Source organism: Monodon monoceros, unplaced genomic scaffold (assembly GCF_005190385.1).
Source record: "Monodon monoceros isolate NGI ecotype Baffin Bay Population unplaced genomic scaffold, NGI_Narwhal_1 Super_Scaffold_17, whole genome shotgun sequence".
NCBI classification, from domain to species: domain Eukaryota; kingdom Metazoa; phylum Chordata; class Mammalia; order Artiodactyla; family Monodontidae; genus Monodon; species Monodon monoceros.
In genome coordinates, this window is record NW_021703773.1 from 22,879,436 (window position 1) to 23,023,614 (window position 144,179).

At 42.6% G+C, this 144,179-nt stretch overlaps 2 protein-coding genes across 4 annotated transcripts; both read right to left on the minus strand.

Moving 5' to 3' along the window:
• Positions 1–13,097: 13,097 nt before the first annotated feature.
• ING2 (inhibitor of growth family member 2) lies at positions 13,098–66,090 on the minus strand. 2 transcript variants are annotated; one of them, XM_029226577.1, is made up of 3 exons: positions 65,469–66,090; positions 60,186–60,879; positions 13,098–13,190 (listed from the first exon to the last, which is right to left on the minus strand). In XM_029226577.1, exons 1-2 carry the CDS (start codon positions 65,638–65,640, stop codon positions 60,209–60,211), a joined length of 843 nt encoding a protein of 280 aa, XP_029082410.1. In that variant the 5' UTR covers positions 65,641–66,090; the 3' UTR covers positions 13,098–13,190; positions 60,186–60,208. The 2 variants fall into 2 exon arrangements, with proteins under 2 accessions (XP_029082410.1, XP_029082408.1); XM_029226575.1 differs by lacking the exon at positions 13,098–13,190 and having other exon boundaries at positions 60,059–60,879.
• Positions 66,091–98,041: 31,951 nt separating this feature from the next.
• Positions 98,042–101,795, minus strand: CDKN2AIP (CDKN2A interacting protein). Of its 2 annotated transcripts, none has more exons than XM_029226728.1 (3): positions 101,324–101,795; positions 100,787–100,886; positions 98,042–100,164 (listed from the first exon to the last, which is right to left on the minus strand). In XM_029226728.1, exons 1-3 carry the CDS (start codon positions 101,593–101,595, stop codon positions 100,156–100,158), a joined length of 381 nt encoding a protein of 126 aa, XP_029082561.1. In that variant the 5' UTR covers positions 101,596–101,795; the 3' UTR covers positions 98,042–100,155. The 2 variants fall into 2 exon arrangements, with proteins under 2 accessions (XP_029082561.1, XP_029082560.1); XM_029226727.1 differs by having other exon boundaries at positions 100,756–100,886.
• Between the last annotated feature and the right edge of the window lie 42,384 nt (positions 101,796–144,179).

Sequence of the window (144,179 nt, forward strand, 5' to 3'; positions counted from 1 at the left end):
TCTATACCCCTCCCCAGGGAAAGCCCTCTGCCTGGTCACACGCTTCCACTTCCTTTCTGCAGGAAGCATGTTTGTGTACCCCCATATTTGTTCCCTTCTCTTCCTTTCCAAAAGAACCTTGGTTGGGTTTAGAGTGGAGATCTGCGTGCAGCCTGGGTTCCTTTGCGGCAGGGACTGGGCGTGGGCCTCAATTCTGGGCAATGAGATGTAACCTGAGGCTTTGTGGAAAAGCTTTTGTTTTCTTGATACAGGTGACACCTCGAACTGTTACCCTTACCTTTCTTCCTTCATAAAAGGTGGAAATGAGGTTGGCAGTGTAGCCCTTATCTCTGCATTTCCCCCTAGTCTCTTGGGTCATGGTCAAGAGCACACTTTGAAGTCGTGTAGTAAAGTAATGGAGTGTTACCCCCAGAAGGAAAGTAGTTCAAATACCAAGAAGAGCTAATTTGTGGATTTTTCAGAAAAGAGGGAAGATAAAAGTCATTTCATCCTAAAGGCTACTATATGCTCAAGTGGTTAATAATAGACTAATACATTATTAAATAAATGTCTTCTCCGGTTGTTTTTAATTAAATGTGAACATCCCTGGGATACTAATAGTGGGTCCGATGTTAAAATTTCCAAATGATGGTCAACTTGACATCAAGATTAGAATATCAAAAATTAAAACTAAGGCACATGACTGAAAGTCTGTACAAGAGTTCAGGAAATAACTTGAGGAGAACGAAAATTCATACTATGAAGTCTTTATATCTGTGCCTTAGAAAGAGAATTTATTTGAACATAAAAATGTACTGATTTTTTCCAAAAGGTGGTCTTTATGATAACTCTGAAGGTGATTAGAAACAACGGCTTCCCTTAGAAATGTGTTCCAAAGCCTGGGGAGAGGACATAAGACCGATGCTAACGGCCCTGAAAGACGAAGCGCGGGTCAGCACTGCTGGATGGCGTTTAGGACAAGGGGCATTGTCCAGGTAGCAGAAGATATGGGAGCAGGGGACAGAGAGACGTGAGAGAGTGACAGCACACGTGAGAATGACCTGTTTATGCACAGGACCAGCCCTCACTGAGGTGGAGAAGATACAGCAGACCCCATACTCCGGTGGTGGCCGGGGAAACAAAGGTACCCATCAAAGGAGGGTGGGGGACATGTAGGTGTCACATGGCAGCCAGAGGACTGCGTGCACGTATGTGCTGTAGGAAACGGGGCCACCCAACCCCTCCCATATTAGTCGGTTTCTCCAGAGAAATAGAACCAACCAGATATATAGAGGGACAAATTTATTTCAGGGAATTGGTTCACACCATTGTGAAGCCTGGCAAGTCCAAAATCTGCAGGGCAGGCCAGCAGACTGAAGGCCCAGGGAAGAGTTAATGTTGCAGCTCAAGTCCAAAGGCAGTCTGCTGGCAGAATTCCTTCTTCTTCAGGGGACCTCATTCTGTTGACTCTTAAAGCCTTCAACTGATTGGACGAGGCCCACCCACGTTATGGAGGTTAATGTTCTCTACTCAAAATCTACTGAGTTAAATGTTAATCTCATATAAAAAATACCTTCACAGCAACATTTAGACTCGCGTTTGAACAAATATCTGGATACCGTGGTCAGGCCAAGTTGACACATAAAATTAACCATCACCAGATTTAGGGAGGCCCTAAATCCAGGGACTGGTGTCCGAATAAGAAGAGGTTAGGCACAGAGAAGAAGGTAATGTAACGATGGAAGCAAAGATCGGGAAGCTGCATTTGCATGCCAAGGAACGCCAAGGATTGCTGGCGAAGCTGGGAGAGACACAAGGAAGGGTTTCTTGCTCGGAAGCTCCGGAAAGAACCAATCCTGCCAACACCCTGATTTCAGGCTTCTGGCCTCCAGAGCTGTGTGACAATAAATTTCTATTGTTTTAAGCTGCTCAGTTGGTAGGAAACTAATGCAGAGTGTTTTGCAGAATTCAAAGAAAAGTTGAACAGAATGGGCGTCAGGGAAGGTGGGAACCAGGGTCATCTCAGCCGGGCCCCTGCAGCAGGCACATGGACCTTCGGGATCGCGCTCCTCTGTGCCTTCTGCTCCAGCTCTTTCAGTCTCCGTGTCTCAATTTAAATAAAATGAGAGAAGAAAATCTGGCCCAAGTTATGCCACAGTCCTTCCCTTGGTCAAATCACCATGGCCTAGAAAAAAGTCCAGTACTGAAACTATACTAGTCAAGACCCACCCCTTCTGGATAAGGGAAGAGTCCTCAGTAAAGGGGGGTCTCAGGAAGGCTGGATATTCCTAGACCTCACCTACTACACTTCTGTCAGGTAACAGATCAGGGAGAAAGACCAGTGACTTCTAATTCTGCCTGATCATAATCCCCTAAGAAACTCTAAAAATTATGAATGACTGGGCTCCACCCCGATATCTCCTTATGGGAGTCTCAACAAGTGTGGCCTGGGATTTTTTTTCCTCCCAAACTCATTTGGTGATTATTATGGTGAGCCTGTAGGAACAGTGGGCTAGGGCTAAATTAGGTTGTTGAAGAAGACTTTTTAAAAAAATAAATTTATTTATTTTTGGCTGTGTTGGGTCTAGTTGCGGCGAGCGGGGGCTACTCTTCGTTGCGGTGCATGGGCTTCTCGTTGCGGTGGCTTCTCTTGCTGCGGAGCACGGGCTCTAGGTGCGCGGGCTTCAGTAGTTGTGGCATGCGGGCTCAGTAGTTGTGGCTCTCGGGCTCTAGAGCGCAGGCTTAGTAGTTGTGGCGCACGGGCTTAGTTGCTCCGTGGCACATGGGATCTTCCCGGACCAGGGCTCGAACCCCTGTCCCCTGCATTGGCAGGCGGATTCTTAACCACTGCGCCCAGGGAAGGCCCAGAAGATTCTTGATAAGTGTGACTTGAACTTCCTTAGAGGAAGCGTAGGATGCCTGAAGGATGGAATTCCACGAACATCCTTAAAAAGATGCTCTGAGTCCTCATAAATTAAACTGCTGTATGGACCCAAAAATAGCTTCACAGGAAAGACACATGGGCGTGCAAGACATATTCGTGTTTACAACCTGACTTTCCTGCATGGGTTCGTCTTTGAATTGATTGCGTGCTGTCATACTGAAATGGAGCAGGACCCTGTGGTCCTTGCCTCTCCGTGTCCTCAGCCAGCCTTTTGTCTGTGGAATAACTTTAGCCAAAGTTTAATCAGAGAAGTGAGAAAATGCAGAAACAGAGGAACACAGTCAAAGGAAACCAAATAATAATAGTTTAGTCATTAAGCATAGTCAAGGACCTCTGGTTTCTCCTCAAGGGCTATAGATAATATTCTGGACCGTATCCGGTGAGCTGTCTTGTAGATACTGAAACCCACACCAGGTGGAAGAAGTTAACTACATGATGACCAGGCTGTAGCCATGACCTAAGCTGCCACAATTCCAAGAATCGGCCTCAAAGAAATGGAAACAAACCAACCCTGGAACTAAAGACTAACTGTACCTAAAACAATGGAGATGATGCTGGTCGGACCCCCAATGACCAATTTCAAGATGACTGTCAGAGCTGACTGGGCTGTTTCTGCACTTAGCCCCTCCCTCCGTCTATAAAAGCTCCTGTCCCCTGATTGTCAGGGGGATGGGGGAGGCAGTTGGCCTTTGGACAGGCTTCTGCCCTCCGTCACCCCCCCCAAATATAATTTTTTTTTTTTGCATCCAAAATAAAGCAAACTTTCCTTTCCACCAAACTGGCCTCTTTATTGGCTTTTGAGCAGCGAGCAGCCAGACCCCACTTTCGGTTACAATATCATCATGAGTTTAATGAATCAACCGATTTTATCCCTGCTTCAATGAGAATTGTGTCACACCCTGGGAGAAATCAAGGTACATGTACCCTTGAATTCAAAGGCATTAATGGAACACAGTGATCTCTACCCTATATCATCTGGATTTGATAACATCTTCTAATGGAAATACTGACATTCTGCCAGCAACCAGGAACATCATTCACTTAAATATCTTGGCCAAAAATCATTCATCAATTTCTGATTTGGAAAGATATTTTTTCTTCATGCTTATCGAAAGCAAGGGTTTAGAACTTATCTGTACATATTACTGTACTGATAGTAATAACTGAAAGCCTAGATATACTCTATCTAAATATTTGCATAATGGAGGGTGGAGTTTTCTAAATGTCACTCACGCACTTGCACACATACACACACACACACACACACGCACACACGCACACACCCTAGGCTATGCAATTTCCCCATTTAGAAGAAAGGACACGCTAACCAAACTCACCTCTATCTAACACTTATTAAACTACTTGCTGTGAATAATATGAAATTGAGGCTTTTACAAAAGCCCTTTGGAATTTAATCTGTAGGCAACAGAGGGGTTAGAATTTTATCTTACCATGGGGTGAACCAGGGAGTGTGAATAGCAATTCAGCACTTTCAGATTGCTTCCTGTACGGCACGCACTGTTCTAAGTGCTTTTGTTAACCCATTTAAACCTCACAACAAACCTGTTAGGTTGGTTCTATTATTATTACGACCATTTAACAGATGAGGAAACCGGGGTACATGGAAATGACTTAATGCTCCGGAGTCACTCAGTTCATAAATCGTGGTGCCTGGATTCAAACTCAAGCAGTCTGGCTTGGAGACTGTGGTATAATAAGAAATACGTTTGGTCTCTGTCCCTGATCCTTGGAATTTCCTGAATGATAGGGATGTCTTTTGTTATTTGTAATGAACCCTCTGCCACCTTATCTAAGTTTACGTTGCTGAGGTGATATGGGGTGGAGCCCCTACATAGCCTCAGGATGGGGCTGGTCACCAGAAAGACCAAGTTATTAGAAGGTTGGAACTTTCATCCCACCCACCAACCTCTGGGAAGGGGAATGGTGGCTGGAGGTCAAGCTCAATACAAACTCTGGAATAACAAGATTTGGTGAGTTTTCCAGTTGGTAAACATACTGAGGCATCGGAAGGGTGACACACCAGGGAGGGCAAGGGCGCTCTGGATCCCCCATCTCGACACCTTGCCCTGTGTATTTTTTCCATCAGGCGGTTTCTGAGTTGTAGCCTTTATAATAAACCAGTAAACCTAAGGAAAGTGTTCCCCTGGGTTCTACTGTTCTACCAAATGCTTAAACCTGAAGAGAGGGTCATAGGAAGCCCTGACTTATAGCTGGTCAGTCAGAAGTACAGGTGGGTAGGACTTCCAACTAGCGTCTGAAGTGAGAGTAGTCTTGTGGGACTGAGTCCTTAAATCTGCGGAATCTGATGCTAACTCCAGGTAACTCCGGACGCTCAGGCCCAGCGGCCATGGCTCACGGGCCCAGCCGCTCCGCGGCATGTGGGATCCTCCCGGACCGGGGCACGAACCCACGTCCCCTGCATCGGCAGGCAGACTCTCAACCACTGCCCCACCAGGGAAGCCCAGAGTAGCCATTTTTCAAAAGTACCTTCCATAACTTCTTGTTTCGTTTTTCATACGAAGATTACTTCTTTAAAACATCTAAATCTAAGGGATATGCCCCACTGTCCCAGTCTTAGTCCGTCCGGGCTGCTGCAACAGACACCATAGACTGACTGGCTTGTAAACAACAGGAATTTATTCCTCGCAGCTCTGGAGGCTGCAAGTGCAAGCTCGTGGTGCCGGCAGATTTGGTGTCTGGTGAGAACCTGCTTCCTCATCCGTGGCACCTTCTCACTGTGTATTAACGTGGAAGAGGTGAGGGGTCTTGCTTAAGTCTCTTTTCTAACCACTGATCCCATTCATGAGGGCTCTGCCCTCTGAATTAATCACGCCCAGAGGCCCCATCTCCAATACCATCACCTTTGTTAGGATTTAAACACATGAATTTGGGGGGACATGTTCAGACCATGGCAATCTCCAATTAGTTTCTGTTTTTTTCCTCCCCTTAAGTGTTACTTGCTGTGTGTGTCTGTGTGTGCACGGTGTGTTTTTTTTGGTTTTGGGGTTTTGTTTTTGTTTTTTCCCTAAATGATCTATGTTGCTGAAACAGCAGAGGGAGCTAAAATTAATGAATTGAGGTTGCTGCTATCATCCAATGCTTCCAAGCACAAAATATTTCAAAACCAGTCCATTCCACTAGAAATGAGGTTTGAACAGGGAGTAGGGGAAGTGTGGTAGCCAAAATAAGGTGCTAGAGTTGAAGTATTGCTTTCCTGGGTTGAGAAAGCCTAACTCATCCAACAATACCTTCCAGAGGGGACCTGAGGGAGCAGTACTCTGACTTCTAGACCTGCGAATCCACACACTAAACTTCACGCATGTGGGAGAGAAGTTAGGCCCGGAGGCCTCTGTTAGTAGGCTAGCTCACCTCCAAAGGATATAGTGGTCAAGTTGGGCAAAGAGTTCTGGGCCACAGAAGTCCTTTAACTATAACATATAGTCCACTTAAGTGTAATGTAATGACGACATATTTGGGTTTAAATCTACCTTTCCATTTGTCCCACCAATTCGTATATTTTTGTGATGGTTAATTTTATGTGCCAGTTTGACTGGGCTGCAGGGTGCCCAGATATCTGGTCAAATATTATTCTGGGAAGGTTTCTGGGAGGGTGCTTTTGGGTGAGATTAACATCTTAATCCACAGAGTAAAGCAGGTCATCCTCCGTAATGTAGGATGGGCTCACCCAACCAGTTGAAGGGCTGGATAGATCAAAAGACCAACCCTCTCCCAGTGAGAGAGAATTAGCAGGTAGACTGTCTTTGGATTTCATCTACACTGTCGCTCACCTGGGTCTCCAGGCCGCTGATCCACACTGCAGATGTGGACCCGCCCGTCTTCATAATCTTGTAAGCCAGTTCCTCATAATAAATCTCTTATCTCTTTCTCTATATATCCACATCTTCTTGGTTCTGTTTCTCTGGAAAACCTGAATAAGAATATATATACATACATCTGAATCACTTTGCTGCTGTGCACCTGAAACTAACAAGCATTATAAATCAAATACACCTCAGAATAAATAAATGAAAGCAGTTACCTATGTGATGTTTTAGAGAAATTTCCTTCAAACGGATAAAATTGACATTTCAGAGCTTACAGAGATAAGCTTCAGATAGCCGGGAGATCATAGCCTGTTTGTGATGCTGACCGCATGAGCTGTTAGTACCTGCTTATTAGCCTATTTATTGGTCCATAGCCCTGTCTCACTCCAGGAGGAACATAGCTGAGAATTACGAGGTCACATCATAAGTCTCTGGTGGAGTAGGGGTATTGCTTCAATTTTTTGATTTTCCATTTACTGATCCAGACACTAAACTAACTGAAGACCGTGAATGAGCCTATTTTTTCTTGCTCTATCTGAGAGAGTTCTCAGCATTTTTTATCAGTGCCATCCCTGCTATTACAGAAAGGGCCAGTGCATTGCTCTTATTAATATGCTGAAAATATTTGCTTCTGACATCTGTCATTTTGCAAAACTATGAATACAAACCGTAGACACCATCTGGGATGTCAGAACAAGGGGGAATGTGACTGCTTGAAATTCCCTTCCAATTTAATTTCACAGTTTTTGAAACTCTTGTTTTTCTTCTGTGATAATCATAGGGGAAGATAATTAACAGTTATTCTCTGAGTGATAAAATTACTACAAATTAAGAAACTGTTATGAATATAATTTACAAATAATTATGTGACAGGAGCATGAAAAATGCAGAACTAATGAAACAAAATTAATTAAAGCTACTAAGAGATCATTTTGTTTTTTATTTATTTGTTTTGGTCCCTTGAGGACAGACTGTCCCAAGATGCTTTACAACAGTGAGAACTACAGTGCAAAAAGAAATCTGAGGAACTTCCCTGGCAGTCCGGTGGTTAGGACTCCGAGCTTCCACTGCAGGGGGCACAGGTTCGATCCCTGGTAGGGGAACTAAGATCCCGCATGCTGCGCGGCATGGCTAAATAAATAAATAAGAAATCCGAACAGCTTGCTCAGAAATGTATGTGGCAAATGTGTTGGGTTGTATTGCCCGTGGTGCATGGTATAGGTCTCATCAGAACCTTCAGGAAAACAGAGGTATCATAATGCAAAATGTTAAATTTATTGACATGAACATGAGATGGGGGTGAATGTGTTGATATCTAAACCAGTGCTTTCTTATTGGGGGCTGACATCAGGAAAATAAAGTAAGACCTCTGAAAATTATTTCCTCTATAAAAGCAATGAGAAAACTGTTAAAAATTTGTCAGAATATATTCTTTTCAACAAACGGTGCTGGAACAATTGGATATCCACATGCAAAACAATGAATCTAGACACAGACTTCATACCCTTCACAAAAACTGAAAATCGTTCATAGACCGAAATGTAAAACTATAAACTTCTAGATGATAACATAAGAGAAAACCTAGATGACCTTGGGTTGGCTGTGACTTTTTAGATACAACATCAAAGGCACCATCCATGAAAGAAATGATAAGCTGGTTTTCATTAAAATAAAATAAAATAAAATTTAAAACTTCTGCTATGTGTAAGATAGTATCAAGAGAATGAGAAGACAAGCCACATTCTGGGAGAAAATATTTGCAAAAGACACATTTTATAAATGACTGTTTCTGAAATATACAAAATATTCTTAAATATTCTTAAAACTCAACAATAAGAATACAATAACAGACACCTCACCAAAGAAGATATACAGATGGCAAACAAGCATAAAAAAAAATTGCTTCACATCATGTGTCATCAGGGAAATGCAAATTAAAACAATAACAAAATAGTTTGGGTTTTTTTTCCTCCAGCCACCTTCGAGATTTTATCTTTCTCCTGGTTTTTTAGCAATTTGACAATGAAGTGCCTGGGTGATCTTTTTTTCTTTCTCCAGCTTGGAGTTCTCTGAGTTTCTTGAATCTGAGATTTGTTGTCTTGCATTAATTTTGAAAAATTCTCAACAATTATTTCTTCAAGTATGTTTTTTGTTGTTATTCTCTTTCTTTTCCTTCTGGGACTCCAACTTCACATGTATTAAGTTGCTTGATATTGTCCAACAGCTCTTGTTACTCTAGGCTTAAAAAAAAGTTTTCTCTTTATGTTTCAGTTTGGATAATTTTTGTGAAACTCTCTTCATATTTCTTGATCCTTTCCTCAGCTCTTCGCAATCTGCTGATAAGCCCATTATAGGAATTCTTCATCTCTAATATCGTGGTTTTTCATTTCTCGAATTTCCATTTTACTTTTTTATTGATTTATTTACTTTATTTAATTATTTTTGGCTGCGTTGGGTCTTCGTTGCTGCACACAGGCTTTCTCTAGTTGAGGCGAGAGGGAGCTATTCTTCATTGTGGTGCACAGGCTTCTCATTGCGGTGGCTTCTCTTGTTGTGGAGCACAGGCTCTAGCCACGCAGGCTTCAGTAGTTGTGGGCACGAGGGCTCAGTAGTTGTGGCTCGCAGGCTCTAGAGTGCAGGCTCAGTAGTTGTGGTGCACAGGCTTAGTTGCTCTGTGGCATGTGGGATCTTCCTGGACCAGGGCTCGAACCTGAGTCTGCTACATTGGCAGGCGGATTCTTAACCACTGCACCACAAGGTAAGTCCCCCATTTCACTCTTTTTTTATAGTTTCTATCTCTCTGCAAAAATTTCCCACTTGTTTATGCATTCTGTCCACATTTTCCTCTAGTTCCTTTCCTTTAACATATTAATCATAATTATTTTAAAGGCCTGTTTGATAGTTCCAACCTCAGGGCTATATCTGCATCTGGTTTTTCTCATAACTTTACCTCTTAACAGATTGCTTTTTCTTGCTTTTTTGTGTATCTCATAGTCTGTCATTGTTAACCAGCTTTTTAAAAATAGACTATTTAAAAAAATTTTTTTAATTTTACTTATTTGGTTGCACCGCATCTTAGTTGCAGCTCACCAGCTCCTTTAAAGTTGAGGCACACGGGCTCCTTAGTTGTGGCATGAGAACTCTTAGTTGCGGCATGCACATGGGCTCTAGTTCCCTGACCAGGATTGAACCCGGGCCCCCTGCACTGGGAGTGTGGAGTCTTATCCACTGCACCACCAGGGAAGTCCCCAAAATAGGCTATTTTTTTTTAAGAGAAGTTTTAGATTTACAGAAGTAAAGACAGTTCCCACATACCCCCAGCCGCCCCAACACATACACAGCTTTCCCCACTATCAGCATGCCCCACCAGAGTGGTGCATTTGTTATAACTGAGGAACCTACACTGACACACCAGTATCACCCAAAAACCATGGTTTGCATTAGGGTTCACTCTTGGTGTTGTACATTCTGTGGGTTTTGCCAGATGTATAATGATATGTATCCACCATTATAGCGTCCTACTCTGAAGATCCTCTAATAATCTCTCCCTCCCTACAACCCCTGGCAACAGCTGATCCCTTTATTGTTTTATGTTAAAATTCTATGGTTTTGCTTTTTCCAGAATGTCGTATAGTTAGAATCATACTGTATGTAGCCTTTCGGATTAGCTTCTTTCACTTAGTAATATACGTTTAAGATTCCTTTATGTCTTTTCATGGCTTGACAGCTCATTTCTTTTTTGCACTAAATAATATCCCATTGTCTGGATGTACCACAATTTATGTATCCACTCACTTACTGAAGGACATCTTGGTTGCTTCCAAGTTTGGGCAATTATGAATAAAACTGCATAAACATCCATGTGCAGATCTGTGCGTGAACATAAATTTTCAAATCCTTTGAGTTAATACCAAGGAGCATGATCGTGTGTCGAGTATCATATGTTAAGCGTATGTTTAGCTTTGTAAGAAACTGCTGAACTGTCTTCCAAAGTTTCTGGGCCGTTTTGCATTCCCACCAGCAATGAATGAGAGATCCTGTTACTCCACACCTTCATTAATAGCTGGTGTCATCAGTGTTTCGGATTTTTACCATTCTAATAGATGTGCGGTGGTCTCTAATGCCATTTTAATTTGCAATTCCCTAATGCCGTCTGATGCTGAGTATCTTTTCATATGCTTATTTGCCATCTGTACGTCGTCTTCTTTGATGAGGAGTTCAGATCTTTTCCCCACTTTTCCCCCTTTTAAATAGACTTTATTTTTTAGAGCAGTTTTAGATTCACAGTATGTATGTAGCCCTTTCAGATTGGCTTCGTTCACTTGGTAAAAATACATTTAAGTTTCCTCCATGTCTTCTCATGGCTTAATAGCTCATTTCTTTTTAGCCCTGAGTAATATTCTGTCGTCATAATTTTATATAGTATGGTAAATGATGATACTTTAAAAATGTGATACGTTGACTTAAGATTTTTCTGGCTTGCTTTTCTGTAAATTCATTGATTAGATCATCAAAAACTATCCTTTTAGCAATTTCACTTTCAATCGATATAATTGAAAGCAACATCAGTCACTACTACCAGATGCAAGATCACTAATAATTTTTGATGGTTTTTTATTTTGAGAAAGAAGAAATTATTTCTGGAGCTGTTAAGAGAATTTGCAGTCTGTAACAACATGATAAATTTCTGATACATTATTTTGAAATTTAAAGTTTAGCACATCTAGAGATTATTTTCACAGGATAAATTTTCTAAAAAAGATTTTACTCAATACAAAATCAATTTTGTGTAAGTCTGAATTCTATTAAGTTTTAAATTTCCCACTGGCATTTTAAGGTTTTCCCTGGTATTTCCTCTAACTTGTGGAAGTTTTTGAAATTGCCTTCATGATTCTTATATAACTTAAAGCACTTATTTATGCATTCTATACTTATATCTTCAATTACAATGAAAATTTAATTTTAAGAATTTCTCCCTTATTGATAATTGGTTTACTTGAAGCTTCTCATGAAAGCAGTGTTCTTTTCCGTTGAACGCAATGACCTTTAAATTTAATTTTCAAGCCTGTGGATGTTTACTTTGCTTTGAAATGTTCCGGCAGTTTTAAAAACTGGAGATCCTAAACTCTGAGAATTCTAATGACTTCCTGATATGCTTTGCTGCAGTTCCCATGTCTATGATTTCCTTCTGTAATAATTGCTGACAGACTTTACTGCTTCCCGCCCCAGGTACTGGCGCTGCCTGCACGCCGAGCCACTATATTCCCCCCGCGGCTGCAGCCGGCACCACTGCCACCACTGCTTCTGCCACAACTGTTCATCACCACCGATCAGGGCCAAATTAGGACCCCATGGAGCCCAACTATCCACAAGGCATACGTATGTGTGCTTGGCCGTGAGGCTCAGAGCCTGGCCCCCGACATATCTCTGCTGCTGACATGCGTATTCCATTGTCCCACAGGACTTCCTCGCAAAACACAAGCTCAAAGATGCAATTATCAAAAATTTCAAGGTGGCAACAGCAGAGCATAAACCCCACACCCTAAGTGAAAGACCACGTATCATATGAAACCAAGTCGCGAACTCAGGAAGGCAGCAGTGGCTTTTGCTTGACCGTTTCCCAATGTGGTGCCACCTCCCATCAATAGCACCGGAGGGCCACGGGGTTGGTGGCAGGCATCCTTTACCCTGTGTAAACTTCTTCTGTCCCCCAGGGCAGTCACACTGTCTCCTCCATAGGCTCCACGTGTCAGGCAGTCCTCCACAGTTCTCGTGCCCAATCTTCCCCACGGGCTTTCAAGACTATGACTCCATGGTGCCAAAGGGCCCCTCCAGTACGACGACCCTTCCGATCAATGTTCTCTCGTGCATGCAATCCACACCCTGCCGGTTTTGCCAGATAAAGAACTGACATTCCTGGCATGAACTGGTCCGCTCTTCTCTTCCTGCCCACGGCCCCTCCCTGCTGGTGGCAGTGTCTGGAAGGTAGGTGTGCAGACGACATTCAAAGAGATCACATTCTAACAATGCAGGGATTACAGTGTAAGGAGTGCAAGAGAAGACCTGTTCAGATGATGCGTTGTTCCATGTTTAAGCTGTAACATTCCAAATAGAAAAGCCAACCTGGTCAGAGAACACATCACTGTTCATATTTTCCTGCAAATTCTGGATGAGACTTGCATTTGTGGTCATCATCACTGAAGCACAGTGACAACCTTTAAGGTGGTCATTGGAAGCCCAGTGGATTAGGCAGCCTCATGAGTAATGACGTAGCCAGCGTTCACTGTGGGGACGAGCAGAGACTGAAGATCTATGCTGTTTCAGTGCATCCCGGTTCTGAAGAGCCGTGCATCGTGAATAAGAACAGTGTTGTTACCTTTTTCTCACGATGAGAGATGTGAACGTAGTCAGGAAGGGGGCATCTGGCAATAAAGAACACAAAAGATGATTCCTGGACATGAACAGAGAGAGATGGTGCTTGGACACTAAGAATTTTTACGTGCACTGATTGGGCAATAAGCAAATACTTTAATATCTCTCCTCCAACTATTATTCTGAATCTTCATTAATAAATCACTGTAGCTCATATGGGTCCATAAATTTTCTAATACTTTTTTTTTTTTTTTTTTTTTTGCAGTACGCGGACCCCTCACCGCTGCGGCCGCTCCCGCCGCGGAGCACAGGCTCCGGACGCGCAGGCTCAGCGGCCATGGCTCACGGGCCCAGCCGCTCCGCGGCACGTGGGATTTTCCTGGACCGGGGCACGAACCCGTATCCCCTGCATCAGCAGGCGGACTCCCAACCACTGCGCCACCAGGGAAGCCCATCTAATACATTTTTAAAATCAAATTGTTTATATAGACAAGGAGCTTGGAAAAATGTATTTGCCCAGAATGTGCACATAGTAGGAATAACCTTGACTTTCTATGAGACTATAAGCTTCTTGAGAATAGAATTTTTGTCTGCTTTGTTTACTATGTATCCTTGGTTCCATACTGGATTGAACTGATTGTTTATACTAATCAACTTCTAGTGAAATTCATGGGTGTCTCTAAATGATGTGATATGTTGTGTAGAAATTGTTTTGCTGGAAACTGTTGCAATAATCAGGATTTAGAAATTATTTTGTAAAACAGAGATTGCTATATTGGTCTTTGCATAAGCCAAATTGGAATCATGTAGCTCTTCTCCGATTCAGTTAATGGTTTACAGAACGCTTGCCAGATTTCAGGCACTTTTATATATATAATTTCAGTTCACCACCCTGACAATCAGTACACCATCCGAGTGTACAGCGGAGTAAACAGACATGACAGCTTGGTGTCACCATGTCATTAACAGAACAGGCATGAAAGCAGAGCACTCGAGTTTCTAGGGCATTCATTGCCTGAGAGCTGCTGGGCAGCCCCCTGTGCTTGCCTCTATAGCCTAGGCTACAATATTTTATTCATAAGTCTTTCAAATTAATCCAAGAAGCCTCTAACTGCTTTGAGGGTGTCATTTCGTTCGTACAGCAGGTGATGCCATTCACTTGGGGATTGTAATGATGGCTATTCAGCTGCTCCTGCTGCCGCTACAGCCAGTGCCATAAGTACGAATCTTCAGTCAATGAAGTAGCATCATTTGTGAAAATGATTATTGGCAGGTAGGCTACACCTCTCTGCAAAAAATTCTTTGAGGTTATGTTTGCAAATGAGCCCCAAAGTGCCCTTTATAGACAGTGCGTCATCACTTCTGGAAGGGCCCTATTCAGACCCTGCATCTCTCTGCAGCCTAAGACTCCATGCAAATCTTCCCCCACCAGGGTCAGAGCAGGGTAGGCATTTGAAAGGCTTGAATCTAGAGAATGGGTTTAGTTTTGGAGAGTCTGGAAGTTCCTGGCTACTTAGAACAACCTTGATGAAGCATCACCAGGTAAAACTTGCATGGACTTGGCTGAAGCATTACTGACAGGCTTGTCAAACCCACATCAGTACTCTTTAGAACACGATCACCCCGTTTTGTAAACTAGAACCAGAGACTTGTTGAAAGTGAGGTGTGCAAATGTCAGAGGAAGGACTCTACTAACTCAGAAATGCCTGAATAAAACGCCACGCATTCTACAACTCATTTTCTGTACCCTAATTCATAACCAGCCTTCCAGGTAAGTTACACTTCAACTAGGATTTAGAAGTTCTTGCAGAACATGTGCAACAGACAACCAAGATAAATTTCATGATTACATATGCGCCACTATTTTTCTTATATGAATTTTTTTATTGACTGTCCACTAGCTGATGAATGTAGAAATAAAATGTGTGTACCCACAAAACAGAACAGTTATTATTTTGGCAATAAAAATAAATGAAATACTGACACATGCTACAACATGGATGAACCTTGAAAACATTACGCTCAGTGAAAGAAGCCAGTCACAAAAGACCACATATTGTATGATTCCATTTCTGTGAAATGTCCAGAATGGGCAAATCTGTACAGACAGAAAGTAGATTCGTGGTTGCTAGGGGCTTGAGTATGCGGGCGGCGGGTGGGGGAGTGGAGGGAGTGGAGAATGACATCGAATCGGTACAGGGTTCCTTTTAGAAGGGGCGAAAATACCCGAAAATCTGATAGTGGTGATGGTTGCCCAATCTGGTGAAGGTACCAAAAAAAATTGCATTGTAGACTTTAAATGGATGGATTGTATGATATGTGAATCATATCGCAATAAAGCTATACAACTTTTTGTATGTGGGTTTTAAAGTATTCATGGTTTATTACAAATTACAGACAGCCCTCATTTGATTGCACTTTGGAGACGTTGCAATGTTTACAGATTGGAGTTTCATGGCACAAGCCTATGGGCACCACTCCTCCAACAGCATTTGCTCACTCTGTGTCTCTGTCTCACATTTTGGTAATTCTCGCAATATTTCAAACTTTTTCATCATTGTTATAGGTTTGATGGTGATCTGTGATCAGTCCTCTGATGGTACTATATAATTGTTTTGGGGTCCCATGAACCGAACCCGTATAAGACAGCAAACTTAATTGATAAATATTGTGTGTGTTCTCACTGCTCCTCTAACTGGCTCTTCCCCCATTTTTCTCCCTCTCTTTGGGCCTCCCTATTCCCTGAGACACAGCCCTATTTAAATTCGGCCAATTAATAACCCTACTGTGGCCTCTAAGTGTTCAAGTGAAAGGAAGAGTCAATCAATGGGACAAACTTCACTGTTGTCTTATTTTAAGAAATTGTCACAGTTACCCCAGCGTTCAGCAACCACCACCCTGACCAGCCAGCAGCCACCAACGTCAAGGCAAGGCCCTCCACCAGCAAAAAATTATGACTCACTGAAGGCTCAGATGATGGTGAGCGTTTATAAGCAATAAAGTATTTTTAAATGAAAGTATGCACATTTTTTAAAAATTAATTAATTTATTTTGGCTGTGTTGGGTCTTAGTTGTGGCATGCATGTAGGATCTAGTTCCCCCACCAGGGATAGAACCCAGGCCCCCTGCACTGGGAGCATGGAGTCTTACCCACTGGACCACCAGGGAAGTCCCCTGTACATTGTTTTTTTAGACATAATGCTATTGCACACCTGATAGACTACAGTATAGTGTAAACATAACTTTTATATGCACTGGAAAGCCAAAAAAATTGTGGGCCTCACTTTATTGCCGTATTGGCTTTATTGCGATGGTCTGGAACTAAACCTGCCATATCTCCGAGGTCTGCTTGTATAACTCTAAATATTAGAAGACGCTCACTTCAAAACTGGGTTCTTTAGACCAATAACTTAGGTTAAGGCCATGTTCATAGTACAGAACATGACCAAAAAAAAAGGGCAAAGTTATAAATAGGCTGGTTCTCAGGCTCCTCCCTCTCTGGAACTTTACTACTGTTCTTCCCTGACGTCTTGTCAAATTCCAGCGTGAGGATCTCGTGAAAGCTGTGGGGACACTGGGGAAGGTGGACTGGTGTAGTGTGGCGTGTGCCTGGCAACTGAAGCTTGTAAATCAAGCTGAGAGCTGGTGAATCCACGAGATTTATAGCTCATGTGAAAATATGCTAACTCAACTGCAAATTGATACCACACCAAACTGGGCTCCATCTTCTTACATAACACCGCTTAAACTGTCAGGCGGGTTTTGGGAGAATTTATTGCAGCATGTTCAATGGAAATGGAGTCTCTGGAGACTTGACTGAGCCTTTCAGATGCAGCTCAAAATGATCTCCAACTAGCTTGCAGAAGAGATGGACAGAGCCTCCAACACATGCCTTTAGCCAAAACAGCAGAAGGGATTTGAAAAAATTAATGCATGGAGTCCATAAAAAAGCGATGGGAAATTTTGGCCTTAAATTTAACTTCATTTAACCCTTTAGGACAAGTGTAAAGGCACCCTATGCCTTTACTTATGAAAGCACAACTTGGCTTTAAAATCTTTTGAACACGATGAGAAAGGATCACAAATTAGGACGGTTGAACAAATTAGGAATCATGAATGTCTTTCTCTATCACTCTTTTTTTCCCCTTCTGTTTCTCTAATGGAAATTACAGCGTTTGAAATTCCTTCTTGAAATAGCTGGAGTTCCAACCATCTTTCAGGAATCCCCATTTTCTGAGCAAATTTTTTCTCCTAATCCTAGGTCAAGAGGGCGTGAACTCTCTCTGTGATGAGCCATTCAGAACTGGCTAAGAGCCCACATCCTCTGGTCTTTGTTTGTTTCTGGCTCACTTTTGGGGGGACTTCTGTTCCATCCATAGAGTGCCTTTGTGTCTCTTGGTGACGCCCGGCCTCCCCTCATGAGTCAAGAGTCATATGAGCAGCAGCTCCGCTTAAATCAGAAAGGGCCTCCATGGAACCTTCTGCCCTCTGCCTCTGAATCTTCTGGTATTTTGAATAATGACCTCAGATCTAATTTTGTTCATGCAGTCCTTCTGCATCCTGAATTCATGGCATAGGTCTTAGGATTTGATAGCCTGCATTTCAAATTTTCACTTTCTGTAGTTTAAACTAGTTTATGGTCTTATGCTATCAATCACGAGGTTGAGTTATTTAGTAGGACAGTCTGCTTTCTTTATATACTATCTCTGACAAGAAATTTGAGAGCTGTTTTTCACAGATTCATGTTCCTTCCGCCCTGACTTGGTTATATTTTAAGCAGTGTTTTCAGGTCTGATGAACACTGGGATTCCAAGATTCCAACAATCCTCTTCTTCCCTCTGTCTCCCTATCTCCTATGCGTACAGCCCTCGTTCTCTTCCTCTGCCTCTTTTTTTAAAACTGGTCATAAAATTTAAAATATAGCTCACTATTTTATATATGCCCTAGGAGATTTTGTGTTCCCTATTCTTTTTTTTTTTAATTTATTTATGTTATTTATTTATTTATGGCTGTGTTGTGTCTTCGTTGCTGCACATGGGCTTTCTCTAGTTGTGGCGAGCAGGGGCTACTCTTTGTTGCGGTGCACAGGCTTCTCATTGCTGTGGCTTTTCTTGTCACGGAGCACGGCCTCTAGGCGTGTGGGCTTCAGTAGTTGTGGCATGCAGGCTCAGCAGTTGTGGCGCACGGGCTTAGTTGCTCCGCGGCATGTGGGATCTTCCCGGACCAGGGCTTGAACCCGTGTCCCCTGCATCGGCAGGCGGACTCTCAACCACTGCGCCACCAGGGAAGCCCATGTTCCCTATTCTTAATTCAGGAAATGGGTTGATTAAACACTGTTTACTCCAAACCTTTATTTATTAAACAAACTTCTAATCTAATTTGATCTTCTGAGTGGGTTTATTCACGCCATCACATTAGACTTATCTTTCATTGTTAGTTAATACATGGGGAGTCTTGTTAATTAAACTTTAGAAAGTGGAGAAAGAAGATGTGAAGGACAATAGAGATAAAAAGACCAGTTGACTAAAAAATCCGGTCTAACCTTGACATTCTCTAATCCCTAAGAGTGGACGAGTGGAACGTTTCGTGTCTTTAAAGCAATGCTTATTCAAAAGGCTGGTTGTTGTTTGTTTCTTACAATAGCGTTATCAAGATGCATTTCACATACCACATAATTCACCCACTTAAAGTGTATAATGTAGTGGGTTTTAATATAGGCACAGAGTTGTACAACCATCACTAAGTACGTTAAGAACTTTTCCTCACCGCAAAAGAATCCCCGTGTATATTAGCAGTCAGTTCCCATCTCCTGGCCTCATCTCCCAGAACCGTCCCACTGGCCCCCCGCCCAGCTCTAGACAACTACCAACTTACTTTGTACTGCTATGGATTTGCCTATTCTGGGCATTTCATATAAATGAAGCCATACTGTATGTGACCCTTTGTGACTGGCTTCTTTCACTGAGCATAATGTTTTTAAGGTTCATCCATGTTGTAGTGTCAGTACTTCATTCCTTTTTACTATTGAATAATATTCCATCGTATGGCTGTATCTCATCTTATTAATTCATTCATCATTTGATGGACACTGGGTTGTTAAATCTTTTGGGCTATTATTATACTGCTGCTGTGAACATTTGTGTACAAGTTTCTGTGTTCACATATGTTTTCAGTTTTCTTAGGTATATACTTTGGAATGGAATACTGGGTGATACGGCAACTCTATGTTTATAACCTTTAAGGAACTGCAAGACTATTTTCCAAAGTCTGCACCATTTTACATTCCTACCACCAGTGGTTGAGTGTTCCCATTTCTCCACATCATTGCCACCACTTGTTATTATTTCTTTTTCATTGTAGCCATCCTAGTGGGTACGACATTGTGACTACTTTTAATGGGTTGATAAAAATAAGCAGACCGAAGCCAGTAAAAAGAAAAGAGACTGCCAGTTATGATCACCTTTGTCATCTGGTAGAGTTTATGTTCTCTGTGCTGATTCCATTGTCTTTTAGACTAGCGTTTCTCAATCTTTTTTTTTTTCCTGACCTATGCCCCCTTGGAAAAATATAAAAGCTCATGACACCCCAAGGTTCTCATATACCTCCTAGGTTGAGGATCATCTTAATCTGATATCTGAGACTTTCTGATTTCAAAGATCAGGAAAACAAATTTGCCAACTTTGTGTTTGGCCAATTATCAAATACAGTAAACATAATTTCATCAATTAAAGGACAATTTAACCCTCAAAACAGTAGAAGAAATACTTCAGGCTAAAAGATAGTCTTTCCAATTTTACCTGCACACACACACACACCACCCTACTGTCCTTAATTTCCAGCGCTAAAATGCTAGTTTCCCATATGGATTCCTATGAAACCCCTGGTGAGGACTTACATTAGAATAATGCTGTTGCTACTCTAACAGGCCGGTGCCTTTTTTGACAAGTACACCCATCTGGAGGCAGGCAAAGGGGTGAGGGAACAGAGAGGCTGTGGAGAAAGAGATTTTTCCTACACCCAAGCAAAGACTACTCCTACAGCCATGTCCACACTACCTGACACAGCTCTGCGCTGAAAACACTGGCCCTGCTTATCCTCGTAATCTGAGTACAAAATGGTCCTTTGTTGACAGAGGCCAAAACCATTAGATGAAATGTTGGTAGGAAACTTCATAATGGAGGGATCAGTCTGACAATCTGGCCCATAATGATCAGTCTTGGCCTTTCTAAAAGTGGAACAATAAGCCATTATGTACCACATAATGTGATGCCAAAAGAAGTACACAGCACCTCGAATAAAGGATTCTTGACCGTAAAATTGAACCTAAGTTCATGTACAGGAAATACACGAGTTTGCAGAGCAAATCAAATGACGCCATGAGGAAACAGTCAGCCAGTACAGATTGTAGGAGAGTCTATAGTCAAATGACTCATTGTCTTTTACGTACCATACATAGCATGTAGAAAAGAGTCGGCTATAGAATAAAAGAGAGACAGCAACCAAACGTAATGTGTGATACTCGTTTGGATCCTGATTCAAAAAATAACCTGTAAAAAGAGACATTTTTAAGATAAAGTGGGGCATTCCCAGTATGCTCTGAATTTAGATTATCTTAAGGAATGGTTATTTTCTTTAACTGAGGTATAGTTGCCATACATCAGTATATTAGTTTCAGGTATACAACATAGTGGTTTAACATTTGCATAGATTGTGAAATGGTCACCACAATAGATCTAGTTAACATCTGTCACCGTACATAATTACAGAATTTTTTTCCTAAGGAATGGTTATTAATAAATGTGGTAAATGTCAGAGTGGTTATGTTTTTTTAAAAGTCCTTTTAAATTATCGCTTAGACATGCACATTGAAGTATTTATAAAAGGACACATTGTTTGAGATCTGTTTCAAAATGCTCAAGAAAAAAGAAAAAGAGAAATATATGGGGAAATAGATGACGTAAGATTGGGAATGTTGTGACAATAGTTGGAACTGCATCATGACAGATATATGGGGACTCATAATACTATTCTCTTTTCTGTTGTGTATGTTTGAAAGATTTCATAATAAAAAGTTAAATAATAAAATAAAATAAGCTTTCCTCCTAGGAAATAGATGTAGATTCAAATTTTAAAGTACATGGTTTATTAGGGAAACAAGTGAACACGGAGTGGGGAATAAATTTCTCTATGCATTATTCTTTTCTTTTTTTTTTTTTTTGTGGTACACGGGCCTCTCATTGTTGTGGCCTCTCCCGTTGCGGAGCACAGGCCCCGGACGCGCAGGCCCAGTGGCCATGGCCCATGGGCCCAGCTGCTCCGCGGCATGTGGGATCCTCCCGGACCGGGGCACGAACCCGTGTCCCCTGCATCGGTAGGCAGACTCTCAACCACTGCGCCACCAGGGAAGCCCACTCTATGCATTATTCTTTTGCACTGTTACAGGGAGGTAATTTGGTGTTAACTCACTGATTTAAATATTATAAGAACTCATAACTCTACAAGTCACTGCAAGATTAAAGTAAAACAAAAGTCCCTCCGACTAAATGGAAGGTAAAGTATACAAAAACTCCCAATGATCAAGCCATGAAAAGGAGGTGTTGTGACTGAAAGCCCAAGAAATCCAACTGTGTAGCCAAACGGAGACAGGGGAAATAGCGTTTTTACCCTGGAATTATAAAATTAAATGGTTTTTAGTTGATGTTTTTCACACTGATCCCCTAATCCTGTTACTTCTGACAATGAAGCTTTCTGCTCTAGGCTAGAGTTATACTTTCAGGTGAGTAGAATGAATGCCTTGGACTCCAGCATGCACAAGCCCTGGAATTTAATTTTGTCCCCCTGGTAGTTGTATAACTTACAGCATGTCCAGTAACTTCTTATGCAACTGGCATCTCATGCCAGGTAGGCTGGAACCAGAAGCTAGTCATGGGCTCTAATCTCTACTAACACCCAGTTGCTTGCTTGGACAATGTTTGACAGAGGTGATTAAGCCACATGAAAGAACTCACACCAGTGTGGACGAGATCAAGTGTTCTGACTGAGGTAACCGGGGAAGGAACTGATGCCAAGACACCCAAAGCCAGCTTCTAGATCAGTGTTGTCTACTAGAAATATGGGAGCCACAAAAGTAATTCTAAATTTTCTAGTAGGCATACTTGAAAAAGTAAAAAGGAATAGGTAAGATTAATTATAATATTTTATTTAATCCAATATATCCAAGATGTTACCTCTTGTACAAGTAATGAATATAAAAACCATTATGAGATATTTTACGTTCTTTTTTATACTAAATCTTCACAATCTGGTGTGTACCTTATGCTTTAAGCACATCTCAGTTTGGACCAGCCACATTACACGTGCTCAGTGGCCACATGAGGATATTGGCTACCATATTGGACACCTTTTTAAATGATTGATGGTGGAATTGTATAGATAAAACCCAGAAAACTTTCAACAATCCATCAGTACAAATTAAATATTTTTATTAGCAAGGAAAAACATTCAATATTAAATACACATTCACTTCTGTCTTGTGGATAGTGAGATGAGGAAGGAAACTCTAGTCAGTGTTAGACACGAGCTAAGCCTTCTCCTCTTAGGTCAGAGGACTGTGCACTGGATATAAATAACCTCAGGAATGACAAAACTTGTTCATACACGCTTATACACGTGGGTCCTGCTGAATATATAATTTGTAAGTCCTAGGAGGAAAAAGAATTGGTAATAGCTAGGGAATTACTAAGAGAGAATCAGACAGAAACTCTTCCCAAGCTTTATGGTTTAATAACATTTACAGAGCCTGACCTCTGGCTAAGAACCAAGTTCTACCTGGAAAGTTACAACACCCAGATATACTCTCACAAGGGTCAGCTCATCCTTGTTACTTTAGTTTTATTAAATTCATAACCGTGCCCTCCTCCCACTGGCCCACTGAGCACATCTGCGACACTGTGTGTACACTACTAGTTTCAAACGAGTGTGTTTTACAAGATGTACTCTCATGCCTGGCATCCTGTTTATTGAGATTCAGGAGAAGACATCTACCTCTCCTGCAGGAGTAGTGGGGTACCATGTCAGCCCATTGCCGGACAGTCTGAAAAGACCAGGCAATTCCAAGTTGTGGTCAAGAAGTATCTGCACCAATTAAATTAAACCTCATGAAGTTGCCAACAGTGCCCCTCTGCGGGCCACAGCCTACCAAGCTACGAAAACTCTAAGTAATGACACTTTTTTTTTTGGCTGAAGAAAATTGGCATGTATCAGAATACAATGCTTAGGTAAAATTCATGAGGACCGGACGTGTCATCTTTGGACTCAATGAACTATGGCAAATTGGGAGCTAATTTAGTTTGAAAACCATTTTTATCAAGATCCAACAGAACTAGAACAATCTTACCCAGTGTTATGTTAAAATTTAATACAAACACCTGCTTTACATTTGTGAATAGTGGCTTGCTGGGCGCTACTGTCACTAGTGGATTGAGTGTCATTATTTTACTAGTTCTATGATGTTGCTGAGACAAAAAGACACAAGCCTCCTTCTTTCATTTCCTCGTGGGAAATGCCAAGTTATCTTAAGAGAAGTGCGCCCAACTAGTCCCATTGCATGGGAAATAGTGAAGGTAGTATATGGCCGGGGAACCCAAGGAAAAGCCCTTTTAGGGGCTCCTAAGCCTTTTGCCCTCTGTGACTCTCTCCTTCATCAGGGAAAACCTTGGCTTGATAAAGTGTTGCTAAAGTTCCGAGAACAAGATATTGCCAGGCCTGGGCTGTACCACTTCCCAAAGATGATTAACAGAATTTTTAACGAAGGAAGGTGTACAAAGTATTCGAGGTTCTGCAAAACTTCTTTTTTAATTCTAAAGAACTTAGATTTATTTCCTGAAGTATAGTTGATTTATAATGTTGTGTTAATTTCTGCTGTACAGCAAAGTGATTCAGTTATTTATATATATGTATATATATACATACACACATTCATTTTTTATGCATATATTCTTTTCCATTACGGTTTATCTCTATAAAACTTTTTCACCTAGCCATGCCCAAGTACTACTTTGTAAGCACAAGTAAGCATGTCTTACTTACTACCTCTATTAGAAAATAAAGTGGGCTCTCCTCCCAGTGTTCCAAACGAGAGGAAAAGTTCTAAGTGGATGTCATCACTGTCATTGACCCCAGCTATTTATTTTTAAGGGTCAGGGACTCACCCAGAAAGGCAGGGACCAATTCATAGCCTCTAAGCTTGACCGTGGATGACTTCTTTTTGCTGGTTCTACTCCTGAGACAGAAGGAGCCTTCAGTATTTAGACTTTTAAGACAGAAAGAACCTAGCAGAGGGCTGAGAAATTGGTGTGTGTGGCAGAAATTTTCCAAATTTCATTTGGAAAAATGAAATTGGGTTCTAACCTTAGACCATATACTAAGGTAGACTCCATATGGAAAGAAGTCCTAGGTGTAAATGATAAAAGCTATACAGTTAACAGAAAACAATATAGGGGAATATCTTTGTGACTTCGAGATGAGAAAGAATTTCTTAAGCGAATCCCCAAGAGCTTAAGCCATAAGGCAAAAAATTGATGGAATTGGGGACATCAAAATTAAAGGTTTCGGTTCAACAAAGAACAAAGAAAAATAAAACTCACAGACAGATCACGAATTAGAAGAAAATGTGTACAATATTAATATTAATATCTTAACTATTTTAGAAAGTCCTGCAAATCAACAAGGAGGCTGGGGACCTCTTTCACACCATCTGTCGCTGGTGTGAAGCACCATCTCAAACCAGGAGAATTTTCTCCTTTCTGATCTTGCTAAACACAAGCCTTTTGCTTAAAAACCCATCCCGGCCTTCAGCAAGCTCACTGGTGAGTTCATAACTGCAACGGGCTCGGAGGGACGTCACATAAAGAGTAAAATAAACCCTGCTGTGTTGCGGAAGCACAGGCTGGTCCCACATTCTGATGAGGTGGGAGGTGGAGCAGGACAGCCTGGGGAATTCCCTGGGAATGGCAGTCACTGGGGAAGACCGTGTGGGGAGAAAGGATTTCAGTCGAAAGTCTGTGCAATGTCCTGGAAGGGAAAAAATGTAGGACGTGGAGAGAAGGCAAGGGATGGGATTCTAAATTATGAGAGGGTAAAGAGCAGAGCCAGACCGGCTTTCAAACCCGTGTCAAGGAATTTGGACTTTATCCTGACAGCAGTGTGGTGCGGCTGAAGGATTTTAAGCAGGGAGAGATTTATTTGTATCTCAGAATGTTGACTCTGGCGAACGCGAACCGCAATGATCTGTAAAGCGCAGCAGAAGCAGCCTACGAGGTGTGCAGAGCAGTCTTCTGAAGAGCGGGAAGAAAATATGAGATCTCCTTTTTCTAAAGAAGGAAACCGTTAAGCTTCCCTAAAGTTTAATACGTACAGGTTTCAGCATATAATGTATGCATAATTTAGAAATAAATACAGTTAATCCTTGAACAACTCAGGGTTAGAAGTGCCCACCCTCTGCTCAGTCAGAAATCTGTGGGTAACTTCACAGTCGCTATTCTGCATCCAGGGGTTCCACCATAGATCAGGTAGGTAGTGCGTATTTGTTGAAAAGATTCCGCATATAAGTGGACCCTTACAGTTCAAACCTATTTGTTCAAGGGTCAACTGTATACATCGGGGGTACATGCTCAAAACGTTTTCGCTGATAGGGATGTAGCATCAAATACATTTAGAGACCACGGATACAGAAGATGACCTGGAAGGATCCACGGGATGTTGTTCCTTTTCAGTCCCTAGTAGACTTGATCCTACCTTTGGGAAGAAGGGCCGTAACCAGGGCCTTGTTCACAGCTGAGGCCCGCACCAGGAGCCACCAGGCCCCAGGATGGAGGGACGAAGTGAAAGGGTTTCACGGCTGCCATCCCAGCAGTGGCCCCAACAGAGAACTTTGCAGGGAATGGAGGAACCCCGCTGATGCAAGATAGAAAGGACAGACACAGGCAGTCCTGGTGGGACCCACGGAAGGAAGCTAGCAGGGCATTTGGCTGACGCCCCCAAGGTTGAGGGAGGCTCAAACTTTGGCCGCTGTTCAATGACAACTTCGTGAGAGGACCAGGATAAGGCTTCTTCACAAACGTAGAGTTTGACCTTGAAGTATATTTTTTTCTAAGAGGCGCACTGCTAACCTTTACAGAGGCTGTTGTCATGGTTACTCATGGCTGGTCGTTCAGTGCAATAGTGAAGAGCTTTTGGTGGCCAGGCTGTACGGCAGGGAGAGAGAGGGTTTTTTCATGTTAAAAACACTCCCTCACATTTGATAACCTATCTCCAAGAGAGCACTTTGAGATATGAAAAGACTGATTTAATTGTCTGTGCTACTGTAGACTGTGATAGCATTGCTTGATGACGCCCCTTTGAAAACACATATTTTTCTCATTTGAGCCTGCTTTGTATCGGGTTTTCACTTACTATTTACTCTTAAATTGAAGACTTGGAAAACAGGATATTGCACTCAAGTTCTGTTTATTGGCGGCTTCCCTTTTTAAAAAACCTGCTCTGTGTGCGACTTTCAGCCTATTTAAGCTTTATAATCCTTATCACTTGCCACCTAATAATTAATTGTTGTCAATCAAACACTAGATGTTTTCAGATGTCAGCCTTATTCAAATATAATTTAAGTAAAATGTAACCAATGAATAATGCAAGGATTTAGTTATTGCAGGTTTATAATTTTTCAATTTGTTCATAATATAAAGTCATTATGCAATGACTTTCTTATTATCCCAGGGTTCATTATTAGATCCTATGGAAACCCATGACCATTAGTACTAGCTAAATGTGAGGGTAGAAGGATAGTTTTGAGAGAGCGGGACCTCAAAAAAACCTGTATGCTACCTGGTTTCATTGAAGTTCCTTAGAAGTTGTTTAGACTAGCATGTGACAGTCATGCTAGAGGAAAAACAGAGGAAAAATCCACTATTTAGGAGGTTAAATCAGCAGAATTCTGTTGTATTACATTTGGAAGATAAAGATAAGTGACAGGTTGGGCATGACACCTAGGTTCTCGCTTGTACACCTGCCTGGTGGTTCCAATCACAAAGCTAAGAAACTGTGGAAAAGAACGAGCTTTCAGCAGGAAGATAAACTCAGTCTGGAACATGTTGAGCTTGAGAAACTTTCGAGATATTCAAGTGGAGAAGTAAAGTAGGCAAGATCTCGAGTTGAGAAGAGAAGCTTGAAGACGGTCAATTTGGGAGTCATTAGCATAGATAGTGATTGAAGATATTGGCAGAGCTGAGATTTACCCAGAAGAGTAGAGAAGGGGAACAGCGCTTAGGACAAAGCCTTAGGGAGTCCTGAAATTTAATGACCAAAAGATGAAAGTGTTAAAAGAAATAGCTATTGTGTTAAATGCCGTTCAAAATGAGGTAAAATGAGCATGGAATGATATCAAGGGCACCGCAGACCCTGACGTAAGCTACATGGATGTGACGGCAGCGGGTCTATACACATCTGTCTAGAAATCTAGCTATAAAGGCAAGAAGAGAAACGCGGTCGTTGTTGGAAAGGGTGCAAATCAATTGGAAAGAGAGCAAATCAAAGCAGAGATTTTTTGGTTTGGTTTTGCTTTGTTTTAAGATGGCAGAGCATGTCATGGAAAGACTGCAGTTGAAAGCGAGAGGCTGAGCCAACAGAAGGGCAAAGGGATCCTTGCAAAAGGGATAGGGATGGAGGTCTCCAGGTCAGGGAGAAAGAATACCTCCTAACGGAGAGCAGGAGAGGCTAGATATGGGGGCAGGTGATTAATTCACAGCGTGTCAAGAGAGTTCTTGGCTGATGACTTCAATTGACTCTAAGAAGTCTGAAGAAGGAAGGTGAAAAGATTAGAGGCTGGAGGAAAGTGGGAAAGTTTCAAAACAGTCACTGAATAGACAGGGAAGATGGGTAAAGCAGAGAAACGTATTGGGACGTCCAGGCAGCACTGAGAGTCCATTTGAATTCGGTGATGATTAATTTATAAACGCCCCTTTTCACAGCCCTTGTGAAAACACTGCCAGAAACTCATTAAATAAGTTAATATCAGGAATTCCCTGGCAGTCCAGTGGTTAGGACTTCGCGCTTCCATTGCAGGGAGCACGGGTTCAATCCCTGGCTGGGGAACTAAGATCCTGCATGCCACTTGGTATGGCCAAAAAAAAAAAAAGAAGAAGTTAGTATCTTTCTTGATGATTACTCTTAATAAGGGCACCATACTATTTTCTTCCACACATATTCTATTGTCTATATTTGTCTTTTGTCATTCTTGAACATCAACTTCAAATCCATGAGAAAGAGTTAAGGTACCTGAATCTCATTCTTTTTTTCTTTCCAATTAAAAAAAAAAATTACATACCAGAGTGGCTGAAAAGCTAATCCTTGAAACCTCCAAAAATATCAATCTTAGAATTCGTTTTTAGAAGGTGGATGAGGCTTCACAGATAAAACCATAGCAGAAAAACAGCAAGACGGGCTGCCAGAGGAATTAGCTAAAAGTGTGCAGAATTCAATAATTCATGAGGAATAACAAAAGTCATTAAGATGCAATTAAGGATATAGTATGGAAAACCAAACCCAGAAAATTAAATAAACCTAAGAATTTGAGTGTGTGAAAGCAAAGAAGCTATGTGGCCTTGAAAAGGACCTTACGAGACATGCAGTAAGGGGCAGCATGAGAGCGACCTAAGGCTGATAGGGTGAGAAAAGCAATGAAATCCACAAGGAGGGGAGATGGTGAACAATGAACCTTCTGGGAGGGGTATGAATACAAAAAGAAACAAAGGCAGGAAGTACAGAGAATATTTTAAATGTACCAACACTTATTGTATCGCTTGGTCTCTCACTATTAGGAAGTTCCTGGGGTCCTGGGCAGAGAAACAGTGAGGGATCTTCTACCCAGGGATTCCATTCTAACCTTCACTGTTGACGTCTAGGCAACATCCAACACGAGCTGGCCATTTTCATGTTGAGCTCTGCTCCCTCCTCTGTATCCTCTGCTGGGAGATGACCCTTCCCTTCACATGTGCACATCTTCCTCCTTTTGGGTATGTTCAAGAAAAGTCTAAATAAGAGATCAGCGTCTAGGTCAGGAGGTTCCCTGGCCACCCACTCGGCTGCCCCTGACAGCAGCCTGCTGTTCTCAACTCTACTATCTCCCCACCACTTGCCCAGATTTCATCCATCTACAGGCCCTCTCTCATCTCAGCCACAAGTTCTACCTCTGAAATGTCTTTCCAGTCCCTACGCCTCTCCCTCAATCCCACTGTTTCTACCTTGGACCGCCATCGCTTCTCACACAAATTACAACCATTACCTCCAGATAGGCTTCCTTGCCCAGGTTTCGTCCATTTTCACCCTCTCTCTTTTCTAGTTCCGTTTCTTTGTGGCCAGAGAATTTCCCAAAATGCAAATCCAATCATGCTAATTTACTGCTAAGTCATGCAGTGTCTCCCTATTGCCCGAAGGATAAAGCCCCACATCCCAAAGCCTTGATCTCTCGGCCCTCTGCAAGCATCTGTTGAGCCTCCCGCAAGCATCTAAAATTCCAGCCTAGGTAAGTTCATTTGAATCATATTTTAGATTCCACATATAACTGCTATCATATGGTATTTGTTTTTCTCTTTCTGACTTACTTCGCTTACTATGATGATCTCTAGGTCCATTCATGGAGCTGCAAATGGCATTATTTCACTCGCTTTGCTGTGCACCAGAAATTAACACATTTTAAATCAACTATACTTCAATAAAAAAAGTTAAAATTAAAAAATTAAAAAAATCAAAAAAATAAAAGGCCATCCTAACTGAACTCTCTGTTGACTTCACCGTGCTTCTCCTTCCCCTGATTTCCTCTGCTGTCTTCTACCTCTTCTTGCCCCATTCACTGCACTAACTCCTAATTCTAGTCTCTATTTAGGTACTGTTTACCCCAGAAAGACTTCCTGAACCTAATCATTTCTTCTAGACTCAAAATTTTTCTTTTTTTAAAACATTGATGCCAAGAAACCCTTGTCATATGTTATTATAACTATTCTCTTGAAAGCTCTCTGTCAGGATCACATCTATTTTGCTTAATGCTATATTCCTAAGCAAAGTAGTTGGGCTTTAAGACGCTTCCAAAATATTCAACTGAATGAAGAAATGATCAAATGAATTCCCAAGGCAGTCCACAACTTTTTGGAACTTAGAAACTAGATTGAGTCAATGTTCCGGGTTTGATCAGATTTGCGGAAAAGCCTGACAAGTCATTGAATGATATTAATCAAAATTCCAATGTATTCATTTCAATAAGAAATATTACTGACAAGTAGGCCCAGAGTTTATGTAGTTCTTATTTTCTCTGTGGATTTGAGAAACCAAATCACAGAATAGTTTTTGATTAACATGGATTCAGAGAAAGGGAAGTTATGATCCAAATGTTTATAACGTAAGGCTCTAATTGCCTGAGTCCCTCACTTTCATCACTGAAGGGAACACCTGCCAGGTAAAGACTCTGGATCTTTCTTTTTTTTTTTTTGAATTTTATTTTATTTATTTTTTATACAGCACGTTCTTATTAGTTATCTATTTTATACATATTAGTGCATATATGTCAATCCCAATCTCCCAATTCATCCCACCACCACCACCCCGCCACTTTCCCCCCTTGGTGTCCATATGTTTGTTCTCTACATCTGTGTCTCTATTTCTGCCCTGCAAACCGATTCATCTGTACCATTTTTCTAGGTTCCACATACATGCATTAATATACGATATTTGTTTATGTCTTTCTGACTTAATTCATCACTCTGTATGACAGTCTCTAGATCCATCCACGTCTCTACAAATTTTGTTCCTTTTTATGGCTAAGTAATATTCCATTGTATATATGTACCACATCTTCTTTATCCATTCGTCTGTCGATGGGCATTTAGGTTGCTTCCATGACCTGGCTATTGTAAGTAGTGCTGCAATGAACATTGGGGTGCATGTGTCTTTTTGAATTATGGTTTTCTCTGGGTATATGCCCAGTAGTGGGATTGCTGGGTCATACGGTAATTCTATTTTTAGATTGTTAAGGAACCTCCATACTGTTCTCCATAGTGGCTGTATCAATTTACATTCCCACCAACAGTGCAAGAGGCTTCCCTTTTCTCCACACCCTCTCCAGCATTTGTTGTTTGAAGGTTTTCTGATGATGCCCATTCTAACTGGTGTGAGGTGATACCTCATTGTAGTTTTGATTTGCGTTTCTCTAATAATTAGTGTTGTTGAGCACTTTTTTTTCTTTTTCTTTTTTTGCGGTACGCGGGCCTCTCACTGTTGTGGCCTCTTCCGTTGCGCAGCACAGGCTCCGGACGCGCAGGCTCAGCGGCCATGGCTCACGGGCCCAGCTGCTCCGCGGCATGTGGGATCTTCCCGGACCGGGGCACGAACCCGTGTCCCCTGCATCAGCAGGCGGACTCTCAACCACTGCGCCACCAGGGAAGCCCACATCTCATAGGTTTTGGATCATCGTGTTTTCGTTGTAATTTGTCTCTACGTATTTTTCAATTTCCTCTTTGATTTCTTCAGTGATCTCTTGGTCACTTAGTAATGTATGGTTTAGCCTCCATGTGTTTGTGTTTTTTACATTTTTTCCCTGTAATTCATTTCTAATCTCATAGCGTTGTGGTTGGAAAAGATGCTTGATATGATTTCAATTTTCTTAAATTTACCGAGGCTTGATTTGTGACCTAAGATGGGATCTATCCTGAAGAATGTTCCATGTGCACTTGAGAAGAAAGTGTAACCTGCTGTTTTGGGATGGAATGTCCTATAAATATCAATTAAATCTATCTGGTCTGTTGTGTCATTTAAAGCTTGTGTTTCCTTATTAATTTTCTGTTTGGATGATCTGTCCATTGGTGGAAGTGAGGTGTTAAAGTCCCCCACCATTATTGTGTTACTGTCGATTTCCTCTTTTATAGTTGTTAGCAGTTGCCTTATGTATTGAAGTGCTCCTGTGTTGGGTGCATATATATTTATAATCGTTATATCTTCTTGGATTGATTCCTTAATCATTATGTAGTGTCCGTCCTTGTCTCTTGTAACATTCTTTATTTTAAAGTCTATTTTATCTGATATGAGTATTGCTACTCCAGCTTTCTTTTGATTTCCATTTGCATGGAATATCTTTCTCTATCCCCTCACTTTCAGTCCGTATGTGTCCCTAGGTCTGAAGTGAGTCTCTTGTAGACAGCATGTATATGGATTTTGTTTTTGTGTCTATTCAGTAAGCCTGTCTTTTGGTTGGAGAATTTAATCCATTCATGTTTAAACCCCCATATTACAATGACATATTGTTCAGATAAGCAAACATCTTCTATGTATTACTAGGGTCCTTAACGAGCCTGAGAGTCATCAAAGAGATTTGCCTATCTCTCTTCGGATCCCTTGGAAATTTTGATATTTCCCTCATTTCTAAGTCCTCGGTGGTAACCTGCCCCAGGTAACATTTTCCACTTGGGTATTCCAAGATTGTACCAGTGATCGCTGGAGCTACAGTCTGCATTAGGTAATTTACTGGGTCACTGACTTGTTTGAGGGCTTCTTGGCAATGATATTTGAAAAGAGAAAAATGTTGAGTCTAGGAGACAAGACAAGCATTAGAATAGCTTTTGAGGGCTAAAGCAGCACGGTGGCTGAGGCTGAAGAGAAGACAGGCTGGTGGCAAAGTACCAACTCTTTGGAGCTAGAGGATGGTTATTTCAAAATAAAAACCCTGGGGTTGGGGGAGATAAATTAGGATTTGGGGATTAACACATACACACTGCTCTACATAAAACAGATAACCAACAAGGACCTACTGTACAGCACAGGGAACTTTATTCAATATTTTGTAATAACCTGTAAGGGAAAATAATCTGAAAAATATATATACATATATATGTATAACTGAATCACTTTGCTATATACCTGAAACTAACACAACATTGTATATGAACTATACTTCAATTAAAAAAATAATAAAATAAGATTAAGAGCCTATGCTTTGTAAAATGCATAGGTAAGTACCTTGTTATTTGCATTTCCTATCATTATTTCTTCTTATTCTCCCTTAATGTGTGCCAGTTCTTCTTGTCAACCCTGAGCGGTCTTTCAATGGTACTTATGACTAACAATAACTAACTTTTCTATTTAAGTGTTCACTGTATATTCTCCCACTAAAGTGACAGCTCCATTAGGGAAAGAATCTAGGAGTCCGCCTTACTCACCTCTGCTGTTCAGGACCTGGAAGAGAATCCAGCACAGCAAAGATGCTGAATTAACTATGATCAAGTGAATGAATGAATGCATGAACATCCAGGGGAGCCAGAGAAAGATCGTTTTGGTCAAGCTTGGGGTAGAGTCTGCAAGTGGAATGGCGGTACTTCCTTTTGGCCCAGATTGGGAGGTGGTAGAGGCAGCAGTGTGATTCAGAGAGTCCCCTAGGAAAGTGAAGCCCCCAGAAGGAAAGAGAAGACAGGTTACAGAAACAATTCAGCCCAGATTGAAGATCACCTCCCAGGATCCCCTGAGCTGAAGCCTGTGCTTTGTGTTAACATAGAGGGGGCTCCCTTACAAGTGCCACTGGGGCCAGATATAGTGTAGGATGGACACCTTACCCACACCCGGCAGCAAACACCGCAGGAGCGCTCTGTGTTTGAAAAACGTTTACTTATTTATGGTAACAAAATGTTACATAAATAAGTTACTTTTTAATCCACAAATAAACCAAAATAGAACAAAGGGAAAGAAAATTGGAAAAAGTGATAAGGTAGGTAATGGCTTTGCTGACTTGACCTCTTGAAACTCAGTTTTGAATCACTTTTTCACCCTATTTTCATCTTGAGAAAAGAAAACCAAACAACCCATGAAGTCCTCTTCATGACCGCCTCTTCATATTGCTGTATCAGAAGGTTCTATAGATTAAATCACTTGAATTCCCCGTCAAAATAATGTACAGAATTATCTTGGCACATTGTCTTGTGTCTTGACAAGAAAGGCCATATATTTTTGAAATTTCTAATGAAGACCCTGCCTTAGCTGTTCAGTGTCCCAGGACCAGCTTCTCTCACAGTTTGACAGTGGAAAGAAGTTCAGATCCAAAGAAGTGGTGATTTTTTTCAAAGTCAAATAACAAAAGACACATAAATCAGCATCTTTCCCCGGCTGCCATGGAGCTCAGAGCTAAATACTGGGCTCAATTAAAGTTACCTTTAGCGTAGTCCCTCACTCAGGAATCCCTGCATTAGATGTATTCAGACCACAAGCTTGCATGCCTGTAACTTTTATACTGTAAAATCATAGAAGTGTATGAACAATGAATATTTTTTTCATGCCACTTGCTTTTGTCCCACAGTGAGCTCCAGGAAGATTCCAGTTCACAACTATTTTGTTTTCTTTAGTCTGTTATGGATATTCATATTCTCTTATGAATATCCATACTCATCCACTTACACAAGTCAGCATTCAGAAGAGGGTATGCCATATGATATTGTGCTTTATAATTATATTAAAAATAACCTATATAGCATATTTACACTTATAATGATACATGCTTTTTTAAAATATGAGGGACAATGGTAGTGGTTACAAAAAAAAAATCTTGGTTGGACGTTACTCTCTTATCTTGTGCAAGATGTATATTCATATGCACAGTTACGTTATGTTCCGAAAGACAAAAGGTCACGTATCAGGAAAGTAACCCTTCAACAATCTGTAGACTAAGCTCTAGATACAATTATCTCCCTCCTTCACTACATGATTCTTATTAATCTATCCACATTTTAAAAAAAACTTATGTAGCTTTGATTGCAAACTCTCAGAATCTTCTTGAGTAGGCTGGCTTTTCAAAATGCATGAATTTTAAAACAAAATTAACCCTACATATACTATATATCAATTAAGCAAAAGTTTCTTCACAGACTTGAGTTGAAATCTTTGGGTGTTCAAGAAGTTTTTGTGGTGGAGAGTCCCATGGCTTACTGATCTACTTCTGTACTTATTAAGTACCTACTGTTTCCACTAGGTCTGATTAGGCTCAGAGGTAGAGAGAAACATTAAAGTTATCGAATATAATTTCCTTTTCTTTGTAGGATTATAATCTGTAGTGGCTGAGGAGACGTAACCTGGAAAAAAACAATTTTTGAAGCAAAATAAATATTAATTATATAGTTTTGAAGTTTAGTTAGTTTTGGAAGGTTCTGTGGACTTCAAATTTGACCTTAAAGCAAGTGTAGGATTTAGGTGAAGGAAGGTAAGGAAAGAATTCTTGTTCAAGCAGAAGAAATGCATAAACCAAGTTTACATAAAGGAAATCAGTAATGAGATATGGGTGTGTCCATGTCCAGAAGTGGGCAGGATGGAGAGAGGTCTCAGGCGCAGTTAGAAACAGAAGGCAGACTCTCCTAATAAAACATTGGTTGGAGGGCTGCCTATGGGGTTGGGGAGTTGGGGGTTAATCCCTCAATCTGATATAGACTGGAGAGCCATTATAAACTCTTGATGAGAGCAGAGAGATAATGGAAAGGGTGCTTCAGAAAGAATCCAGTTGTGAAGGTGAGAGGTTTCATAATTACAAGATACGAAGAGGATGTAATGGTTTTCATCAGCATCGAGAGCTCTCTGGGCTACAGAAAATCTCTAGCTTCCATAGAAAATGAAGGCTTAGGTAAAGCAGCAGAGAGGAGAAGAAAAAGTATTTAATGAGAATTTTGTATTCAAAAGAGCATACTTCACAAGAGACTAAAGTTTCTAGCATAGTACTAGTGACAGAGTAGAAATTAACTATGACATTATTGTTAACATCATTGTAAGATTATTTTGCATTATGTTTTCATACAGATAGAAAGTGAGGGAATCTGACATTTGTTGGGTGCCAGCTAGATTAGAATCGTATTTCTTTTGATCCTCACAATAACCCTGAGATGTAGATATTAATATTCCTATTTTTTTAATAGTTGAAGATATAAGCTCAGAATGGCTAAGAACCATACAGCCAGTAAATGGTAGAGCCTAGATTAGGACCCAGGTCTGCCTGGCTCTGACAGCCATGCTTTTTCTACTCTGTCTCTGAATTGGGGATCAGAAGATCTGCCGGGAGATAGAAGAGCAGCTGTATAATTGAAAACTGACTAATACCATACACATACCTAGAGAATAGTGTCAGTGAGAGGGAGAATGTTCGACAATGGAGCAGAGAAAGGGCGTCTGACAGGCAGAATTGGGAGTAGATTTAGCTCTTCACAGCAGAAAGATCGACGGCCCTGACTAATACACACAGTCCAGTGGTTTCCTTTAAACGCTGTTGGTGCTCTACCTTTACAAGACTGGGAAGCTACTTCCCTCAGCCTTTTACGTCTACCCAGTGATTTCATCATTGGTTTGCCGGATACTTTGTTAACAAGTACATGCTCTTTGTACTGTAGAAATACTGCCCAAGCATTTCCCCAAACTTCGTTGCTACTTGTGCTACCAACATTCTCTTAAAACACCAAGCCTGCCGGTGACAGCGTTCATTAGGCCAGACTAAGGATTGCTGTGTTGGGACTTCCAAAATGTGTAAGCCCTGATCTCACCATCCAGAGGCAGGTAGTCTGGTGGAGGAGTAAACACCCAACATATGGAACAATTAAGAAACAATATAGAAACATAATTAAGTGCTAATTGTTTGGGAAGGACTGCATATTTTCCAAAGGGGGATAATGAACTCAGCCATATAGTTGGTGCATAATTTATAACATGCTGTGCACACCACCAGTGAATTTAGTGCAGCAGCAAAATAACTTTTGATACGACAGAGAAGGCTTTGCCCGCCCTATCATGGAGAAGGGTCAGAGCTATGGAAAAACAGACCTGTCCATCTGCTCCTAATGTGAAAGGGGCCTCTCTCGTGATGGTACGTGAAAAGAAACAAAAAAAAATTCTATAGATTGGGAGTTTGGGATTGACATATACACACTGCTGTACTTAAAATAGATAACCAGCAACCACCTACTGTATAGCACAGGGAACTCTGTTCAATATTTCATAATAACCTAAATGGGAAAAGAACTTGGAAGAAGAATAGATACATGTATACGTATACCTGAGTCACTTTGCTGTACACCTGAAACTAACATAACATTGTTAATCAACTATACTCCAACATAAAAGAAAAAAAACAGAAATAGAAAAAGTACTGCCAAAATCCCGATTTCTAGAGTCCCTTCCACAGAGCATGGAGTCCCCAGGGATGGAAAGAACTGGAATTTTATTTATTCATGTATTTATTTAACTTATTTACTTATTTCTAGGAGAGAAATTTGAGAACAGTTCGGGGGTTCATCCAGGGTCCCAAGGTCCTCACTGCCTCCAAGAAGCTCTCATTGTCAAGGGCAGTAAGAAAACACCAGTCATAGTCTGAGTATTTGTGTTCCCATATAAATGTTTTTCCCTTTGAACATCCCTTTCCCAGACCCCTATTGTCGCTGCCCCCAAACCTTCGTAAGCCCCAAGCCCGGTGTGTAGCTCCGATAGGAACCAGCACAGCGCTCAGACTTACTCTCCATCCCCACCCTCCCAAGGGGCCAGCTTGGCTCTTCCTGTGGGTTGCGGGCCAGGTCAGGAGACTGGGTTCCAATTCCCGAAGTTGTCTGCAACAAATCCAGCCTCTCGGAAATCCCCTCATTGGGTTTTCCAGAGGTTTATTCTGAGGAGCTCAACCTCTACCAGAGCGAATCGTCCTTACCTTTTTCCTTCACACCATACCTTCCCCCCGGAGTTGAACTGCCTCGGACAAACCAACCTGGTGCAGCACAGACAACACAGGGACCGTTGCTTAAACATGTTAACTACATTTGTGGGACAATTAGGGCTTGGGCACCAAGAAACAGAAAAATTAGATGTGATTTCATAGGCATAAAGTGTCTATATTCAAATGCCTTAAAAGATCATTGGAAGGACCTTCTTTTATCGAGACTCTCTGTCACGTCCATCCCGCATTACTGTAAACAAGAGCAATTAAGAATTTATGAGAGGTTGTATCGAGTCAAAAATGTAGACACAGGGACTTCCTTAGTGGCACAGTGGTTAAGAATCGGCCTGCCAATGCAGGGGACACGGGTTCGAGCCCTGGTCCGGGAAGATCCCACATGCCGCGGAGCAACTAAACCCGTGCGCCACAACTACTGAGCCTGCGCTCTGGAGCCCGCGAGCCACAACTATTGAGCCTGCGTGTCACAACTACTGAAGCCCGCAAGCCACAACGACTGAGGCTGCACGCCACAACTACTGAAGCCCGCATGCCTAGAGCCCGTGCTCCGCAACCAGAGAAGCCACTGCAATGAGAAGCCCGCGCACCGCAACGAAGACCCAATGCAGCCAAAAAAAAAAAAAAAAGTAAACACAAAATCTCTGAGACCAAGAAGGGCAGATTCTCATGGTAACCCGGGTCCGGGTTCAACACTTGCAATTAAAGTACTGAAAGGTTCTAGAAGGCTTACAGTGAAGAGTCCAAGACTGAGTTCAGCCCAGCAGGCTCTGCAGGGAAATAACACTGGAATCCCGCTGAATCAGTGGGCTTGGGTTTAAGGATCTGTAGGACTAAAGACTTGTCGCTGCTGAAGGAAAAAATTTGACTCGATTTTTATCCTTCTCCTAAATAAACACTTTTTCCCCCCATTTACTTCTGATATTACGATGACTCAATGGACATTTGCAAACATGATTCTTTTTCTCTTGTAGCACAATAAGTAGGATCTTCTCTAAAAATCTTTCTTCCAAAAAGAAAAAAAAAAAAAGACTTGCATTTGAAGGAAGCATTAATATTTCCCATCCGTATTGGCTCCTGAGGGTGGGAACTCATATCATATTCAGATCCAACCCATGTGGATTGGCGTGTGCAGGCCTGTAAGTCCCCAGCAAGTTCCAGGTGCGGGAGTCTTTAGCTACTCAGCAAATGCACCAGGTTCAAGGGTGCGAAGTGCTGATGAGAATTAGCGGCTTAGCTCTGAAATCAAGCCTTCAGCCTGTCTTCAAGTTGAAATTTCACAGGCGATACTGATTGCAACACCTCCTCCAATAGAAAGGTCGAAAGATGCGTTTTCACTTTGTGAAATGAATAGACATAAGCATTCATGGAATGTCCAAGCTGAGAGGGGTTAAGGAGATCATCCACGTTCCAGCATTGGACAGAGGATGGGGGTGAAACTCACCAGAGCCCCAGGATCTGCCCAAGTCTGGGCAGAACCAAGGGCGTCCATCACCAACCTCAGTTCTAGGGCCCCCACCTCTACGTCCAAGACCACGAACACATTCCACCATCTGCAAAATATTTGCCCATTTTGAGAAAAAAAAATATTTAAAATTTGCATATTAAATTGCAGTAAGCATAAAGAAATAGATGTAATTTTTCTGGCCGTTTCAAGCTGTCATTTTACAAAAATTAGTTCTGTATGAGTAGACAGCACGTAAACACATACAAGATTCAAAATATATAAACGGATGTAGAGTAAAAATACCTCTCCCTCCCACTCCTGACCTCCAGGCCTTTGGTCCTCTTCCCCAGAGGCAAGCATGAGTTTCCTGTGTATCCTTTTAGACAAAACACTAACGGCAACCTTTTAAAAGTATTTAAAATGCATTTTTGTACTTTTCCCTTGTGATCAGAAATGCCTTATGGATACTCTGGCCAAATAATACATAGTTGTTGCCAGGTAATTTCTCATGAAGGCTAAAGAGTGACAACCTAGAGGATTTGAAAGTTAGAGGGGGAAGATTGTTGCCTAAGTGCTGCATTCTCTCCATATTTTGTCTCTAACATCTGTATTTTCCTCCTAGAGTTCCTGTGTCCGTCAACAAGTGAACACACAGGATGAACAGCTCACAACAAGGCTGTTCAGAGTTTGTGGCTCTCAGTGACCACCTGCCTAGATTTAGAATATTCAACAGAAAGCCAGTCCTTTACTTCTGAGAGACGAAACTTCACAACCTTGCCTTTCCAGATAATTCGTCATTATCTGTGATCTAAACTCAAGGTCCACAAAGAATTAAAGGCAGAAATCAAGGACAATCCCTATTGCATCTCCTTTTGAAATTTCTCTAATATTTGCGCACATGAGCATCTCCTCCCTACCCCCAATCCCAGACCCACTGCTCCAGGTCAAGACCTCTTTCTTTGCTGGGATTATTAATGTAGACTCCCTTTTGTTATTCCAGCATAATCCAGTCACTGGAGCTGGATCCTGAGAGCCAGCAGGAACAGGCTGCAAAGCAAAGTCAGAGGTTAACAGGGGCCACACATCATAAAGAGTTTAGCTTTCATGGTACTGACACTGATGTTGAGATGCAGGATTTGAAGCAGAGGATACACACACACACATATGCACATACATATAGCATATATTTAAATCACTCAGGCTGCCACGTGAAGAATGGTTGTAAGGCAGCAAGAGGCTTTCCGGTAGTTTAGCTGGAGGGGGTCTTGGGGAAGAACAGAGGACTGGATGGTGGTGGGTGAGAGGTAGAGTTATTTTCAGAGATGTGTGTGATCATACTGGTTGTAGACTGAGAAGAATGGTCCAGCAGAGATAAAGTGATGAGGTAGGGATGAGAGCAGCCTCCTGGAAGAAGCAAGTCATTAATAAGGCAAGCAAGGGGATGGGACACAGGTGGAGAGGTTGGCTTAGGATAAGAGCAAACAGGAAGCAGAACAGAGGGTGTAGCTGAAGGCACAGGTGGTGGGGGGTTTGGGTGATGGGGCGATGAGGACCCCATCCCTGATTACTTCCCTACAGTTGTGTGTGTGTCCATCCCTCCTATTAGGTTATAAGCTGTGAAAGGACACTTTTCTCGGTCACCCCTCTCCCTGCTCCCCCTCAGAACTAACGTGATGTGAACACAGAGAAGACTCATGGGGTGAGGGGTTATTTGATTGAAGGGTGACATTTTGGCAGAATGATTATCTTAAGTTAAAAGCATTTGAGATTTTTTTTTTTCTCTCTTTTGGCCGCACCGATCAGCTTGCGGAATCTTAATTCCCCGACCAGGGATCGAACCCTCGCCCTCGGCAGTGAAAGCACCAAGTCCTAACCACTGGACCGCCTAACCATATGCCTTAAGTTAAAGGCATATGAAAAACAGCAGATGTAAGAAGGTTGCTTCAACCTTTCTCTCCCTGAAATCAGGAGATGAAGCTCCCACATGAAAGATGACCTCCCTACCCCAGGAGGAAAAGAACATTCTAATCGCCAGAGATGGGACTCAAGGCCAAGGGGAATCTGTACAAACAAAGCTTGTTAAACTAACCCTTATCTTCCTAGTCAGTTCTCCACGATGGGCTGCCCTTGCCCAAGTCCCTTTGTCTTGTCATGTTTGCACAATTTTACTACTCTTTGTCCAACTTTTCATATAAGTATTTGGTTCTAAGTACTTCTGTGGGTCTTCATTTTCCTATGGGGGCTCCCACGCACATATGAAAATCTATCTGCTTTTCTCCTGTTAATGTTTGGTGGGTTTTTTTTGCGGTACGCGGGCCTCTCACTGCTGTGGCCTCTCCCGTTGCGGAGCACAGGCTCCGGACGCGCAGGCTCAGCGGCCATGGCTCACGGGCCCAGCCGCTCCGCGGCATGTGGGATCTTCCCGGACCGGGGCACGAACCCATGTCCCCTGCATCGGCAGGCGGACTCTCAACCACTGCGCCACCAGGGAAGCCCTCCTGTTAATGTTTTATGTCAACTTAATTCTCAGGCCCAACTGGAGACCCTAATAGGGTAGAGGTAAAGTTTTGCCTCCTGTATATCACTTCTGCTAGCAATGTTCCACCTAGCAGCCCTATCTGGAAACAACTCCAGCTCACACACCAAAAAATCTCCTGGGAAAAAAACACAAACTGGCCCTACTCTAGCCTGGAGCTGCACTTAGAATGGCCAAGCTTCTTTTTTTTTTCCCCCCCGTTATTTTTAGTTTGCTTGCTTTTTTGGTTTTGTTTTGTTTCTTTGTTTTTTGGCCACACCGCACCCTGACCAGAGATGGAACCCATGCCCCCTGACGTGGAAGCGTGGAGTCCTAACCACTGAACCACCAGGGAAGTCCCAGCCAAGCATTTATTAACTGGAAATAAATACAGTGAGAGACCTGAAATGTCAGCGGCAGCATGAGGGATGAGACATGATTAAACCAAGCAGTGGGTACAAAGAAATCGGGAGCATGACTGCCCTCCCTGCTGAAGCCAAGCTGCTTGGTTGAATCCCCCCGTCTCTCTGCTCCATTATACACTCTAACAATACATGAATTGTCTACATACTACATGAATTGTCTCTAAGCAGAATATGCTAGACTAATTAGCTCTGTCCCACTGCTGACAACCTGCTCTTCCCAGAGTTCTGTTCAGTCTCTAGTGGTTGCAGCCTGTTTGGAGCAGAGCCTGAGGAGGAAACACAAATCATGACCCCCCTCTGGAATTCTCCTCCTTACGGGCCCCCTCCTCTGGGGTGGGCGTGTGACTGACACCAAAACAGAAACTCATCTGCCCACAGGGAGGACACTTCAGAGAGTTGTCCAGCTAGCTCCCACGAGGATTAAGACATCCGGTTTTCTCCAGCTGAGTAATTGCTAGGTTTCCTCATTAGACAGGTTCCTTTACCGCAGGGCTTTTTCAGCATGGTACCATAGCAAAGGAGTCTCGGTTTCTGGTTAGGCTTAGGGTCAGCGTCTGGGCACCTCATACAGAATCATCTGGAAGGAATTCTCCAGGCCCAGCCAGTGAGAATGCCAGGTGTCCAAAAGCAGACTCCTCACCCTGGATGGAAAGAGCGAGGCTCTGACCGGGCTGAAGGGGATCGTCCACTAATCTCAAGTGTCTTTCATAGGCTTTCAGAAATCAGGAGGTTTCTGAGCCAGGAAGCTGAAATAAAGTAACGCAAACAGTAGACTGGAAAGCAGAATGGAGGTTGTTCTAGAGCAATCTCTGTAATAAAGCAAAACAACTCTCTCTTCCAAAGGTTTGAAACCTCTTGCAACATTTCCAAAAGTAACAAACTTATTAATCACATTTTTATAGAACAAAGAACATCATACAACTCATAACCATGTATCAGTCCTTATTATTCCTGCCTCGATTGAGAGAGGCCCTTTGGCTCCATAGAATGAATATATTTCCACAGTTCAGGGTCTTGGAATCCTATTAGTGGTGTGTGTGCAAGACTAGGCTGTTTCTGTGGTCCAGTGTGGAGAAGATCTCATGCAAAAACAGATACACGAAGTCTGCAGCACGACTTGACTATGCTGGGAAAGGCAATTGCTATCTTTCGGAAAGCATCCCTGCTTTTTGGTTTTGTTTTATAAACTCTTCTCCCCCAACTTTTTTTTTTTTTTTTTTTTGGCGGTACGCGGGCCTCTCACTGTTGTGGCCTCTCCCATTGCGGAGCACAGGCTCCGGACGCGCAGGCTCAGCGGCCATGGCTCACGGGCCCAGCAGCTCGGCAGCATGTGGGATCTTCCCAGACTGGGGCACGAACCCGTGTCCCCTGCATCGGCAGGCGGACTCTCAACCACTGCGTCATCAGGGAAGCCCTCCCCCAACTTTTTATTACACACTATTCTAATAGTTATATGTATGTGTGTACTATTTTTGTTGTTTTTGAACCATTTGAAAATAAGTTGCAAACATTATGAAATTTCATACCTAAGTACTTCAGCATGCATCTCCCAAGAGTAAGGACAGTCTCCTACGTAATCGTGATCACAACTAAGCCAATTAACAATAATTTTGTGATATCTAATATCCAGTTGTGGTCAAATTTCCCCAAGAGTGTCTTTTGTAGCTTTTTTTTTTCAAGCTAGGACCCAATCAAGGTTCACACATTGCATTTGTGTAGGTCTCTATTACCCAGAATGACTCTCCACCCCCTTGTTTTCTAAAACATTAACTTTTTGAAAGGTCCATGCCAGTTATCTCACATTCTGGAATTTTCTGATTGTTTTCTTATGTTGTAATTGAACTTGTTCTATCCCCTCTAGATGTTAGATCTAGATACATTTGATTTGATTTAGATTCAACATGTTGATAAAAGTCTTCATAGGTGTTGGGTATTTCAGATTACATCGTGTCACAAGGTACATAACAGGGAACTGTCTCCCTGTTAGTCATGATGTGTTTGGTTAAAGTGCTGACAGCCAACTCTTTCCACTGACTTGGTACATTTCCTTTTTTCTTGGCCCATGCCACGTGGGATGCAGGATATTAGCTCCCCAACCAGGGATCGAACCCGTGCCCCTTTCAGTGGAAGCACGGAGTCCTGACCACTGGACCGCCAGGGAAGTCCCGGTACGTCTCCTTTTGAAGTGAGTCAATAATGTGTGGGGTTTTACTTTGGCACCATGTAAATATCCTCTTCTTATGAGGATCATCTTGGTTGGGTGGATAAAAATTCCAAACCCTTTCAACTTGACTTATTTAGTGATCCCCGAGTTGTGGGTCTCCATGTCTGTATTTCAGCAAAGACCATGTGGTGACCTCAAAATTCCATCTTGAGAACTTTACATTCCTGGGGAACTGAGAATCCAAGAAGCAGAACTGTTATTATTGGCTGGAGGCAGTGAGTTGATGACTCCAAATTTAGGAAGAAGACAAAGGTAGGAGGGATACAATAAATACAGCACTGCTGCAAAGTCGAGGATCAGGTTAGAATGACCATCCTCCGCCACTAGGTGCAGATGTACATCAAGTTAGTTGTTTATATTGAGGGTCCTCAAGAGTGGGCCTGATACAGCTGACAGCACTTTTGAGATAAAGGAGTTAGAGGCTTCCTTCCTATTCCTGGGTGGGCAGAAGAGATGTTAAATTAGCTGACTGTATCAATCCCTGTGCTGCTATAGGCCTCTTCTGGAAACTCCAGGCTTGTGTGGATGGGCCACTTAAGTGGATGGGCCTCTTTAAATCACTCTCTTTTATCCCCTGTATTGTTTCAGCTTTTTTGGACTCCTTGGGACAGGAAAACTGAAAACAAGGCAACTAGAAAATGAGCTGAAATAGAAAATGGAAAATTTTCAATAAGTATTGAATGAAGGCAAAATCAGACAGCTTAGAGAAATGACAACACTGTCAATCATGACAAAAGTCAGGGAGACTATGGAGTATTTTGAAAGGAAGCAGCAAAGATGCCAACTCATTTAGAATTCCTTACCACTACCACCAAGTCTTTAGAGCGCTCTTAACAAGGGCAGAATAATGACTAAGCCTTGCACATCCCACTTTTTGCAATCTGTTGATGACGAGCCTGTGTTTGACCTGGGATCTAATCTAGAAGCATGGATCTCTGCTTCCCCAACTCGATGTAGCCCGAACATTTCCAAGTACTTCACTCCATACTAAGAAAGTGGGGAAAACCAGCTTTGGAACCCAGCAAACAGAAAGGTAAATTCTCTTTGTAGATCCTTTTTAACTCAGTCTGTGATGAGTTGACCACCAATAACTTGTTTTGATCTTGTGCAAAATTATCTGCATAGAATAACAATCAGAAAGCCAGCCGCCTGTCTGTGAAGAATGTCTAAGCTCCGTTAGAACTGCAGTAGCAAATGGGTTTGATCTTCAGCACTACCGCTCATCAACTGATGAGGGCTCCTTCAGACTGATTGGGAAGACTTTTGGAGGTCACTGTAGCTCAGCAGTAAAGAATCCATGAAACACTTAACTCTTGTCTGGCATGGGAAAGTAACTGCAGCACTTTTGCCAGATATTTTGTTACTATACCTCCCTTTCCCCAAAACAAACAAGACTGGTGTCAGTACCTTCCTGGAACATAGCATTTTGTACATTTCTTCTAACCTACTGTGACCTTGCACATTTGCTCTTTGATCTTCGGCTTCTTTGTGTGGAGAACAATACTCTGGAAAAGAAAGCATTTGTACACTGACAGAGGCCACCCTGGGAAAGGGCCTCCCTGATCACAGTAGTACAGTTGTGATGTCTGCATAGCAGAGCATGGTTTCCTACATCTTGACACAGGAAATCAAAAGCCCGAAGCTGACCCTTCAACTTTCCCAGCGGACAAGCAGCAAGCCTGGTGTGTGTGGCTTGATCGTTACAGAATCTGACAAATTTTGTTTCTGAGGTCATAGTAGGTTCAAGTAAAATTTCAGAGAGCCCCGCCTTCCTTTATTCAGACCAGACTTCCAGTAGGCAATTCGTATTTTGTAATACTGACTGTCCATTTAATGCCTCCATAACAGGGGTTTGTGTTATAGAAATACGCTTTATTAAAATTGATTTCTCATGTCCTCTACTCAACATAAAAGTTTACTTCTTCCTTTGGAACCAAATGCATTCCTGTGTTTTTCTCCAAAACATGTTTTCTCCCCAAACTTGAACTAAATGCATCAGTCTTTAAATTTAGAGAAAGAAGGCATGAACTAAATGCTCCCATCATGCCCTGACAAGCAGATCCCCCAACCAGAATCACTCAGCATTACTTAGTGACATGTACAAACACCTGGGCCACTCAGCATCTTCATCCTAATAGGCCTACTGAGAAGGAATGATATGTTTAAAAACCAAAGACACTGGACTAGATTAACAAAAGTTTCATGACATTCACTCAAAAAATATTTATCAACGAGTTTCGCATGTTAGCACTGTTCTAGCACTGAAAATACAGCTGTGAAAAATCAGACATAGTTCCTGCTCCCAAAGCAGCTACATTCTAGTGGTAGGAGACAACCAACCAACCATATGTTATGAAGAAACATTAAATGTAATAGGAGGATAACACGTCATTGGAACATTTTCTCTCTTCATTGGTGTTTTTTCCTATTCTGAATCGTCTTTATTTATGATCTCAAATTTCCACAGATGCAAGTTTCGCTTGGATTAATGTCACATTAGCAGAACTAACAATATAACAATAGTAAAGTTCTCTGACAAGGTGAAGCTCTGATAACCCTCCTTTAGTTAGAGTTTCACAGACTGTGGTCTTCCTCCTAGCCTAGACGGCATTGGGTAAGAGCTTTGATGGGTCAGAGGAACATTGGACATTGCAAAGTATAAAACAGGTATCTGTGGAGTAGTTGGGTGGCAGAGGGAGCCAGTGAAATGGACATCTGAGAGAGCAACCTTGCAGCGGAGGGTAGAGGATGTGCAAAGACCTGAGGTCGGAGAGCGGTGAATGTGCTCAGGACACAGCAGTGGCCGATGTGGCTGTAACAGAATGAGCAGGAGAAGAATTGCCAGGAGAAGTTGGAACTCGAGCCAGATTAAGTGGGGCCTTTGAGGCTATCTTTAGGACTTGGATTTTACTATAAGATGGGAAGCCACTGAAAGAATGACTTGCTAAATCTCTTTAGCTGCTCTGTGGAAAAGAAACATAAGGCAACAGTGGAAATGGGAAGATGGGTTAGGAGGCTGTTACAATGGTCCTGGAGGCTGTGATTGACCCTGGTCTGGAGGAGGCGAGGACCAGGGAGCAGCAAGCTGCCCACTACATTTTGAAGGTCAAACTGAGAATTTACAGGGACTTCCCTGGTGGTCCAGTGGTCAAAACTCTGCACTTCTCAGGGGACATGTGTTCGAGCCCTGGTCCAGGAAGATCCCACATGCCACGGAGCAACTAAGCCCGTGCGCCACAACTACTGAACCTGTGCTCTAGAGCCTGCACGCCACAACTACTGAAGCCCGCATGCCGCAACTACTGAGCCTGTGCTCTAGAGCCCGTGCTCTGCAACAAGAGAGGCCACCGCCATGAGAAGCCCGCACACCGCAACAAAGAGTAGCCCCCGCTCGCCGCAACTAGAGAAAGCTCACGCGCAGCAACGAAGACCCAGCGCAGCCAAAAATAAATAAATAATTAATTTTAAAAAAAAAACAAAAAACTCCAGGGCAGTCTCACACACACACACACACACACACACACACACACACACACAAAGACTCTGCTCCTCCACTGCAGGGGGTGCGAGTTCAATCCGCTTTTGGGGAACTAAGACCCTGCGTGTTATGTGGCCAAAAAAAAAAAGTCCTGAGAATTTACAAACTTGTTTTGGAGTAAAAGAGAACAAAAGGAATCAAGTCGGCCTCAGCAGCTAGAAGATGGAATTGCCCTTTACCGTGAGGAAGAAGACTGGGAAAGGGTAGGTTGGTGGCTGGGAGGGCGTATGGAAATCAGGAGCTAACACGTCAAGGTCTGAGATGTCCATTAGACAAACAGCAGAGAGTGTTGAGAAGGCAGGCAGATGTGGAAGGCTGGATGTGAGGGTTGGGTTGCTCATTACAGCTGGGAGTCATCAGACTATAAAGGGTGTTTAAAGCCACCGTACGGGACAAGATTCCCTAGGGAGTGAGTGCAGATGGAAAAGACCTCTGAAGCCTTTGCCTAGGACACTCTGGTATTTGGAGGACAGGAACCGGGGGCCTATCCAGCAAAGCAGGATGAAAAGGAACAGTCTGTGAGGTTGGAGGAGATTCCAGAGCAAGTATACTTTGTACCCTGGTGGCCAAGAGGAAAACAAAAAAAGTGTTTTAAGAAAAAGTGATCGTTTGTGTTAAATGCTGGCAGGAAACGATAATGACAGAGGACTGACTTGAATTTGGTAACGTGAAGGCAGTTTCGTTGGAACGCTGGAGACAAAGCCATTAGGGAAAGAATGGAAGGAAAGGGAGACAAACATAGACAACACTTTTGAGGAGTTTCTCCGTAATGGTGAGCAAAGAAAATGGGACACCTAGTTGGCAGGGAATGTGGGCTGTTTATTGTCACTGTTTTTGTGGTTATTGTTTTCAGGATTGGAAGTATAACAACATTACATGGCAATCAAAACGTCCAGCGAAAGGGGGAGCATGGATAACTGAGACAGAAGGGACTTCCTGTGCACAAGCAGAGGAGTTGACCTAGAGAACAGACTGTCATCCATCATGGGGACATGGAAGCAGGGAGGCCAATGGTTCCGGGAGAATTGGCAGGTGGGGATCTCTGATTAACTTGGTTGTTGTTGTTTTTAGTGAAATAAGAAACGAGTTAATCACCTTGTGAATGTGGAGGGAGGATGGGTACTGGAGGTTTGAGAAAAGGAGAAAAAGTAGAGTAGGGGTCTCAGAGAGTGAAAGAGCAAAGTGACTCAGAAAATGTAGCAGGGTTGCTTGGGCTTTGTCATGACCGGAAGGAACGAATGGTCAGCACAGTTGTGTATTAATCTAGCTTCTCTCTCGAGCCACACAGCTGCAGAAGCCAAGTGGGGTGAGTTGGATTTAATCCGGGTTGAGGGAGGGAAAGAAGCAAAGGAGCTGAGAAGGTATGCAGGCAGGTGATGGGCACGATGGGCCATGGAATCTGAGTCAGGTAAAGCGCAAAAGGCAACCTGAGAAGCTGAAAGGGTGGGAAGATTTGGTGGGAATATTTTGGAGGCCCTGGTGGTGCTGAAGAATCGCTCAGGTCACGGTGGAGCTGGGAGTGAGTTAGAATGACGGGAGGTGGTGGTCAGAGGGTAGGAGGCTAGAAACTGAGAATTTATTTGGGGTAGTAGGTAGATTTTGGTAGTCACAAAGTCTGAGATAACACCATGCAAGTGCGTGGCTGAGGTGGGCTAGATCATTTGAGGTGAAGCGATCAAGGCTCTCATATCCCCTACATTTTTGGGAAAGACCGTGTATATTCTCACACACATGAGTTGACCTCTAAGATGTTTCATCATAAGCTTACATGAGTGCAAAGAACATCATTTCTGGCATATTATCTATACTGGCATTTTAAAATAAAACCATTACATCACTCAAATATATTCAATGGAATATAAACCCCGCACCATACATTTAAAAAATACCAACAAATAGGAGTTTAATATTTTTCCCTGAAATTATATTTCCATTCTGCTTCCCCCACAAGATAGTATCCTAATGATGTACTTTTATTCTTAAGAGTCATTTGATTACCCTATTATACTTCTTTGCAATAAAAATAGATATTCCTCTCTGAATAGATATTCAGAAGAAAGTTTAAAACTTTCTTCTGAACTGAGTATCGCAATCATTCGTTCACAATTGATTAAAATATTATCAAGGTGATGTTATTAAAAATAAGCTTAAATTATATTAAACATGACAAAGAGTTGGGAGTGAATTTTATGATACTTTGAGAAAAGGAGGTTTCTCAATATCAGTATTTCAAATGTTCCCTATGGTGCCCCAGAAGCTTTAAAAATTTGAGGCAACCAAATGGGTTACTCTCCAATTCTCGCACGGTGTCCAAGACTATAACAAAAAGTTACAGTAAAAAGTGGGTTATTTCTCATTGTTTTAGAATATATGGCACCCCAGAAGCTATAAAACTGGAGGTCATGCATCACAGGAAGATGGCGGTAGGTGGAGAATTTTGCCTTTTTTTCTGTTGTTGTAAAATGAACACGACTGTGAAAGGGGAGAAGGAAATTTTCCCTTTGCACATCATCCTCTCCTGGACTTGATACTTTATTCCCTTCAGAATAAACATTAAACTATTCTCAAACTAGCTTTATCAAACACATTTATAGGGACTAACTGGGAGCCAGTTACCTCTCAGTATATGGACATCAGCACATTCAATATGGCTGTAACTTAATCTTCTGGTTCCAGGAATAGTTTAGTTATCTTATCCTTCATGGCTATTGATCTTCCTGAAGACCCCAGCTAATGACAAGGTGAAACAGACTAAAAGATTTCCCTCTCTCTCATTGATCTGTGCTAGAAGTGGTACATTTGGAACTTTGTCAGTGACACTGTCTGGAGTTGTGGCTCTCGGGCAATCGGCGACCCCTTTCTCTAGAGGCCGTGTGCCTCATGCACAATCTAGGGTTTTGTTCTATCTATGGAAGATATTTCCCTACCCTCTCATAGACATTGTTTGACCATGACATTGGTTAAGCAATTCTGCCTTTTCAGTAAATGCGTTTTACAGAAACAAATTATATTACTTTGAGATAACAATGAAAATCTCCAAGGAAAACAGTTTAGTTGATCTTTACAGGTTCTAGAAGCACCACGACGTTAATTCTAATAAACTTTAGAGCCCACAGGGAGCAGAGGTCAGCTCTCCCAGCTACCTGACCCATATGGTAATAATAAAATGTGGCTTCACTTCAGATCCTCATTATTACTTGCCTTTTGTAGTCCATGTTTTCCCAGAAACAGGTACAAGATTATTAACAGTGGTCTCTTCTAGGGTTTCTCTGATCAAAATATGAAGGTTACAGTCCCTGTGTACCTTAGAAATCTAGGCCAATTCTACCAATCGAGAAACTGAACAAGTTAAATTATTTTCAAGATTGAGCTAATAGGCTACATAACCCAGTTATATTTGACAGACAATTCGTATTTGGGCAGTATTGTTATTTGTTGCATCAGATTCATTAAGGAAGCCTTAAAACACGTACACTTCCTCAACCCAATTGAGTATTACTGTCTAACAAACAGAAAGAAGGTGTAAGTCCCTATTCCTGACAGATACCTCCTAAACAATGGTATGAATGGTATCAATACTGAGGATATAGGAAGGGGAGGGGCTGGGGTGTAACTCCCTCTACAGTGCGATTACCCAGAATATTTGAATATGATCCATCTTCTCCTAGTATATGGTTTAGGGCAATATTCCCCCAAAATGTGAAAGGCCTCCTACTGCCTCGGGATATGAGTGGGTATTATGGGGGAAGTAGGTATTATGAGTTTGAATAGGCATTACAGTGGCAAGATTTCTCAGAACCTCTAATATGTACCTTCTGAATCTCTAAGAGGTGGGGTATAACATGCAAAGTACCCCAGCTTTCTTGGGCAGATTAGCACTCTGGGACCCTTGGAACACTTTGGGAAACTCTGGTTTGGAGCATAATCCCACCCCAAGATGGAAGATGTTGCCTAGTTACCACAGGAATGCTCTTCTAGTTCTATGTTCTATGTGGTACACTTTTGCAAATTACTTTTTCAGGCTACTTAAATTATCTTTGAACTGTCTTATTAATATCAAGAGTCAGGATGAGGTAGGTCTGAAATGGGAAAATATGTCAAGGAAATAAATGACACTCAGTTTATGCCTGGGGATTATTTACAAATGACTGTGTACAGTAATATCCTCTTTTAGTGCATAACATTTGCATCCTTGCCCCCTCAGAAGGACAGAACTCAGTGGAGCGTCACAAGTAAAACAAAGATTCAAGAATCTGGTAAAAACAAATAAACCAAAAACCCCAGCAAATCGTCTACCGTAACCCTACATGTAAAGTAGTAAAAAATCTACCTTTAGCTACTATTTTGCAACTCACTGGATTAACAAACGACTTGCTGAGGTACTGCAAACTCTCTCACACATAAAGTACTTCTTCACAAAAGCACTTTCCCACAATCCTAAATGTACTCTTGTTAGCTCAAAAGGAGCCACGTCTTGTTTCAGATCTTCAAATGATGCGAACGTGACATTTTAAAAAAAGTTTTAAAATCTCTCAGTTCCAGATCATTCAGAATTTAATCTACTACTGGAAAGAGAAATCTAATTAATTTAAGATGAATTTTAATAAAGACTTAAATAGAAAGAAAATAATCTAGATTCTTCTGTCTTTTTTCCTTCTCTTAACCAGCCATTGGAAGTGTCTGCTTTTCATGGTGCAATTAGAAAAGTTCCACTAAATTACACCTTAAATTCAGTCAGAATTATCCTGAAGCAACACTAAACTGATGTAGATGTAGAAAATATTCAATGCAATACTTAAGCACCATAAATTCAGGGCCAAACCTACTACAAACTTTTTGTGGTCAAAACTGAGTAACTTTTCAGTCATTATTTTGCTACAGTTTGTAGTCATTTAATCTGTGAGAATTTGCCTTTTTCAAATTGATAGGAAATATAAATTTATAAAAGCCAAAAGGCAAACGTGCTCTAAAGATCACAGAAGAAATTTTCTGCCATTTGGAGCAAGTTATGTCTCAAGAAGGCACAAAAGTACAATAAAAGTCTGTCTAAAGGCTTGGGATTCTTATCTGCTACCATGTTACATCCTTGGTAAGTAAAATGGCAAGTTATCCTCTCGGTACCAAAACCATTACTTCCCACTGAGGCCACGATCCCACATTACTCATCCAGAACCTGAAGCCCTGGGGAGAAAACTAGCCAGTTGGCCCAGCAGCATTGTTTATATGTGGGTAGTTTCTAAGATTAGTGTCCTATATAAATAAGTTAAGGGCCCTGGTCAAATAATTAGATCTTGCTGTTCAAAGCAAGTATATAGCAAAAGACTGCTATCTGAAGACAACTGAGAACAGCAAAGAAAAAAAATTCACATATTTGAAAAAAACAAATCCATACATTGATGCCCAGGCACTAGATCCTCTCTTCGAATCTATTTATTTTTAAGCTAGACACAAATTTGACCAAATGCTTTTCCAACACACAATAAACTGAAAGAGGGACACAAGCTACCAGACAGAGTCAAAGGATGAAAGCATCAAATCTTTATGTCCTACCATATGCCAGAAAGGATTGAAGGACATACTTAAGAAGGCAAGACATTTTTTTATCCAATACAATTCACATGTGAAAGACTACCTCAGTGCTTATAGGTACACAGCTACCCAATATACCAAAATATACTGCTACACCAAACATCTCATTCCTTCCATGTTTATGGCAGGCACGGACATAGTGGTGTTATCCAATTCATAAGGAAAATGGAATTTTTTAAAAATAACGGAGACTTCTAAATCAAGAATCCACTAGCAAGTGGGTGACTGAGGAAATTATCTGGAAAATTCTAGGAATTTCTTTGGGTCTACAGGTCCAGCAGTGACTGTGGACAAGGCTGCCCAGAAATCTCTCTCAACTCCCAAAGAGTGACATTGGAGGGGCTGCAGTGTTTTATCCTGAGGTTAGAAAACAGACGAAAATAAAACTTCTGTGGAGTCAGGATCACATCAGTTACTCTTAATAATAATACAGATAAGGCTGGTCAATACCTCATGGTGTTTACAGAGACCTTTAGCAAGAGGCACGTTGAATCTGCATGTAGCTAGATAAAGGCCTTTAAATTAAGACATGTTAACATTTCTGTTTTCTACTGATAGACAAGACTGAAACTACAGTGGTTAATCTTCGGTTGATTTAGGTGTTTCCCAGAGTAGAACGGTAAAGAAGTGCTCAAAATCCTCTTTAAATCCTTTCAATTACATCATGCAGAAAGACTCAATTTGGTGCTTATTATGTTTTTAACCCTTACCTAATATTATTTACTAATCACACCTTTTCAAAGAGAGGTGATTTTGGCCTCTGCTTTCACAGGCAATACTACAGAGGTGGAATTTAATAACACTGCCTTGTTTTCATTATATTTTAGCCTTTAAAAAAAATAAATTAAAAAAATAAAATTAAAATAATTTATTTTATTTATTTATTTTTGGCTACGTTGGGTCTTCGTTGCTGCGTGCAAGCTTTCTCTAGTTGCAGCGAGCAGGGTTTACTCTTCGTTGCGGCGTGCCGGCTTCTCATTGCGGTGGCTTCTCTTGTTGCAGAGCACGAGCTCTAGGCACGCAGGCTTCAGTAGTTGTGGCACACGGGCTCAGTAGTTGTGGCTCACGGGCTCTAGAGCGCAGGCTCAGTAGTTGTGGCACACGGGCTTAGTTGCTCCGTGGCATGTGGGATCTTCCCGGACCAGGGCTCGAACCCGTGTCCCCTGCATTGGCAGGTGGATTCTTAACCACTGCGTTACCAGGGAAGCCCTACAGTCTTTTATTCACAGAAAGTGATACTAATTTTCCATTTACCAAAGTGATATGCTCCCTTTTAAAAATAAATTGACATCAAAAAGTGAGTCGCTTTTTAAAGAAAAGTATTGAGTAAATAAGACTTTTAAATATAAAATTAGAATGGTTTACGGAAAAGGCAAAAACCCACCAGGCTCATTCTAGCGTCTGGAGTTTAGAAATGCTGCTTAAAAGTCTAGTTACCACACACACGAATTAAAAGCTGTTATTTTAGGGACTTCCCTGGCGGTCCAGTGGTTAGGACTCTGCGCTTCCACTGCAGAGGGCATGGGTTCCATCTCTGGTCGGGGAACTAAGATTCTGCACGTGGTGCAGCCAAAGAAAAAAAGCTGTTATTTTATAATCTAGTTAGTGAACTAACCAGTTAGTGAACTTTGTGACCAGAACTGTTTCCTATGAGTAATGTTAAGGGGCATGAATAATAACCAAATTTTCAGGATAACCGTATCTGAAATCACTCGTTTTACAGCTGAACAAACTGCAGGCCAAGGACAGGTGACCTGTGAGACCGGAGAAGCCCACAGCTGCAATCCTGGTCCAGAGCCCTGCCTTCACATTTAGGATGTGATAAAGGAGATTTGGTTTCTCTAATTGATATAGAGTTTAGGCAACATAGTAATTTCAAGATAACTTGTACTTTACTTAAAATAGATTTTGAATGACATCAAACCAGGACTTGATTCAAGGGCTAAAGAGCTGTCCAGCTTATTAATACCAACTGCTCCTGGAACACGGGCTCCTTTTATTTCAGGTGGGGGAGATGAGAACAGATTCCCTCAGAGGAAGCCACCTGCTGGGTATATAAAAAGGATGGGGCAGCTGCCATTTTTCTGGCTTACTGTGCAGAGATTTTGAAATTTTAAGTTATTTTGTACACTTTTTCCACACCTGCATCCAGGAGACAGAATGAGTCCATTTGAAGTTACGACCAAAGACTCCAGCTGCCCCTCAGCTCTGACTGGCACTCCGGGCCCATTCACTTGCCCCATCTCCCCAGTGAGAGTTTACACACACTTCCCACCAACGGCTGCAGACTTCCAACCCTTTTTCCGTCTCAGCCCTTCACTGGCAACGCGGAAGCTTTGGAAGAGAACGATCCCATCTTCCCAGTACAAAATCTAGCAAGCTATCTGCATTAACATCCATCCATTCACTCCAGAGCCTATGCACCACTAAGTTAGAGACTTTTGTTTTGGTCACTGCTTTATCCTCAGTACCTAAAATAGTGCCTTGTAAATAAGAGGTACAACAGGTCCGCAATAAATACTTGAATAAATGAGCAAAAACACTGCCCTGCCTTCTGACACGGGAACTGGCACTGTTCCTGGGCCTGTTGGAGGCTAACCTCGTCCTAGCTCTCGCTCTTTCTTGCCTGCCCACTCGAGTCAAATCGGCACGTAACATGTTTTTCTCCTTCCAAGTTAGAATCCTCCCTGAGCTCCCCTGCCCCTCAACTGCATCCCACTCCTATTTCCCTTTACGTGAGAACCGGAGCCGCCCAGTTGCTGGCTCTGCTTCATTCCCCTTCTGCTCCCACTCCCTTCTTGAAACACTTTCTTCACTTTTGTTTCCGGTGTGTCCCATTTTTCCGGTTTATCTCACCGAGAGATCTGGGAGTCTCCTTCGGCTGGCCCCTTTCAAATGTCGGGGTACCACAAGGCCCACGCCTCCCTCTCCTGGAACTATGTGCTTGCTACTCAAAATGTGGTCCCTGAACCAGCAGCGTTGGCATCACTGAGGAGTTTGTTAGGAAGGTAGCGTCTCGGACCCCATGCCAGACCTACTGAATCAGAATCTGCATTTTTGGAAAATTAGGTGACTCACATGCTTATTAAAATTTGAGAAGCACTGATCTAGTTACATGAGTGATTTCAGTCACATGACTTTAAACTCCCTTCACAGGCTAACTCCCAAATATTTATCCCCTGTCCCTTCCCCTAACTTCAGCCCCCCAACTCCACACTGGAGTCTCACTAGAAATCTATCAGGCACCTCGAACCCAAGTGCAAAACAGAAATATTGATCCCTCAAGCCCAAAACCCAAGTCATCCTTGTCACCCCTTTGCTTTCCAATCTCTGGACCAAAGTCCTGCTGATGGCTGTACCTTTAAACACAGGCAGTCCTACCACCTACCACCACCTCCGCTGCTCCCACCCTAGTCTAAGCCAGCAATATTTTTGGTACAAAGACTTCTGACAGTCTCCTATACCTCCCTATCTTCACCAAGCTCCCTATGATAAGTTTGCACAAATTTTCCATCATGTCTTCCAAGAAGCCCCTCCCACATTACATCAAATGCTCTAGTCAAACTGACAAGACTGTTCTGTTCCTCCCTCCTCTAAATCTTTGCCTGCCTCACTTCACTATTTCTTTCCGGTCTCAGCTCAAGGATCACTTCCTTAGAGAGACCTTCTTTAACCACATTAAGTAGAAGACTCACCTCCCTTTCTACTCATTTCCCCTCTCCTTACTCTGCTATCCTTCCCTTTTGGGATTTAACACCATTACCTGGAGAGATATATATATATATATATATATATACACATAACTCTGCCCCTAGAATGTCTGGTCCATGAGCAGGGACTGTTTCCTGTTTTTAAACCATCGCTACTTAGAACGGTGCCTAGCACACAAGAAGCACTCAAGTACTGAGTCCTCAAGTATTCTTGGTGGAACTTTTGGGGACAGGGGACAAACTCTCATGTACGTATCCACACTTATATAGGCTTCAGTCACACAAACCTGGATGTAGAGAATCCACTAGTGGTTTTCAATAAGTTCAAATTTTCATAATATGGCAGTGGTTCTGTAACTTTTCTGTACATTACAATCACCTAGGAATCTTTTAAAAATTCTAATATTAAAACTACATTCCAAATGAACTAGGTCACAACTGCTGGGTGGGACACAAGTATCAGTATTTTTTAAAGCTCCTGAGGTAATTCCAACGTGAGACCAGTTTGGGAAGCACTGGTATATAGTATGAGTTGGTAAGCACGGTATGAAATAGTATATGAAATCTATTATACTTAAAAAAAGAGGGCTTCCCTGGTGGCGCAGTGGTTGAGAATCTGCCTGCCGATGCAGGGGACACGGGTTCGGGCCCTGGTCTAGGAAGATCCCACGTGCCACGGAGCAACTAGGCCCGTGAGCCACAACTACTGAGACTGCACGTCTGGAGCCTGTGCTCCGCAACAAGAGAGGCCGCGACAGTGAGAGGCCTGCGCACCACGATGAAGAGTAGCCCCCGCTTACTCCAACTGGAGAAAGCCCTCGCACAGAAACGAAGACCCAACACACCCAAAAATAAATAAATAAATAAATTTATAAAAAAAATATATCAGTCATTCTCAAAGAGAACACATCTTCCAGGACTTTCCATGCTTGTTTTCCTGTCAAGCCTAATCCAAATTTTGGGACTTCTATTTGTAGGTTCATTTTTTCCCCATATGCTGATGCAAATTTATGTATGAAAGTGTTGACCTGTATGTGAGTCACATCTGGAAGCTTAGGGGGGCTTTGCACATACTGATATTTCTAATGGTGTCAGGTGAACAGCTCTATCCTGGTAACAAGGATATAATCACTAAGACAGAATGCTATATTCTCAAGAGAGAAAAGGATTTCTTCACAACTCAGTATTTCTTGCTCAATATAATCAACTCCAGTCATCAATCAAAATATCCTTAGGACAGAAGCTAATAAAATACTGTGCATTTACCCGTCTCTAAGCTCACCTTTAAACTGTCTTCACACCACAGAATGAAGGACAAAATTAATGAAAGAGAAAAACAAGTCCTTTGATTATTAAAATCCTCACTACAGTGCAAATACTGTAGACTTCAAAAGAAACTTGGAGATATTTAAGCCAACTGCATACTACAGATGAGTGGCCTGACACCCGGATGAGGTGAAATGATATGCCTAAAAGTCACACAGGAGAGCCAGAAGAGAAAAACACACTTTTTTTTTTCTTTTTCCAAACAAGCAAACAGGATTTTTCACATGTTAGTCAAAAAGAATCAAGATCATCAGATTAGGAAGAAATGAGGAATAAAAAGTATGTTACACATAGATTTTAAGGACTAGTCAATCCACTGCCCCCCACCCCTGAAAAACCAAAAAATTCTCCAAATATACGGACATATATCCATCAAGATGTTTACCCTTAAAATATCAGAATCTTGGAAAATTCAATTTTAGAATCTTGGAAAATTCAATTTACAAATACATTACTAATTGCATTGTTATAATGAAATTAGTTCATTAAACGTGAAGACACCAAACAGCACCAATACCAGAAAGTTAAGAAAGTAAATACACTATTACTTAAAATAATATGTAATTTCTGATTGGGACAGAAATGACCTATAGCTACTAGCAAAACTATTTCAACTACTGTCTGACATAAAGGCAATATTTAAAGACTAGTATATGCCATTTTCCCGCTGATAGGCCTGTGGCTAGGCATCCCAGCCATGGGTCAACATGAAAAATATTATTAAATGTCTTTTTAAAATTGCTCAACCTTGAACCATGACACTGCATAACCCAAATTTTGCCAATATAAGCCAATGGCAGCATTTTTGGTATCCTAACTGTCCCTACCTGTCCCAATTAAAACAAAACAACTCCCTTATTAAGCACTAGACTGAATGCAGCTATGAAGCAGCAGCAAGGTATTTATAAATGGGCTACTGACAGTGTATCAAAATGCTACTATGGAAAATAGAGCAGCAAATACTCTAATAAGAGCACATTATTCCACATGGAATCCCAAATTATTCTTATCTCTAGTTCCTTAAATTCTTGGAAGACTAGAGATGACCAAGTGTATGTATAAATGGGGCCAGGAAGAGAGAAGCTCTGAATGGTATAGTGTTCATATTTTAAATTATCCAAGATAATCTGAATGCTTACAGAGAACTCCAACTATATCTAAATTTTTTTAAGCACATAGACTAAAATGCTAGCAAAACTTTGGTGTTTACCCCAAAATTAGCATTGCATTTTCAGTGAAAAGGAAATAGGCATGGTTTGTGAAGTTATTATGTTCACACCACCCTTCCCTACTCCCTGCTCCTTTCATCAGGTGATCTGAAGATTACCTGGCTTAAAATATTTGGTAATTCAGTGCAGAAAATTAAGGTCACAGACAAAGTACAACAACTTTTAATACACCATTAATACTAATGATTAAAAATTATTGCATAGTCTTATGCATTTACCCTAAAACATTTTCTGAAAGTAAATTCTGAAAGAATTATATAAAAGACAAATAACCTTTAAAATGCAGATGGCCTTTACTACCTCGATCTTCTCTCCTTCTTTGTCTTTTCAGTACTTTTGTCCATCGTTTTCTCATTATCTCCCCTGCACTTTGGGCAATACCATTTCCCCTTTGGTTTATAGGTAAGTGAAACACATGAAAAGTGAAACCATTCAATTGGACACTGTTCATTGTCACATCCGATCATTTCCCCATAAGACACTTGGTTACATAAACAATATGTAGGTTCGTTGGGATCTATTGCAAACTCAACAGGCGAAGCTTCCCTCTCCTGCTTGGCCTTGGAACGTTTCTTTTTCTTGGCTGACTTGGATTTCTTTTCTTTAGGTGGCTGATCATCACAGTCTTCAATCCCATTCGTCATGTGACACAGATCACGGCTTTCACTGGTTCGCTGTCGGCGGGGTCTTCTCGAAGATCGTTCTGGTTGGCTGGAATCCATCTTTGCTTTATCTGAGGCTCGCTCACTTTCAGCAGGATCTTGAAAACACTGTGAATGTAGCTCCATTTGCCTTGCCCGATTTTCCACCAATTCGAGCATCTGTGTGACAATCTGAATTTTTTCATCTCCCAATTCTTGACTATTGATTAATGCTCTCTGAAGATGCTGCTGGAGGCGTTTTTTCTGGTTTGAATCATCTTCTTTCTTATATTTTTCATAGACATCATCAATTTCCTTTAATGTTTCTAAAAGAGGAAAAGAAAATATATGGTAGCACATATAACATTTTTCAAGTTAGTTATTTTTCACAGAATTGGTACAGTTAGAATGAACTCAAACCATAAGACCACACTCCTCCATAGTATGAATGCATGAGAAACATTTCATTTCCCTTACAAAGACCACATATTATCCAACATGAAAGTACATTTAGAGATAAACTAATAAAAAGAATGAACACAAAACTCTCTTAATACTCATTAATCTATATTAGAAAGGATAAGAGATGTGTGGCTAAGTATTAATCAAAAGGCTTTACTTGGGCAGAAACACTCTGTGCCACTTTAGAGTTCACCCAGTGCCATATCACCTATACTTCAGGTAAACCTCAAAACTACCCTGTATATAAAATTTCCAGGCTGGACTCCAGCCGTAAAACTTAAAAAGGTTCCAGGACTACTCTAGATTACTGTCCAACTGTGTTTACAGGGTTTATGGTTCAATCGATGACTTGCCACAGAACTCTAGAGAGACGCTATACCTTGACTTTCATATCATCCTCTGGACGTTCTTAACAAAGCAGACACAAGTAACTCTTAGCTTCCCATCATATTAGCCTGAATGGCTCTTTTATTTCATCACATGGGAGAGTCTGAAAATCAAACTATTTCCGGAGCAGGTTTAGGTTCAGGCTCTGGCATCAACTGACTAAGCTACTAACAAAATTATAGTAAAGTTGGCATTGGATCACTGTGCTTTTGTAGATAACTCAGCCGTTGGTTCTCAGCCTTTTGAACTGCTGATTTCGATATTGTATAGCATGAGGACCCACTTACATCAATTTAAAATGGCCGAGTCATTAGAAGGTATACAAATATCTGAAAATATAGTTCCAGATGTCACCAAAATTTACATAGATGTCTTATTCAAATCTGTTCTGTTTCTCATCCTTATGAGATACAATGCTATCTGAAAGAGTTCTGTCTTAGTAAAGGTGAAGAAACAAAAATTAACTGGAATTTATCACACTCGATGCCATATCACTGTTCTATCTTCTAATATCACTGCTCTAACGACAACAGAAATGTCAGACGACCAAATACATACACTGGGGGTGTCTGTGAGTAAGGTAACATAGAGCAAGTATTCAACACAACTTGTGAACTCCCGCCGCCCTGGAGAGTGTAGGTACTCACACTTGACGGACAACTGTTTAACCCGGGATTCATGACAATGTGCTCCCACACATTTGAGGGTACTCATACCTGCAGAGCATATTTTTAAACAATGTTCACATCTAGCCCATTTCCCCAGCTAGGTATGTAAGTGGATTTCTTAAGAACCCAATTTTCCTCCAGGAAAAATAAGGAGATTATATATTTTCCCCTCAAACACACAAAATGTGAGGTTTAAAAAATAAAAACAGGGCTTCCCTGGTGGTGCAGTGGTTGGGAGTCTGCCTGCCAATGCAAGGGACGCGGGTTCGTGCCCTGGTCTGGGAAGATCCCACATGCCGCGGAGCAACTGGGCCCGTGAGCCACAACTACTGAGCCTGCGCGTCTGGAGCCTGTGCTCCGCAACAAGGGAGGCCGCGATAGTGAGTGGCCCCCGCTTGCCACAACTAGAGAAAAACCTCGCACAGAAACAAAGACCCAACACAGCCATAAATAAATTAATTAATTAATTAAATAATAATAAAATAAATAAATAAAAGCAAAACTTATTCCAAACACTCTGTATCGAATAATCAGGAATTAGAAGCTAAATATATTATTTAATAGCAGCACATTGATATTATACATGAAGTAAAAATTCACATTTTTAAGACACCTTAATTACCCGGTGAAATAACACTTACTGAGCCTCTTCCATGTGACTTTCTCAGTAATCCCCACAGCAATCCCATGAGGAAGCCACCACTTTTATATGTGAAGAAAATTAAGCTCAACAGGTATCAACCCCAGACTTTGAACTCTGCCATTATCTGTCAGTCTGGCTCTGCTCTTTAAGCACTTTCTACTCAGCTGCATGGAAGGCACTTAAAATTAAGTACGAAATTTTAGTTCAAAGGTTATTTACCTTTGAACTATGAACGAGAAATACTGGAATAAGAATACTGGAACAAAAATTGAGGTTCTCTAATAACCATACCCCATAATAAATACTTCATTCAATTGTGAAATTGTTTTCTTCATTTCTCTATGTTTTTAAGGCTACTTTTGAGGTTCTTCAGTAACTTCTGAAAGTGTCTCAAATAGGTAGGAGAGAAATTTCTTTGACTACCTATATAATTTATAACATCGAATTTTGCTGTAAGTATTAAATCTAAAACCAGGAAATACTTAAGAACTAGCAAAGAAACAAAAAACATGAAAAACCAAGAACACACAAGTATATAAAGCTAATAGAAAACTGAAAGTTGAGCTTAGTAAGCATGTGCAGAGTAAAAACTAGATCACTGTTTTTGTATTACTCTTCAAAAGATCTACAATTTTAATGGGGCTAAAATTTTTTTAAATCTCTCGATCTTTCAAGGCCTAATACTGTTTCTCATGTTACCAAAGCTACTCCTGTCAACTTTAGATGGTCAAGATGGCAGATTTCCCTGGAACAAATTGCCCCCCCCCAATTCAAATGAAAAAAAATAGCTCAACTTTCGTGAAGGCAAACATGTCTTTAAAGAAATGTAAAAGCCTGCAAGCTTTACAAACTTCAGAGTTATGATTATTTGAAAAACTAAAAATGTTCAACATACAATTTTTAAGCACACATGTACAATATATAATATTTTAAGGTTACAACTCAGGTATGTGCTCCATGTCTATAGAAAATACCTTTGGAGAGCTTTTATTTAAAAAAACAAACAAAGATTTAAATAATTTAAAAGTGAGCGTGTGCACCTGCAGCAGCCAGGCTGTGGCGTCAGACATTCCCCACTTAATTGGACAAGTTACTTAAACTCTGTAAATTTTAATTTGTCTGCAAAATGAATTTTTACTGCATTGAGTTGTGAAGATTAAATGAGATAATGTTCTGGACGTGGTGCAGCAATTGACACACAGTAAGTGATCGTATTAATTCGCTTCCCCCCAACAGAGATCAGTCCTGTCAGTCATATGGGTTCAAAAGGCAGAAATAAATTATAGGTGAAAAAACAGAGACACTTAAATGTTCTATCAGGCTACAGGCCCGAAAATATCACCCCAGAAATGCGTTCCTTAGACACTAAATCATAAAACTAGCGACGTGTCGAAAAACAGAGAATGGGTCCAAGAAGTTATCTTTTTAAAGTCCGTATGGCTGATTCCACATTATGTCTAAGGTCTGTTCCTTGATTCAGGGTTATTAAACCAAACGGCTCCCCATTTAAACTCCTCCCCTTGTAGTTACAGGCGAAAGGGCCACCAATGGTAAATAGTAAATGTACTCTCTGTAAAAAAGCTGATTCCAGGGAATCAACCCTAGCTCCTTGGGTCTGACCACAAAGGGTGGCTTTTGCCTCCGTACTTAAACTTGGCGAAGTAGGGACCCAGGGGTTAAGAGACGCCAGGCGGTTGCCCAGTCAACTAACCCACATCCTCCAGGGGCCCGGAAGTGACGCAAGGCCCGGAACCTACGCGGTGCAGGGGCCAGCGACGATCACAGTAGCTGTGTCTTTGTCGTGATTGAGTGATTGGGAAAAAGTCGAAAAATCAAACAAACATGTCCCAAATCCCAACACTGACTCCGCTCACGACGAGCTAATGTCCCGCACGGTCCCCTCCCGAATAGCCAATGTCGCCCAAGCCTTCCTGCAACCAGCCATTTTCCGGACGGGAGGCAGCGCGCGCGTCCGCGCCCCGCCCATGTCCTTCGTCACGACCGCAGGCCCCGCCCCCAGCGCGGGCGGGGGGTCCACCCCGCCACACACACCCCTCTCCCTTCCCCCGCGGGGACCCCTAGCCTTTTAACCATTTGGCTGAAAGAGCTGTGAAAGGCTGTGGCCCGGAACTTTCCCTGGGGTGGGAGAGGGAAAGCCTCCTCTATTCCCAAGCCGGGAGCCGGAGAGTCGAGGGAGGGACCTCCCCGGAGGCCGCCTTCGCAGCCCTCTCGCGCCCCCTCCCCCCTGCACGTTCCAATGCATCTGCTCTCAGGGGGTGGGAGCCCGAGAGGGGGGTGGGGAAAGCCAGGCCCCGGAGGCCAGCGGGAGTCCGGCCGCGGCCGGCCGCTCACTCCCCACAGTCCCCGCCCGGCTGCACGCTCCCCGGCCGGGGCAGGAGGGTTTGCGGCACCGGGCAGGCGAGGGCCGGAACAAATGCTTCTTAAAATGGCTGATTCCTCTCCACACCAGCTGCAGCCGCTGGGTCTGCAGAGGGGGCTGACAAGCGGCCACCACCCTCACCCTTGAGACCCCCGAGAAGTCCTCGCCGACCGCAGCGGGGGAAGGGAGGGCCGCGAACCCGGTCTCCAGTCCCGTTCCCCCGTCCCACACACCAGACACCCTCTGTGCAGTCGGGAAGACTGTCACAGGAGAAATGGAAAGTGGCACTTCCCCGGGCAGGCTCCGAGCGACCGTGCCCGGCAGCCAGCGGACCCGAGTGGGGGAGGACCTTACCGGCAGCCCCGCGGCCCCTACCTTGATATTTGTTGTCCAGCTCTCGCAGCACGGACACGTTCCTCTGCATGTCGTGGGGCAACGACTCCACGCACTCGAGGTAGTCCTGCACATAGCAGGTGAGGAGCCGGCTCCGCTCCCCGGTCAGGAGCGCGGCCGACGAGTAGAGTTGCTGTTGCTGCTGCCCTAACATCCTGCCGCCGCTGCTGCTCCTCGCCGCCGCCGCCGCCGCCGCCTCCGCATCCAGCAGCCACACATGCAACAGCCACGGCCGCCGCGGCTCCTCTGCTCGTCAGCCCGGCGCCGCGGGGACACCGGCAGCCGCTCGAGAGGGCACAGCCGAGTCCCCCGATCTCTACTCCCCGCAAAAGAAGCCCTCACTCCCCGCCCCCGCGGTAACAAGCCCAGGGGCGGGGCGAGATCGGGGCTCCCTCCTTTTCCCCCTCCCTCCTCAGGACTAGAGCAGCGGGGATCCCCCCAGCGGAGCTGGCGCCGGGGTCCCGGGCGTTGACACTTCCTGTCCCCCTCGGAGTCACCAGATGCTACCAATGCCGTCTCGTACCTCGGATCCCCATGACAAGCCTCTCGCTGGCCTCTTTCCTCCCAATCACCCTCAGTGCCTGACGGAGAGTCTCTCACTGGACCGCCCCCGCCCCTCAGGCTGCGGCCGCCTCTGCGCCTGCGCAGGACTCCCTCCTAATAAGGCCGGGGGCCCGCCCCTACCGCCCAGCCGAAGGGTTCGCATTCTCCCGCCTTCCCTCCGCCACCCGGGCGATTGGTCTGTCAACTCTTGGCCCGGGGGTAGGGTGCGGAGAGCGGCCAAACTGTAGCCTGCGCCCCGCCCCCTCTTAAAGGGGAAGCACTGTCGGGTCCGCCTCTTTGCTCAATGTCTGAATGGGACTTGAGAGGGCAGGTGGCTGACCCCTTCCTTCCGTCCTTCCCACTGGGAGGGGGAGGCTTGGCCCAGCTCCCTCGGCCCGTTGTTACCGACTTCTTCCCCATCAGATGGATGTAGCGCGGCCCGTCGCGAGCCTTAAAAGGAGCAGCAGGCGGCCACCTTACGCAGCGACCCGGAGGGAGTCCTGCGGGGACTACGCGGCGGGCGTGAGGCGAGCGCGGCTCCGGGCATGCGCGGCGGCTGTGTGCCCGCCGGGCCGGCACCGCCCTCTGGCTGTGTCTTCCTCCAGCCGCGGCCTTCGGGCTCCCGGAGCACCGGGGCTGATCGCCGAGGTAGGCGGTGCCCTCGCGGCCCCCTGCGTTTCTTTCTCCCTTAGTCCGTCCGCTTTTTGAATCTCCCTCCTGGCTTCTGCGAGCTCTCGCCCTTCCGCAGACGCGGGGGTCTTCCGCCGCACCAGGACGTGCAGGTTTTGTCCACCCTAGGGCTCCTGAGGAATCGCGTTTAGTTTAGGCTCACTCTGCCCCATACCTGTTTGTCCGACAGACAACCTTTAAAAAAAAAAAAAAAAAAGTTTTCCCCCTGGGGATCAGAACGTTTAAACATTAAACGTAGGCAAGGGCTTCCTGGCGGCGTGAGGGGCACCACCACCTTAACATCTACGTAAGACTGAAAACCACTGGGGGCCGGGGTCCAGGGGTGATGGAGACGCGAGGACAGACCGAATCCGAAATCAGGCCCACGTCCTCATCTACGTGACCGGCCGACAGGGTTTAATTCCTATCTGGGGTTAAATGAAATGCCAAGCAGAGGAGTTGATTTTAATTCCAGATGGACTCAGTGTATATAACAGCGTGTATTTTTCAAAGAAATGGGCGTAAGGAGAACGAATACGCGGAGAATTTTAACGGAATGCCTATGTAAACAAGCACTATTGTGAGTAGTACATTTGAGTTAAAAAGAAAACGTGAGGGGGCGATAAATTGGGATTTCTTCTTATATCCAATTGGTTTGCAGCGGTGGGGCACCTGTATGATAACCTATTTAGGGCAGTTTTGAAACAGCTGTTAATAGTACGTAACCACTGACAGGGAAAGAGAAATCTAGACCTTGATCTAGAGGATATTTTAAATTTCAAACCGAAACAAAGCACTATTGGAAATTTGAGTCTTGGGAACAAGATAATATTGCTCAGGACTCAAAGATTGTCTTGTATTATTATCCTGTGACACTTGGAGGTTTTGACCACTTGAATATTATTAAGTCAACCCAGGCAGTCCAGTGTCTTGTATTTCTGAGAACCGTCTAGGGATTTTCTTGTCATTCTTTAAATCAGATTAAGCAGCCAGGTCTTGTCAAAAAAGTCACTGTTAAGAATTGAATTTTAATCACATTTTACTTAAACCCTACTATTTTTGTTTACTCATAGATTTAAATCAGCTAGTTTTTATTGAAGGCCTAAAATAATGCAAGATGCCTTATTATTTACTGATTCAGATTAGACACAGAACGCACATATGGATTTTATTCAGCCTGAGAAGTGATCTGCAGGCAGATATAACACATGGTTAGAAACTAGAAGTGAGAAAACGCAATGATTTATAATACCTAGAGCACTCCTTCCAGGAACCATGAACCGGATGAAGAAGGAAGGATGAGTATGGAAATGAAGACCTTTTAGAGCATTATTTTGACCTTTCATAATTCTGTTGAACAGGCTGAAAGGAAGCAAAAAGTCTAAATAATGATTTTGCAGCTTGTGTTGATCTAAACCTATAAAGAACACTCTCATATGGTAACCTATGTGTGTATATGAATTGTCAGACATGTGCTTTTATTGCTATATTACTTTATAAAAGTTAATCAAAGACTTACTCCTGCGGTACTTGTGAAGGCAGATTGTGTGAAGAGAGTAAAAAAAAAAAAATCACTGTACTCCCCAAACTCAGCCCTTTGACTTTGGTTATTTATCATGTCCTTTTCTTTTTAGTAATCACTTAACTGGAAATTTGGGGCCTTTTGAAATTGGGTTTCTGTACCCTGCTAAATGCAATATTTAAAAGTCCCCAATTCTCCACAATATAGAAGTTAATTGGTGACGTTTAATTGTATGAATAAAGCAAAAAGGCATCTTATTTGCTCTTAAGTATATTTTCTGAAGTAACCCTAAAAAAGATAAGTAACCTACACCCCCAAATTAGTAGAGCTATCTGAGGTTAACTTTAATTTCTAAATCAGTTACTGTGAGACATCCCTGGTAGAAATGTTTAAGAGATCTCTGGTAGGCCCTTATTTATACTGTAAAGGGAGGGGGGACCACTTCAAACTCTGATGGAAAACAAACTAGCAAGTAGTTCTGAAGGTTTCCTAGAGATACCTCCTGAGAAGATTCAGCTACTGCTTGAGTCAGGACAATTAAATATGAAGTCCTTTTTTTCTTTTTAATATTTTTTAAAACTTTATTATGGAAAATTTCAAGCACACACAAAAGTAGAGGTAATAGTACAATAAATCCTAATATACCATTCACCCAGCTTGAACATTTATCAATATATGGTCCTTAATATTTCACTCCCTTATCCTTGATGGATTATTATCATTTTCTCTGTACTTTAAATATGAACGGATAAGAGAGAACTTTTTAAAAACATCCACAATACCATTATCCCATCCAAAAATTATCTTACTGTCATTTAATATCAGACAATTGAAATTTCCCTATTGTCTCATTAATATTATTTTACACTTGGTTTGTTCAACAGGATCTAAACAAATTCCACACTGCATTTGGTTAATGAGGTCTTTTCTAAACTAGTAAAAGGCAGTTAATTCCCTATTTAATTCAGGGAAGCAGATAGCAATGTTTTTTCTAAGGAAGATATTTGGATTGTTAAAAAGCACTGTTCAAAATGTAGGGAAATTCAAGAAAATCACTTGAAACAAAATCCTCATATTGAAAGGTCACCAATTGATAGCCCACTGTAGAAATGTAATTGTACCTAATGCAAATAAATAAATCCTTTAAAAATCTAGACATTTGCTTTAGAGTGTAATTTGTTCTAGAAGGTCCAAGCATTTTAAATTGTACTGAAAAAACCTGAAACTTTAAATCAATTCATTAGTACAATAGGCGACAACAATAACCACAAATACTAACAGTCTACATCTCCACTGAGCTCAGTTTTAAAGCATTTTTGATTGCTTTATTGCATAAGTAGTACACCTTAATTGTAGAAAAAAATAAAGCAAAAAAGAAGACATATGAAATCACTAAAGACTGGAACTAGGTCTTCTCGGTATCTAAGTATACTCCCAAGATGATTCCATTTAGTTTTTTGTTTTAAGGAAACACTTTGTCTAGGACTAAAGGACAAAGTTAAGAAAATACCAGATTCTTGAGATGGAATATTGCTAATATGAGTACTGTTAGCCTGTACATTTAGTTTATGAGGTAGGCAGCGCAAATGGGTGTATACAATCAATCATACTATGGGTTATAGTACTGTGCAGCAATTAGAATGATCACTAACAGCAAAAGAGGATCCTAAACCTTTTAATGAAGGTACTGTGAATGACTGGGTCTATAGTCATAGAATTTTCAGTATGATAAAATGTCATTCCCATAACCAAGAAGAAGAGCAAACACGTATTATCCACTTTGGTTATCCCAGAGAGAAAAATAACACGTATGGTATACTTTGCATATTGCTGACCAGAAAAACATTCAATTTTCCCTGGATGGTTACCATAGTTACATGAGCCGTTTATAACATCAAGAGGAGGAACTAGGTCACAGTATTAAAGGAGTTTGAATTATGCAATTATGTTTCCTAAAAGCAGGGGAAAGGGTTTAAAATTTAGGGAAGAGAGATTTATACTAATGTTCAAAATTGAAATTCTAGTCTAATTTTGCTGGTGAAACAATAAATCTGTCTAAAATTAAATGGTTGATATTGTAGGTGTAAATAGTTTATCCTGTACAAATAATGTAATAGCTTGATCCATAAGTGTGATAAAAGAGATGCCAGCACATTCTGTCCTTGTCGATACCCCTTTATCTTAGTGAGCTACCTTACCTTAAAATGTTTTTGTAGATAATCAATAAACCCAACAATAGCCTAGAATCTTGGAGTAGCCAAAACATGTAAACTGAAGCTTTGACCTCTTACCTTTGCAAGTTTGAGATTAAAGCTTGGTACAATGCCTGTCATATGCTACTCTTAACTTGTTGAGATTTTCCTGTTAATTTCATCAGAGAGACAGAGAAGGGTGGTAAAGAGGGAAGGTGTTGAAAGCCATGTTAGCATAGACTTCATCCTCTTTAAATTATTTGTGTTTCTTTTTTTACTAAGAACCTCAAAAAGATAATTTTATTCAAGAACTGTGTCTGTTGTATCAGAGCCCTGCACAGTGCTGAATAAATAGAGGTTGGATGAAGGAAAAGCAAAGAAGGGGCTTCCCTGATGGCGCGGTGGTTAAGAATCTGCCTGCCAATGCAGGGTACACGGGTTCAAGCCCTGGTCCGGGAAGATCCCACATGCCGCGGAGCAACTAAGCCCGTGGGCCACAACTACTGAGCCTGCACTCTAGAGCCTGCGAGCCACAGCTACTGAGCCTGCACGCCACAACTACTGAAGCCCGCGCACCTAGAGCCCGTGCTCCACAACAAGAGAAGCCACCACAATGAGAAGCCCGCGCAGCACAATGAAGAGTAGCCCCCACTCGCTGCAACTAGAGAAAGCCCGCGCGCAGCAACGAAGACCCACTGCAGCCAAATAAATAAATTTATTTTTTAAAAAAGAGAAAAGCAAAGAAAAAACTTCACCTCAAGGTTGCACAATTTCAGATGGTCATTTTTAATCTTCTGATCACTATAGACTCATAGACTCTGTATAGCTAAAACTAATCTTAGTTCAGTGATTTCCCTCAAAGGAAGAGAGAGCAGGCAACAGGCAGCCTCACTGAGTAGCTGGATGAGCCACTGCTGCTGATGTTAATTCATCATAACCATCATGTCTGTAGGGAAGGATGGGGAAGAGGTTGAGAATCCCTATTATAACGCACCTCTAGACCAATTTTTTTTTTTTACAGATGATAATATGGGGACCCAGAGAAGTTAAGTAACTTGTCCAGGGTCACACAGCAATTCATGAAATAAGTATACACTTAAAAATTTAAGAGTAAAACAAATATTAGTTAATTTTAGCTGATAATCATTGGAAAGGAGAAAAGTACCCATAGAAAAAACAAAAACTTGGGATATTATAAAATTACTTTTTCTGAGAAGTCTTGCAGCAAATTTGACAAAATTACCTCTAAAGGAAAATCAGAATTTCCTGAACAATAATTTCCAAAATAATCATAAAATCAAAAGTACTACAAATCATGTATCCTTTAGACATTTATTTTCAAGGGCAAATGCCTTATGCCTTCAGCTCTAGTTAAAATAAGAATGGCCTTTTAAAAATAAAACTCATGCTACTGGCCAGGAGCTTTTTGCTGAATCTTTTGTTCCTTGTAATGATTCTAATTGATTACTTAATGAGGCTTTATTGGAGCTGTTGTTACATTAATTGCTCTTGGCAAGGTTAATTTAATCCAGCACTTTGGTGAATATTGATTTAGCTTCTGAGGGTAAATTTTAAAAAATTGTTTATCTAATTTATTTCCGTAAATTGGAGTTCTCTGACTCTTATCTATGGAAACCAGTATATCTAGCTTTATTCAATATATCTTTCTGCAAAATTGTGTTAAAACCTTATTTTGCTACAAGTAATTTTATAAATTTATTTATTTTTGGCTGCATTGGGTCTTCGTTGCTCCGCGCAGGCTTTCTCTAGTTGCGGCGAGCAGGGGCTACTCTTCGTTGCGGTGCGTGGGCTTCTCATTGCGGTGGCTTCTCTTGTTGCAGAGCTTGGGCTCTAGGCGCACGGGCTTCAGTAGCTGTGGCTCGTGGACTTCAGAACGCAGGCTCAGTAGTTGTGGTGCACGGGCTTAGTTGCTCCACCGCATGTGGGATCTTCCCAGATCAGGGCTCAAACCCGTGTTCCCTGCATTGGCAGGCGGATTCTTGACCACTGTGCCACCAGCGAAGCCCCTACAAGTAATTTGAAATGTGCTGGTTCTATAAAATAAAAGACCCACATTTTAGAAATATTTAACAAATAATTTACCTCATTTTCTTTTGTTTTCTAGACTGCCCTCAATTGTTTTCTGCTTGAGAAAACATAGGTTGTGTCCTTCATTATCTGTCTGCAGCCACGGTGTGGCATCTTTTGCTTGTTCTAACTGTGGTTTACATTCCAGATCCTTTAGCATAATACCCTTTGGTCACAGAAATGACATCTTCAGGGAGACGACTTTGAAGAAATGCCTGAAAGTGACAGTAGAAATACTTTCTTCTGTTACCTGCTGAAAGTAAGTACTAGAATTAGATTAAAAAAACAAAGATATAAAAGATATGGGGAACAATTTCTATGGAAAGTATTAGAGGCTAAAAAGCTTACTGTTATGGGAAGATAGAAGAAACAGAGAAAGGAATGATTACTTCAGCCATTAACGGTGGTGGTACAACAGAATTAAAGTTTAGGGACCATGATATTTAAATTATATCTACAGAAACTATTTGTTACTCCTTTATGCATAACAAAAAGTGCAGTTGTAATACAGGGTTGGACTAATAGCCTATCTAACATAATCTTTGGAGAGTGGCATGTTGATTCAAAAATAATTACAAAAGAGCCTAGTGACTTCCTTACATGATGTTAGTTTTATTATTTTTTTAATTTATTTTATTGACATATAGTTCATTTACAATGTTGTGTTGATTTCTGCTGTACAACACAGTGATTCAGTTATACATATATATACATTCTTTTTCATATTCTTTTCCATTATGGTTTATCACAGGATATTGAATATAGTTCCTTGATGTTAGCTTCAGAATATGCCTAACTTTTACTATTCAGGTAAAATATCTCTGGAAGAATAGTCCAGTGTTATCTATGGTAGCAGTTTGCCTCTGATTTAGAGCCTGGGGATCTGGAGTTGGAGGGAGACTTAGTTTTCACAAATATCATTTTGCACATTTGATTTTTTTGGTACACATATTGCTTTAACAAAATTTAAACTTTATTTTTAATATAAAAAAAGCAAAAAGCTTTCTGTACATTCTGCAATAACAAAATGCATATGAATACTACCCACTGGGAAAGGAGCACATGAGTAAATACACTCAATATTTAGATTTAGTTCACTTTTTTGAGAATTTTTCTGGTACTACTGCTAGTAATGTCTATACTTTACATACTAGCATTCTAATTGCAAATATATTGTTACACAAAAATAAAATTAATAAATACCACATTGTTAATCTTGAAGCTTTTGAAGACGTCACACTTTAGACACTGATCTAGGCAGTTTTGGCTCAGAAATATATTTTTTTGTGAAGTTTTTTTATCAGTTTAGGAGAAGTTATGTGTAGCTTTTTTCTCATTCAGTATAGCCCTCAACTTTTTAAGAGCTTTCTAAATTTTTGTGTGATCTTACTTGAATACCTTAGGATAAGATGCAATACTTCTCTTATCATTTTTATGAGTTAAATGTTTTAAAAATTCACATTCAGGCTAATGTTCTGTGTTCATGCCATCTATAACTTGTACCTACAACCTCAGAAGGGAACCGCGAACTGTGTCCACCCCAGAAGGAGTCCTTCCCTGATGTCTCTTAGTGAGCTGTGGTCTTCTCTATAGGATTGAAATTTAGCAGAAGTATCTAATGAAGAGGAATCTGAACATAGCAGTTGAGGAAGGAAAAAGATTGGGAGAAGAGCCCAGATGTCATAAGGCAAAGGGAGGGTGAGGTACAGGAAGCAGCTATTATTATTTCTGTTGCGTGGCTCAAAGAACTCCAAGAAATTGATTCCATTCCACTGGGCATAGTTTTCAATTTAGGATAGGAATTTATTTTTTAATAAAATTGATATTAGTGGAAACACACGGGAAACAGACAGGAAAACAATTGAACATAGTGACCTGAGTGGTTACAATACCTCATATAAAGCATCTTTTTCAGAAATTATTCTTCCGTGTGTGGTGGGTTGCTTTCTAGGTAAGAATGGGAGTGACAACTCTGCTGTAATGAATAATGGCCTGGGTGGGGAGCGGGAAGGAGAAGCCAGGAGGGAGTAACAGGGAAATGAGGTTATGTGGAAGGAAGGAGATAGATTCAGGAAATTTCCAGGAGGTAATATCAACTGGGTTTAGTGACTGTTTTTAGGGGGCGGGGCCATAAGGAGGTGGTGGCAATGTTGTGCAGAATAGAAGATCCAGGAAGCAGAGCAGGTTTGTTGGGAAAGATACAGATTTAAATCATACAAGGTTCATAACCCTGTAGGTTTTTTTTAGGCCTCCTCTTCCAAACAGCATAAACTATTGCTTCCTAGATGTAGCCTGCTTGTCTGTAAAGAACAGCCAGCCATAGAAACTGGAGGCTGGGAATGTGTTGGGAAGGGTAGAGAGACTAGAGGAAATGATTTAGATGTGCAGTGGTCTTAAAAATATTTTGCCGCAAGCCAGGACTTAGCTAGCTTTGTATCACTTCTATTAGTAAGACGGGAGTCGGTAATAGGGGATAGCAAGGATGGACAGACCCTTGGGAGGAAGAGTTAATGCAGCAGGTCTGGTTGCTTATTCCTTGCATGTCTCCAAGGAAACCATGACTGACCCGGCCAACCCTGGGAATTTGGCTTGTGGAATGTTCTTTATGTTAGTGACAACTTTGTTGTGTACACCTGGAGAAATGGAACACGCCATACTGGCTTGTCAGGTTGCTTTGCACAACACGTACACCTGGTTTCATCGTTGGGGTCCTGAGTCTCAGTTGCCATAGCTGATTGTATAGCAGAATGTGTGGACATTAATAGCTCCCCATAAAAGCCTTGGACCCTGAGACTCAGATGGGCTTCCTCAGGTAGAGCTATTCCATACATGCCTGTAGTTTTGCTGCTAGACAGAGAGAATTCCTTGCAGCTTCAGGCCAAGAACATTGGAAGCCTGTGCTGACCTCTCTGGACTTTCCCAATGCATCTTTTTCCCGTTGGTTTTGCTCTCTCTCCTTTGCTGTAATAAGTTTTAGGCATGTTTATAACCTGCTATTGAGGCTTGTGAGTGATTCTGGGATCACCAAAGGAAATGACCATATATAAAGTTCTGAAGAAATTTAAAACCCAATTTGTCCATTTGAGCCTCGATAGGATTCACTGAAAAAAGAATAATCAACATACGCAAGTATGTGCTATGTATGGATTTAAACAGAATCAAATCTTTGGTCCATGTCCAGGAGACATTTATAGTTTCTGTAGGGATGTAGAACACATATATAGAGTGTTAGGAAAATGTCTACAGGCATAAGTATAAATAAAATCAAATTAGCAATAAATGTAGAAGCAAGGCAGAAAAAGAGAGTAAAATTTGTAGGAGTCAATCATGGTTTATGGAAGATGGTGCGTATTTAAGAAGAAATATGGGACCATGTTGTCAAATAATAGCTTTTGCTTTTCTCCTTCATATGTACTTTCACAGTATGTAAAAGAAAATGAAATGAAAAACATTTTTTTCTGGATTTTATCTGATGAGTGCTGAGTTCAGCAGAACTTTGACTGAATTATTTGTGTGGAATCAAAATTTGCACTAAATCAAAATGTAAGTATTCTATGTAACAATATTTTTTGAGCCTACAGTTATTAATTATGGCTATGAGTTAATATTCTCTTATATTATCATTCCAAAGACTCCACCCAACTCCTGTTATAATCAATAAATCATATCTAGTATTTCTTCAGCTATTTAGTTAAACTGCTTACAGCCAAAGATTAAGAATGGACTTTGAAAGTTCTGCTTCTGGTACTAGCCAGATAGGTCCCCTCACCCTCCTACAAATAACAGCTATAAATTCTGGATAAAATATTTTAAAAATACCAAAAGGCACTGGAAAGCAAGCAAAAGAAGGCAAATTCTGGAGGGAAGTCAATACTTGGAAGAATGAAATGGCACTTAAGGCGTTTCCTATTTTTATGTCTTTAGCCTGCAGTGCCCAGTTTTGTAGGATGACTTAAACTTAGAAACTTGCAGATGTACTGGCTCGAAGAGCCAGAGGTTGGAGACCAGGGCAACCACAGTGTGGTACAGGGCCTAGAATTAATATCATGTACTGCCTTGACATCTGGTAGAATCAGGAATGTTATGAACAGCCTAACACCAAGTTCCCTTCCCCATCTGCTCCCATGGTCCTAAGATCCCCTAGCCAAACAACCCTTCTTGTCTCGGGGACCAGGTACATTTCCTGCTTGTACCTGAGTGGCAGGTTTCATTTCCCTGCAAGCCTGTGGAATTATTCAAAGAAACCAATCCCATCCCCCGACAGGAACCAGGGACTACCTTGATACTACAAAATCTGCCTCCCTCAGTACCTGGTTGTTTGCTGTGTTCTCTGGTGTAACCCTCATGTGTCCCTGAATGGTGTCTGGTGTCCTCCCCCAGGCTATGAGTATGCGTGACTAGTAAACTGCCATCAGTCTCACCTGACAAGTGCTGGGTGTCATGTATTAGGCCATTCCCATAACCCTAGGGTGGGAATCCTTGCCTCACCAAAGAGATGAAGAAGAGGCAATTAAAAGAACAAAAATGGAAAGTGGAGGAGAAATCCCAGAAAGAAGAGAGTCACAGAGAGGGAGCCTTAAAGTCTGTGTGGAAACTGCCCAAATCTCTAGCTAATTCCTAAACCACACATGTGCAAGGTGGACTCCAGGCAGCCCAGATAAGGCCAAGAGCACTGCACTGAGTTAGAGTTTGAGTTCAGCCAAGTGAACAGAATGCCAAAACAAAAACGTTGCTGCTCTTTAGAGAAACATAACAGAACTGAGCATCTGAGATGCTCAGTACATCATTCACTATGTCCAGGATGATATCTAAAACTACTAGACATATGAAGTATGAAAATATAACCCCAAAACCAATCAATGGTGACTAGCCCAGGATGAATCAATTGTAATTCGAGACAAGGATTTTTTTTTTTTTTTTGCGGTATGTGGGCCTCTCACTGTCTCGGGAAGCCCCGAGACAAGGATTTTAACGCGGATCTCACAACTATGCTCAAGGACTTAAAAGAAAACACCCTTGTAATGAATGAAAATATAGAACATCTCAGAAAAGTAAAGAGATTTTAAAAACTGAAAGGAACTTCTAGTACTGAAAAGTATAATGTCTGAAATAAATTTTTCACTGGATAGCCTTAAGATCAGAGTGGAAATAACAGAAGAAACTGTCTGTGAATTTGAAGTTAGATCAATAGAAATTATTCAATATGAAGATCAGAGAGGAAGAATACTGTAAAGTGAAATAATGAACAGTACCTCTAGGTAACAGTACCTATAAGGTAATACTGAAAGATCTAACATGTAGGGTTCTAGAAGGAAAAGAGAGAATGGGGCATAAAAATTTTTTTTGAAGGAATATGGCCAAAATGTCCCCAAATTTGGTGAAAGACATAAATAGCCAGATTCAAGAAGCTCATTGAAGCCCGTGCAGTCTATAATGAAAATCACATCTAGGTACAGCAGAGTCAAACTACTGAAAAGCAAAAGCAAAGAGAAAGTTTTGAAAGTAGCCAGGGAAAATATTATTATATGAGGGGAACAAAGATTTGAGGTACTACTGACTTCTCATGAGAATCAAGTGAAATGACATCTTTAAAGTGCTAAAAGAAAAGAAAGAAAAAGTCAACCCAGAATTCTCTATCTAGAAATATCTTTCAAGATGAAATGAAATAAAAATACCCTTCAAGGGCTTCCCTGGTGGTACAGTGGTTAAGAGTCCGCCTGCCAATGCGGGGGACACAGGTTCGTGCCCCAGTCCGGGAAGATCCCACATGCCATGGAGCGGCTAGGCCCGTGAGCCACAACTACTGAGCCTGCGCGTCTGGAGCCTGTGCTCCGCAACGGGAGAGGCCGCGACAGTGAGAGGCCTGCGCACCGCGATAAAAAAAAAAAAAAAAAAATCCTTCAAGAATGAAGGCAAAATAAATACACTTTCATTTAAAAGAAAACTAAGAGAGTTTATCATCAGCAGACCTGTACTACAAAAAATGTTAAACGAAGTTCTTTAGACAGAAGGGAAATAACACTAGATGGAAACCTGAATGTTCAGGAGGGAATGAAGAACACCAGAAAGGTAAACATAAATGGCTTTTTTCCATATAATATCTTTAAAATATATAACTTTAAAGCAAAAATTATAATGTTATATAATGGAGTTTATAATACATGCAGATGAAATACATATGACAACTATAGGTTAAAGATAAGAGGGGAAGTGTAGGGTTCTTGTATTTTATGTGAAGTGGTGCAATATTAACTTTAAAAACACTGAAAAGGATGTGTATTGTAAGCCCTAGACAACCACACACACACACACACACACGCACACACACAGAGAAAACCCTAAAGGTTTTGCTAAAGTTAATCAGTTAGAATGGAATTCTAAAAATTGTTCAAGCAATCCCAAAGAAATCAAGAAAAGAATAATGAGGGAGCAAAAAACCAGATGAGACAGACAAAACAAATAATAAAATAGACCTAATCCACATCAATAATTACTCTAAATGTAAATGGACTAAACAATCTAATTAAAGGCAAGAATTGTCAGGATGTATTAAAAAGTAAGACTCAGTTATATGTTGTCTACCAGTGATGCAATTTAAATATAAAAGCACTGATAGGTTGAAATTAAATGGATAGATAAAGATGTACACAAAGTATAAGCATAGGAAGGCTGGAGTGGCTATATATTACATAAAGTAGATTTCTAGACAAAGAGAATTATTAGAGATAAAGAGCAACATTTGATAATGATAAAATAGTCAATATATCAAAAAGACAATTATAAGTGTGTATACACTTATAACTAACAGAGCTTCAAAATACACGAAGCAAAAATAGGTAGATTGAGGGAAGAAATAGACAATTCCATAATCATAGTTGGTAATTTTAACACCCCCCTTCCTCAGGAATCAACAGGAAATGTAAAAAACAAAAATTAGTAAAGGCATAAGATCTGAACAATACCATCAAGCACCTAATGTTTAACTGACCAACAAGTGCAGAAGAATGAACTAAAACAATTTTTATGATGGATTTGGAGATAGAGGTCCTTCCCTTTTACTGTTGAGTCATATTCTATTTACAAAGTTATATTTCCATTCTGCCCTTTGACTGATTAAAATTACAAAATACATTTAAATTTTTTTCCAAATTTGAGCTACTTTGTACTGTAATAAATATCACTTATCCTGAAACTATGACCATTTCCTTCCTGAGAGAAGTAATGAGTTTATTCTAAAGAGAAAATAGGGGCTTCCCATAGCTAACTCTCATTCCTATCTTTAAATTCTCCAGAATGTTTAAATATATATATTCTACCTCCTACCTTGCTTGAAAGTAATTGACCCAGAAATATATTTTTCTGTATATAGCATATTTCCCTTTTAGTTATGTGTAAATTCTGTTTTTATAAATCCAGTTAAAAAAAAACTTCACAGATGAAGGAATAGGCTTGAAGAGATTAAGTATCTAGGCTAGATTCTAGCCTGAAGTCAAGTAGCTCCTGAATAGTGGAGTCAGGTATTCTGGTTTCTAATAAAAGTTTTTCCATTATCCTGATATAAATTAAAAGAATCTTTTAATAATACAAATTCTCATTTTATTTGTTGTATAAATTTAGACTTTTATAGAAGTATTGTCTTAAAGTGACACCTGTTTGCTTTTTTATAACTGCTTAACTATTGCAATGTATTTAGCATTTTTATAACTGATGAGAAATATTTAGTATTCTCCATTATTGCATAGTAGTAATTGCTTCCAACTTTGCCACTACAAACAACACTACAATGAGCACTTACTTGTGAAGTTCCCTTGTGAACCATTAAAAACTTTCTCTAGAGTATATCTAGGAACGAAATTACTAGATAATAACATGTGGACTTTATCACTTCATTAAATACTGCCAAATTGACCTCCAAAAGGGCCACGCCAATTAACACTCCATGAGTTGTACATTTGGGTTCTTCCTTCCTTACATCCTCACCATCACTTGTTTCTATCCAACTTCCTAATCTTGTTTAATTTATTGGATTAAAAAAACCCATTATTTTTTCAGTTTGGATTTGATTACTGGTGAGGTTGAGAATCTCTTTATGAAAATTCTTTGACCATTTTCTTTTATTGATTCCTGTTTCTTTATTTTTCTTACAGGTTTGCATAAGTTCTCTGTAGCTATTTTTCCCCTTATTGGTTTTCAATATTGTAAATATCTCTTCCCAGTCAGTTACCTATGTGTTAACGTTGCCATTATGTTTTCTTTGAATGAAACTACTTAATTTTGGCATACTTATATATCCACTTGTAAATTGAGAAGCTTCTTTTAAGAAATTTTAAGGAAATTTTCCTCTTTTTAATAGGTTTTTAAAAAATGTTTCACACCTTTAATCCAACTGGAATTTATTTTTGTATATGGTGTATAGTGGAGACAAATTTTTATTTTTTCTTCCGTGAAGCAAACCACTTTTCTATCATGCATTGAATCATCCTTCTTTTATCCTATGATTTGTTATACAACCTCTGTGTGACTCAGCCCTCGTGCACATTCCTGGCTCTATATCTTGATTCTGTTCTGTTCCCTCGGTCTTTTTGTCTTTCCTTACCAGAAATACAGTTTTTAAGTTTTGTTGGCTCAATACCATGTCTTAATATTTGATAGGTGAATTCCCTTCACTTTCTCAAATTATCTTAGCTAGTTTGAGGGGGTTATTTATTCATAGATATTTTAACTTTCATTTGCCAGATTCCTGTAAAATATCTCGCTAGGATTTTTATTGGAATTGCACTAAATTTATAGATAAGGTGGGGCACTGAACAATTTTACAGTTGTCCCAGCCAAGAACATGATATAAATATCCATTTAAGCAGGATTTCTAATTGTCTCTTTATTTCTTTTCTTTTTTACTTTATTTGAGTATTTTTTTTAAAAAACATGCACATGAAATGGAAATCAAAAGAAAGCTGTAGTAGCAATAATCATATCGGATAAAATAGACTTTAAAATAAAGAATGTTACAAGAGACAAGGAAGGACACCACATAATGATCAAGGGATCAATCCAAGAAAAAGATATAACAATTATAAATATATATGCACCCAACATAGGAGCACCTCAATACATAAGGCAGCTAATAGCTAATAGCTATAAAAGAGGAAATCGACAGTAACACAATAATAATGGGGGACTTTAACACCTCACTTCCACCAATGGACAGATCATCCAAACAGAAAATTAATAAGGAAACAAAAGCTTTAAATGACACAATAGACCACATAGATTTAATTGATATTTATAGGACATTCCATCCAAAAACAGCAGATTACACTTTCTTCTCAAGTGCACATGGAACATTCTCCAGGAGAGATCACATCTTGGGTCACAAATCAAGCCTCAGTAAATTTAAGAAAATTGAAATCATATCTTTTCAGACCACAACGCTATGAGATTAGAAATCAATTACAGGGGAAAAAAACATAAAAAACACAAACACATGGAGCTAAACCATACATTACTAAATAACCAAGAGATCACTGAAGAAATCAAAGAGGAAATCAAAAAATACCCCCAGAGACAAATTACAACGAAAACACGATGACCCAAAACCTATGAGATGCAGCAAGAGCAGTTCTAAGAGGGAAGTTGATAGCCTACCTCAACGAACAAGAAAAATCTCAATCTAACCTTACACCTAAAGGAACTAGAGAAAGAAGAACAAACAAAACCCAAAGTTAGTAGAAGGAAAGAAATCATAAAGATCAGAGCAGAAATAAATGAAGTAGAAACAAAGAAAACAATAGCAAAGATCAATAAAACTAAAAGCTGGTTCTTTGAGAAGATAAGCAAAATTGATAAACCTTTAGCCAGACTCATCAAGGAAAAGATGGAGAGGACTCAAATCAATAAAATTAGAAATGAAAAAGGAGATGTTACAACAGACACCGCAGAAATACAAAGCATCCTAAGAGACTACTACAAGCAACTCTATGCCAATAAATTGGACAACCTGGAAGAAATGGACAAATTCTTAGAAACGTATAACCTTCCAAGACTGAACCAGGAAGAAATAGAAAATATGAACAGACCAATCACAAGTAAAGAAATTGAAACTGTGATTAAAAATCTTCCAACAAACAAAAGTCCAGGACCAGATGGCTTCACAGGTGAATTCTGTCAAACATTTAGAGAAGAGCTAACACCCATCCTTCTCAGACTCTTCCAAAAAATTGCAGAAGAAGGAACACTCCCAAACTCATTCTATGAGGCCACCATTGCCCTGATACCAAAACCAGACAAAGATACTACAAAAAAGAAAATTACAGACCAATATCACTGATGAATGTAGATGCAAAAATCCTCAACAAAATACTAACAAACAGAATCCAACAACACATTCAAAGGATCATACACCATGATCAAGTGGGATTTATCCCAGGGGTGCAAGGATTCTTCAATATAGGTAAACCAATCAATGTGATAAACCATATTAACAAACTGAAGAATAAAAACCATATGATCATCTCAATAGATGCAGAAAAAGCTTTTGACAAAATTCAACACCCATTTATGATAAAAAACTCTCCAGAAAGTGGGCATAGAGGGAACCTACCTCAACATAATAACAGCCGTATATGACAAACCCACAGCAAACATCATTCTCAATGGTGAAAAACTGAAATCATTTCCTCTAAGATCAGGAACAAGACAAGGATGTCCACACTCATCACTCTTATTCAACATAGTTTTGGAAGTCCTAGCCATGGCAATCAGAAGAAAAAGAAATAAAAGGAATACAAATTGGAAAAGAAGAAGTAAAACTGTCACTGTTTGCAGATGACATGATACTATACATAGAGAATCCTTAAGGTGCCACCAGAAAACTACTAGAGCTAATCAGTGAATTTGGTAAAGTTGTAGGATACAAAATTAATGCACAGAAATCTCTTACATTCCTATACACTAACAACGAAAGACCAGAAAGATAAATTAAGGAAACAATCCCATTCACCACTGCAACAAAAAGAATAAAATACCTAGGGTTAAACCTACCTAAGGAGGTAAAATATGTGTACTCAGAAAACTATAAGACACTGATGAAAGAAATCAAAGATGACAAAAACAGATGGAAAAATATACCATGTTCTTGGATTGGAAGAATCAATATTGTGAAAATGACTATACTACCCAAAGCAATCTACAGATTCAATGCAATCCCTATCAAATTACCAGTGGCATGTTTTACAGAACTAGAACAAAAAAATCTTAAAATTTGTATGGAGACACAAAAGACCCCAAATAGCCAAAGCAGTCTTGAGGGAAAAAAATGGAGCTGGAGGAGTCAGACTCCCTGACTTCAGACCATACTACAAAGCTACAGTCATCAAGACAATATGGTACTGGCACAAAAACATAAATATAGATAAATGGAACAGGATAGAAAGCCCAGAGATAAACCCCCACACCTATGGTCAACTAATCTATGACAAAGGAGACAAGGATATATAATGGAGAAAAAGTCTCTTCAATAAGTGGTGCTGGGAAAACTGGACAGCTACATGTAAAAGAATGAAATTAGAACACTCCGTAACACCATACACAAAAATAAACTCAAAATGGATTAACGACCTAAGACCAGACTCTTAGAGGAAAACATAGGAAGAACACTCTTTGACATAAATCACAGAAAGATCTTTTTTGATCCACCTCCTAGAGAAATGGAAATAAAAACAAAAATAAACAAATGGGACCTAATGAAACTTAAAAGCTTTTGCAAAGCAAAGGAAACTACAAACAAGACGAAAAGGCAGCCCTCAGAATGGGAGAAAGCATTTGCAAGCGAATCAACAGATGGAGGATTAATCTCCAAAATATATAAACAGCTCATGCAGCTCAATATTAAAGAAACAAACAACCCAATCCAACAATGGGCAGAAGACCTAAATAGACATTTCTCCAAAGAAGACATACAGATGGCCAAGAAGCCCATGAAAAGCTGCTCAACATCACTAATTATTAGAGAAATGCAAATCAAAACTACAATGAGGTATCACCTCACACCAGTTAGAATGGGCATCATCAGAAAACCTTCAAACAACAAATGCTGGAGAGGGTGTAGAGAAAAGGGAAGCCTCTTGCACTGTTGGTGGGAATGTAAATTGATACAGCCACTATGGAGAACAGTATGGAGGTTCCTTAACAATCTAAAAATAGAATTACCGTATGACCCAGCAATCCCACTACTGGGCATATACCCAGAGAAAACCATAATTCAAAAAGACACATGCACCCCAATGTTCATTGCAGCACTACTTACAATAGCCAGGTCATGGAAGCAACCTAAATGCCCATCGACAGACGAATGGATAAAGAAGATGTGGTGCATATATACAATGGAATATTACTCAGCCATAAAATGGAACGAAATTGGGTCATTTGTAGAGATGTAGATGGATCTAGAGACTGTCATACAGAGTGAAGTAAGTCAGAAAGACAAAAACAAATATCGTATATTAACGCATGTATGTGGAACCTAGAAAAATGGTACAGATGAACCGGTTTGCAGGGCAGAAATAGAGACACAGATGTAGAGAACAAACGTATGGACACCAAGGGGGGAAAGCGGCGGGGAGGTAGGCGGGATGAATTGGGAGATTGGGATTGACATACATACACTAATATGTATAAAATAGATAACTAATAAAAACTGCTATATAAAAAAATAAATAAAATTCAAAAATTAAAAAAAAAGTACATGCACATGGTAAATCCAAACAAAAGGGATATACAGTGAAAGTAAGTATAGTCTCACCCTTCATCCTGCCTTCCCAGCTCCTTTTCCCAGAGAAAGCCAATTTCTTAGCAGTCTTTCCAGAGATTTTCTATGCATATACTGGCATATATGTGATAGAATGTTTAAGGGGACTCTTGCTGTCAAAATTTTAGCTGAGGGAAGAATTTTTTATATGTTTTATTCTAAACAGACCATCATGCAAAAATTTCAGCATGGATACATAGGTCTTGACCCCTTATCTATGTTAAAGATATGAAAATGTTAAGAGAGAAGATTTGTGAAGATTACTTTAGAGTTAGCTGTGTTGTGGAGTCATTCAGAGAGAAAGGGTGGGGAATACTTAAGGTCAAGAGAGAGTGATTTCAGTGAGAACTGTCAGAAAATCTAATATGTTTGCCTATAATCAAGGAGACACAGTACATTAACTGACTCACCTAGAAAATCTAAAAACGAAGAGATGGGTAGGTCCTGAAGAGGCAAGAACGAAGAAAGCTTTGTTGCTACTTTGGTATCAGCCTGCCATTCTTGAGTTTGGCCTAAATTTGCTCAAATATTTCCTGCAAATCAGATGAGGGCCACAGAGCCTATATTTATTTATTTATTTTAAATTAATTTATTTTTGGCTGTCTTGGGTCTTCGTTGCTGCATGTGGGCTTTCTCTAGTTGTCTGCAGCATGTGGGATCTTCCTGGACCAGGGCTAGAACCCGTGTCCCCTGCATTGGCAGGCAGATTCTTAATCACTGCGCCACCAGGGAAGTCCCTATAATTATTTAAAATTCTGACCTAGAGGAACAATGGAACTCTAAAAAAAAAATGTCCCCGTGGAATGGCCCGTGGAAGATCCTATTTGCAGCAGGAGGAAAATACACTGTCTGAGTCATAATACGGTCATTCGTTCCTAGTTGTGGTCTCTGAAGGACAAAAGCGCCTGCTGTAGAGAAGCACAGTTAAACTCTTGCCAGCAACAGGGAGTGAGAAGTCGTCTGATTGAGTTATCAGATTTAAATCTCTTGTGATCAAGTATGTGCACACGGTCCTGTTCAAAATCAAATGTTCTCCAACAGTCGTATTGAGGTCTCTTTATGGTAATGTAGAATACTGGAAACTACAGCCCCCAAGGTCTAACCAGGGTTCTCTCTTCCATGCTTTAAGTACAAAATTCTGAGGCTTCAGTTGAGAATCTAAATTTACTTTCGAAAATGTGCAGGCCTTCTCCGTGTGGAGTCAGAGGAGGCCCTCCCGCACTGGCGAGAGCACAGGTCTCAGGCTCTTTAAGTTCCATCTTGCCACCTGCAAATCTGAAGCCTAAAGTGATCGGATCTCCTTTTAATCAATAACAAAGAATGCCTGCACTACAGATACTTTTCCTGCATATGGATTTTGAGTACCTTTTATTATGGTGGTGGTGTTTTTTTCAAGAGGGAGCGTTATAAAAATGACTCTGATTAAGGGTAGAAATTTTCAAAATAGGCAACACTAAAAAGAAGTACATTGAATTTTGACATTCACAATCTACCACCCAAAGTTAAGTACTTTTAATACTTTTTAATAACTTTGTTTTGTATGTCCTTCCAGTCTTTTTTTCACCTGTGTACTTTTTTTTTACATAATTGAACTGATAATGTATATACTCATTTGCATTGTTTATAATGGCTAAGTAATATTCCATCATATAAAAATACTATAAGTTAATTACAATGTTTGGTCATTCATGTTGTTTTTAGTTTTTCTCTATCTCGTAAGGTTGAGATGACCATCTGTGTGCTCAATTGTTTTTATGTATTTTGGATTATGCCCTTAATAGAGGCCCCTTGAAGCAGAATTATTGAGTAAAAGCTCTTGCTATGTCTTGATATTCAGGTAGGTATTCTCTTTTCCTTCCTTCTCCCTTCCTCCTGTGAATCATTCAGCAATATCCACAATAGTTGCTTCCCTTCTATGCTTTCTTTTATACTCTTTGGGATCTTGGATTTTTCTCAATGTCCTCTTTCAGTTGCAAAGTTCTTTGCACAGAACTGCCAGCTAACCCAATGGGCCCCCATGTATTTCTACGTTAGCTCCAACGAGAGAAAGAGAGAAAAGCTCAAGTTTCACATTTTATCTATCCTGCTTCCTAAACTCTTATCTCTTCTCAACCATCTTTATTTTAACAACAGAGATACAAATCAAAATATTTTACCTATTTCATCTTATTTAACTCTCATAACAATGACATTAAGTGGGTCTTTTACCGTCTTTGTTTTATAGATGCAGAAATTGAGGCACAGAGTTTAAATAACTTGCCCAAGGTCATACATTAAACAGTAGATTCAAGATTTCAATCCAGGCTTATCTAACGTCAAAGTTCTTTCTATTACACGACTGTTCCTTCCTCATTAAAAGAAAACTCGTTGAGCAAATGCCTAGTGGATTAAGTTCTCAAATAATTATGTAGGGGAGGAAAACTTTCCTCTTAGGTTCTGTGCCTGGGGCCTGCGAATTAGACTGACAACAGACTCACTGGAGAAAAGGCATACAAATTTTGTTTGATGTTAATATTTTAATTTTTTCACATGCATGGAGGCCTTCATATAAAGTGAATATCCAAAGAAACAATGAAATGCCGTGGGCTTATATACCATCTTAACAAAGGGTGATAAGTTCTGGAGAAGTGACAAGACAAAGTAAAAGGGGTTTGGACTTCTGTGGGTGGTAAACTGTGGGAAAGTAAATATATGGGGGAAAGTAATGGAAGATAGGGTTATTTAGTAAGGTTTCATTTATGCAGACTCATCTTGGTATCATCTGTGTCTCCTGTGATGAATGTTGTTTTTCCCTTCCTGGTACAGGAGAGGGTGACATTCTCAAAAATGGAAATTTGTGCTCTGCTTTTAGGCAGGAAAGGGGAGAGCAGAGAGTTTTTCTTGCATCTGTTGCTTCTCAATTGCCATCAGCTCAAAACAATCCTTATGCCAAAGTGGCACATTTGCGGGTAGCTTATTCTGATCCTTTCAATTTACCACTGCCACTTGATGTGATTAGATAAATAACTAAAATCCAGCTTTCCTTTGTTCTTTGTGTTCCTCTGTTACATTTTCCTTATGTTCAGACCACTTATTCTTTCAGTTTCTCCTTTAGCCTTGGCTCCATAACTGTGAAATTGAAATTTTAATTAGGTAGCACAAAATGATTTTCTAAGAAGATTCCTGTTAATTAAAAAAAGCATTGCTGATCTAGGTGCTGTTTTTAAATTAAGAAAGTTGAATGAAATCGCATTTGTATTCTGCTTTAACAATAAACATAGTCTGATACAAAAGAACTTATGAATATTTCCAAAATCGATAATATAGTCTTACCCTTTTTCTTGTCCTCAGTAGTATTGAATGCACGTGCTGATTACTCTCTTGGTTTTGCTAGTGGGAATATTTCAGATGTAAAATTAAGCATATACTAACTGTACATCCGTTAGTTGTAATTTTAAAGCTCAGTTAAGCCTAATTTAAAAGACCCAGGAAATGTTTACTATTCATAAGATTATTTTTTTAATTAAGAAATTCCTACAGTGTTCATAGATGGATGAATGGATAAACAAAATGTGATATGCACATATAAAGGAAAGGAAAAGGAAGTCTTAAAAAGCTACAGAAGTCTGACACATGCTACCATATGGATAAACTTTGAAGATATTATGCTAAGTGAAATAAGCAAGTTACAAAAGGACACGTATGGTTCCACTGATAGGAGGTACCTAGACAGAAAGTAGAATATGGTGGTTGCCAGGGGCTGGGGGTAGGAGGCATGGGGATGACAAAGTCCTGGAGATGGATGGTAGTGATGGTTGCACAGCAATGTGAATGTACTTAATGCCCGTGAACTGTACACTTAAAATGATACATTTTGTGTTCTGTGTATTTTACTACAATTTTAAAAATTACCAAGCACCTACTAAGTGCCAGTCACTGATGAACAAGACAGTAAGGTGCCTGGGCTCTGGAAGCTCCCATCCTAGTGGAGGAAACAATGACTAAGCAAAACATAGGCGAGATAATTATGAAGGAAAAAGAGAAGGATTTGTGATTCCTGGGAGCGAGGGATACTCACTCTAGTCAGTGATATTTGAGATCAGACCTAAGGATGAGAACGACCCTTTAAAGGCATTCCAGGTAAAGGGTGCAGCAAGTATTAAAGTCCCGAAGAGGGGAAGGACTTGATGTGTTTAAGGAAGCAAGCGAGGCCAGGGTGCTGGAAGAAGCAGACAGAAACTCTTCAGGTACCATCTGGAATCTTCTGAGTTTGTTCAAGGAAGGATGATGATAGGTTAGATCAAGGATCAGCAAACTTTTTCTGTAAAGGACCAGATAATAAATAATTCAGGCTTTGCGGCCCAGAGGAAAACAAACAAATAATTCCTACAATGACATTGGGAAGAGAAAAGTCTGACATGCTGTCTGTAATTTTAAGAAAGGAGTGGCCAATAGTGACCATTTCTTTGCCTCACTTAGAATTGATCAGAGCATTCTCTCAACTCTCATCCATCCACAGGTGGGACTAATCACAGGAAGAGGGGTTGGAAGTGAGAAATAAGAGAAAAATACAATGTTTGTTAAAAGGTTGACTTGGGTATTTGGAAGAGATCATGTTGTTCAGCTAAGCTATCAGCAAAATTGGAAGTAGGCAGTTTTGCTTTTGATACCTGTTAGCACCATTCCATTTTCTAGTAAATGTAAACTCCTTAGGTGTTTGGCACATAAAATACCCAATACATGTTGTCGAATAAGATGTTTATCTGTGTTTTTGTTTATTCCCTGAAAAATCAATGCCCTAATGCTGCCTCCTGGTGGCAGAGTGTCATGTGCAATACGGAGACTAAGGAAGGTGGGAAAAGACTAGAGAGGTAGGCTGCTGTCAGACTCCCTGGAGATGGACTTTGCCTAAAAAAGCATAATCTTATGAGGCTGGCTCTCTCCTCTCCTGAGGAAGCAGCCCTTTTCATGAGTGTGACATCCATGGGTTGTGAGTTATATCACAAGTCATTTTTTTGGCTCTTTTACTGATTGAATGATTTATTCTTTTTACAGGTTACATCAGATTTTAGAGCACGTACTGTGTTTGTGATTGCCATCTCTTAACTGTTGGAATGGAACAAAACATTGGAGATTATTTTAATGAGAAAAGCTTCTCCAGGAAGTCAGTGATGACCAAAAAATTAGGGGCATAATTTTTCTTTCTGGGGCATTATTGTTTGGGGTCTTGTTGGAGGAAAAGACTTTGAGAACGGGGAGAGGGTGTGCTCCAGGACCCGGGTAACTGGGTGGCTTTAATGACCATCGTCTTACAGTGTGGGCCCTGGGAAGAACTTACCGGGGAGTCCCAGTAGCTAATTTTTCACATTGTCACTCTACAGGACGTCTGTACCAGCACATCTTTCCCATTTTGTGGTTAAACATCCCTCTGGAGAATTATCCCTGAGGCACTGAGAACTTTATTGTACTTTCCCCATACACCCCCCTCCCCCCCAGCCTCTTGGTCTCAATTCAGATGTCAGTCAAGGTGCCCAGCACAGGACAACCTCTTTAGCTGGTTGGAGAGCTATTGCCAACTCCTGAAAACACAGAAGTAACTCACCTTTGTTCTGGTCCTACAGCTTTAAACCCTTAAGTGAGGGCTTGTGAATCATCTGACCTGATGAGGATATTTGAGGCCCCATCTGATAAGTGCACTTTGTACCATAAACTCAAGTAAAAGTAAAAATCAAGTAAATCGACAAAATACAAATATTTTCTACCACTAAATCGCTAAGGCGATTCCAAAGAATGTGCTTCTGGAACAAAAGGCAATTCCAAAAGAGGTGCCCTAAAAATGTTTTGAAAGTGGTAGAATAATGGAATAAAGATATTCTTTCCAAATAAAGATATTTTTCTTTGAAGTACACAAAATTGGGATTTGTAAATTTGTTTTTCTTTCTTTAAACATAACTCTGATTTTAGAAGTATACGTATTATCTGGAGCAGAACATGTCATGTTCCTCACGAACTCTTCCCTTTTACCCCTTTAGATAATTGCAGTGACATTTTAGATGTTTAAAGTCAATCAGTGTGATTTTTCAAATGCCTAGGATTATTTATTATATACTTATATGACTATGAAGAATGTAGAATTGAGTGCTTTAATAGTTATACATGCCTTCTATTTGTCCAATTATGCTTGAGAGCTATAAATTTAAGATGTATTTTGCTCAGCAGTGAGAAGCTGACATTTAACATTTGCGAGGCCAGTCAGGCAGTAGGTAAGTGAAGTCAGCCACCGAGTACTTACTTTCCTCTATTTCCACACCCTCCAGCCTCTTTAGGGCAAAGTTGTATTCGTTCTGTCTACTATGATCCAAACGAGGCCTTGAAAAACTGTCAACTTGTTGGCCATCTCAGCTTCTATGTTAATTCTATTATTTGACCCTTAAGAGAAAGTCTCTTATTGAAGGATCCGTGGAGTAAAAAGAGGTTCCCTTATTAGACTTTAGGGATTAAATGGTTGAGGAAGCACTTGTGATCAGCCATCATTTAAAATCAGTAAGTCGTCTTATAGCAATGTATCGCGCTGCTCAGCAGAACTCATTTTTAAGCTGTAACACCTTCCACACACTGTCTTGCTCAGCAGTAACACTTTGTGATTTATGAAGTTAGAAAGCCAACATTCTTAAGATAAATGTTGGTGGTGAATTCACACCTCTTTGTGGACTCCCTAGAACCTGCGAACACATTACGTTACAAGGCAAGGGAGAATTAACATTGCAGATGGAGTTAAAAAAGTTGATCAGGTGACCATCTAACCAGATGATCTTAAAATAGGGAGACTATCTGTGTGAACCCAGTATAATCGCGAGGGTCCCTGTAAGTGGGAAAGGGAGGCAGAGAAGTCAGGGTCAGAAAAAGAGGTGACGGCAGAAGCGGGGTCGGTGCAATGCGGCTTGAGGACTCAAGCCACCCTCGCCGGCTTTGCAGATGGAGGAAGAGGGTCGTGAGCTAAGAATGCAAGCGCTTCTAGAAGCTGGAAAAGACACGGGAGGCAGACTCTCCTTCAGAGCCTCCGGAGGGTAAGCAGAGCAGCCAACACCTTGATGTGAGCCCGGGGGACCTCACTGGACTTCTAACTTACAGATTTGTATTGTTTAAGCCACCAGATCTGTGGTAATTTGTTACAGTGGCAATAGAAAATCAATATGTTGTTATTGTCATTTTAGTTTGTCTGCTCTAGGCCAAGACTCAGTAGGTAAGCTTTGCTTTGATATACGGCTGCATAAATTCCCTTATAATAAGAAAGGATAGAATTTTGAATTCTGAAAAGCCACCAAAGTCTACAAAAAATTCTTGAGCTGACCTTATATTATTTCTATCTCCCAGTCCTTTCCCCTCTTGCTTTATATTGACAAAGATCAAAAAGGGGTCAGCAGCTGTCTTTCATGATTCTTCCAGAACCATTATTACACTGAAATTTACAGGATGTCTGACGTAAGTACTATCGTCCATGGTTTCAGAAAGTAAAAAGCTTAAATCTTTACTCATTTGTTAGCTCACAACAGCAAAAGGTAACAACTGAGAAAAAAATAATAAATGAAGCAAAGAAAGAAATATCAAAGGGAAACTGAGCAAGAGCCGTTGGGTTTACACAGAATGTTCAGAAGAAAACTTGGGGTAATTAAGGAAAGAACGCAGACGACCCTGTTTTATTCCATACTTGAGCTGACGTTTAGTCTTCATCTGCTTAGTTCCTGAATTTCCCCCAAGGTTGTGAAGAGAGAAAAAGAAATCTTTACCAGAACGCAAGCAGCCGTGCTTCACCTGGTATGATTTGATTTTAGGCTACTGTCTCGAAATAATTCCTCCCCTAGAAGAATGTGTTAGGCAAAGTAATGCCTGACCAAGTATAAATAGTGCCCCAAGCTTTATCAAGTACCTTTAGCATATGTACCACCAATAAGTTTGTTAGAACTTTTATGCTACCACCAGTATTTATTTCAAATTACTTTTTTAAAGTAAGATTTTTCTAAGTTTACTCGTACAGCAATCGCAGGGATCCCAAAAAGGGCCACCTTGTTCCGCAACCCCAAGGACATCAGTGCACTGAATGACATCCACGGAATTCCACGTGAATGCTGCCCCGTGCTGTGCAGCTCAGCAGCTTTGGATTCAAGGTCTCGATTTCTTCAGGATTTCTTTCTTCAAGCCCTCTTTGTTTCAATCTCTCGGACCCTCCTAAGGAAGGATGCATTCTTTGATTACAGTCAGGGGATAGATGAGGCAGGCTCATTACACGGGAACTGTCATTACTCCCACCACTGCAATACTGACACACGCGAAGTTCATGCTGTCGAGGAGAGGTCAGGACCCACTTGCCTGGAATGCCCGCTTCCCTGCTTTACCCTCCGCAGAATCTGCTAGGGCTGGAATGGTTCATTTTTCTTTCCTTGCTATCCCTGCGTGGACTTCCCTAAAGTCACATTATCCTTCTCTCCTTCCCTATATGAGCCATAATGGCAGAATGACTGCCAGAGAATGTGAATTTCCAGGTAAAGGAATGAGTATTTTCAGAATAGTATTCTTATTTTACCTTTATCATATTTCTCTTGTTAATCGCATTCAATATTTTGAAATGAAAAACGAGGACAGAGGTGCACATACTTTATCCCATATTGGTTTCCAAATTGCAGGTTATTGGGCATGTGTGTAACTCCCTCGTTAAGTAATCCATGACAGTCCACACAGGTATGACAAACTAGAGATGCCTCTGTGGACCTCTATGAGTTTTTATTTCATGAGAACCATTTTTTGTTTTCCTCAGCTAGTGTAGAAAAGTAATAATATACAAATGGTGAAGAGTAACGAGACAGGATTCATTAGGTGCATAATTTGTTTCAACCATTGGTTACATCACTGATTATACCACTGCCTCTGCAGATTGTCCCTTTAAAATTCTACAGTGTCTAGAAAATATTTTCCAACGATTTTTTCAGATCCATATTTCAGCAACTTCCCTTAAAGTTTACTTCTTTACAAACTTCCTAATTTAAATTGTTAAATAAAATTTCTCAAATTTTCTTCCAAGTGTGATTACACCATTTTCTAGTACATAAACAAATATCATGGGCCAGCATGTCTCATTGGCATCCACATTCAGTGCCCCAAATTAGAACGCTAGATTTGAGTCCCTACGTCAACATTTACTTGTTCTGTGATTTGAGAGAAACAAGTCAAAATGGTCATGTTTTCTCATTTGTGAAATAGGATCAACAATACCAACCCACCTAAGGGTAAGGAGGCTTAGGTAAGACGTACATAAAGCATCAGTATATTGTAGGCACCCAATAAGTGACAGCTACCCACATGGTGAGTCCTTGCACTGCTATTTTGTTTTTTGACCTAGGTAATCATTATGTGGGCACTTAATAATTTATATATGGACTTCTGCAATTACAATTCACAAAAAGTAAGAAATGGTAGCTATTTTTGGTGTTATCTAAATGTTAATTTACGTGATGGTCCCTTAAGCCTGACCTGAGTCCCTACTAATTGCAAATTCTAATATGGCATTTTACTTTAAAACAGATTAATTCCATTTAGTAAATTGGTAACTTTCTGCCTTACATCACTCTAATACCAGTTGCAGAAGGAAGCTGGCATCTACACCAGGCCTCATAGTTGCTATACCCCCTTCTGTCCAGTCCAAGGTGGTGCCAAGGAATTGAGAAAGGAAGGTAGAGGAATTCATCGACGCGGTATGGCTGCCCTCTTTCAAAGTAGGTCTGCTCCTCGCTGTTTTACACACACAGGGCTCCATTTTTCTTTGAAGAAATATGACTAAAAGAAAGTTTGAAAACCACTGATCACATATTCAGAGTTCAGGTTTTATCATTTCCATGTCCGAGCCCTGGTAAACTGACGAACATGAAAACAGTCATAAGGAAAACACTAGGTGATTATCCTTTTGTGCATCTGTCTTTACACTCCTCTTCAAGTTTTATGTACATTATGTATAAGAGTTCCACTTCATAAGTACAGTTTTGTAACTCCATATACTTACTGTTTATGCTGTTAGTTTGGTTTTCCTAATGACTTCCAAGGAGGATTCTGATTCTACTCATGAGAGTTTCAAGATCACAAAAAGTATTTGCTTGCTTTGTGTTAAGGACTGGCACATGAAATCTCTAGCTTTTACTAAAAAGAATATCCTGTATCTAACCCTTCCTGTTTAGTATTACCTTTTCCTCCCCTTCCAAGTTAGTCAATTTAGTTTGGGACCTTGTCCACTAACTACACTACTTTTCTTGCTGTATAAACTACAAAGGAACAGATAAAGAGAACTTTAAAAATTAGGATTTTTAGATAATGATCTTCCTTCAGTAGTCTTTCTAAAGAACAGAACAGAAAAGTGGATAGGGTAAAGCCCGTAATAAGGGAGGAAAAGGAAAAAGGAATGTTCTAGCTGAATAGCAACTAAGCTACATTCACTGAAATTTCTATTAATTTTTTTTTGCAGAGAGGGAGTAGGAACATTAATGGCTTGACAACCCTGAATTTGTTTTTGTTTAAACGGTAGAAAGCTACAAAGAATTTCTTTAATCATCAACCACACAAACTTTTTTTTTTTAAAGTCGTGCTTAAAGAGATACCCATAGATTTGCCAGTGTCTAGGCAGTGAGTCGATATAGGGCTTCAGCACCATTTTTTAAGACAAAGCCTACAAATTCCCCTTCAACTAGTAACAACACAAATTTAAGACTGACCTGGTTCCCAGTTGCTGCTTGCTTTGGTTACCTCCTCACTGCCATCGCTCAGGAATCCAAAAAGGAAGGAGAAATCCGTACCAAGAAAAGCTGTACTTGGCAGGGAAAACGATGGCCCCTTTTTACCTCATTTAAAATGGAGCATGCTTTTGATAACACATACCAAAAGCCTTGGAATTATACATATCCTCATGACAATTATCCCAGCCAATGGCAGCAGTGGCAGGCCCCAAAAATTCGGGTTAAAAACTCATAACAATACCATTCTTTAAAGTCAACTCTCTAACTTTACCATTAAAAAAAAAAATTATGGATTTTAGCACCATTGAGAAAAATTAGTTTCAGGTCATCATCTCACCTCATTGATTTAGAAGAAAAATCAGTATTTCCTCTCAATATCTTATTTGGTAAACTTGATTTCAAATTATTTTAACAAACTTCAACTGCACCCATATGGGATAATTCCCTAGTCAAGAATATTCGAGACATGCAGATACTAAGGAGAAGCAGTACAAACATTAGATCTCCTTCTGTGACTCAGTTCAAGGAAATGAGCCTTTGGAATGATGCGGTCACTTAAAACTAGTAGGAAACCAGTCTGAGGGGGATTTTCAGAAATGTCATCATTTAGAGAATTGAGAAAGGTAATAAGCAATAAAACATAGTAAGAGCTTGGACTCTGGAATCAGATATGGGCTTGAATTTGATCTTTGACCAAATTACTTTTTCAGTTTCATCTGAAAAATGGACCAAACGACAATAGTTACTCATCAGGTTCTGAGAAAATGAGAATACACACATAAGCAATTCCTCAACTGTGGTATGTACTTTGATCCTCACAGCTGAGGCAGCTCTTCTATTTTACAGATAAAGGGTTAAATTTCCAGTTAAAGGGTTAAATGCCTACTTAAAGAGGAAGAGCCAAGATTCTATCTCAAGATTCCAAAGCTTGTTTTCTTCTGCACGACACTATTTTGAAGAATTGTAAAATATGCATTTCTCTTACATCAAGGGTTCTTTAAATTCTGATTATAAGCTTTTAATAGTTATAGAAAACGTTTGTTAATTAGATGTTTGTTTTTGCATTAAGCAGCTTCCTGCAATTCTACCATATAAGAAGTTTACTGTAATTTAAAATATTTTCAGTAACTTTTATATTAACTTGAAATTTAGGAAATTTAGCCAATTCAGGAAATTACTAAACCACCTAATTAGATACATTACAGAAATTTATTCTTACTTTTCTTGCAATCATTGTCCCACAAAATATACATTCCAAGGCTGAGGAAACTGAGGTAATTAAAACTGCTTTCACAACACTCATGTTATTTCTCCTCACAATGTATTATATAAAGGCAACCCATTTACATAATATGGACTTTAAACTTTGGTATCCAATTTAACATGCTCAAAAATAAACTTTTTTAAAAGTTACCTAGTGAAATAAAAACAATTGATTATTTCAATTCAAGTATATAAAGTATCCCCTATTATTTCTAGAATATAAAATAGAAATAACTTCATGACTTAAATTTTACTACTTATGTCCAATTTTCCTACTCCAATACAACTGCCACACACAAGGCCACTTCCTGGTTTTTCTCAGTACATTATCACCATCACTGCTCAAAGTGCAGCAACTAGAAAGCCAGAAAAAGGCCACAAAGAATAATACAGTCCGAATCACCTAAGACACAGAAGCAGGATTTCATTTCTTAACCAACAAATGTAATCAACTGAACAGGCTCATTAAAGAGCTGAGCTTGGCTTCTCTTCTTCTGCCCAGTGTTCTTCTACGAGGTTTTGTAAACAAAAAACCCACCCAGTTCTAGATTTGCAAACTGTTAACTTGTCTACCCATAAAAAGCTGTGTATCAGCTATGAAAAATTACCTAGTTGCAATTTACGACTAGTGACAGGTGACAGGAATTCGCAGGAAGCCTATTTGCAGGAATTGGTTCTGACTACGGGGGCGGGGGCGAAAAAAAAACCACAACTTCTTGAAAAGGTAAAATAGCTTAAAGCATTTAATATCTAAACAAATCAATCTGTTAATAGTAGTAGTCACAAAATATGCTTAATATAGAAACCCACATTTACGTCTTTAAGAAAAAGTGTAAATTGTACTTTACCTCAAAACATAAATTAACCCACTTAAAGAATCTGCAGAGGTCAAAATCATGGTGAATTTCAAACAACTTCAGAATAAAATAACCTTAAGTATTTAACACTGCTTTATATCTAAAAAATGCTTACAGCTTCTCATAAAAATAGTCTGAGGCAACTATTTTCTCTTTTATTCTTTAACAGACATGTTCAACATTATAGGCAACATTCTTAAAACCTTAAGCTTCACAGACTTTCAGACAAACACTATGGTCCCCTTTTCTTTGATGTGAAGGTTTATTCAGCTAGAAAAAAAAAAAGCATGGTAGACAACTTAATACATTTTCACCAAATTCAAAGTAGTACAAAAATTTTAAGACTACAGAACTACACATCGTACCTAATGTGTCATTAAAAATAGAAGACAGTATTTTTTTCAGCAAATAAAACAGCATACTGGTATGCTGCTAATGCATAAACCTTTTAATGTATACTGTCATTCACAAATTATTTACAACTTCCACTGTGTGAAGAGAACTAGAATGTAAATTTTCTGCAAAACTGGAAAAAAGCAATACAAAATTTGTGAAAGCCTGTGTTTCATATTATACAAAAGTAAGCCAGTTTTTCTCTTCAAATACCAGATATTGTACACAGTGACATTCTGGACATCATTACAGTAATTCTTGAGGATGTTTTAGTGCTGGAGGCAAGTTTACAGGCCTTGACTCTTCATCGAGGAGTACTAAGTCTTCGATTTCACTGCCTCTGTATTTCCTTTTACATATTTTTACCACCACCTTTTTCTTGAGAAATAACTTCAAGGCTTCTCTTGATGCAACTGCTTTTGCGTTTTCTTTGCTTTTTCCACAGCCAGTGCCCAAATACACAGACTTACATCTCAGTTCACAAACAATACTTTCTTGAGAGCTCTTGTTTTGAGGCAGATCTGCCAGTTCCTTTAGCGGGACGAAAACCACATCCAGCGTTGCTTTCAGAGCCTCGACAGCTGCGTTTAGGAGCTCTCCGTGATTCACGCTGGGACTAAAGCCACCAACGGCCACCAACTTCCATGCCACCGTTTTGTACAGTCTATTGAAAAAAGGCTGCTTCTGTTTCACATCTTCATTGGTTAACTTGCAACAAGAGAATCTGACAGAACTCTCGCTCGCCTGCGCAGTACTTTTAGAAGGCAGCTGTGACGTGCTGCTCTGAGAGCTACTCTTAGAAGCCAGCTGGGACACACTTGCTATGGAAGTGCTTTTGGAAACCAGAGCGCCGCTGGTCTGGGAGCTGTTCTTGGGAGCTAACAGTGATGCAGCTACCTGCGAAGTGCTTTTGGAAGTCAGCATCGTGTTTGCTGAGGTGGTGCTCTTGGGGGTTAGTAAAGATGTGCCTGATGAGGAACTGTTTTTAGAAACTGATGATGAAACACTTGCCTCTGAACTAGCTTTGGAAGTTAACCCGCTGGAAGCTGTCTCTGAACTAGGTTTAGAAGACAACAGTGGCAACTCTATTTCTGAGCTTCCTGAGGAGCCCAGCAAGGGCACCTCAATCTCTGAGATGCTCTGAGAGGCCGAGACTGAAGAGCCTTCCAAAGCACTCTTTTTCGGGGATCCACTTTGTTGTCTGGAATCAGCGGACTGGGTCACATGACTATTCACACTGGATTTCAACAACGAAGAAACCAACGACGCTGAACCATGTTTATCTGGAGCTTCTGGTTCAGAAACTTTTCCACACCCTACCGCTGTTACCTGAGAGGGAATGCTGCTGCTTTGGCTGGAAACAGAGCGCTCTCCATCACTTGTGGAGCTGTTCTGACTCAGGGTGCCAGAGCTCCGAGCTGAGTTCCCACTACTCTCTGACTTGGTAGTTGATCCCGAACACGCTGAACTACTTTCCTGCTGAGCTGATGCACGCTCTGTTTTGGCAGGAATTCTCACATGATCTTTTTGCTCAACTGCAGAACTGTTTTTTCCTTCTATGGCTCGTTTTTTTGTTGGCTCTTCTACCCCTTCTGAAAAAAACGAAAACAAGTATGTGACTAAGCCTACCTCATACATATCAGCTGAAGATTTACAGGACAGATACTCATATTGAAATAAAGGCACAAGATGAAAACATTTCAGGATTTGTAGATTCTTTAAAAAGTGTGGAATAACTTCATTAATTTCTTAAAACAGCGCTGAATAACACCAATAATCTTTTCATTTAAAAAATTTTGTTATTTTTTTTCTGTTTTTTGGCCACCCCACAGGGCATGTGGGTCTTAGTTCCCTGACTAGGGCTCCAATCCGTGCCCCCTGCAGTGGAAGCGCGGTGTCTTAATTACTGGACCGCCAGGGAAGTCCCCTCAATAATTTCTAATATTAAAAAATCAACAGCATAGACAATATTTCACACTTCAAAATCTCACAGAAGTCAAAGGAAACTATCAAATTCAAAGCCTAAAACACAGAGACACATAATTTAGGTTTAACATTCCAATTTGATTAATAACATTATATAAATTCTAACTTGTTAAAAACTTAGTAATAACGATAATTCCTAATAACATCAAATTTAAGTTCTAAACTCCTATGTATGTTCACATCTATGATCTGCTAACCATTGCTACTCGATATCCCTCTTTTCTTCACCTTGGCAACCAGTTCGTCTCTTGTTGTATGGATTGGAGCATCTGTCACTTTGATGCCTTCAGCCATACTAAGTATTTTATCCATAACTTTTTGAGGGTACCTGAAAAAAGGAAGGGAAAGACACTTTAAGAAGTGTTTTTGCTAAGCTGCCACCTCTGGGGTACGAGAACAGGCCACAGGAACTGCATTTCCTGGTTGTAATCAAGAAACGGAATCAACCGCCAGGAACATTCTGTTTCCTGGAACGCCGTAAACAAACGCCCGGGGTCTGGGAGGCGGGATCCCTTCTTACAAACCTAATTTAGATTCAGTGCCCCTCTCCCCCAAGAGCGTTGTGAGCTCATCGCCAACAAACAACTCCACCGCCAGCTCCCCACCCAACGGGGGCACCTCCAGACTGGTAACCATGGCACAGACGCCCTTCTCGCCCTTAGAGGGCAGCCTGTCCCGCGGCTTCCCGCGCTTCCACCACTTCCCCTTCCGCCGAAAGCTCCGGACAAAACCGCGAGAGCAGCTCAGGGACGCCGGCTCACTCACCGGCACCCGAGGAAGACGTGGTTGGCCCAGGCCATGGAAAAGGAGATGAGCTGCTGCAGCTGCCGACTGCGGGTCCCGCTCTCGGCGTCGGCGGCCTCCTCCGGGTGAGCGGAGGCAGCGCCGCCGGCGGGGGCCAGGTCCCCGGCGTTGCGGAGCAGGAACTCGCGGCGGTGGCGCCAGTGTTTGTCGGTCTCGCCGTCGGAGCGCAGCGTCTCCACCCAGGCAGCCACCCGCGGGTTCTGGCTCAGGTACTCCGACACCTCCTGCGCCATGTTGGGCCTGCGGGTCGCGATCGGACGCTGCGCCGAGGCTGGGGGCTGCGGGGCGAGCGGCCCTGTCACTGCGGCCTGCACCGGCGGCCCACCACAGAACGCCCCTCGAGAAGCGCAAACACCAAACAACAGCGCCGGGAGCAGCTGAACCGCCCACTTCCGCCCGCCGCCGGCTCCTTCCCTTTTATAACCTCGCTGCCGCCGAGCGCCCGCGCGTCCTTCCGGTGCGAGCCGGCTCTCCCAGGACGCTTTGCGGCGCCCGAGCCGCCGCGGCGCTGCGGCCCCTGCGGCGGGGGTAGGGGAGGCGGGGCGAGATAAAGGGTTCGCGCGCCTGCCGTTCCGCCAGGGAGGGCCGCTAGTGTGTTCGTGCCGGGCGCCCTCGGCTTCGGCGCCGGTCCCAGCGTTCCGACTGGGCTTTGTGACGCCACGCGCTCCCGCGCCGGGCCCGCTGCTCCGGGGGTCGGCGGTGGACAGCGGGCTCCGGGGCAGCCGGGTGGGGCAGGCCGAGTCCTCGCGTGCCGCGCGCGTTCCCGCGGACTCGAGTCGCCATCCGGCCGCGAGGTCTGGGCGCCCCGGCCCGAGGACGCTGGTTTCGAGCGGGGCCAAAGTAAACAAAGCTCGCCTCCATTTTTTCTGATTATGCAGAAAATCGAATGTAGACAAGCGAGGCATTCTGAGGCCGTCCAGTCTCGGGGCATTTAGGAATGTGCAGGTGTATATTAGCTTATAAGTATTATACTAATAATAAAGGTAAATGATAACGTTTAATCCAGTTTGATATTGCCTTGTGGAGCCCAGTCTTTGAAACTACTCCTGACCCCGCAGACTTGGGTTTGGTTTCCGCAGTTCAACCCGGGCAGTACTGCTTCCTCTAGGGTGGATATTTGGTCAGTAACATAAACGCTGCGCCAGTGCCTTAGGTCTCCGTCGTATTTCCTTAAATTAACATACTGTAACCCCTAGCTGGACGGATACCCAGGAGGCGGCTTGGAAAAGTGCATTTGTCTCCACGCCCCTAAACTTCACCTCTTAGAGCTATATTTTTCTTTGCATTTTTTCCATTTTAGAATGTCCAGACTTAAAGCATAGCTGCTGGCTTGCTTATTGTTATGTTTCCAATATTAGGTATTTGGGTATTTTATGATTAATAAAATAATAATAAAATAAGTGATACTTATAATTTATCATTCTTGTCACTTATATAAGTAACAAGAATGATAAACTACGAAATAAAAAAATTTTCCTCTCATAAATGTGGATTGTGATTTTAAAATAAATCAATAATCAAACAAGGTAAAAAAGGAATGGTCACTTAGATGGGATTAACAAAAAGCCAGGTAATTTATATACATGCTGGAACAAGCAAAATTCAACTATTGTGTGAAAATAGTAGAGCCCATTTTCCTGTCGTGCCCAATGAAAGTGCATAAAAACAGAGGCACAGAAATTTTTTAAGCTTACGATTTTGCTTCTAGTTTTGCTCTTCTTTCCTCTTTTTCCCCGAAACTTTAGAGGGGTGAAAAGAAGTGGAAACCTGGCACTTTATTTATTTATTTTTTAATATCTTTATTGAAGTATAATTGCTTTACAATGTTGTGTTAGTTTCTGCTGTATAACAAAGTGAATGAGCTATATGTATACAAATATCCCCATATCCCCTCCCTCTTGCATCTCCCTCCCACCCTCCCTATCCCACCCCTCTAAGTGGTCACAAAGCACCGAGCTGATCTCCCTGTGCTATGTGGCTGCTTCCCACTAGCTATCTATTTTACATTTGGTAGTGTATATATATCCATGCCACTCTCTCACTTCGTCCCAGCTTACCCTTCCCCGTCCCCGTGTCCTCAAGTCCATTCTCTACATCTGTGTCTTTATTCCTGTCCTGCCCCTAGGTTTTTCAGAACCATTTTTTTTAGATTCCATATATATGTGTTAGCATATGGTATTCGTTTTTCTCTTTCTGACTTACTTCACTCTGTAGGACAGACTCTAGGTCCATCCACCTCACTACAAATAACTCAATTTCATTCCTTTTTATGGCTGAGTAATAAATATTCCATTGTATATATGTACCACATCTTCTTTATTCATTCATCTGTCGATGGACCCTTAGGTTGCTTCCATGTCCTAAACCTGGCACTTTAAAAGACTGGAGAAACTTCATGGTTTTTCCTTTCATGAATTCTTTGGCGAGAGAAGGGGGAGGTCGCAAGTAAAAGAATCTAAGATTATGTACCTAGATGATATTTGTACATTTTAATCCAAGAATTTTCTCACTGTTTTTCTTTTTGCCCTGTAGCCTTCCACCCATGGGCTTCACTGCCTTGAAGGGGGTGCAAATAGAGCCTGGATTTCAAAATTAATTGTTAAAGTTATAATAAAAGCATTACGGTCTGAAAGCTGGAGTATTTGTTATTTGCAAAAGCCAGCTGCTTTACTGAAAAGATGCATGTCTTTTTTTTTTTTTTTTTCTTTTCTTTCTTAAAAGGTTGACTTTGCATATGAAGATTCGGGGAATAGACCACGGACCACAAAGTTAAGAATGATAGCATATATTCTACTAGGAAAAAAAAAAAAAAGCCTTCTCACCATATGCAGACAAATTCTCAGACTGGAGGGAGGGAGAATTCAGAGAGAAAAGGTGAGAAGGGAACCTGTGAAAACCAATGAGGGCGGGGCTGAGCGGGGAGGAGGAAGTGTTGGCTCTGCCTGGACCTTTGGGAGAAGACAGCCCACTAGTGCCCATCGTGGGTTGGCCTTTATAAGAGAAGAAATGAACTTAGAGAAGGCCTTTTATAGCTCTAGTAATTAACTATACAACTCCCTCCTCCTCCCCCCAACACACACACACACACACACACCCCTTGTCTCTCACAGACCTTAGGGGGATCCAAAAAGTTCCACAAGGAGAGAGAAAGAGAGGAATGCTGAAGTGCCCCCAGCCACCATGGTCCCTACTTACCTGCAGGGTTTGTGCCATTTTGTTTTTACATTAAGCCTTAACATTAATAAATGTTAATAAATGTGTTTGCTGCTGTGAGAATTAAATAGGATTGTGAAGTTACATCTTTCATGGGGGTTAGTGTCTAAAAATCAGCATATAAAATGAAAGTCAGATAAGATATGATAACACTCTACCTTCTTTTCCTGTGGCAAGCAGTAGGCTCAATTTTAGAAAGACCCCTTGGGCATCTACTGATGTGAAGAAGTAGGGAACCGTGGGCTTTCTGTACAGGTTCACAAATTCTAGGTTGATTAATTTCAGTTGCAAGTGACAAACAAATTATGATTTTAAATGGCTTCTGCTTAAAAATAAAAAAGAAGGGGAATTTATTGGCTATATTACTGATAATCCAGGGAGTAGACTTTGGGGATCCAGGTACTCAAACAATATAATCAGGAATCCTGTTTCTTTGCATCTCTAGACTTTGCTTTCTCTGCGTTCGCCTCAATCTCAGATAAGCTCTTCTTACATAATGGCAAGATGGTTCCCAGCAGCCCATAGCATATACATACTCCATATCTCAGCAACTGCTTTGAAAAGGGAGCTTATCTTTCCTGATAGTTTCTGTCATTGTCCTGAGGTTCTGTTGGGAATCCATTAGTTCTGTTGAGTCACGTATTTATCCCTCAAATAAACAGTGTAGCCAGGGATATGAAATATTCTGATTGTACAGGTCTGAGTCACGCGTCCCCCCTAAGAATAATAAAACATCTGAGCAGGGTCAATATCATGTAAGAGAAATAACAAAATCAGTAAATAAAGAATTTACACTCAAAAAAGTGGGAGTCACAGCCATATGCACAGTAAGATCACTGAATGCCAGAAAAGATTTTAAAGAAAGGATGATAGTAGTGAGTTGCAAATGGCGCAAGATAATTCTCCTGTGGGAAGCCCTCTTATCAGAGGACTTCCTTTCCTCCACATCTTAGCCAACATGATAAAATCTTTTTATAACAATTATTATATTTCCTTACAGAATATTATATAGATCCTCCCTGAAAACAATTCCATCTTTTTAGTCATGTTCCTCCAAATACCAATAAGATGAAGTTATTATTATCTGTACTTTCTCATCCTTTTGTGAAAGTTTCGCTTATGCTTAGCCCTAGATTTAAATCTAGGAGTGAGATACAGGTAGAGCTCAGACAAGAGTTGGTACTTGAAGAAGCACAGTTCAAGTTCCCATAAAATAATAAACTTGATCCTCGCTTTTCAGAATCATGGACAGTCTGCACTGGAAGGGGACCTTAAGACTGTGTTTATTTTATAGATGAGGCAACTGAGGGTCAGAGTGGTTAAGTGATTGCCCAAGGTCAAACAACTGGTTAATGGAAAAGCAAGAATGAGAAACCAAGGAAAATGGTCAGTCTGTTGACTTGTGGTCTAGGACGCTGTCCTGTGTCACATATTGCTCCTTGGTGAAGTGTAATAACTTTTGATTAACTCACAAGGTGTAGTGGCTGCAAAAGAAATAGGAACTGAACCAACCCTTGTTCAGTCCAGGCACTAAGATATGACAGCAGTAATCCACTTAATTATTGGACAATTTGAAAACTAGAACAGGAAGCATTGAAACGTGTGTTTCATTGTGCCCAGGGCTCCAATGCATGAATGTGTGATTGCCTTGAAACTGTGGGCAGGAGAGGAAGTAGAAAGTTACATTCCTGGAGGGATTGAGGGAGCCAAAGGAGAGGACAGAACATCGCCTAACTTAGTGGTTAAGAACAACCGTTTGGGAGTCAGAGATTCCTGGGGTTGAATTCTGGCTCCATTATATATCACCACTGCGGCCATGGGCAAATTGTTTAACCTCTGTAAGTATTTTTTTTTTTAAGATTTTCTTGATGTGGACCTTTTTTTTTTTTTTTTAAGTCTTTATTGAATTTGTTACAATACTGCTTCTGTTTTATGTTTTGGTTTTTTGTCCCTGAGGCATGTGGGAATTTAGCTCCCCGACCAGGGATTGAACCCACACCCCCTGCAGTGGAAGGCGAAGTCTTAACCACTGGACGCCAGGGAAGTCCCTGTTTTCTTCATTTTAAAATAGGAATAGGGCTTCCCTGGTGGCACAGTGGTTGAGAGTCCGCCTGCTGATGCAGGGGACACGGGTTCGTGCCCCGGTCCGGGAAGATCCCACATGCCGCGGAGCGCCTGGGCCCGTGAGCCATGGCCACTGAGCCTGCGCGTCCGGAGCCCGTGCTCCGCAACGGGAGAGGCCACAACAGTGAGAGGCCCGTGTACCGCAAAATAAAATCAAATCAGATTATAATGTAGCTGGAATAATACTGACACAGAAATAATTGCTTTTTGACAGGTGGTCCCACAGGTTTGTGATTAGACCTAAAAATTCCAGGCCAGCAAGCCGTGCCTAGGAGCCCCCCTCCCTGGACCTCCGTGAAGAATGACCTGCTTCTCTGAGATTCCACCTTCCCTGAAGCTTAGAGATGCTCACAGCAAAGGGAACTGAGAAAGGAGTAGAGGTGAAAGTAGGCAAATGCGGTGTCCCGGAAGCCAAGGGAAGGCAACGTTCAAGGAAGACAGAAAAAACTGGGTCTGATGCTGCTGGTGGGTCAAGGAGAATGAGGCCTGAGCACTGACCATTGGGTTTAACAGTGGGGAGGTCACTGATGATCCTGAGTAGACCAGATGAACGTATGAACATAACCGAATGCAGACAGGCAGAGGAAAGGGGCAGATCACATGGTACCACGTCCCTGGCTGCTGTCCTAGACTTGTCAATCACAGCATTCCCCATGCTCACTGTTCTCTTCCAAAACACAGCTCTACCTATGCAGACTCAGGCTAGTCCTCGCGCATGGTGGTCTTATTCAGCACCGTATGATAGGCTCACCATTGGCCTGGGAGGGGAGCCTGACACAGAAGGCCCTGCCAATGCCTATCACATTCCCGTTCTGAAATATGCGAGGTAGGCTGATATCAGTAGAATCTGAAGCTGAGAGACTGCGCAAGGGGAGGTTGTGAGGTAGGAAGGCCACGCTGGACCACTAGTGGGCTGAAGTTTCAAAACAGGCGGAACACGTGATCATGGAGCTGAATTTATGGCATAGAAAACGGCATGCAGGTCAGAGTGCAGGGGCTGCCTGGTAGCAGGAGAAGAAGGGAGAAGCCCCCCAAGCAGAAGCAGAGATGGGGAATGTGGCTGAGTCATGTCTCGGCGGGCACTAGAGTCAGACCCACAAAGCACCGCCCTGTTCCAAACCTCCCACCAGGCCGGTGCCTCCCCGGAGCCCCGCCCTTCCATATCCTCGAGGCTCTTCCCCCATCGCTGTGAAGGTCTGCACGTGAAGGCCCTACCTGAGCTCACTTGAGCGCAATGAAGTAAACCAGCAACACAGTGGGCACTATTTTACCAAGTCAGAGTGTGATCTCAGCAAGATGTGCTCAGAGGGTCCTGAATTAAAGCCAAAGAACAGAAACAAAATAGGAAATGGGATTGATAGACCAGACATCGGGATGTATTCAGAGTGTGGTAACAACACAGGGGTCTTTCCAGGAGTCTAACAGGAAAGGGGTGGGTCTCTCACCGACTTCTGCCTTCCTGGGCTTGACCGAGCCCCTGATGAAGTGAGGACGACGTGAGGAAGGCCAAACTTTCGTAGTGATGGAAGTTTTTTTGTGTTGGAGAGACCGAGGTAGGCGGCGTCCTTAAACTGGGAGCACCGGGTGAGCTAGTCCCTTGCATTCCTGAGGCTCAGTAGCTGGGTCATATGCATCTGCTAAAGATATCCCAAGGTCACTAGACCTTTGACTGAAGTAGTTATTTTTGTTGAGTTCAGTGGTCCAATTTGTCTTTTGCACATCGAATGTACAAAATTCAAAATTTGTTATGGTTCTGGGCACAGGGGTCAACTATGAGCTAGACCATTAAGGGATCAGCAAATGTCCCAACTAAACCATCTTGGGAAGGCTCTCTGGGATCCCTGCTTTAGGGCACCAGGGAAGAAGTTTCCAGACCTATTCCTGAACCATGGACATGAAAAAAGTATTCATCAGAGTCTAGATGATTTCAATCAGATTAACTGTAGCCTCTTGATTTTCATTTTATAGACTGAGTTTTAGACTTATTACAGTGATATTTATTGAGCACCTACTTTGTGCCAGGCTCCATCTCAGTGCGGGAATGCCACGTGAGTCAAGAGCAACGCTATTCCTGTCGCGAGGGGGGCTGATAACTCAGCCCTTCACAGTACAATCGGAGGTGCTAGCATGCTCTGCAGTAAAAACGGCCCCAAATTATTCTGGCTTACAGCCTATTAACTTTACCACTTCCTTAGTACAATGAGAATTTTACTGCCAATTTACCTAGCAGGTTAAACGAATATTTGTGAGGTTCACAGAGGCTGATGGCGAAATTCCTAGATGTGTCTTGTCAGTGCTGGATCTTTTCCTAGTCAACTGTGGTCTCTCAGTAGTGATCAAAAATACTTAGCATTTTCCTCTTTCATGGAAGCCATGGGAACCATGATTCTCACGCAGGAGACCTTTCAGAAGGGTGGGGACTGCTGGGGGGAGAGGGAGGGGAGAGGAGAGGAAGTGGGAGGAGCCAGAGATGGGCAGAGAGATGCCGGATGAGTCCACCGCCATCCTCCACAGTGCGTGGCAGGAGGCTGGAGGGGACGGGAGACGTGCCTCAACCCGCCGTGGCTCCGTGGAGAAAGGCACGCGTGAGGGCGGAAAGTTGCGCGGTCTCCGAGTTCCCGCCACTGCCGGCGCATCAGGCTGCGGTGTAGCTATTTTGTGATCTGGCACTTTCGGGAGTTGACATTTCCCTGCACACGGTGTTACCCGAAACAGAAAGACCTCTTCAGAGAGTTTCTTTTCAGAATGTGTCCGCTGAATATCTGTGACCTCTTTTGGCTCCCCCCGCCTCCCGACGCAGGTGAGACACCTAAGGATGTAACTGAACTGCCCCCCGTGGAGAAGCCAGCAGGGAGCCACGACGAGCCGGAGCCCAGGAGTGCCTCTGGGTCCTGACCCGACTCAGTTCTCTTCCACTTGAGCAAAAAAGAAAGTCTGCAGGGAGGGCTTCCCAGGAGCAGTCACTTAAACACCACTTTGTTTGAACTGATTTATCTCTCTATGGACTGAAAAAATAGAAACGCACAAATAGATACCCTCTGCTCCCCAGGGCCCATATCCAGACCAGCAGGGCTCCTATGTGGGTAAAACAAAAGAAATGCGTGAATGAGCCACACCCAAAGCAATACTACAGTATTAGCGACAATAATTATGTGGTCCCAAATCCAGCCTCTAGCATCAAGGACAGTCATTACCATCGCGTTGCTGTTCTCCCTGTTGTTTTTTTCCCCCCTTTGCCACCCCAGGGTTTGGGTCTCTTGCCCCAGGTTGGAGATTGTGGGAGATATTTCTTTAGAGACAGAGGACAGAATTTGAAGTCTTTGGAAGGGAGGAGGTGGAAGGTGGCAGAGTGACAAGAGACTTGGGGAAATTCCCCCTGGGCTGGCAATGGAATAGAGATTTGAGTGGATTCTGTGAGTAATAGAGATGCAAGCAACTGCCCCATCACCCCCACCCCAACCCCCTTGAGGAAGAGGAAGGAACTCAGAGTACTTGGCTGTGAGGTCTAGGGGAGGGGAAAAAAACCAAAAACCCTTTTCCCCTACCCTCTTAGATTCAGTGACTCAGGCCTGTGAATTAAGCTGACAGAAGATAGGTTAACAGGAGAAAATGCATACAGCTGAAACACTATTTCCAATTTTACATGTCCAAGGCTTCACAGAAAAGAAGTAAAAAAAACCCAAAGAAGTGGTTAGATTTGGGGGCTTATATACCATTTTAACAAAGGGAGATAAATTGTGAGGTGACTAGCCAAAAGAAAGGGATTTGGGCTTTGAGGGATAATAAGTTGTGGGAAGGTGAACTAGGAAAGAAATGGAAGATAAGGGTTTTTTTTAGTAAGCTTGTTATGCACACTCATGGTGCTGGCCCTCTGTCTCCTGTGATGAAGGTTGCTCTCCTCACCCTGGTACAGGAGAGGGGGGACATTTATGCCACCATCACAAAGGGAAATCTACGCCCTGCTTTTGGGCAGTTAAGAGGAGGGCAGAGGACTCTTCCTGTATTTGTTGATTCTCAACTTCCTTCTGCTCAAAATAGTGTCATATTTTGGGGTGGCATATTCTGAACCCTTCAGAGGAGTCCCTAAGGAGGCCAGACCCTACATTCAGAGGGGTGAATGACGGTCTTTAGGGACCAGGCTGGCTTGGGCACAAAGTGCATCTTGGCAGTGACCCCCTGATGGACAAGGGCTGGAGGCCCAACTTTGGTTTTTTGGACACTACAGATACGCCAGCGGTTCTCATGTGACCCTAGAGAGGGGAGGAGACCCAAACATGACTGAGATTGAATTTCTCATCACACAGGCAAGTTGACTTAATATGACTTAGAAACTTCAAAATGTGGCATTTTTAAAATTTTTGCTACTTGTTTTAGAGTAAAATTCATAACCATTAGCTATATATTATCTCATTAAAACTCACAATAATCGTACGAAGTTGGTATTACTGTCATCACCATTTTGCAGAGGACATCAAGCCTTAAAGGGCTAAATAACTCAATTACTCACAGCTATTCAGGTGGTGCTGGGAACCACCTGGAAGGGACTGCCCCCCTCCATCCTACTTTGCATAATAATTGGTTATGGACTTTTCAGTTTTGAATTTGGCTAAACCTTTATTTTGAAGTGGTTTCTCCTGAATTCCTTTATGAGAAATTGAATTCATTTCATAGCACTCACTGTATAGATCCACTTGGTCACCCCAGCTAGAAGGCAAGGTGCCTTGGTGGAGAACAGGGACGCTGTTTCCCCTACAGGAGGGCACAGAAAGACACTCAAGTGTCACCCACTACACGCCCCCAAACCCACTTGCTGTTAACCACGCAGGGAAGGGAAATTCTGGCTCAATGTTATTAAAAAACAAAACCTTAAAGAAAAGTCAAAGAAACATCTATAAGAGAGTTCTTTGTAACAGTTTGGTAATCCGAACAGAAAAACCTTTGATAAGATCTCTGGGAGAGCGAAAGTAATTCTCCTCTCTCACTCTCTGAGTACGGATGGCGAAACAAAATGACCGATTCCACCAAGCATCAATGAGGCCCTAATCCTGGAGGAAGGAAGTGGGGTCCGGTTTCCACTGCTGCTATAAAAAAAATCAGGGCTTTGTTTCTCAGGATTGCTTTTCCAGTAGTTGTGACACACGGCGGTTTTCTTTGGCAGGAAAAACGCCTTCGGAAAGGGCTGTTTTAGCCCGAGCCGCGCTGAGCTCGCGGGATGTTCCTCCCTGAGGCCACTGGGTGGTGCTCGAGGAGCCGGGATGGCGGGTCCGAAGTGGGCAACATGCAGAGGTGACTCTGAAGAAGAGTGAGGCCAACCCTCCTCCCAAAGCCATTTTCAGTGTGGACAGTCGCGGTTTTCTCCCTCTTCTATAAAGAAGGAATAAAAGCATATTTAGAAATGATATTTTTACTTGGAAAATGCTATTTTTATTGGTCTGTAAAAGACCATCGGCGTCAGAGCGTGCAAACGCAACGTCAAGGCCGGTGCCGGACTCCACCCTTCCAGCTCCTGGCCCGCAGCCCCTCCTGTACGGAAAGAGCCGAGTGGGCTCGTGCACGCCCTTCCCCCTTGGTTAGGCCCTCGGGCCCCAGCATCTCCTCGTTGCTCTCCGGCACCGCCGATGGGCTTCCCCTACATTTTGAGTTCTGGTACCACCCCCTTGCACCTCCCCAGGGAGCAGCCAGGCCTTAGCAGTCAACTCTTCCCCTGGTCTGCTCTCTTGAATAAACTTGCTTAGCAATTTCCCTCTTCAAAACCAAACTACGCTAGAAACAAGGGGTCCCTATCGGCCCTCCACTGCCCCTTTAGCTACCTATTGCCCATCGCTTGCTTCCCCTTCTCAACAAGCGGGATGGATTTGGCTGTGAGCACGGCCTCGACTTCCTCCTTCCTATTTACTCAAATCCACCCTGATTTAGTTTATGTTTAGTTTTTGTTTGATACTGATCACCCCTATCTCCTTCTCCCCTTGGGTCCCCCCTTGGCTCCTGAGACTTACCTCCCTTGGGCTTCCTCCCAGGCTCCGCCCTCCCAGGCCCCACCCCTCCTAGACCTGCCCCCCCAATCCGCCCCCCCTTTCTGGGATCCACTTGCGCGCAGCACTCTGCAGACCTGTGGAAGGGAGTCCACAAAAGGCCCCACTCCAGCAGGGGGTAAAGACTTGGGCCTGCTGGACAAGGTGACGAGTTTTTTTGTTTTTTAATTTATTTTATTTATTTTTGTCTGCGTTGGGTCTTCTTTGCTGCACGCAGGCTTTCTCTAGTTGTGGCGAGTGGGGCCTACTCTTGGTTACGGTGCACAGGCTTCTCATCGCGGTGGCTTCCCTCGTTGCGGAGCACGGGCTCTAGGTGCGCGGGCTTCAGTAGCTGTGGCTCGCGGGCTCAGTAGTTGTGGCTCGCGGGCTTAGTTGCTCCGCGTCATATGGGATCTTCCCGGACCAGGGCTTGAACCCGTGCATTGAATCCCCTGCATTGGCAGGCGGATTCTTAACCACTGCACCACCAGGGAAGCCCAGGTGATGAGTTCTTGATCCGCATTTATTTTTACCGTTAGAAGGACCTTTGCTAAGGATCTTGAGTAATGGATAGGTTCCCAAGCTCAGAGGATACATGTATCCCCTACATGCCGCGGGGCTTGTAGGGGAGAGAGGGTTGGAAAGTGTGTGAAGGGTGTTCAGCGCTGGGCTAGCAGTTGGGACCCCATTTCACAGACCCCTAATCCTCGTGTGAGAGGCAGACCCGGGGGCCACTTGGGGAGGGTCAGCATCCCTCCCTGGGCTCCCCCAAGGAAGGCTGGAACCCTGGAGCTCCAGTTATTTACTGCTGTCTGCAAAACTGATGCGGCAGATCAGGTCTGCAATGTGGACAGGAAAGAGGGCATGGGAGAAGCCTCATCTCGGCTCCACGAGGTATCAGCTGGGGCACGTCGGGGGCTGAGGATCCACTTACAAGATGGCTTTCGCACATAGCTGGAGAGTTGGCGTTGGCTGTTGGTTGAGAGCTTGGGGGCTTGGTTCCTGTCCCCACGGGCCTCTCTACCATCGGCCTGGCCTTTCTCAACCAGTCTGCTGGCTGGTTCCCAAGAGACAAGAAGTGGAAGTTACCGGTTTCTTAAGGCCTGGGCCCCAAACTGACACAGTGATTATCTTGCATCCGCTGTATTCTATTGGTTAAATACTTGCCAGGCTCAAGTTCGAGAGTAGAGGACAGAGACGCCACCTAGTGATAGAAGGAGTATCAGAGAACTGGGGGCCACGTTTTCAAACTGCCACACGTAGGATCCTGCCTTTACCCCTCTCTCCTTCTCCATCCTTTTAGGTTGGGACTGGGTGGGGACAGTCAGTAAAGTGAAGCCCAGAAAGTTATGGCATGGATCACACCTTTCTCCACCCCAGCCTTAGGGCTGCTTCCCTCAGTGGTGGTCAAGCTTGCAGATGAAAGAAAGGCTGTGGTAATTTAATGTGTCCCTTCCAGGAGGGTGAAAAGGAGGGGAGGGGAGGAAGAAGTTTCAGGGAGCTTCAAGCAAGCTGGGGCTTCCATCTGGGGCAAGAGGAATTATCTGAGTGAAGGGAAGAGAGGTGAACACAACAGCAGAAGCATTTCTCAGTGTTTCCGAGAGGCCTCGCCCGATGGCCTGCTTTCAAAGTACGGAGTAGAGTTCCTGCTGTTGTTGTGGTGGTTATAGGTGGGTTATTGTCATTAGAATGAGTTTAAGCTTCTTTTCCGTGTTCTTTCATGGTGCTTCAAAAGTAATAGAAATTAAGAGTCACGAGGCCCAGCCAGCTCAGGCATTTTCCTTTGAGGCTGGGGACGAGGAAGCCAGGCGTCGTGCCAATGAAGCTGGACACCTGTGCTGCAGGTGATCAGCTGAAGCCGCTAATTAACCTCACAAACGCGGCCAAGCAACTGTGGGGGTGATGACCGTCTCCCTCCAGACCCAGCCCAGTCTTGAGCCCATGACCTTGAGCGACACTGTACCGCCTATGGCTATTCTATAAAGGGGAGAATGATGGCAGGCAGCGGACTGGCTCCCTGCAATCATGAAGGTAACGAAAGACATAAATATACGAAGCACCAAGGCTTGCAGGGTGAGCGTGGCTCAGTGCCGAGAACCGCAGTGGCCTTTTCACACCAAGTAGGCACGTTTTCCTGATATAATTGTCTTCCTTTTGCAAGCATTGAATTAATTTCTCTTACGCACACACGCCCTTCTGCCTCTATCTGCACTCCATAAATAGTTGCTATTAATTGCCATGTCTTGCTTTTTATTATATGCTCATCGAGACCAGAAATTTCACATCCTCTATGCTGCGAAAAGTCCTGGGTGGATTTAATATAATGCCACGCTACTGAGAAGCCCTCAGGAAATATTATCACTATTTATGAAAGTGGCAACTACTTTAATTGAGATGTGAACAATGAAAAAGGGCTAAATGCCCGTGGCTCTTCACCTCTGTTGCATTGGGAGAGACTGATTTTTTTTTTAAGATTTATTTTTTTTAATTTATTTATCTTGGTTGCGCCAGGTCTTAGTTGCAGCATGTGGACTTCTCAGTTGCGGCATGTGGGATCTAGTTCCCCAACCAGGGATCGAACCTGGGTCCCCAGCGTTAGGAGCGCAGAGTCTTACCCACTAGACCACCAGGAAAGTCCCGGGAGAGGTTGATTAACACAGGCTTCCAACTAACTCCTTCCCTCTCCGGCATCTAAAACTCGGGTGCATTTAGGTCACTGAGCAGCTGTGTGGGTGGGTGAGAGGCTTTCTTGGGCTTAAGCCAGAGAGCCCGGCTATTTGCAGCAGAACTAGATTTTTTTTTTTTTTTTTTTTTTGCGGTACGTGGGCCTCTCACTGCTGTGGCCTCTCCCGTTGCGGAGCACAGGCTCCGGACGCGCAGGCTCAGCGGCCACGGCTCACGGGCCCAGCCGCTCCGCGGCATGTGGGATCTTCCCGGACCGGGGCACAAACCCGCGTCCCCTGCAACAGCAGGCGGACTCTCAACCACTGCGCCACCAGGGAAGCCCAGAACTAGATTTTAAGATATGGAAAACTTGGTAAATATGCCAAGCAGGAGACAAGGAACCAGGCCAGGTCAGGTCAGGCCCCAAAATGGAGCCTCCAAAGAGGCTGGGAGGTCACGAGGGGGTGTGTGTGCAGCCAACACCAGAGGCTGGGGGTTCCCTTGAGCAAGCGGAGGGCTTGGGGTAGCACTGGGGCCAGTGTGCTGTGTCCCTTCCCGGCTTCCATTTCTTGAAGCTCCATTTCCAGCTGAACATGTGATCACTATCTTGCTGAGTTCAGGCAAGATAAAATCTGGGAGGGGCTGCCAGGACCCACATTTCCATCATTCTCAGGAAGTCAGAAGCAGGAGTTCTCACTCCTTGCCGTGGGTAAGTTGTGACTGGATCTCCCAGGATGATCCCTGGGGTATGTTGGGTGTAATACCATGCTCAGTCATTGCTATACAGAAGCTTGAGAAAAAAGCGCAAAGTAGGACTGAAGCTTTATAGAGAATTATGCCACTGTGAGTTTTAAAACAAGCAAAAGAAAGTCATGACTGTCGCAAGCAGTCACACTGCACAGAAATGCAAAGTTGCATTTCTGCTGCTACCTAGGTGACTTGGGTTCATTTGCATATTATACTTTCATTTTGCTCAACTTTCATACATTGGCCAGTAACATTTGCCAATGACTTAGACTCTCCTCAGACCAGGTGAAATGAAATCCAGTTTGTTCTGAAGAAAAAGTGGAGGGAGCGGAGGATTGCGTTTAACTACCAGGTTTACTTAAAACACAATCCCCTCCCGTTCAATTTATTTTCTGCGAGGTCAAATGGCAATTCCTTTTCAATTAGCCGGGAGTGTTACATAACAAAAGCAAGCTGTATTTCTCCTTTTCCTTTCCCAGGTGACTAGGATTTGGATCAGTAGATGTTGGCTGTTCTCTTTCCCAGAGCTGGAGTGACAAGGACCCAAGGCCAGATATCTACAGTGATTTTAATGACTTTGCTAGAGGTCACTTTGGGGGAAAAGTTTCAAAGACAACCCACCAGCAGTGAAAGACAACACTAACGTTCTCTGTGATGCCCTGGGCGCATTAATATGTGAGCGTGTGTAATGTGAGAATTCTTGGGAGGTAATACGTCAAGGCAAGCTTGTCACCACGGTGGAGAGTGAGGGTACCCACCCTACATCCCCGTCCCTCTTCTCTGACCCCTTAAGCCAGTGCCTCCCCTAGCTCTCCTGGGAGTGTCATCTAGGTGAGTGAAATAATAGGAAGATTGCTCACATATTTTTAGAAAAAGGAAAATGCATAATGTCTTTAATTCCATTTATATTTCTAGTGGGATCACAGGCCATCCTAGACTAAGGTTTTTCTAATGAATTAAATAGACTTGGTTTTGAGTCTTGGCTCTGCAACTTCTTAATTATGAGATCTTGGGAAATTTGTAGAAACTCTCAGATTTTCATTTATAAAATGAGGGTATTCACACCTCCCTCATGGGGCTGGGTGAACGGGACAGGGTGCACAAAAACACCCATCACAGGGTCTCGACACCTAGCAGAGACTCGGGATCGGCAGGGAGGGAGATTCTTCTTTCCCCGCACAGCCTGTCCTGGAGGTGCTGCTGTCACCGGGCAGCACGGGGACATGTGGGAACGAAGGCGACGAGCACCGTGTGCCAACCGTGGGAAGTCCTTCTCGGAAACTAACAGCAAAGAGCTGCAGCGTGGATGGGGACTCTGGAGAGAATGGGTTTTCTGTTGCTTCAGCGATCACAGAACCTGCGGGTCACAGAACCAATGGCAGCGTGGCTGGGCGAGGCAGCCCCGAGTAACAGGCTGATCAGGAGACAGGTCACAGAGCAAATGAAGGAAGTGGGAGGAAGTGTCCTTCAATAACCCATGTGACACAGTGTACCGCGATATTATACCTCATGATCTGCTCCTTTCCCCACGTGTCCCCGCACCCCTGCGTTACATGTGGAGACTGTTTATTCACAGCTGAATTGCCAGTGCTTGGCCCACTGCCTGTCACTTAACTGTAGGTGCTCAGTAATGACTGATGACTGATTAACTGAGAGAATGATACCCCTAGCCTCCTGACGACCCAAATTTGCATTTTCCCTGCCTCTGAGACAACGTGGGCATTTCACAGGGTGCAAAGTTCCCAGCAATCCTCTTAGAATTCACTCAAGGTACTCCTCTGTAGCAACAGAATAAGAGCAGAGGATCCACGGAGAAGCTTTGATGCAACAAAATGGTTTTCTGTGTGCCGTTCACCGTGAAAATCAAGAATGGTTTTCATAAGAAATGAAGAATGACCAAAACACTTACAGAATCTCAAAAAAAACATGAACAAAAGCCAGCTTCTCTGTCATCTTAGGCGTGTGGCACATACTTCACCAATGGATGTCCTCATACAAGCCTTTCCTTTTGTCTTTTTAATTAATTAATTAATTAATTTTTGGCTGCGTTGGGTCTTCGCTGCTGCGCACGGGCTTTCTCTAGTTGCTGCAAGCGGGGGTTACTCTTCGTTGCGGTGTGCGGGCTTCTCATTGCATTGGCTTCTCTTGTTGTGGAGCACTGGCTCTAGGCACGTGGGCTTCAGTAGTTGTTGTGGCTCACGGGCTTAGTTGCTCCGCAGCATGTGTGATCTTCCCAGACCAGGACTCGAACCCGTGTCCCCTGCATTGGCAGGCGGATTCTCAACCGCTGCGCCACCAAGGAAGCCCCTCATCCGTATTTTTGATGAGTCTGAGCAAAAAAGAATCAAGGTTCTTTGTTGGTAAACAGGTAACAATTAAACCATGTTCTTAGAACCACGTCTCAAAGAAACTCAGTACGTCCACCAGCAGAATTACAAAATAAAGGTGAAAGGAGGGACTTCCCTGGTGGCACAGTGGTTAACAATCTGCCTGCCGATGCAGGGGACACGAGTTCGAGCCCTGGTCCGGGAAGATCCCACATGCCGCAGAGCAGCTAAGCCCGTGTACCACAACCACTGAGGCCGCGCTCTAGAGCCCGCGAGCCACAACTTTGAGCCCGGGCGCCTAGAGCCCGTGCTCCGCAACAAGAGAAGCCACTGCAATGAGAAGCCCGCGCACCGCAACGAAGAGTAGCCCCCGCTCGCCGCAACTGGAGAAAGCCCGCGCGCAGCAACAAAGACCCAACACAGCTAAAAATAAATAAATAAAATAATTAATTAAAAAAAACAAAAACAAAAAAGGGGTGAAACCATAGCGTTATCTGTAAAAAGACGCTACTGGAATACAGGACTATTGCAACCAGTTATCTTTTAAGTGATTGCCCAACTCATTTTAAAATCATTCTTTATGATAGAACATTTATGCCTTAAGGAATAATTAAACAGGCAAGTGCCAATTTTTGAAAAATAAGTTTACCCCAAATAGCTTATTTGTGAGCCCACACCGTGGGTCTCTCACTTGAACGGTGGTCTTCTGTTGTCCACGACAGGCAGCGGCATCTCACAGAAGTGTATATTGGGGGCCTGAGGAGCTTCCCAGGAAGGAACTCAGCCTGGGTTACTGCTGGGGAACTGGTGAATGGACGCAACTCTATCTGCAAAAGCTGGGGAGCTTCCTGGAAAGAGACTCATTCAAGGGGAAGAAGTTGCCCAAGAAGAGGTTCTGAATGGCTTGGGCGGGAGCGTCCGGGGGAGCTGTTCCCCTAACCTGTCCCGGGCCCAGTCTACTTCACACTCGCACGTCTAGAGACAGAGAGAATAAAATGTACGAGTATAAAATGGAATGATCTATTGTAACACACTCCGTAAAATCCTGGGGCTGAAAGAGCAGTGCTTTGAGACTCCCTCCCTCTGGCACTGTTTACTCTCCCATAGGCTGGGAACCATGAGAACTCAGGACATCAGTGACCTCACCGGCAGGGAACAGCTGTACCCTGGGGGTGAGAAGATAAGGCATGGTGCCTGGTGACACAGTGTCAGCCCCAGCAGGAAGTGCTAGAGTGGGTGGGGCACTGGCGGCCTGGAGAAGTACACAGGGGGCACTCCCTGAGCATGCCAGGAAGTTCTTGGGAGGGGCCACAGAGAGGTGGCCTTCTTGTGCTAGCAGGTAGAAGCAAGAGCCCTTGCAAATTGGTGATTACTCTTAATACTACCTCTTCCAAACATTGGTGAGACCTAGGAAAACTTGGGTTCCATCATGCATTTGGTAATCATCTTATATTCTAAAATCATACTATAGACAGTGGTTAGATTTTTAAATACGGAAGAAAATAAGAAGGAGGGAGGGAGGGAGGAAGCCCAATTTCTCCCATTATAAACTATACATTGGCTAAACACTATACATTTGTTATTGAAAAAAGAGTAGAACTCTTCTTGTTTTTAAACCCATGAAATACATTCAAACATACCGAGTGTTAAGCAAACAGATAACTGGCCTCTGGTGCTTTTCCACTGTCAGCTGAACGGCTCACCTTAATCCACGTGCTTACTTAGGGCTCTGTCCATCACTTAATCCCTGAAATACACTGTTAACATCCTACATGGGGTGGTTGGGACAGGAATGAAGAGTCCCAACACCAGCTGAGGAGGGGCAGGATGGGTAGGCAGGCAGAGAAGAACTAGCATCTATTGGACATCTTTTTTTGGTTTCTTCTCTAACTAAATGTTCATAGGATCTTTTTTTTTTTTTTTTTCCAGAAGAAAGCATCGGCATCTTTTTTTTTTTTTTGCGGTACGCGGGCCTCTCACTGTGGTGGCCTCTCCCGTTGCGGAGCACAGGCTCCGGACGCGCAGGCTCAGCGGCCATGGCTCACGGGCCCAGCCGCTCCGCGGCATGTGGGATCTTCCCGGACCGGGGCACGAACCCGTGTCCCCTGCATCAGCAGGCGGACTCTCAACCACTGCGCCACCAGGGAAGCCCTCTCTGGCTGTGTTTTTCTTTCCAATTCTTTGTGGGCTTTTTAGCTCCATCTCCTCAGTGGTCTCCATTCCATCATTTGTCCTCCATTAGTTCTTTTATAGGGTCTATCTTATTTCTGAAATGTTCACTACTAAAGTGTCTTGCAGTTCTTAAAATCCCCAAAGCATTCCTACCTCATAATCCTTCTCGCGTCCTGTTCCATCTTCATGAGGCACCAGGAGCTTCTTTCCTGCAAGACCTTGCTTGGAGCTGACGGTGGACCCGAGAACTCCAGAAGCCTGATTAGTTTTCTTTCTACAGAGCCAATCCATTTACCTAGACGACTTCACATTTCAATTCTCAACATCTAAGTATGGCCAGCACTTTTAAAGTAGAAGAATTCTTTGTCAGAAATAGGCTTTGCTTTTTGTCCTAGAGACATTTGCCAGAGGATATCAGTTTTTTAAGGGAAATATAAACAACCATCTAGTAAGGAAGAAAATCCCACATCTCACAGATTTCACTCACTTCTATTTTCTTCTTATTCATGCCCAGCTCATGTGAAGGGCTTGTTCAACCCATCTGATTATGGGAAAATGCCAATTATCAAAAGGGTAAACATTCCCTAAATCTTCAATAATATCTAAAAAGTGTGTGATTTTATTGTACTCCTGACACGTTTTGATGGTTTAATGGGTTAATGGATCTTCTTATGGAATCATTGTGCAAAAGCTTTAAATAAAAACATCAAAGCCTTTATTTTATTCTTCCTCAGTCACAGGACAGAACAACCCTGCAGCTCACTTCCTTATTAGAATACTAGAACCGTCGGATTTCTGCCCACACGCTGACTGGGCTTTCCTGTGGGGTAAGGAGTCCTTTTTCTAGCCCTGAACTGAATGCTATTCATTCTTCCACTGTTCAGTCACTATAGTTCTTCTGTAGTATTCTGATTCTGTTGAGAGAATCCAAAATTGGCAAATGCTTTGATTTACAAACACAAAGGGTAAACATTTTCTAACTCTTCAGTAATTTTCCATAATATTCCAAAGCATGCAACTTTATTCTACACGTTTTGATGGTTTCATGGGTTAACGGATCTCCTGACTGAATGATGGAATTATTAAGCCTTGCATAAATAGTAGAAGATCCTCTTCAGAGGTGTTAGATAAAGTAGAAGTTTGGCAACAGTCTGGTGAAGTGGGGCTCTATAGGCCACCGGCCTGGAAAATCCAGTTTTCAATTCAGTTTCTCCTTGGTCCTGTCCTAGGCTGGTTAATAGAAGCTGAAGCAGGTTGAGGATTGAAGCAACTTGGATTATGACGGCTGTAAGATTTAACTTTTCAAGTATAAGTATACTTAACGTGATCTGATATCTGTGTTTGTTCCTGGAAGGTTGTGTGTGAGTTCAATTTTGGTCACTGCATAATTTTCTCATTTCCTTACACTATAAATTTTGGAATGCTTTACCTTGGGACCTGATTACCTTTAAAAGGTAGTTATTTCCAACATTTCTCTTTCTGTTTTTCTGCTCATAGGCCTCTGATAAGTAGCCGTTACCCTCTTAATGAATGCGTCCATTGGAAGCTGCACTGGTAATAAGACAATGCTCTTTATAAGGCTTTAATTTATTTCTTTTAAAAAAAATTTCTCATGTTGGAGTTTCTTTAAGCAGATCACATTTGCTGCCTAGCCTGGGCAAATCTGAGTGCTGTACAGGCACTAGGAGGTGCTGACTTTGGGGTTGTCCTCTGTCTGGTTATTTATTGCTGTGTAACCAACCGTCCCAAAACTCAGTGGCTTGAAACAACAATATATTTTTCTCTCACATGGTTCAGTGGCTTGGCTGGGTTCGACTGTGTGATTCTCCCTTGCGGTCTCTCATGCAGCTTGCCATCAGATGCTGGCTGGGGCTGGAGTCACTTGAAGGCACTTGGCTGGACGTCCAAGGTTTCTCTGGTCACATGTGGTGTGTAGGCTGGGATGACTGCAGAGCTGGGGATTGGCTGGGTGCCTCTCTCTCCCCAAAGCCTCTCTCCATGGCGAGCGTGGGACTCCTCACAACATAGAGATCTCAGGGTGGTAGACCTTCTTTCTAGCAGTGGCTTCCCTGAGAGCGTGCCATCCAACGAGTGTGGTAGATAGTGCGAGGTTCCTCTGACCTGGCCTTGGAACTCAGTGCCACTGAGGCTGCATTCTGTTGTCTACATGGAAGTCACAGGGCCAAACCAGATTCGAGGGGACAGGACTATACACAGGCATGGACGTCAGGCGTTGTAGCCCATCAGAGATCCATCTTTGGAGTTTAGCTACTGTGTTTAATGTATCTCAAATTTATAAAGTGGGTTAGAGTTAAAGCCACCTATTTTGGTTGTATTCCTGGGAACACTTTAATAATAATAATAATAATAATATCTGCCATTCACGGAGCAATTGCAATATCACCTACTGGAGACAGAGTTGGACAAAAACAAATAAAAAATTCCTGCTCTCACAGAACTAGTGGGGGAGAAAGGCAATGAAGTAAATAAGAAAATATATAGGATATCAGACGGTGCTAAACTCTACGGAGGAAACGTAAGCAGGAAGAGGATTAGGAAATGAACGTGGAAGCAACGCTAAGTAGGCTCTTAGAGGAGGCTGCCCTGATGAGGGGACACTGAAGCGGAGATCCGAAGGAGGGGAGGGCCCTTGTGGGGCAAAAGCTTTCTAGTAAGGGGGCCCTTTGGCTGGGGCTCAGTCGGGGGGTTAGGAGACAGGGTCAGAGTGGAGGGAGGGGTGTGGGGGGCTGTGAAGGTTACATAGGCCTTTTACTTACACGAGGCTTTTACTCTGAGTGTGAATGGAAGGCTCTGCTGGAAGGGAGCGCGGGCCCAGCGGGAGACGGGCAGGGGGCTACCGCGCAACCCAGGCAATGGGGGCCTGGACCTGGGTGTTGGCTGCAGAAGTGCTAGGTAGTGAGGTATCATATTATAGGTACATTTGGAAGGTAAGACCGACAAGATTTGATTACAGATTGGACCCGGAGACACAGACAACTCTTCTGAGAAGTTTTGCTGTGAATGGAGGGAGTGGAGAACCGAGGCGCAGGCAGGGAGGGACATGTGTTTTCCTTGGTTTTGTTTTTGTTTCTGGTTATTGTTTTTGTTTGTTTGTTTAAGATGCGAAGAACGTCTGTGCATTGGTGGGAATGACTGGTCCAACAGAAAGGGAACAGTTGTTGATGCAGGAGAGAGAGGGGCTGATTGCTGGTGTGACGTCCTTGAACAAGGAGCAGAGTGGGATCAGGGTACCAACGACAGGTTGGCCTCAGGGAGGTGCACCGGCAGCTCGCCCAGAGTAATGGCGGGAAGAACCAGGTGTATGGGTAGCTGGGTGGGTGTGGGGTGGCCTTTATGGAAGTCCTCTTTTGATGCCTCCATCAGATCCACAGAAGAGGATCTGGGGGTCTGGGAGGGAGATAATTTGCAAAACAGCCATCAAAATGAGGGAAGAGTGAACTCACAGGACAGGAAGCAGGATCCCTGGGCAGCGCCTGGCCCCCTAGACGTCCCTGACCAGGGCTTGAAAGCCGGACGAGCGAGCGCAGGGTTGTTCTTCTCCATCGTTCCCAGCTGCGTGGAGGCCAGGGTGTTGCTGGAGAACTGGGTACGGAGCAGGGGAAGAGGCAGCCGGGTCAGCTCAAAGGGAGGAAGAGGGTAAGGCGCTGGAGTAGCGAGGGAGCGCCCGGACGGGGCCGGGGGGAGGGCCGTGTCGGGTGGTTACCTAAGGCCTCGGGGCTACGCAAGCGCTTCCCCACCCGGGTCAGCGGGGATTGTTTTCAGATCCGGAAGCTCTCCTAAATTGTCCACAAATATCCTCCGGACCTAACAGAGAAACAAATAACTTACGGGAAATGACAGACCCCAAACCAACTAACAGAACGATCGAACGCTCGGGGTTTCCTATCAGGTCAGCTGCCAGCCACTCCCTCCCCCGACCCCGCCGGGCCTTCGAGAAACTGGCAGCCGCAGCCCCAGGCCCGGGGCCCCAGCGAGAGGAGAGGACGCCGCCTGCCGGCCGCCCCCCGCCCCGCCGTCCGGGCTCTCCGCCTCCCCGGGCCGCCCTCGTCCGCCAAGTTCACCCGGCAGGGCCTCCGCCCCCCGGACCATCCCCAACCTGGGCCACCCTCCCCCTGGACGGGCCACTCCCACCCGGACCCTCGCCCTGCCGGGCCACCCTCCCCCGGGTCAAGTTCATCCGGCCGGGCCACCCTCCCCCGGCCCGCAGTAAAGGCGGGCGCGATCTTGGAGCCGGCGGCAGGCAGGCGGGGGCCCCGGGGGCGGCCCGGGGGCTGGGGCGCGGGGAGAAGCGGGGTGAGGCAGGAGTCTCTCGCTGGTCCGCCCTCCGCCCGCCGGGATTGCGGATTCGGGCCCGGGCACCCACGGTCCCCTCCTCTGCGCCTGCAGCACTTTCCCTGCCACCGCCCGGCCGCCCCCATCCAGCCTTTAGGCGTCAGCCCGGAAGCCTTGCTGGGAGGGCTGTCCCGGCCCCCCAGTCGGTGTTGGGGCCGCGGCCTCCTGAATTTCTCCTCTGCCTTAGTTGTCACACCGTTACATTGTCTGCCCATCCTCATATCACCAACATGACCAGGAAAGCAGGGCCTCTGTCTCTGCTGCTCACAATTGTATCCACCGTGCTTAGCACAATTCCTAGCACACGCATGGACCCAATAAACGTGCCTTGGATGAGTGGTGAGTCCGGCCAGTCTCCCTCCGCCTTCCCAGTCCTCTTTTCTTTCAGATTGCATGGCTGGAAAGTTCCAGACTTGCTCCAGACCGGGGCCTCTGACTCCCTGTTTCTGGTCTCCGTTATTCTCTGGTACCCAGGTGAGGACTCCGGCTCCTAGCCGTCAACAGTCAACCAGCAAACTTTTGAGGAGGGCTCAGCTCTCCTTTTTGCTGTACTGTAGACCCAGTTTCAGTCCCAAACTGCACTGATCCTGCCGGCTTCCCATGTCTGAGGTGTATTCTGACCTTTGGTGACAGAGAGCAAAGAATATGCATGTTTACTCTGGATTTGATCCGCGAGGAGGCCACAGTGAGATTGGTTTTGAACAATTTCGGAAGCTGGCGCTCTGGCTGGCCGTTGTCAGCTTGCTGGTTGTGTAATTTTATTGCTACTGTCTGTGTGCCCTGAAGGGTTGCAATGGGAAGAGTTTTAAAGTCTAAAAATAAAAGTCAATAAACCAATACTGAGGACTGTCAAGCTATAATAACTCACACATGATTGAATCTTTTTCCAAATCCCAACAATTTGTTTTCAACACCAACCGACCAACTCTGGAGTCGAGGTTTGATTTGTCCCCACTGGTCAGTCCCAGCACTGGTCTGAATGGCAGCGTGCGTGCGTGCTGCCTATCTGTCGGCAAAGCCATTACAAACCACTGGCCCAGTGTTAGGTTTATCTCTGCATTGATTGGCTTCAGGTTTGGGTGTGCTGCGTGGTTCCTGTGCAAGGGCCCAAATCTTTCCTGTCAGAGAGAGAGCACAAATAACCCAATCATCCATGAAAAATTCATTCACAAAAACACAAGGAAAATTCAATAATACAGGAACCGTATTGAAATTAATCAAAAACCGGAGACACTGCCCTTCAGATGTGGCTCTGGGTGCCAGTTATCAGGGCTGCTTAGAGCAGCCTCTATATTTTCTCACTGGGCCCTGTCGCGAAGGATTTCTTGCTTGGAAAGAACAAAGCTCTACTATAATTAAATCAAAGAATGATATTATTCTCCCATTGAAGTGTAAAAATTCAGCAAGAGCTGCGATAAAAACAGTAGTTATGGGTCCCTCTCTGCACTGTCAGAGGGTGATTCCCTTTGGTGGCAGTCCCTGGGGACAGGGTCCAGCTTCCTCTCCCGTTGCGGAGCACAGGCTCCGGACGCGCAGGCTCAGCGGCCATGGCTCACGGGCCCAGCCGCTCCGCGGCATGTGGGATCCTCCCGGACCGGGGCACGAACCCACGTCCCCTGCATCGGCAGGCGGACTCTCCACCACTGCTCCGCCAGGGAAGCCATGCATAGTTTCTTGATGGGGTCTCAAGAGGTCTGGCCATTTCTCAGCTGGTCACTGAGCTATGGGTTAGAAAGGGGTGGGAGGAGGTCAAAAAAGAAGGAGGCAGAAAAGAAGAAGAGAAAGCAGCAGAAGAACGTTGCTGTGCAGAGAAAGGTGAAATCCCCTTGTCGGCACATGGCTTCGATTCTTCTGCTAATCCTCACTGTGCCCAGGGGGGAGCTCCTCCATCCTCCCAAAAGAAATGTCTAGCCTGAGCGCACACAGAAGTCCCTTTTCTTAGTGTTTCTTAGTACAAAGAAGACAAGCTGACATTTTCGAAAGGGCATTGACAAAGGAAAACAAAGAGGAAGTAGCTCCAGGAAATATCAGTGGTGTGCAAAAGTCAGATTTCCCAAACAGAGTTTTTTTTAATTAATTAATTAATTAATTTATATTTTCGGCTGCGTTTGGTTTGTGTTGCTGTGCACGGGCTTTCTCTAGTTGTGGCAAGCGGGGGCTACTCTTCGTTGTGGTGCGTGAGCTTCTCATTGCAGTGGCTTCTCTTGTTGCGGAGCACGGGCTCTAGGCGCGCGGGCTCAGTAGTTGTGACTCACAGGCTCTAGAGCGCAGTCTCAGTAGTTGTGGCGCACGGGCTTAGTTGCTCTGCAGCATGTGGGATCTTCCCGGACCGGGACACGAACCCGTGTCCCCTGCATCGGCAGGCGGACTCTCAACAACTGCGCCACCAGGGAAGCCCAAGAGCCTTTTTAAAAGTGCATTTCCTTTGAACCAAAATAATCTGTACCTCCCCCATGAAAGCACTCATCACACTTTATTTGAATTCCTTGTTTAATTAATACTCAAATTCTCTACCAGACTCACCACTCTGAAGGAGGGACCTTGTCTGTCTAGAACACTGCTCTTTTCTCAGTGTCAACAGAGATGTGTGTTAGTAGGCGTTCAATACGTGTGTTAGTGAATTAGTCACTACCTCCCACTTCTAGGATGTATCCCCAGGAAACAATAGGACAAATGTGCAAAAATATTGGTAAAAGACCATTTATCTCTTCATTGCTTCTAAAATGTCTACAGATGAGACTCTGGTTAAATAAATGAAGGGATTCTATCCAACAGAATACTATGCGGCCATTTAGAATGATGCTCCACATTTATTGACATAGAAAGATATTCACAAAACAGAGCTAGAGAGAAACGAAGCCAATTGCACAACTGTGCACCATCTATCACGGAATTTTTGTAAAATGAAAAAAGCTGTGTGGTAGGAAATCAGGTATTTTGATTCTCCTCTTTAGCTTTCTGTATTGTCTGATTTGACAAAAGTTTCTTAAAAATGTTCCTTTTATAGTGTGAAAAGCCAAGAAAATAACTTCCATTTTGAAAACAATGTAATTGTTCATTCCCATTTGGCCTTTCTCCATATACAGGGCAATTATGCGTTGCACTTGTGAAAGGAGGAAAAATGGCTTCGATCAGAGAACACGAGAAACTAGCACATCATTAATTGAAGGAATTAAAAAGAAGGAATTCTGTCTACTAAAGGGGCTCTCCTTTGTAGCAGACAAAAAAACTGAAAAGACGTTTTAAAAAGTCAGAGAAATAAAATGGCATCACAGGCTATAGGTTGCGTCGGTGCCCAATGAACACTCAGAACAGCAAATCTGGAAAGGATGAATCACGAGGGCTTCTCTCCTTTTGATTCACACACATAATTATGCCAAATTGTAACCAGTGTCAGCTGCCTGGATGCTTCTAAGTCCTCCAGGCTTTTGCAAATCATCCTTTTTCTTTCATATCCAAACAGACTTGCTTGAGGCCCTATGTCAAGCTCTGGCTATAGAATGTTCATCGTTTCACCAAGATTTCTGATGACTCCCCCAGATTTGGAGGAAGGGGGTATGCACTCTATTCCCACAGTCACCTGTTGGTAGATTCCTGCTTTTACTGAATCTGGGTGATCCATCGATCTTGTTGCTTCCTAAGGCTGCTCTGTCTACCCACACTGCTTTACCCACACTAAACACACCTCTCTATCATTCCCCAAAGCATCAACAGCACCGGAACCTGATGAATGTTTAGGCCCTAAGAAGACTCTTACAGAGCTGCTCAGAATAGGCAAAGACTTGCAGCTATGCTCTGCCCTCCGTACCCACGGGTTCTGCATTAGTGGATTCAACCAACTGCAGATGGAGAATAATTTTTTTTTTAATTCAAAAAGTTGCAAAAAAGCAAACCTGGCATTTGTCACACCAGCAACTGTTGGCATAGTATTTACCACTGTTTATATAGAATTTACATTGTATTAGGTATTATAAGTAAACCAGAGATTATTTTTTTTTATTGGAGTATATTTGCTTTACACTGCTGTGTCAGTTTCTGCTGTGTGGCAAAGTGAATCAGCCATACGCATACATATATCCCCTCTTTTTTGGATTTCCTTCCCATTTAGGTCACCACAGAGCACCGAGTAGAGTTCCTTGTGCTATACAGTAGGTTCTCATTAGTTATCTATTTTATACATAGTAGTGTATATATGTCAATCACAGTCTCCCAATTAATCATCCCCCTTCCCCCTTGGTAACCATACATTTGTTCTCTACGTCTGTGTCTCTATTTCTGCTTTGCAAATAAGATCATCTATACCATTTTTCTTAAACTAGGGATGATTTAAAATAAACGGGAGGGGACTTCCCTGGTGATGCAGTGGTTAAGAATCCACCCGCCAATGCAGGGGACACAGGTTCGAGCCCTGGTCTGGGAATATCCCACATGCCACGGAGCAACTAAGCCCGTGTGCCACAACTACTGAGCCTGCACTCTAGAGCCTGCGAGTCACAACTACTGAGCCCGCATCCCACAACTACTGAAACCCATGTGCCTAAAGCCTATGCTCCACAGCAAGAGAAGCCACCGTAATGAGAAGCCCGTGCACTGCAATGAAGAGTAGCCCCCGCTCGCCACAACTAGAGAAAGCCCGCACGTATCAACAAAGACCCAATGCAGCCAAAAATAAATAAATAAAAATAAAATAAATGGGAGGATGTGTGTAGTTATATGCAAATAATACACCATTTTATATAAGGGACTTGAGCATCCATGGATTTTGGTATCTGTGGGGCTCCTGGAATGAACCAACCCCCCTTGGATACTGAGGGATGACTGTATATATCAAATATCACAACCTTCAAGTTCCTTTGCCTTCCCTCCTATGGGGTTCTCACTGGCTGTCCCTCTGGTGTTGGTGTCTGCTGTCATGTTTTCTCTGTATGCCTCTTTTCTTCCATATCTGTTCCTCCTTCCGTCACCCAGACCCACGAAGTCTTTTTCAAGCGTTGCCTGCCTTCCCCTTAGTCTATTAAGCAGAGCGGTTTTGTTTTCTCTCACTCCTGCCCTCACCTGCCTGCCTAATCCCCACCCATAGAGGCTGGACAGGGGATGTCACCTTTCCTGACCCAAAGGCACATGCATCTTTTCTTACGCCTATGTGCATGCTTTGAGTACTGCTTTTTTCCTACAATGGGAAAATTCTATAGTAATTTAATTTTTTAAAATACTAATTTCCCCTTCTCATGCATCGATATCAGGTGTCGGAGGCACCTAACTGCATGGATATTTTCTACACTTCTGTATACCCATGCTTATCCCTATACGTACACAATTAGTTTGTTAAATAAATCAACACTGGTACATTCTTTCAGAATCTGTCCCCATTTCTGTTGTACAAACTTTAGAGGTGGGGTAGCAAAACAAGAACATACGGAAAAGTTATTTTGGGGTTTGGCACAGACATTTCATAAGAAATCTCAAAGCAGCCATGCCTCAGAGTGTATTTGCAGGGCGGGGTGTAGAACCACGGAAGCTAAGAGTTTCCATTTGGAGGGCAGTGCCTACCCTTCAGGGGCTCAGCGTAAGACATTTTGGCCTCTCGCTTCTGGAAGATGGTCCACTGGAAGTTACCCGCTCAGCTGGACTGTTTCTCACTCACCTCTAGTGGAGAGGGCACCCCCCACCCCACCAGGTCCAGAAGAAAGATGGTATCCTTTGAAGTGACCCTGGGATGTATAGTTATGATTTTTTCTTAGCTTACTCCAAGCTATGAATAATTTAGGGTTGCATTTCAACCCCTAGACTCCATTGACTATTCAACGAATCTCTGCTCTTTCCCCTTCCTGCCTTTGAATGCCCTGGAAACATTTACAAAGCATCTGGCACTGAGTTTGTGCATAAGCGTTCAAGAAACACGACTGAAATTGCCCAAGCACATGCGTGTGCATTGACTGGAACTGGCATAAATATTGTCTCGAAGTCATGTCCGGGAAGCATGATAGACGCACTGTGGGTACCCACGTTCTGGAGGGACATTTATAGCAACAGCGAAAAGGCCAGATAATGGCCCTATTTAGAACAGCCATTTAGTACCATAAATACATTTCCTCAAATAAATCTGCTGATTACTTTCTCACTGACTTGACAGCTCAGCCAAGTGGTTTGCCCTAAATGCAGCAAAAGGCCCCACCTCGTGTCCATCCACATCGGGGACCTCTGATGAAGAAATACAACTGGCGGGCCCTTTTTGGAGATGATTGCACAAGATGAGAAAAGAAATGGGGAAAACATCTCGCAGGAGCAAGCATTTATCATCGAGCTAGTTGCCTATATGAAATCGTAACTACTGCTGCAGGAAAAATTGGCCACCATTCAAGACCCATACAAGTGTTACTACAAATACTTTTGAGATGAAAAGGAAAAGCACAAGTTTTCCTTCAGATACACTATCAAGATGAGGGTGGATGGTAGAACGCTGGTTTGTTAACCCTTCAGGGGATCGGCTCGTTTAAAATCCTTGAGGGCCTTCCCTTGGCTTTTAGGATAAAGTTTAAATCCCTTAGGATGGCAGAAAAGACCCTTCCTGGTTAGGCTGTGTCTTCTCCGCCACCAGGAGTCCTCATGATCTGCTCTAACCTTACAGAACCACCCACGAATATCTCTTGTTCTCTGGTGTTTTCTCCCCACTCCTGTCCCCATCTTTCTCACTGAGTGAATATTTGTAGGAATTCAATGTACGGGTCATTCCCGCTGGAAAGTCTTCCTTGAGTTTCATCCTCTGCCCCAGACTGGCTTGGATGGTCACCTGTCCTGCTCCCCTGGCACTGATGGCTGTGCTGGTCGTCTTGTGTGGCTTTCTTGTCTATTTTCCAGGAGGCTGAGGGAAGGGGTCATCTCCCTGCTGCTGAAACACGGTAGGTGTTTGATAAACATTACATGGCTCATAAGAGACAACATGTATGTATTCCTACTATGCACCAGGCATTGACCTCAAGCCCTTTACATGCCTTACCTCCTTCAGTCCTTCCAACAGCCTTGGGAAGCCTTGTAGCCCTATCCCCAGACTAGAAACAGACTCATTTTACAGGGGAGGAAAATAAAGCACAGAAATTTTGGGCAACATTCTCAAGGTCAGTCACACAGATACTCTACGTTGGGGTCAGGATTTGAACTCAGGCAGCTGGACTCCTGAGCCTGTATTTTTTTTTTTTTTAGCATCTTTATTGGAGTAGAATTGCTTTACAATGGTGTGTTAGTTGCTGCTTTATAACAAAATGAATCAGCTACACATATACATATATCCCCATATCTCCTCCCTCTTGCGTCTCCCTCCCTCCCACACTCCCTATCCCACCCCTCTAGCTGGTCACAAAGCACCAAGCTGATCTCCCTGTGCTATGCGGCTGCTTCCCACTAGCCATCTATTTTACGTTTGGTAGTGTATATATGTCCATGCCACTCTCTTACTTTGTCCCAGTGACCCTTCTCCCTCTCCGTGTCCTCAAGTTCATTCTCTACATCTGCGTCTTTATTCCTGTCCTGCCCCTATGTTCTTCAGAACCGTTTTTTTTTCTAGATTCCATATATATGTGTTAGCATACGATATTTGTTTTTCTCTTTCTGACTTACTTCACTGTGTATGACAGTCTCTAGGTCCATCCACCTCGCTACAAATAACTCAATTTCATTCTTTTTTATGGCTGAGTAATATTCCATTGTATATATGTGCCACATCTTCTTTATCCATTCATCTGTCAGTGGACACTTAGGTTGCTTCCATGTCCTGCTGAGCCTGTATTTTTAAACACCATGCTGGGCTGAGGGATGGATAGATACATGATGGGGAGACATCCTTCTTGATGCTATTTCTTGAGAGTGAAGGAGAGGAAGAGAAGCTAGAGTTCTATTGTCACAGACACCAGAGCCCAGCCCCTTGCTCGAATGAGCCTGATGCCTCATCTGGTGCCTGTGGGGCGGGGGGAGACGGGGGGGGGGGGGCGGTCAGGAAGGCGTGAGGGGCATGACGGTGGGAGGAGCTGCTCTTCCTCTTTGACCTCTTTTTGCTCCTTTGACTTCTTGCCAATTTGTTCCTTTTTTGGGTGAATAATTATAGACTATAGGGGTAGATGTAGATTATTCCATTGTCTTAAGCTATACATAATGAATCCCACTTGTAATATACTGCTTCTTATTAATATCTTAGAAAAATATTAATGTCTAAGAAAAAAATGCCTCCTTCCTTCAGCCCAGACATTCCTCAGACCAAGACTGCCACAATCCCTCCCACAGGTGTGGGTGTCAGCCACAAAGCATCAGCGGCTCCATAACTGTCCCAGGCTCTGGTGGTCCATCACTCAGGTCCAGGTGGGGGTGGAGTGGGAGGTGGTGAGGATGAATAGCAGGGACCAACCCAGGAGGCAGCTGAGGGAGCCCTGGGCTCCAGCAGAGCTTTCGTCTGGATTCCCCAGAGAGAATGGCCATTGGACACCGCCTCTGGAAAAGGGCAGAGGGGCTGAGCTGCAGACCATGTCCTTTGGACATTTGTAGTGCCTCAGCCCCCGGAACAGTGCTTTGTAGGTCCTTGGTGAACGTCTATTTGCCTGTGGATGGTGAGCAGAAAGGGAGGAAGGAAGGAATAGATAAAGGAAGGAGGAACGAAGGGAGGGAAGGAGGGAGTACCAGGAGGATATGGAGACTTGGGTATTGAAGAGGTGAAGGTTAGACATAAGAAAAGAAAGCCATGGTCATGTTGAACTCAAGGTAGACTTATCTGAGGATGGGGGGTGGTCTTTACAATGGTGGATTTTCTTTTTCTTTCTGTTCTTTAAAAAAAAAAAATTGGGGGGGGCTATATTCCCCGTGTTGTACAATATATCCTTGTACCTTATTTTATACCTAACTGTTTGTACCTCTTACACCCCTACCCCTATGTTGCCCCTCCCCCCTTCCCTCTCCCCACTGGTAACTACTAGTTTGCTCTCTTTGTGAGTCTGCTTTTTTTTTTTTTTTGTCATATTCACTAGTTGGTTGCATTTCTTAGGTTCCATGTACAAGTGATATCATACAGTATTTGTCTTTCTCTGTCTGACTTATTTCACTTCGAACAATGCCCTTCAAGTCCATCCATGTGGTGGGTTTTGTTTTCAACTTTCATTTAAACATCTTTTCTTTCCTATAGCTTGATTTCTTTTAGGTCTTGAATACATATTAACTTTCCCATCTGCAAGACTTGGATTTTGTGGATGAACAATTTGTTTCCTTGGGATTTTGAACAGCCCTCCAAGGTCCCACGCTGGCTCCAGTGCAGACTTTTGTCACAACTCTTTTCTGTACCCATCCAACATTGCATAGTTCAGATCTGTCCGTGATTCCACTTGAAACACAAAGTGACTTTACAACAGATATATTTTAATTCTAGGCAGAATTGTTTTTGGAATAGCAGAGAATGATTCTGAGATTTCAGAATAGGTTATGGAATTAGGTCACCATAATTCAGTTCCCACCATCTCACTGCAAAGGCCTCCTAATGAGATTTTATCTAAGCACTACACAGTTGCTCGTTTATTATTTTTCCTGGGTATGCCCAGATAGATGGCGTTGACAAACCCGAACTCTGATCATTTTATCACAATGAGGTCAGCTCAGTGAGAGATCTCTTGGCTGAGACCCAGAAAATATCGTAACTCACTCAAGATAAGGTCAATGTCATGGTGTAAATCACAAACTCTATAGTTAGAAAAACCCTCCCCTATACGCTGACGTCTGTTTTCAGACGCGTTCTTAATCAGGTCTTCCAAACAATGCGTTCTTTATTTCAGGGGTTTGCTGCTTTAATCTCAGACAATAATGGCCATTCACTTACTCAAGCCAGCAGCTGCTTTCCTCTCTCTGCTAAAATTCCTTAATTGGAATCACCCTCTCATTGACCTAAACCATTCATTACAAACTATTTCAGACAAGCTCCTGATAGCCCTGAAGTAGAGGTGCCACCTGTTTTTCTCTCATCTAGGATGTTTTCCACTCCGGGAAGCTCTAGTCACTGCTCAGAAAGCTAATTTCTTTTGCCCCCACATTCTCAATGAACAGCTTTGCATTTCTGTAGCAGCAAAATCTGAGACAACTAGTTCTTTGGGTTTCCTTAATTATCCAACAAGGTTGATGAGAGCTGGTGCAAGGAAATAGATATTCTCCTATGTTCTTGATGGGATTGTAGGTTGATATAACAGTTCTAGAGAGCAATTTTATGCTATGTATCAAGAGTTTATGGATTAAATCATAATAAAGTAGAAATTAATATTAAATAGTAATATTAAATAAGTTGTTAATTAATAATTTAAAATTATTTGATCAAATTAATGCATTTCTAGAAATTTATTTTAAATAATCACGGCTCCATCAAATGATTTGACTATAAGATGCTCACTGATAAAATAAATCTTGGGGATGTGATGTACAGCATGGTGACTTTATTTTTTTTTAACACTATCTTTTTTAAAAATAAATTTATTTATTTATTTTGGGCTGCATTGGGTTTTCATTGCTGCATGGGGGCTTTCTTTTTAGTCACAGTGAGTGGAGGCTACTCTTCGTTGTGTTTCGCTGGCGTCTCATTGTGGTGGCTTCTCTTGTTGCAGAGCACAGCCTCCAGGCACCTGGGCTTCAGTAGTTGTGGCACGTGGGCTCAGTAGTTGTGGCACACAGGCTTAGTTGCTCTGCAGCATGTGGGATCTTCCCAGACCAGGGCTCAAACCCATGTCCCCTGCATTGGCAGGCAGATTCTTAACCACTGTGCCACCAGGGAAGCCCAGCATGGTGACTTTAGTTAACAATACTATATTATATTTGAAAGTTGCTAAGAGAGTAGGTCTTAAAAGTTCTCATCACAAGAAAAAAAGTTTGCAACTATGTGAGGTGATGGATGCTAACTAGACTTATTGTGGTGATCATTTCACAGTATATACAAAAATCAAATTATTATGTTGTACACCTGAAACGAATATAATGTTATGTGTCAATTATATCTCAAGAACAAACTAATCAACAGGGTATTCCTGGACGTTTTCCTAGGTTTTTGACTACAATTTTATATAAACAAAACTCCATGGTTTTTGGGCTTCCCTGATGGCACAGTGGTTGAGAGCCCGCCTGCCGATGCAGGGCACACGGGTTCGTGCCCCGGTCCGGGAAGATCCCACATGCCGCGGAGCGGCTGGGCCCGTGAGCCATGGCTGCTGAGCCTGCGTGTCCAGAGCCTGTGCTCCGCAACAGGAGAGGCCACAACAGTGAGAGGCCGGCGTACCGCAAACAAACAAAAAAATAAAATAAAAAAAAAGCTCAGTAAATGGCAATTAAAAATTTCACAAAACAGTTAAAAATGGACACAAGATTAATGTCTTCCATTTGTTTCCGTGTTATACTAACACACTGATGTCACCACGTGTGTATCTTGTTGGCAGAGGATCTGAAACTCCGTCAGAAGGACTATGCTGATGGATTCGGTGGTTTTGATGGTGGCCAATCCATTTCCTTTCACAGTTGGTCTCAATTTAGAGATTGGTCCAAAAGTTACAAGTTAACTTTTTGGTGGGTACATTTTTACCTGCCCCAAATCACCAGATGGCAAGTGATACGCACAAGTTACGTGCTGCTTAAAATTTGACATTTTCGAAGAGCTTTGCAAACAAGCTACTAGGTGAAACTCGTTGGATACTCAAGCAAGACCTGCCCTGCCCAGAAATCATCAATCAAACATTTGATCACGTTGTCCATTAGCCTGATTAACTGACAGTCGCTGGTCCTCTGGGAAGCATGCGGACGGGCGCTACCGCAGGCAGCCAGCTCCGAGCCCACAGGCTGTTCTATGCAATTTGCTCTCACCGGTTGAGTCGTATGCTTGCCTCGAATTGTGGTGTTCGTTTCCTGAGCTGTTTATGCCATTTTTCTTTGGTATTGATTTGTGATTTAGTTAAATATCACACAAACTGCTTAAATATGAGTGGAAATAAAGTTAGTTTATATGAAAACTAGTTTGAAGGCTTTGGAAAAACGGATCAAGGTAAGTAACTCAAAACGGCTCTTATACTAGGTGTTGGTGAGACAATTTTAACAGATTAGGGGCAAATCAGAAGAATCTTGACACCTGCACCCGAAACGCTCAAGAGCCACACGTTTTTACTCCATTTTAAAGAAACCAAGAGTAGAATCACTGCAGGCTGCGTTCAAGTGTGGTTTCTGCACAAAAGTCAGAGATTCCCCAGTCCGTTGACCCATTCTCAGAGAACGGCCTGGCCTGACGTCACGAGTATATAGACAGAACGTATATTTCTGTCTTCGAAAGTAAAGTGATATGATGGAGGTGAACATGTGTCATTGTTCCTGATTCCCCACTTTAAGAGACTGTTTTTCCATTAGATGACTCACTACCCATGCTGATCTTGTCTGATTAAGAGGGCTTCTGCCCTCGTCAGTGAGTTACTCAGCCCTTGTCTCCCTCTTGAACAGGAATCTGCACAAATCAGCAGTGGCTGGAGGCTCACATGCCTCCTAATTAACTGTCCTTGGCTGTCATTTGCCTCTGAGTCAAACCTACACAATTTTTAAAAAATTGAAATATAGGGCTTCCCTGGTGGTGCAGTGGTTGAGAGTCCGCCTGCCAATGCAGGGGGTATGGGTTCATGCCCCGGTCCGGGAAGATCCCACATGCTGCGGAGTGGCTGGGCCTGTGAGCCATGGCCGCTGGGCCTGCGCGTCTGGAGCCTGTGCTCCGCAACAGGAGAGGCCACGACAGTGAGAGGCCTGCGTACCGCAAAAAAAAAGCAAAAAAACAAAAAAAACAAAAAAAAAACAAAGCAAAACCAAGCAGCCGGAGGTCCTGACACTGCGGTCCCTGGCCAGGGCCGATCCCATGTTGGGGTGGTGTCCTTTTAAAGAGCTCCATATACATCTCATCGTCAAAACATGCTTCGTAAATGATGAACTTGAGCAACTCTACAAGGAAAGGACCCAAGGAACATTTAAATGAAAATTCCTTCCTTTTAGGTTATTTTGTAATGTTTGTAGGATACTTTAAAAAAAATTATTTATTTTATTTATTTATTTTTGTCTGCGTTAAGTCTTCGTTGCTGCATGCGGGCTTTTTCTAGTTGTGGTGAGCGGGGGGCTACTCTTCATTGTGGTGCACAGGCTTCTCATTGCAGTGGCTTCTCTTGTTGCGGAGCACGGGCTCTAGGTGCATGGGCATCGGTAGTTGTGGCACGCGGGCTCAGTAGTTGTGGCTCACAGGCTCTAGAGCACAGGCTCAGTAGTTGTGGTGCACGGGCTTAGTTGCTCTGCGGCATGTGGGATCTTCCCAGACCAGGACTCGAACCCGTGTCCCCGGCATTGGCAGGCAGATTCTTAACCACTGCGCCACCAGGGAAGCCCTGTAGAATACTTATATACTTTAAAAAATATAGTCACCCTCAGCAGGGGCATACCGCTTTACATTCTATCATGGCTTAAATATCCAGCTCTGAACACACTGGCATGGTCCAGGGCACTTGTCGTTGTTAACGGCCATAGGGTATTTCATGTCAACGCATAATTTGCTTAGCAGTTTCCCCTATTGTGTGTGTCTGGCCCGTTTCCAGTTTTATACTGTGTTGAACCACAGCTGCTGTGTATATATTTGTACATGTTATGTTGTATATTTTTTTGGAGTTATTTTCTTGTAGCATATTCCCAAAAGTGGAACTACTGGGTCAAACCGTTCTTAGCTCTTGTTACACATTGTCCAATTTTTCTCAGGAAAGAGAGGAACCACTCTAAAGGGCCACCAGCAGGGTATGAATGTGCTTATTTCCTTAAAGTCCTGCCAGCATTGTGCTTTATTCTTTAAAAAGAAAAATTGTGCTAGCTTAATAGATGGGAGATTGTTTTAAGTGATATTTCTGTCATTGCTGGGGGTTTGAAATCCATCAGCTTGGGATCGGGCCAGGTGGCCACAGGTCTGTGTAGGGTTCCCAGCACAAAAAAAGGCAGCCAGCTGCACCCAGGGAAGAGTAAATAGGTCACCAGGGTGGCAGCCCTGCCAGTGCCCGGTAGTCACTTCTCTTTAACGTAAGCGACTTCTAAGGAGGCTTGTACCACACATGTGAGGCATATTTTGTCCCTGAGGGAAGACTTCAAGAATTCTTTGTATTAGTCTGGATCAGCAAAATCTCCCTTACCCACCTTTACAGAAGATGGCTGGGGTTCGTGTGACAAGTTGGTCTTTATGAAAGTACGGATTAAATGGAGTTCTGTCGGCCTTGGAGGGGTGCTCTGGGAAACCACGCAGGGACTGAGAGCGTGGCTCTATCTCTGCCTTTCCTCACTTGCAAAAAGAGAAAATTCCACCCTGTATGTGTGTGGAGGTTTAGGCCTCCCATGCACCCAACATCTCCAGCAAACAACAGCCTTCCACCCAAACTGGAGCCATTCCAGGTGACTGAGCCCGGAGGTCCCTGCAGATGGAGGTACAACTGAACCCAGATGAAATTAGTTAGGTGGCCTTAGATGGGAGGCTGCTTCATTCTAGGGCATGGCCTTGCCTGTGGAGATTCTCTGGGTCAGCCCAAGATGACCCCGACTGGAGAGCCATCGGGACACCGTGGGGCTTCTTGCCTCCCAGCCCCAGACCTGCTGTTTCCTCTGCCCGGAGGCCTACCTCCATCTTTGCTCTGTGCTTCCTCCACATTGAAATGATAGGTCATCATTTCAACGTCATCTTTTCCCCATTCGGGGTCAGGAGCTGCCATTCGGAGCTCCCAGAGCATCCTGCCCTTTTCTCCTCTATACACTCATCACACTGGACCATGGCAGCTGGAAATGCGTTTGACCCGTCTTCAGTGCCTGGTGCAGGACTCAATTTGTGGAATGAATGAATGAACATATGTGATGATGAAAGGCTGAAGTAATTAACCCTGGTACTTACAGTGGCCACCAGGGCCTATGGTTTGCAGCAATCCAGGGCTGGACCAGAAACTTGTGAGGCATCCAAGGCAAGTGAGCCCTTGAGTTCTCTTTATCTCAGAACCTGGAGATGAAGGGGACTCTGACCCACAGCTGTGGCAGCAAGGGGAGCGCTCTGGGGTCTCGTAGGCAGCTGGTTCTCTAGTTATCTCTCAGCCTTAGTAAAATTAGAATCATTTCTTGCAAACACCTTTTGGACTGTAGTCTTTGTTTCAGTGACCTCAGAATCCCTTTATGGGATGAGGCCAGAAAATAAAAAAGAAACAAAAACTATCAATCTAAACTTTGTTGTGAGGAAGCAGATTTCCTTTTCTTTTATGTTGCTCTACAAAGACCTCACAAAATACCGCACATGTATCACAACCCATTTTAGGTCCTCGAGTCCTTAGCAACGCTTCATTCTGTTTACTTGACAGACATAAAGGAGCCACTGCAAAGTTCTGGACACACTGGGGGACCAGGGCTGGGGTTCCTTGCATTGGGGGTGGGTAGAGAAATTCTCATCTGAGGCAACTGCAAGGAATACAAAAACCAAAAAAAAAAAAAAAAAAAATTAGGGCTGAGATTTGTGCTGAAAGCTAGGCCTAAGGACAATACCGAGGGTGGATTGGCAGAGAAGAGAGGGCATAGGCATCACTGGGCAAGAGGAGGCTGAGTGGTCGAAGCCTTGCTTTGAGTGGCCACAGCAAGACAGTCTCTGAAGGGCCCAATGTGCCAGGAGTAGAAAGAAACTTCCAGAAAGGGATAGCATATGGCCATTGCCTTTAAGGACTTTCCCAAACGTCCAACCAGCAGGGAAATCAGACAAAACAGCAGGTCACAGCACACAGAATGCACTGGTGAAAGCGAATATTATTTCCCAACCATGACCATTTTCTCGTTGCAATGACGATAAATATGTTAACAGTAACTTTTCATCTAATAATTTAGACAGGATGCACATTAGTCTTTGCTCAGGCAAAGAGTTTACTTTGCATGAATTTGATATTAAAGATGGCTGCATACACCAAGCTTTTCATGTAATCTTCAAAATTTTAAAGTTGCACGTACTCTGGTGGAAAAGCGATAAATCAGTAAAACGAAAAATTCTTGCAGCTGTGTTGCAGGCGCAGAGTTTATGATTGTCTTTGCCAACATCAGATTCTTTAGAGAAGTAGGTTAGGTAGGATATAAATTATAAATTAATAAGTAAAAATAGAATCCCTGGATTCTACTATTTTCTATCATAGGTTGTAGCCACTTATAATTACAAGTTAATTTTTTTTTCAGTATATCATGTAAAGACAGCAGCAACCACTCTTTCTCAGGCACCTAGATATCCTGTTTACTTCAACTGTAATTTTGTAAAATACAAAGTTCCTCAAACTGGGGATCACAGATGCCTAAACATCTACAAGATCTCAATTCTGTATTTTTGCCTCTTAGTGAAAATTGTTTTAAATTAGCGATTATAAAGAGAAAACTGACAGTGGCAATTTACATTTGGTATTTTCATAAAAAGACTTTGATTTAAGTCATTGTTTTCTCAAACTGGGATTCATGAGCAAATTCTAAGAGGACTTAAAAATTATTTCCCTGTAAATTCCTCAAGTTTAAGAAACATTTGCTATAGTACATATCCTTATAATTCAAAGTCCATTCTTCTCTGATTCTTTTGATTGATGACATATTCACACTCTATCTCATAGTTTCTAGTATCTCTTTGACGATAAATTAAGTCCTTGGTTGTTAAAGATTTGCTTCTACTTTTATTTCCTGAAGCAGTTTTGTTTTTCCATGACAGGTTTTAAATTTGTCAAGAAGCATGGTGTTTGGTATGTTTTTCCCCAAGACCATGATTTTCTCCATTGTTACTAAAGATTCAAGTACGGGTTGCATGAATGTCACAAGTGAAGTAAAATATCTTTGTCTTTTCCTTACAATAAGGATCATGGAACTGCTTGAAAGCTTCACCTTTATGAAAATAACTTTCAAACTATGAAGGAGTCATGATGCTTTAGCAATCCAATCGAACGCTGAGGGCACGTGGGATAAAATTCACATGAGGAAGGTTTATTCACAGCTTCTGATGGTTTGAGCTGGATCTCTAATAAAGAAACATCAAGGAGAAAGATAAAGAACTCCGACCTGGGATCGGGCTCTACTGGCAAGGAATAAACCATTTAAAGTGAATTTTATTCAAATCCTGCCCAACTTCTTGGGCTAAACTCAAATGCCACTTTCTCTTTTATTTTATTTTTTCTTTTTTAAAAACATTTAATTTTTTTTTATACAGCAGGTCCTTATTAGTCATCAGGTTTATACACATCAGTGTATACATGTCAATCCCAATCTCCCAATTCATCCCACCACCACCCGCACCCTCCCCCCGCTTTCCCCCCTTGGTGTCCATATGCGTGTTCTCTACATCTGTGTCTTTATTTCTACCCTGCAAACCGGTTCACCTGTACCATCTTTCTAGGTTCCACATACATGCATTAATATACGATATCAGATGCCACTTCCTCCTCGACACCTCCCCACATCAGCCTGCTTCTTCCTTTTCCTTAGCTGGCCCTCCTCTCTCCCCTCGATGCATCTCCTTTAATCTGTCTCTGGCCAATGGCCTGCCCCATCTTTACCTATGTTAGTTATTAAGTGGATGTCTGTAAGATTGTATACTGTCTCTTAAGGAGGAACCACATCCAACTGCCCAGAGCGCATTCACAGCACCGGTTATGTATGTATTCAATCAAGTAACAAGTAAGTTCTTGAATGTGAAATGTTGCATGTGGGCCATGCTCCAAACTCAACGGGACCATATCTACCCATCTTTGCGGGAGTCAGAGATCCTACTGCAATGCCTTTCATCTGATGAGTTCTCAGTAAACATCGGCTGAATGAATGGATGATAGGAGTGGCAAGTTCATCACATAAGCTTCAAAAGCACCAGAGTCACTCTGCATCCATCCTGGCTCCTCCTCTGGGCCAGAATAGATGGCGCAGCATTGGTAACATCACGGATTTTTTTTCACACTCTGTTTGAAATCCGCAGGTAAATCTCATCATGCCACTCCGACCCCCACCCCCAAATCCCTCTCTAAAGTCTAAAACCCTTAGGGTGGCGTGACTCATTCATTCATTCAACAAACATTGACGGAGCACCTAATATACGCAGAGACTTGCCTCTGACAGGCTCTGGGGATACAGAGGTGAAAAGACAGATGGACTCCGGCCTGCAAGAAGCTCTCATTCTAGTGAAGACAGGAAGGCAATGAACACAAACAAATACGTCAGAATCTATAGTGGCTGGAGGGGGCAGGGAAGGAGGAGGTAATCAAGCTGGACCAGGCGTTCTAATGCTTGGAGTCAATGAACTCCAAGAAAGGGGCTCTCCCAAATGGGAAAAAAATTACATTTTTACTAACTTAGCCTATTATAGGAATGCAACATGGAGGGAGACACCTGGTGCAGGAGGGAACGAGTTGATGGATGGATGGATGGGTGGATGGGTGGATGGATGAGTGGACGGATGGATGGATGATGAAAAAATTCAGGGCAGATGCAAAGTAGTTCACATTTACAATGTCTTTAATCAATTCTTCTCCTCTTGGAAATAAGATTTCCCTTCCAGCTAAGGCTGATGGAAATCTTGTGCTGATAATATCAACAGCCCTTCTCCCAAAGCAGGATCCTGGGGAAACTTGGCAAGAAACACTGACTCTGGATTCAGCCTCCCAGGCTTGGCCACAGGTGGAGCCGCTGGGCTGGTGGCCACAGGAACCACAGTCGATGACCGGGGCATCTGATCCTCCTAATCTGAAGGCAAAGGAGACAGTCACATAAAACTGCCATGGATGGTGCAGTGTGAGAGGAGCAACCTGATGAGAGGACCATTCACGCGCATCTGAGGAGAAAGAAAGGGTTTCACCTGCAGGATGGCCAAGCCAAACCCACCTGCCAAGCCTTTTCAGATGGCACAAACCCCAGTTTTAGAAGACTCCAGGTGTAGAAGGACTTTGAAAAAGGGCACCTGTCTTGGCCACTGTACAATAACAACCCAGATGCAGAAGACATGCAGTTCCCCATCATCCTCTGAACACGGGTTTGAAAGACAAAATACAAAATAAAAATAGTAACTCCCATTTATTGAGAGCCTCCTATGTGCTTTTCAATTTCCATAATTATCCCCAACTGTCTCAGTCACCTTGTGAATGTTGGTGAACTGTTACTATTATCACCATTTTACAG

Bases quoted from the DNA above. Each gene is read 5' to 3' on its own strand.
- ING2 (XM_029226577.1), bottom strand. From the start codon at position 65,640: ATGTTAGGGCAGCAGCAACAGCAACTCTACTCGTCGGCCGCGCTCCTG. The intron at 60,880-65,468 runs GTAGGGGCCGCG...TTCCTCTTTTAG, and splicing joins GCTGGACAACAAATATCAAG to AAACATTAAAGGAAATTGAT.
- CDKN2AIP (XM_029226727.1), bottom strand. From the start codon at position 101,595: ATGGCGCAGGAGGTGTCGGAGTACCTGAGCCAGAACCCGCGGGTGGCT. The intron at 100,887-101,323 runs GTGAGTGAGCCG...TCCTTTTTTCAG, and splicing joins CACGTCTTCCTCGGGTGCCG to GTACCCTCAAAAAGTTATGG. The intron at 100,165-100,755 runs GTTAGCAGATCA...CGTTTTTTTCAG, and splicing joins AGGGATATCGAGTAGCAATG to AAGGGGTAGAAGAGCCAACA.